General features: G+C 43.4%; 3 protein-coding genes and 1 non-coding gene across 5 annotated transcripts in view; 1 reads left to right on the top strand and 3 right to left on the bottom strand.

Annotated features, from left to right (window-relative positions):
• Positions 1 to 36,703, bottom strand: part of LOC120054791 (transducin-like enhancer protein 1) — a 41,807-nt gene extending 5,104 nt beyond the window's left edge. The window contains exons 1-16 of the mRNA XM_039002414.1: positions 36,264 to 36,703; positions 18,252 to 18,391; positions 10,271 to 10,334; positions 9,178 to 9,222; positions 7,301 to 7,363; positions 6,747 to 6,821; positions 5,869 to 6,115; positions 5,611 to 5,627; positions 5,302 to 5,397; positions 5,154 to 5,198; positions 4,849 to 5,013; positions 4,069 to 4,198; positions 2,029 to 2,219; positions 1,681 to 1,760; positions 1,218 to 1,467; positions 592 to 839 (exon numbers count right to left, since the gene is read on the bottom strand). Of these exons, the coding sequence (XP_038858342.1) occupies positions 592 to 839; positions 1,218 to 1,467; positions 1,681 to 1,760; positions 2,029 to 2,219; positions 4,069 to 4,198; positions 4,849 to 5,013; positions 5,154 to 5,198; positions 5,302 to 5,397; positions 5,611 to 5,627; positions 5,869 to 6,115; positions 6,747 to 6,821; positions 7,301 to 7,363; positions 9,178 to 9,222; positions 10,271 to 10,334; positions 18,252 to 18,391; positions 36,264 to 36,287 (1,880 nt within the window). The 5' untranslated portion in view covers positions 36,288 to 36,703. The remainder of the gene's footprint in view (positions 1 to 591; positions 840 to 1,217; positions 1,468 to 1,680; positions 1,761 to 2,028; positions 2,220 to 4,068; positions 4,199 to 4,848; positions 5,014 to 5,153; positions 5,199 to 5,301; positions 5,398 to 5,610; positions 5,628 to 5,868; positions 6,116 to 6,746; positions 6,822 to 7,300; positions 7,364 to 9,177; positions 9,223 to 10,270; positions 10,335 to 18,251; positions 18,392 to 36,263) is intronic.
• Positions 36,704 to 42,094: 5,391 nt separating this feature from the next.
• On the top strand, positions 42,095 to 42,166 carry trnaq-uug. The gene has a single exon. It is a non-coding gene; the product is annotated as a tRNA-Gln (tRNA).
• A 27,323-nt stretch (positions 42,167 to 69,489) lies between these two features.
• Positions 69,490 to 97,698, bottom strand: LOC120054790 (phospholipid phosphatase 2-like). 2 transcript variants are annotated; one of them, XM_039002412.1, is made up of 6 exons: positions 97,286 to 97,698; positions 73,918 to 74,069; positions 73,477 to 73,739; positions 73,183 to 73,240; positions 71,900 to 72,076; positions 69,490 to 71,542 (listed from the first exon to the last, which is right to left on the bottom strand). In XM_039002412.1, the coding sequence occupies exons 1-6, from the start codon at positions 97,344 to 97,346 to the stop codon at positions 71,393 to 71,395; spliced, it is 861 nt and encodes a 286-aa protein (XP_038858340.1). In that variant the 5' UTR covers positions 97,347 to 97,698; the 3' UTR covers positions 69,490 to 71,392. The 2 variants fall into 2 exon arrangements, with proteins under 2 accessions (XP_038858340.1, XP_038858341.1); XM_039002413.1 differs by having other exon boundaries at positions 97,596 to 97,698.
• Positions 97,699 to 112,687: 14,989 nt separating this feature from the next.
• LOC120054789 (mesoderm induction early response protein 2-like) lies at positions 112,688 to 128,353 on the bottom strand. Its single transcript, XM_039002411.1, has 12 exons — positions 128,146 to 128,353; positions 124,022 to 124,147; positions 123,376 to 123,490; positions 122,043 to 122,146; positions 121,862 to 121,931; positions 121,588 to 121,739; positions 120,568 to 120,649; positions 119,517 to 119,611; positions 119,135 to 119,265; positions 116,870 to 116,979; positions 113,912 to 114,009; positions 112,688 to 112,790 (listed from the first exon to the last, which is right to left on the bottom strand). The coding sequence occupies exons 1-11, from the start codon at positions 128,170 to 128,172 to the stop codon at positions 113,954 to 113,956; spliced, it is 1,068 nt and encodes a 355-aa protein (XP_038858339.1). The 5' UTR covers positions 128,173 to 128,353; the 3' UTR covers positions 112,688 to 112,790; positions 113,912 to 113,953.
• Positions 128,354 to 144,179: the final 15,826 nt, after the last annotated feature.

Here is a 144,179-nt window from a genome sequence, read left to right as displayed (position 1 = left end):
AAAGTTTGCAATTAAAAAATAATGGATACAAATTATATACCGTACTTACTCATGATATACTTACTACTTTGCAGTTAACATTTAATTGAGACGGTTTTAGGGAAAGTATTTCTGTCAACCAACAAGACAATTATCACATCAACTAGCTACACACAGAGTGATAGACAAACGCACACAACACAAACAGACGGGCAATGATTAATTGGCAGATATTGTGTTAGGTTTGGCTTTTTAAGCCAATAGTGGTTAACAAGGGGTGGGATAATAACAATGTTGATTAGATAGTAGCTGGGAGCTTGCGGTGTCTGATTCTTGAGATTTGTTAATGACAGTTTGCAGTGGAACATGTGAAAATGGCCTATGCTTTCAGAATTGTTTGGTGAGCAACTCATAAGCGGGCTGCGAGCTACTGGTAGCTCACAATCAACCTGTTTGAGACCCCTGGTCTATAGCCTCCAATCCTGAGCTCTCCTCCCTCTCTCTCTCCTGCCCTACCCTCCCAAACTTACCTGACCAGTGTCTGGTTGTGCAGGTCCCAAACCATGATGTTTCCCCCCTATACCCTTCCTAACCACCTCCTCATCCTCTTACCTGACCAGGGTCTGGTTGTGCAGGTCCCAGACTACGATGTTGCCGTCACTGCAGCAGGAGAAGCAGACCTTGTTGTCGGGGGAGATGGCCAGAGCGTAGCAGGCCGGGGCAGAAGACGTCAACTCCGCCTTGATGCGGGGAGTAGGTGTGGCCAAGTCCCAGATTGACAACGTGCTGGCCTCGCCTCCAACAATGAGGGTCCGCCCATCAGGGAGGAGCTTGCAGGAACGGATGTAGTTATCCCTATTCTGATTGGGTAACAGAGAAAATAACTCCAGTAATTAAGGTGTGAAACATGTGACTGTGTGTAATGGGCAACATAAAATCCACAGCAGCAAAAATGAGTCCTCTCAGGAGTGTAACATCAGTAATGCAGCCTCAGCAGTACCACCAGGGGAAGAAATTACACCAAGAACATTGCCCTTCAAGAAAACAATTTTTTATGGACACTGGAGAGCATTAAAACAACTGCCCGTCTCTGTATACTTTTAACTTCTGCCTATGTGGTGACCAGGGTTTGAGTGCGTCCATCCTCTCGCTCTTCCCACCCCCTTCGTTGATCTTTGTCAGTGCATCTGTAGCTATCCATCTATGACCACTGTGAGTGTGTGTGTCCTTCCACTCACCAGACAGTCAAGCTGGGCCATGGCACTCTTGCTGCCAGGCTGGCTGATGTCCCACACCTTGACACAGCCCTTGCCGCCAGTGTAGACGTGACGTGTGGAGGTGCTGATGGTGACGGCACACACCACCTCTCCGTGGTTCAGAGTGTGGATCTGACGGGCATGCCGCGGGATGCCCGGGCCCAGCAGGGCATCCGGAGGGAAAGGCACCGGCTGCATCTGTCCATCCGCACTGACATGGAAAGAGTAAGCACTGGAGAGAGGCAGGAGGGAGGAGGAGAAGTATAGTTGTTACTTTACAAGGCTGAAGCTTGAGGTTAACCTCCAACAATAAAACCCTACAATAACAACAGAGGAATATGAAGACTGTTTTATAACAGTGTAATTGTGCTGTGGTCAGAGAATAAGAGGGCGTGGTGACCGTATAGGAGGTTGTGGTAGCAGAGGCAGAGAGAACAGTACTCACGGCTTTCCTGAGGCAGCAGACTGCAGGCTGGCGGGTAACCCTGGGACCCTCATGTGGGGGTGAGGAGACTCATAACCCACCTGGGGGACAGGGACAAAGAACATATGTTAGCTCAGGCATCTGACAGAGCAGTCACAAGTCAAACTCCCAGAAAGCCTTCTCAAAATCACATAATAGATTTAGAACGTTTTCCCACAGTGAATTATAACATTCCATAAGGAGATATAATTGGTGTATGAAGTCATGCAATTGGATGACAATAAATATGTAATCAGTATGTGCATATATATATATATGAAATATATATATGAAAGCGCTTTCTTTCCCTCCACTTCATCACTCTCTCACCACTGCTGATCGTCCGTATCCAGCTGCTGCTGCGGCTGCAGAGCCATTAATCTGGGGGGAGACCAGGTGGAGCCCAGCCCCGTAGGCTGCTGCTGCCCCCGCCAGTTCCCCATTCACCCCTGGAGGGGGCAGGCCAAATGCCCCGGGGGGGTACGCCCCCTGCACCGCCAGAGGGTTCCTCAGACCTAGAGCTAATGGGGAGAAGAGAAAGGGGGAGAGAGGAGGAGAAGACGGAAGATAAGATTGTGAGAGAATCGATAAAGCAGCAAATTATAAAACACTGTTCATAACCTTAGAAGGCTAGAATCCAACCAGTAGCTGATGTTTATCAAAATCAAATCAAATGATTTGTCACATGCTTCGCAAAACAACAGGTGTAGACCAACAGTGAAATGCTTACTACCCAACAACGCAGAGAGAAAAATGTAACAATAGAAAAATAATAACACAAGGAATAAATACACAACGAGTAATGAATTATAACTTAGCTATATACACAAGATACCGAGTCGATGTGCAGGGGTACGAGGTAATTGAGGTAGATATTTTTTTTATTTGACCTTTATTTAACTAGGCAAGTCAGTTAAGAACAAATTCTTATTTTCAATGACGGCCTAGTGGGTTAACTGCCTTGTTCAGGGGCAGAACGACAGATTTGTACCTTGTCAGCTCGGGGATTCGAACTTGCAACCTTTCGGTTACTAGCCCAATGCTCTAACCACTAGGCTACCCTGCTGCCCCATGTACATATAGGTAGGGGTAGAGTGACTAGGCAACAGGAGAGATAATAAGCAATAGCGTATGTGATGAGTTAAGAATTAGTGAGAAAGCGGGTCAATGCAGATAGTTAACTAAATAGCTACTCGGACTATTTAGCAGTCTTATGGCTTGGGGGTAGAAGCTGTTCAGGGTCCTGTTGGTTCCAGACTTGGTGCATCGGTACCGCTTGCAGTGCGGTAGCAGAGAGAACGGTATGGATTGGGTGACTGGAGTATTTTACAATTTTTAGGGCCTTGCTCTGCAATGACCTTAAAATAATACTGAACAAAAATATAAATGCAAAAATTTAGAAGATTTTACTGAGTTACAGTTCATATAAGGATATTGAAATAAATGAATTAGCCACTAATCTATGGATTTCACATGACTGGGCAGGGGTGCAGCCATGTGTGGACCTTGGAGGGCATAGACAGGCGCAGGGGAGACAGGGGAGACAGGCGCAGCCAATAAGAATGAGTTTTCACCACAAAAGGACTTTATTACAGACATGTGTTTGTGTGTGTTTTTTGGGGCCTGCTGTATTTCGGGCTCTGTTGTAGGCACATTGTTTCTGACACCTTTATCAGAATCCCACAGTTCTTACCTTTCTCACAGTACTAAGAAAGTATTCGTAGGGTTAATTTGAAACAAAAATGTACTTTGAGGGTAGTATACAATATTATCTGTTGTTTAGAAAAATGCCACCAGAGGGCATCAGAGTTGAGGTTTAACAGTTAGCACAGAGGAGTTCCTGTGGCAGCTCTGATCCTCTATGCAGGGTTCCACATCAAGTAGGATCAAACACACAGCTCAATGCCACAGAAGAGATCACCAGACCACTACTGCACTCTGCTGGCTAGTTTGCCACACTGCAGTGTGGAGCCACTAGACTTCATAGAGAGATTCTGGGAGAAGAGTGATGCATTCCAATAGACTGAAGCAACGTAATAATGAAACAGTTCAGTCGCAGTCCTTCACCTCTCTTAATCTCGCCGTTTAAAGGTTCCCGCATAGCTCTCAACCCCACAGGCAGTAGGCAGACGCATCAGTTAACCCACATCAAGGGCAGTTTGGATCGCTCAGCTGTTTGGAGCGTGGTTTACCATTTTGATTTATGCCATGGACCACAGATACTGAATATAGATGGAAACTCTTGGCAGCTTCAGATAAAATGGTCTGGTAAATGATCATGGCTGGTATATTGAAGACCCTTTAAAAACATAGTGAAAACTGCAATGTAAATACAATCCATGATTACGATGGTCTTGTGGTTGGTCTTACCCAGAGGGTCAACGCCAGGTTTGCCAGGGAGGGAGCGGAACTGTGGGGGGGCACTGGGGCCAGGGGTGGAGGAGTCCTGGGAACTGTGGGGGGTGCCTGACTTCATACCTGGGGTACTGGACTTCTCCCTCTGTTAGAGAAAAAGAGGGAGGGAGAGGGGTGAAGAGAGAGAAAGAGAGCGAGAGAGAAAGAGAGCGAGAGAGAAAGAGAGCGAGAGAGCGAGAGAGATGGGGGCGAGAGAGAGGGGGAGAGAGATCGAAAGAAGCAGTGAGAGAAAACAACAGTGTGAATGAGAATGTCAATGAGAATGTGAAGGGGAGTGAGAGTGAGAGAAGGAGAGAGTGTGATGTGAATGTAAGATGTCCTTCCATCACAGCTATCAGAAACACTAGGTGCTAATACTGTAGAATTACACAAAGGACATCCAACATGTAGAAATCCTTTTGGAATGCATGTCATATTTAACAGATGACTGCTGCTCTTTGTATCTAGAATAATATATCTATGCTGAAGAAAGATCATGCCCAAGGAGATAAGTGTGTGTGTAGAAACGCAGTAATTCAGTAAGGCTCAGCAAGGCTAGGGTCACATGGGGCCGTGAGCATCCTTGACACTGCGTATGAAGCTGAATTGAAATATCATCACTGAAACTAAGTATGTAGGCTGCGCATGTCTCACCATACATACAATCACTCATCTGACTCTGAGCATAACTGTATGAAGCTGTGTGTGTGTGTGTGTGTGTGACAACGTCATGTAATGGACTGATCCTGAGCATACCGGCGGCTCCCGGTCCTTGCTGCGGGAGGGGGAGGCTTGGCTGCTGGAGGAGGCCAGGGAGGCGGGGCTGGCCTGGGGAAGGGCGTCTTTACGGGAGGGGGGCAGTTTGTCCAGGCCGTTTTCTCTGGACGAGTAGGAGTGCACACTGCGGGGGGATGAGGGGTCCTGCGGGGTCACAGAGACGGGGTGGGGGACGTTAGTCCACTAGACGTGGTCCCGCTGAGTGTTTCTCTCATCAATCTGAATCAGTCAATTATCAGAGTCAATTTGGGTCTGAACTGAGGCGCAGAGATGGACCAACTCACCTCATCCACCACCAAATTATCATCACTCTTATCCGCATCGCTGCCCTGCAATCAAAATGTGGGCTTTTAGTTAAAAATGGAACACACACAAATTAACTAATTACTGAACACAAACACCCACAATTGGCTATCAACTCAGTATACTAACATAATCTGTCATGAACTCCTTCTCGTCAGCTTTCCTCTTCTTCCCATTGCTGAGGTAGTCTGCTGAACGGCCCTTATCCCCGTTGGACATAGAGCTCTGAGGAGGGAAGGATAACGAAGTGAGAGGGACTGTTTAATCATGTCAATTTCATAACCACACTGGCGAAATGTGATGAAAAAAAAATCATCACACAGCCTCGACTGGGGTTCAGTGTCCGTGAGGGGGATAGAGAATGGAGATGTAGTATGGTGTACTGTACTATGTTGTAGCGTACTTGGGTGTAGGGAACTTGAAGTGTAGTGTACTCACCGGTCCAGCCTCGCGGTCTACGTCCATGATGGACAGCATCGCCCCGCGTCCCCGCAGCCAGCCAAAACAGAGCAAACACAATACAGCATGACTATCACCATTCTCACAAACACACAGCTAAGAACATGCCCCAGCCCATCCCAACCTCACATTAACCAACCACAACTACTCTAAACCCAACCAAAACAAACTCTCCCCATCCAGCCTAACCCAAACCTGGCCAACCTAATCTCCCATCATCCCCATCCCAGCCCATACCTCTGTGGTGCTCTGCGGCGGCTGCAGCAGCGGCAGCCTCCATGTGGGCCCTCTCATGGCCCTCTTTGGCAGCCAGCTGGACCCCCAGGGCCCCGGACAGGGCCAATAGGCCAGACCCACCGCCCAGCGCCAGGCCAGGGTGAGGGAGGCCCCCAGGGTGGGGCCCCATTTGCAGGCCCTGCAGACCCTGCAGGCCCTGCAGGCCCTGGGCCACGTGCTGGGAGAGGTGCTGCGCCTGCAGCTGTTGCTGGAGGGAGGAGAGAGAAGGAGAGAGAAAACAAGACAGGGGTTGAGTTGTGGTCTACTGGGTTAGAGGTGGACTGGACAGGGGAGGGGCTGAAGGGAGAGGTATACAGAGAGAGGTGTCACAGAGAAGGGTGTCTCCATTAATGGAGGAGCCCATGCATGGTGCCATCCAAATGGAGTGCGAGTGGAGGAAAGGAGTGCCTCCCTAGGAGAGAGAACACTGCCACAAAAATCAAACCATGGAGTGCATGGTTGGAATGATGTGAAGGCAAGAAAATCATTGTATTATTTTTAGTTTTAATTCTCAGACTAAGAACTGATGTGTGATTTGAAACGTCATTCCTCTGGTTTGGTGAGGCCATGTGTTGTCTCTTGGCACCCAGCGTTGTGCAGACACACAGATAGTGTCATCTCTCCTTCTCTTCTCTCACTACGTTTCCTAACAGTCTCATCTCAACCTGTTCCTGTTAGGTCCACACTAAGGGACCAATTTGTGTGTGTGTGTGTGTGTGTGTGCTGGAAGGAGGGTGAACTGGCTATTCACAGAAAAACAAAACAAAAGAGGCAAAAATAAAGACGTATGAGAGGATGAAGGGACACACTGTATGAGGTAGAGGGGGGAGTCCACGTACCCCTATAGACGCATTTAACTCCCCCATAGTCACCTGCTTGGCGCGCTCCATGGCCTGGACCACCTGTTGTTGGTGCTGTGGGACAAACCAAGGTAACAGTGAACTTGAAAGGAAAGGTCTGAATTTTAACATGCTTTACAAAGTCAATAATAATACATCAAGACCAGTATTAAAGCATGTGGTATAAAGTATGCACATGTTTAGGAGGAATAACAGTCACGCTTCGAAGCTCCATAAGGGCTCATGTCACTGTGTAAATGTGTGTGCCTGCTGCATCGAGGTATGTCAATGTTTTACTGTGAGTTGTTGGGTACTAGCAGCATGCATATGCATGCCTCAGGGTGTAGGTGGCTGTCAGAGAGATACTGAATGTGTTACTGATGTGTTAATATGCATGACCGTGTGTTTTTGTGTGTCTGTGTTTGATTTGCGGTGTGTGTGCGCATGTCTATGATTGATTTGCAGTGTGTGTGTGTGTGTGTGTGTGTGTGTGTGTGTGTGTGTGTGTGTGTGTGTGTGTGTGTGCACGCACGCCTGTCTTCAGGTCATCTCACCTCCTGTGACAGGAAAGGGATGAGCTGGGCACAGATCACGTTCAGCCGCTTGGCGATCTCTGTCTGCAACACACATAAAATAGAGATTGCGTGTGAGGACACCGTGTGTGTGCTCATCAAAGCAACACACACCCCAGAACCTGAGCAGGTCTGGCTGCGAGGGCCAGTGTTGTAAATATTTCAGCTCCTCACATTTGGTCCATGCAAATCCAAACACTGCCAAGAAGCCCGGGTAAAATATTCATGGCCAGTATCGAATGTGACCACCCATCCCAGAGTGTGCGTGGCTACCTGCTGGGGGTCAATGGGCTTAGTCTGCCAGCTCTTCCTCCCTCCATCTCCTTCTCTCACTACCATTAGTGAAGTAATCTGCCATGTGCTGTATCAGAACCATACTGTCTCTCTCCCCCCCCCCCCCCCCCCCCCCCTCCCACCCCACACACACACACAGAGTAATGATATGCATGCAGAGATCATGATGACAACATCATTATGACCGGGGGCCATTTTCCTGCTGACAGCTAGCCTCTGCTGTACCGTCTCCCTCTTCTCTCGACCGGGCCAGGCGACACAGCCCCACACCATTCCCTACCAACTGATTTATTGACGCTGTGGTAAACTCCCACCCCCCCTCCTCTTTCACACTCTTCCTCCTCTCCCTTCTTCCTCTTGCCTCTGCTCATCTCACCCCCCATTCAACCCTCATCCTCTTCCCTTATTCTGCAGACAGGCAGTACAGACCCCCCCCCCTCTCCTCTCCTCTGCCACCCCCACCCTTCAGCACTTGCCTCCATAAATCCATCAGCACCCTCACCAGGGAAACACAATGATTTCTTGTTAGAGAACGCCAACTACTAAATGACATCTTCAAGAGAGCGGGAGCCAGGGAGATCGGAGAGAAGTGCACGTGGTGGGTGAGGGAGAAAGCAAAAAAAACGAGAGACCGTGAGCAAGTGAGCGCAAGGGAAAGAGCATAAATAGGGGAGTACAAAATGGGAGAGGGAAATGAAAAGAAGGGGGAGGGGAGAAGGAGGCGGGGAGGCTCTTGTGCCGTTGAGGAAATGAAAGCCAATGAGGCAGGATGCACAAGGAGGAGGATGGGGGAGTGAGAGAGAGAAAGAGACAGAGAGAAGGAAGGAGGAGGATGGGGGAGTGAGAGAGAGAAAGAGACAGAGAGAAGGAAGGAGGAGGATAGGGGAGTGAGAGAGAGAAAGAGACAGAGAGAAGGAAGGAGGAGGGCAGGGTGATTCGTGTGGCTTGTCAAAAGCAGAGCGATTGAGATGGCAAAACGAAGGGAGAGAGCAGACGCTCTGAAGGCAGTGACCTGATTTAAAGTGAAATTCAGCATGGACTATATGTCTGCAGGAGAGAGAGAGGAAGAGGGGGAGACGGGATGGGGTGTCAAGGAAAGACAGAGGCGCGGGGGGGGGGGGGGGGGGGGGGTTATGATAGAAAGAAGGTGAGAAATGGAGAGAAAAGGAGAGGGGGTTATATAGAAATTAGACTATGGGATATAAGGATAAAGAGACAGAGGAGGTTATAGAGAAAGAGATAAAGGGATAGAGGGAGGGATAGAGGGAGGAGGAGGGTGAAGTCAGTAGTGGTAATAGACAGGATTTATGAGGGGAGAGAAGAGGATGTTCCGGCTGCTTTGGGAAGGAAGGGCACATCTCTCCTCTCGTCTCGCCTTGTCTGTCTAGAAAAAGGAATTCGGTTTGCAAATCCTATTAATGCAACAGCAGCATAGTGCCATGGGTCCATCATGGGCGGGTTAGCATGTTATGCTGGAGGCCAGTTCACTAGATTCTCCCAGAAGCATAGCATACATACATTACTCATCTAGTCGCAGGTCGACTAGAGAGGGAGGTTAGACTCACCTGTTTGTGCATTTCAATATTAAGGCCGTAGGACATCTCGTAATACTGTAAAAGAGAGACGGAAATTGATGGTTGTACATTTGCATATATGCAGATCTACAATAAAAAAAAGTACCTTTCAATGCTGGATGAGTGGGCGAGTCGATTTGCTTGGTTTTATTAATTTATTTAATGACCTCAGCTCTGGGCTATGCCAACCTGGTATGTGAGCACAGAGATGGTGGTGGTGTCAATCACTCGGTTCAGAGCAAGGATGGAAAATCGTTGTCGGGCAGAGCTGAAGTCATTTTAAAAACTGACGTTGTAGTGTGACATTCTGACATGTCATTTTCAGCAAGGTTGGTTAAGGAGTAAAAAGTGAGGGGGTTGACAGCTAGGTAGAAGAAATAAAGAAATGGCAGCGTTGAGAGCTTTTTGATGGAGCAGTGGACTCCATCCCTCCATATTCTGCAGAAGTGTGTGTGTTCAATAAAAGGGCCCTTCCTGACGGCTGGCTGTTGTGTTCTGCCGGTGTGCCAAGATTCAGAGCTGTTGCTAGGCGACTTGCAGACTCCAAAATTCTGAGCTAAAAAGAAGAGAGAAATGGGTGGAGATGTATGCCAAGCGCCGGGGCTGTGCCAGACTGCCACATAGCTTCTTTTGCCACAGTGGGCACTGGGCAACACACAGTCAGCTGTGGTTAGGGCGCTCTCTGATCACAGCCTCGTATGAACACCGCCAGGAATGTGGAGGATTACCCATATCAGAGCTGGAGACAACACACGCACACTTCAAACATACACACAACGTAATATGTGCTGTGCTGTGTGTGTGCTTGCATACGTCTGTGGTCCATGTGGTTTCCAGTGGGTGTGATGTGTAATCCCTTGCCAGATGCTGGCATGAGTGGTACAGTGTAGTCAACAGACAGACAGACAGACAGCTGTCTGTGTGTTACCAGAGAGAGAGTTGTCTTGTCTGTCTGCTCCGTCTGGGAAAGCTACACAATGGATCTCAACTCTTCTCCTGCAGAAATTAACCATCAGCATGGTGTTCGTTAGAAAACCCAAGGTTGTGGATGGGGAGTGTGTGCATGTGTTCTTGCGGGTCTCACCATGACGTAGTGTCTCTGGATCTCAGTCTTCTCTGTGGCCAGTTTCTCACACTCCATCTTCAGGCTGTAGGAAAGATTTAGAAAAGGGTAGAAACTCTATCATAATACTGTTCTATTTCTTCGGATACATACAGTACATCTAAAAAGTTGCCCGATAGACAGAGCCTGAAATATATTAACATTAACACAGGTCCATATTTAGTAGGCAGTGCAGACACCTGCAGCTAGATTTGTCCCAGCAAAGATAGGATTGGGCTGGTGACAGGACATTATCACTTCAGAGCACACCAGGAATAGATGACTCACGCTTGGCGCTCGACACCAAGCCAGAACAGACCAGGCAAGCCAGGACCAAGGTGTCATAGAAGGGCAGGGTACGCGACGCGCCTCTCCCTCCCTCCCGATCCCTCCGCTCTCCCCCTTCCAATCTCCCTCCCTCATTCTTTCTATCAGTCCCCTCCTCCCTCTCTCCGTCCCTTTGTCTGACCCTTCCTCCCTCCGTATGTCCCTGCCAAGTCACCCTGTGACCATGCCGCACCAAGGCAACCCAGGGATCCTGAGCCCAGCACGCACACAGCCCTCCATTAAAAAGAAAAGATTCACCCATTTTGAATGTTATTGTTTTTGTGCATCTCTGCATGATGTTCCATCGATTCCCAGAGTCAATTCATGTTTATCAGAGCTATTGCCATTCAAGCAGGCAGAAATTCAGCCGCTCACTACACTGGAATTTAATAGGAGATTGTGAAAGCCATTGACCATATTTTTGCAATATTCCGACCTTGAGAAATGTGTAATTTAACTGAGGGTCCATCACCTTTCTCTTATTTGTCTGCCTTTTCAGTCCAGGCTGCATTGCATGGTGCCGTTGCGAATGTCAGACTTGATCTGCAGGTTGAACATGCTGAGATTGCAGACTCCTAAATTGATAGTGCAGTTTTTTTTAGGCGATTATACAGCTAACTAGCTACTTCATATGCTGATATTGACTTCGGTATTATTGTGTGTAGCTACATTTGCTAGCTAGCAAGCCAGCCATAGAGCATTGCATTGTGTTTATTTTTAGACAACTTGAACTGTAATACATTTCCACATGTTGCTACCAACCTTATTATAATGACAAAATTAAACATTTGTTCACAAAAGATATCGTTCTCACATGAGTGTTATTTAACATCATAAATTATATGAATTAGTGGTTTTGGGTGGATTTTTCCTTTAAGGAACTAGCCAGTCAGCCAACAGCTCCCTCCCGTGTCCTTTACTCACACAACCCCCCCCCCCATTTCCGTTCTCCTCTCCACCTATCCCCTGGGCTGTATTTCACCCCGGCGGGCACGCTGCTGACTTGTTTGCGTGCGGCAGATTTATGCGGAGGAGAGCTACGAGGGCCTGGGAAATTAGAATATGATTAATACTGCAACATTACCAGGCTGCAACAGGTAATAACAGCACATCCGCTCCCCTTCAGAAGGCCCGCGCTGCCGCCCATAATTGACTCATTTATCACCGCCAGGGAGGGAGGGGGGGGGAGACAGGAGGGGGAGGAGATGGAGGGAGGGAGGATGGCAGAAAGCTCGGGGGATTACATTTATTCCCCTGATAGATTTTGTTACAGTGGAATTGCCGCTCTGCAGAAGTCACCTATAGCAGGATTTCTGAGAAGTGACAATTCTATCTGTATCTGTTCACCTAGACCTGGGCATCTCAGAAGGGTGACTTTCCTCACGTGTGTGGTACACGATACATACAAACACTAGGCTTGGGCGGTATACCGGGGTATTTAGAAAGTCACAGGATGGTTTTTCGATACCGTCAATCATATTTCTTTGAAGTTTTTCTATAAATGTTAATATTTTTGCTACTTTTTAAGTAAATACCTGCAATACATAAGGATATAAAGCATATCACGTTCTTAATTTCACCGGTCACATTATCTTACATTATGAAGCGTATGATAGTTCCCCAGAACAGGTGAGCCAGTCACGTCTGTTTGTAAATAGCACGACAGCAGAAAGCAGAGCAGGTGAGTTCAGCTCCCTCAAAACATGAAACATCTGTGGCATTGTGTTGTGTGACAAAACAGCACATTTTAGAGTGGCCTTTTATTTCATCTCATGAAACATGGGACCAACACTTCACATGTTGCATTTATATTTTTGTTCAGTATAGTGTCCTTTTCATCAGATGACAACAGAAGTGCAACGCTATTTGGCTGGCAGCCACACAAAAAAGCAAGGATTTTTTTGCAAAAACGATGCATGGCCATCATATTGCTTATGTTTATCATAAAGAATGTAGCCAGCTACATTTCCTAATGTTTTGCTTAGTTAATCTTGCATTTAACCAGAGAAAAGTAGGCTACACACCAGTCAGAGCGCTGTCTGCTGATAGAATTCCCATTCATGAATTCTCATCCTAGTGGAGAAGTGCAACTACAGCATAAAAGTAGTCTGATGCTGAGTAGAAATTATAATAAGAAGCATTTTACATAGATGTGTGTATTTATCAACATTTTTTTCTGCGTGAAACACACAGAATGTTGCATTAACACGACCCCTAAATTTAACTTGCTAGTTATCTAAGTAAGTGATTGAATTAAAATCAGGACACTGGGGATCATATAGTGTTAGCTTTCTGCCGTGTTTGATAAGTCAAAAACCTTTGGATAAGTTCTGTACAGCTGTCACAGATGGCAGGGAGAGAAAGAGAGACCGTGGGAGAACGAGCGACAGGGGGAGAACGAGTGAGAGCACGGGCGAGTGAGCAAGAACGAGCGCGATAGGAAGAGAGAGAGCGCGAGAGATGGGAGCCTGCTATGCAGCAGCGTCCCCTCTGCTCTCCTCCTCTCCGTGACAGCAGATAAGATGATCGTCGGAATGCGCTACAAATCTGCAGCCTGCCATCACTCAGACAGCTCTGTCGGCAGAGCACCATTACCCCACGCACACACGATTACACAGAGGCATGTATGTTCACTGCACACACACTCCCTCCCTCACAAGCACACACACTAGTGTATTGCAGAATACATTGTATGGCTGGCTCCACAGGGTGACAGAGCTATAGTAGCAGGTGACTAATGACGATGCTACATCTGCGCTACCTCTCCTTCTCACAACCCTCTACCCACACACCTGCATGGTGTTAATTAGGCCATGCAATGGCACGTGTCAAAACGTCTTGCAATGGAGAATGAAAATGAGCGTTTCTTATTGGACGAGCCCAGGTAGTCTTTCCCCATTGCAGTCCACTCCTGAAAGTGGAAAGTTGTTTACTCTAGTAGAATGCACATGGTGCAGTTTCGAAATTGGGTAGTGCGTCATCAGTTCCTCTCCTCATGTCAGTCATTGCATACATTAGAGAGCTATTTATAGCTCAGAAATGGCCTAATCAACTAGCACGTGTCAGCTAACGTTTTTTTAGCTAGGTTTTTTAGCGCATTGATTTTGTTGTAACGTTTGAGTCACTAAAATATCACATGAACACACAAGACAATAGTAAAATGTGTAGAATTGCAGGATTTAAGAGGGGGTGGGGGGGGGGGGGGGTTCCCAATGCTGGAAGGGGGCCCTGAGTGAAAACGTTTGAGGACCCCTGTTTTAGACAGAAGAGAAGCTGGATGTAGGCCTATCTAATTATAGACACGTTGACTAACAAATAGCCTACCAAATGTCGGAAATTATAAACAGAAAAAATATCTAAAATGATGCTTAAACTTTTTATTTTTCGCACGCCCTGTCAAAATTGTTCCGCCGTCTCTGCGCTCACACACAAATGACACACCAGCGAACCACTAGACTTTCATCATCTCGGTGTGAGCGAACATGCACTAAACAAGAGCTTATTCAGATTGACGAAAGTTGGAAGAGGGGCATCGGGACAAAATGTAATTGACATGATATGTACATAAACTTTTCAATTTACATTTGCAATAGAATGTCCATGCCGAGAGAGGGTTCACAGTTCTGATGTACCGTAAATATCACAGTTAGTTAGCCATAAATATGCAAACTAGCTAGCTTATGTGAGCAATTTTTCATGCATCTACCATATTACTCTTGATTAATGCAACAAAACCATAATACACTCTTGAATAATGCAACAATTCACAAGCAGGTAACAGACATTTGTTTTCTTGTCCATGCACTCATTCATTTAGCTGCAAGACAGTAACACAGCCAAAGTGGCACAGCTGCTAGCTAAATAACGTTGGCCAACGACATTTGCTTCATCAAGTAGCTAACTTTAGCATTGTAAAAAATTAATATTTACCGCTCTAAAACAAATATAAAAGTACAGTAACGTTATCATACAGTGTCATTCATATTATACAGCGCTAGGTAGCAAACAAAAATAAATATCTGCATCCTCCTCACATACTAACTTAGCTCAATTCTGTTTACACTGCCCTGCTTGCAGGGGGGCAATTGTCAGGAGTGTGGTGCATGACCTCTGCAGGTAGCAGTCGAGACAAGTTCTCAAGTTTACATTACAATAAAAGGTCTACACAAGGCTATTTTCCTCAGAATCTCTGGGCAATCTCTTGTAGTGAGAAGAGGCCCAAAGCTGCAATTTAGACACACAATAGCATGGTAACCCCAAACAGACCCCTCCTTGTTCTCTGTACTAACCAGCATGTGTGAGTTTACAGTAAAGGTTGCGTGTGTGTGTACGTACACACACACGGCTAGTTTACTGTAAAGACTCAGTCCTTTTATGACTACATGCCCACAGACCCACACCCGCATTAAAGCTAATTTAAGCACCAACCAGTAACCACCCCACCAACACATGCTCAGTCACTAGGGTTGCAAAATTCCAGGAACTTTCAATAAAAGAACTGGTTTCCCAGAAATCCTGGTTGTAGGAGTCCCGATTTCCTGTTTATTCCCTTCTGATTGTGGGAGTTTTAGGGAAAACCAGGTAATTTCTTAAAACTACAGAATTTTAACTGCTAAACTGCTTGCTGTGATGATACACATGGATCGGATGTTTACTAACACGTTAGTTCTAGTTTGTTGACTACCGGTATAATGTTAATATGGTGACAATGATGTAGGCGGTGTAACGGTCAGCAGTAATGGTATGAAGGTTTGGCTTTTGAGAGGATTTTGCACCTGGTCACAGACAATTGTGTCGTGAACTGAAGTCCACAAGCGAAGGGAAAAGGTGAGAGGGGGAGAGCGCATAGATGCTAGAAGGAATTATACAATGAGCAAAGTGATGATGCTGTATGTGGCTGCTATGAAAGTGTACTGTGTGTGCGGGTGATCAGGGGTGTATTCATTCCGCCGATTGTTGCTAAACGTTTCTTAAACTGAAGGAAACTGAACGAAACGGGGGGACCTACCGGAATATGTCCAATAGAAACTATTTTTAGTTTCAAAACAGAACTGTTTGGACAAAATCACCCCAGGGCCCAGTTTACCAATGTTAAGTTCATCGTTAGGATCCTATGGTTCTAAGATGACCTTAGCCTTAAGATGCTTTGGGAAAATCAGATCAGCTAGATGCAGGCAAGAGTGTGCAAGGTGGTATTGAATGCATCACTGTCTGTCACCTTGATTACTCCAATTTGTCTCTCGACCTGTGCGCCTACATTATAAATGTTAATTTGTGGGCTAGGTTGTAGCAACTTCATGATGGGTAAATGGCAAATTCTCGTATAATTTAGTAGTCTAAACCTATCAATGTTACATTGAACTGGGTGAATGGAATATGAACGACAGTCATCCAATATGTTGTGATAGAAAAAAATGCTCATAAAAAAAAATTGTCCTCCCTAATCTTAATCAGCACCGACCGCCACTGACAAACCCAATGTTCCATCTGCTCAACACAGTCGGTTACACAAACACATTGTTGTTTTGAGCACAGTCCTGGTATCAAACAGTGCAATACTTGCAGAGCAGTAGAGAGGAGTGTGTGCTCTTGAGTGTTCCCTGAGTGGCAGCATGTTAACATTCTGAGAGCCTCTCCTTCACTCCAGACCTCAATACAAAACAACACACTTACTAGGCTACATGTGGGCCAATGCTGCTGTTCATATGGAAACTGTTTCTGTGTCACACACTCCCCAGTCACAACGACCAGTGTGTGTGTGTGTAGAGAGACCTACTGTAATAAGAGCTTCATATTTCAGCAGCTTCTCACTGTCTCCCTCCAGTCTGCTGATTAGAGGTTGTTTAAAGAGCAGCTGCAGAACACACACAGTGCACCCACCCACCCACAACTAACTTGGCAGGCACAAACAAGTATACTTCATGTAGTAATGTGACAGCTGTACAATAGGTGACCCACCCATCTAGCTGTTTAATTAATATATTCCTCTTCTATAAAAGGTCCACATATCTAGTATCACACACACACAGAAAGAGATACACGCGCAGACACACACATAATCACAAAGACAGAGAGAGACATGCAAACACACACACAGCTCATCATTCCTAATCCCTTTACCTCCGTCTCTTTCCTGCCTCCTAATCCATTTTAGCAACAGCAATCAGGCTCCAGCCACGATCAATAGGTCCAAAATACTAACCGAAGCCCTGCTATTTCTAGCCCAGATCTGTGTGTCAGGCTGCGTTTAGCTTGTCTGTCTCTGTGTGTGTCTGTGTGCACACCATGTGTTTTACCCAGAGTAAGTCTGATTAGTCTGTCAGTAATAGGACTGTAATATAGAGGAGAGTGTGTTGATGAGATCCTCTGTGGGGAGAGACCTGCAGCTTGCCTGTGTCTGCTGAGGGAGGCTAAGCAGGTCACCCCTAACCCAATAGACTGGTGTCTTACCTAAACATGCTTTGCATAACCATTTGCATGTGGCTCGCTGCCATAGAACGCTATAGTAGAATCTGCCACAGAATGCAATATATTAGTTGGAAGATAATGGATTCAGTGTTAATCAAGCAAGCGTGGTTGTTGCCAAATAATATTATGCGTTATTAATGCTTCAGATGTTTTATGACAGGTGCAGGGAGAGTGGTGCTACGAGAAACAGGGCTGCTGCCTGACCAGGCCAGTGTTCTGGCTCGGAGACGGTTGTTGGACTGTGGTGTGATACTGTGATTGGGCCGGCTGCTGAGTGCCAGCAGTGACGCTTGTAGTGCGATCCAGAGGTATGTCTGGAATCAGCCAGGCCCGTTTAAACGCTGGCCTGCTGTTTGTATGGCGAGCCTTTGAGCTGGAGGGGAGGAGGAAAGGGGGCCATACAATAGGAGTTAGCTGGGGGAGGGGGTAGAATAGCCAATTCTGGCTGGTCGAATCAAAGTGGGGGACTGTGTGAAGGTATGCCAAGAGAACAGAGGGAGGTAGAGCAGAGCTGGCTGGGAGTCAGGCTGAGACGCAACAGCCAGCTAGAGTCCCACAGTCAAAGCTATTCAGGCCTTCTCTGGCTACATTCCTCAACATCAGAGCACACATCAAACACACAGATACAGAGACATACATCAAACACACACTGATAGACACACATTTTTGTATTGTTGTGAAGTCTCAGTCTTCTGAAACTCCTTCCCCCAACAACAGAGCACCAGCCCCCCCCAACGCCCAGCAAACTACGCCAAGAAAACTTGCAAAGCATTGAAACCCATAAACACGTAGAAAGACTCATGTTCCATTTCATCTACAAACTAAAGGATGAAGAAAGCCTATGAGCCTCCATCCATTGTTGTGGTTCCTTCTGTTTCCTTTCCCTGGCCCCCTTTCTCCAATGTACTTTGCTGTCTCTCTCACATCTCCTTCTTCCTCCCCCTTAGAAAAAGCTGAGGTTGAGGTCTGTGGGCATTCTAGAACAGATCTAGTATATAACCAACCCACTTTCGCTTCTTGTCATGGAAGCCTAATAAGATGTTAAGCGGTTCTCCAACCACTGGTGGCCCCTGTAAGCTACATAAGCTGTAAGCTAGCACACAGACAGACAGACAGAGAGAGAGAGAAAAGGCTGCAGTGTTTTTGGTTACTAGGGGAGGTTAGGTACCTGTGGTACTGCGTCTGGAGGAACTGGAACTCCTCCTTGATGCGGTCCAGGGTCTCTGGGTATGTGAGCTTCAGGGCCTGGGGGGTTCCCGAAGCTGCAGCTGCCGACGCCGAGGACCCAGGGGGTGGCTGGAGAGGTGCCTGTGCAGAAAAAGAATAAGCACTGTGAGCATATAATTGTAAAAAGTGTGAAAATGTTTCAGACAACACCCACTATATACTTAATATATTTTGCAGTGATTTGGCAATGTTCTCAGATTCTCAGAAATGGTATACGCATACCCATTTTATCACTGCATGTTTACATTCCAAGTTAGGTCAACATCCTTCATGTATGAATCAAATACCAGATGAGTGCCAAACAATAATTGTGTGTGTGTGTGTGGGGGGGAGGGGGGGGGGGGTCCTATGAGAGATGTGATTGTATGGGGAACAGTGGGAGTGAGTTGGAGAGCCATGATGAGTGAGCTGAAGCTGAAGGACAGAGCTGAAAGACACAGAGGCGTGTGTGGTATGTGTGTATGGCGGGTGTGTGCACACAGAGAGGGGAGGGAAGATGAGGGCGAGACTGTACGGAAACCAGGGGAGTCAAGAACCATTGTGATGTGACAAAAAAAAAAAGTGTCAGGGCCAGATATGTGAGGGACACCAGGAGGGAGAGGGGAACAAGGGGCTCTTGACCAAATTAAGACACTTGTTTAATGTTTAAGTCTGGGTTGGAAGAAAGGAAGGAAAAGACAGTGGGAGAATAGGGGACACCCCATCAGAGCACATGGGTGGTACCCACAACAGCCTGGCCCTCCTCTCTGGTCCCTCTCTGCGGGACTTTGAGCAATTAGTTAGCAGGGCCTAAGGGGTAATGCTGCAGGACAGCCAGACAAAGGGCCTGACCGCTGGGCTAGCGGCTGTCTGTCTGTCTCTCTGGTTCTCTGTCAATGGAGGCCCACCCCACTGCCCTGATGCTAAAGCTACAGATGAGGACAGAGGAGAGGCAATGTGTGTGTGTTTGTGTGTATAGGAAAGATTTGAGTGGGTTAGCTCCACTCGTGTGCCCTATGCAGAAGCATTAGACATTAGTCAAATGAAGTACAAGGCTTGTTAATTCTGCTGGATTCCCTGGTGGAGAAGGATAACTGGGGAAGGGAGAGGTCGAGAGAGAGGACATGCTGAATGTATTCAGCACTGGGTCCTGCATGTGATTGCAGTGTGGACCTGTACAGCACCACTAAAAGCATACAGGTATGCATGTTAGCATGAGACACTGAGTGTGTCCATGTCTACATAAACTTCACAGAACAGCGCGAACTGGCTCTAACCAGAATAGAAAGGAGGGAGGCCCCGGTGCACAACTGAGCAAGAGGACAAGTACATTAGAGTGTCTAGTTTGAGAAACAGACACCTCACAAGTCCTCAACTGGCAGCTTCATTAAATAGTACCCGCAAAACACCAGTCTCAATGTCAACAGTGAAGAGGCGACTCCGGGATGCTGGCCTTCTAGGCAGAGTTCCTCTGTCCAGTGTCTGTGTTCTTTTGCCCATCTTAATCCTTTCTTTTTATTTGCCAGTCTGAGATATGGATTTTTCTTTGCAACTCTGCCTAGAAGGCCAGCATCCCGGAGTCGCCTCTTCACTGTTGACGTTGAGACTGGTGTTTTGCGGGTACTATTTCATGAAGCTGCCTCCCACTCCTCTTTCTATTCTGGTTAGGGCCAGTTTGCGCTGTTCTGTGAAGGGAGTAGTACACATGGTTGTACGAGATCTTCAGTTTCTCGCATGGAATAGCCTTAATTTCTCAGAACAAGAATAGACTGACAAGTTTCAGAAGAAAGTTATTTGTTTCTGGCCATTTTGAGCTCCAGATACTCAGCTAGTCTAAAGAAGGCCAGTTTGATTGCTTCTTTAAATCAGGACAACAGTTTTCAACTGTGCTAACATAATTGCAAAAGGGTTTTCAAATGATCAATTAGCCTTTTAAAATGATAAACTTGGATTAGCTAACAACGTACCATTGGAACACAGGAGTGATGGTTGCTGATAATGGGCCTTTGTACGCCTATGTAGATATTCCAAAAAACATTTTTTTAATCCAGCTACAATAGTCATTTACAACATTAACAATGTCTACACTGCATTTCTGATCAATTTGATTGTATTTTAAATGGACATTTTTTTTTGCATTTCTTTAAAAAAACAAGGACATTTCTAAGTGACCCAAAACTTTTGAAGGGTAGTGTACATGAACATCTTCCAAATATTGAGTTGCACCCCCTTTTGCCTTCAGAACAGCCTCAAACTCCAATGCTTCCCACAGTTGTGTCAAGTTGGCTGGATGTCCTTTAGGTGGTGGACTATTCTTGATACACATGGGAAACTGTTGAGTGTGAACAACCCAGCAGCGTTGCAGTTCTTGACACTCAAATCGATGCGCCTGGCACCTACTACAATTCCTCACATAAAGGCACACATCTTTTGTCTTGCCCATTTACCCTCGGATTGGCCCACAAACAATCCATGGCTCAATTGTCTCGAGGCTTAAAAATCCTTCTTTAACCTGTCTCCTCCCCTTCATCTACACTGATTGAAGTGGATTTAACAAGTTACATCTAAAAGGGAGCATAGCTTTCACCTGGTCAGTCTGTCATGGAAGAGGTGTTCCTAATGTTTTGTACACTCAGTGTACATGCACACAGTGGGGTCCGAAATTGACACCTTTGATAAAGGTGAATATAAAATTATATTATGTTATGCTATTACAAATTGCTCAGAGAAAGATTGTTTAGTAAGTAAGAATTTTTTTCTCAAAAAAAGGTAGGGGTCAAAATTATTGACACCTCCGTTTTCAATACCTCACCTTGTGAGGATAACACTGAACCTTTTTCTAAAATGTTTTATGAGATTGGATAACATTCCTCCATACAGAATCTTTCCAGATGTTTGACATTCTTCGTCAGCGCTTATGGACTGTCCCCTTCAATTTAAACCACAGGTTTTTAGTGGGGTTCAAGTGTGTACTTGGGGTAATTGTCTTGCTGGAACATCTACTTGTTGCCACTTGGCTAAAACATCCTGGTACTGGGCAAAGTTCATGCCATTGACCTTAACAAGGGCCCCAGAAACAGTGGAAGCAAAATAGCCCCATAACATCAAAGATCCCCAACAATATTTTACAGTAGGTATTGGTTTATGTCCTGCATATGCACCTTCTTTCGACACAAAACTCACCACCGGTGTGCGTGGCCAAAGTGTTCCATTTTAATGTCATCAAGCCAACATCAAAATTCACAAATACATGGTTAATTGACCACAAAAATCAACATGCAGTCTCCGGACTTGAACCCCATTTAAAACCTGTGGTTTGAATTGAAGAGGGCAGTCCATAAGCGCAGACAAAGAATATCAAGGATCTAGAATGTATAGAGGAATGGTCTAAGATCTCTCCCAATGTGTTCTCCAATCTCATAAAACATTTTAGAAAAAGGCTCAGTGCCATTATCAAATCAAACTTTATTTGTCACATGCGCCAAATAAAACAAGTGTAGACCTTACCGTGAAATGCTTACTTACAAGTACTTAAGCAACAGTGCAGTTCAAGAAGAGTTAAGAAAATATTTACCAAATAACATTTAAAAAATAAAGTAACAATAACGAGGCTATATACAGGGGGTACTGGTATGGATTCAGTGTGCGGGGGTACATGTAGGTAGGGTTGAAGTGACTATGCATAGATAATAAACAGCGAGTAGCAGCAGTGTACAAAACAAATGGAGGGGGGTCAATGTAATAGTCCGGTGGCCATTTGATTATCCTCACAAGGTGAGGTATTGAAAACAGGTGTTAAAATGTTGGACCTGTACCGTTGAGAAAAAAAATACATTACTTGTTAAACAAAATCTCTCTGAGCAATTGTATTAGTATAAATAGTTTCCCCATTTTCTGTGCATACAATAAAGCTCAGTATTTGACTTATTTATTTGAGTAATTTTTGCTCATCTTTAACAATTGTGTAAATAATTTCTGACCCCACTGTATAAGTGTACATGTACGTGCGTGCGAGAGTGACAGAGAGGGGCCAGGTCTGTGGGGGAGGGGGGGGAGAGGAGCAGTGCTAAGCCTGGTGGGGAGAACAAAACAGAGCTGGTCCACTGAGGTTCAGGAAAGGGGTTGCTCATTGTTCAGCCTCTAACGAGCTCCTCTCCCTTGCCTGCCTGCAATCCAACTCAATCTGCTGGCCAGATCCTCCCTTTCATAGCACAGGCAGGGACACACACACACACACACACACACGCAGTCTCTCGTTCACTTTCGCAAACGCACACACCCCCCAATTACTCTTCACAGGCCAGAGAAAGGAGCCTCAGGAACAAGAGCACCAAGGCCATTTTGTGGAAGGAGGAGAGGGAGGGAGAATACTGCCCTTCTCTCCCTCTCTATCTCTCCATCTTCCACTCTCCCTTTTTTTTTGCTTTTCACCTCAGTGTGTACGTGCTCCAAAGAACAGGTGCATAGAGCCTCCCTCAGACAGAAATGGGGAGTGTGGGATCGAGGCTGAGTGTAGTTACGTTCAGCGATGGGGGAAATGTATTAAGACAGGAAACTTCTGCCTTGGCTTCTGCTAACATCAGCCATTCGGGCTCCTAAGCACAGGGCCTGTTATGATTCAGGCCAACGTCAGAGTAGATACATGCAGGCACGCAGCAGACCCCTGTGGCCCCTCATGGAAACAACAACATGAAAGAGTGGAGCGCTGCGGAGCAGAGCTGACCCTTCATTAGCGGTCAGTCAGATGACTGACCCCTCTACCTTGCTGGTCAGCTGCTCTGGTTTAGTGTGTGATGTCAGAGGTCACACTGTAGACCTGGCCACCATGGGATTACTCAATCACCAATCCAGCCAGGCAGGCAGGCAAACAGAGATCTCTTCAACTCTACATTTATTCTCCAGTACAATACAATCCCTCTGATTACTCCAACTGATCCCGTTTGTCCTTATAGGAAGGCAGGGAATGTGCCGAGCTCAAAAACAGCCATGTGCTTTCTATCCTGCCAGGAAGAGCAGTACAGTTCAGATCCAGAGACTAAAGGGCACCATCCCTGTAAAGAGGCCATAGGCAGAGTCAGGCTGCCATCTGATCAGCCACCTCCTTCCCCTGAGTCCCCTAGTAATCTGCCCTGGTCGAGCTCAGCAAGGACTAAGTCAATTGTATGGGCAGAATTTGCTAAATGTTAATTTGTTCAGTAGTGTCTTGTAAACCCATGTGGGCTGGGCAATGGTAGGTGTATGATACTTAAATAAATTATATCAATCAATCAATAATGTAGTAATTAAATCAGGCCCAGGCTGGGAAAGGTAGAGTGGTGGGAAAGAGGAGTGAAGAAGTGGAATGGAAGAGAGGGGAGGTGGAGGCATCTCGGGACCGTAATGGCTCTAAATCAGGCCTAAATTGTGTACAATGGGCCTTTAAATAGGCAGGAGGAAGCCCAACAGGGCCATCCGGGTTGACATGATTCCCAGCCAGGAAGGACTGCGCTGGACTGGAGCTAGGCTGGCAGGGCAGCAAACACAGCCTGCTGCAAACTACCGATGCTTCATATAGAGAGTCTGGCTGCTATTAAAAAAGGCCTACGTGCTAACACACATGTACACAGATGCACATAGTGAGGGAGACATGCACAGAGAAATAAAAAATGCCATGCAGGCACACACATGCGCAGAGGTACACACACACACACACACACACACACACTATGGAACTAAGTGTGGCATTCCCTGCATGCAGGGTTGACTACTCAAACTCGACCCACAAGGCATTAAAACTAGCCCCCCCCCCAAAAAAAATTGCAGCAAGAGAGGAGTTGCCACAATTAACCAATAAACCCTTTTTCTGTAACATTATCGACCGAATTAAGAAGGAACCTCGACTTTAACGACCTAAGATGCGAAATTTGGTGTTCCATCAAAATTATTATTATTGCGAGCTAAATGTGACTAATAAACAAATTTGATTGTCACAAAAGAAAATAATTTGCCCTTGTTAAACTTTAAAAAACAAACAAATGTTAGACTATTTTCTGGCAACTGTGCCTTTATTATGTTCCAAAGTTATGACTAGAACCTGTTATAAATGGCCTGTTTGGGAGATTGACATGCTATTTCAATAGGCATAGGCTAGGCCTACTGACTAAACACTGGGTTTATGATTGTAATTCAACTTTGCCATGGTTTGGTAAGCTAGATGCAGGTAGCCTATAGCCCCTTAGGCCTACATATAATTTCAGATAACCTACACACAGTAGCCTAGGCAAGATGTAAGATGAACGATTCAGCAGCTTGCTTAGTTCTAATTGACATTCAACATGAATAGCGATGCGATTTTCACGGTAAGCAGTGCTTCTGTTGCCCAATAGCCTGCTGGAATAGGCTACCGAGGATGAGGTCGTAATTTCAATCACTGAATCAAATATGAATAATATGGATATGAACTGAATTGGCCCATGCTTGTCAACAACAGCCAGTAGTTATTTTTACCTGTAGCCTAATCTGACTGACTGTTACTGTCAACCTAATGCATTCTAACAGCTGATCTGCAATATGATAGAACTGTAACCATGATCACAATCGATAACTTCCAGTTTCATTAACTAAACATACCCATTAATAATTGTGCAATAACAAGGCTACAACAACAACAAACTGAGGTTACAGGCTATTTATTAAATCCATTCGCAAGCTCCAGGTAGGCAACACAAGTGGCACAAATTGATTTGCAATGACTCCAAATTTTAGAACAGAATCTTAGCGGCCTTTTAAATATTCAGGTAAAGTTAAATAGTTAACACACACACGGATGCAGCGGTCTAAGACACTGCATCTCAGTGCAAGAGGCGTCACTACAGTCCCTGGTTCGAATCCAGGCTGTACCACATCCGGCCGTGATTGGGAGTCCCATTGGGCAGCGCACAATTGGCCCAGCGTCGTCCAGGTTTGGCAAGGGTAGGCCGTCATTGTAAATAAGAATTTGTTCTTAACTGACTTGCCTAGTTAAATAAAAGGTTACACACACATCACACTGACCAAAATTTTGCTGGCATTTACGCATGTCCCCATTACCATCATCAAAACCTATTTCTTTCACTTACTTGCTGTGCTTTTTCATTGTTCATTTTTTCAGTCGTTTCATTCTCAACCAGGATTTCTATGGAACGCCATTTGAGTATTTGCGTGTCAAAAAAAAAACTATTTAACACTATTTGACGTGTCAAATAATCTTGTTGACCAATCAGGACCTGATTATGATTGCAAATCACATAATAATTTAACGTGTTCAATAATTTTTTTGCGTAGTTATTACACATTGATTACTCTATCACTCGTATTTCATGTGTCACAACGATTCGTCGATACGTATGTTATGATGCTGGTAAAGTTGTCTCGCGCACCTACAGTGCTGGTCATAAAAAAAAGCTAGCCAACTCATGGATGCAAACAATGTTCTTCCCCAAAAACATAGCAAAACGACTAATCTGTTTCAGTAGCTATAGTTAGCTAGCTAACTATATAGCCAGGTGTCATCACCTAAAATAACCCTAATTTATAAGACAGTTCTTATTTGATTAATGGTCAGACCCATCTATGTGAAGCTAGCCACAATAACGATTAGCCACAATAGTGGACTTTGCAGTTAGCCTTCAAAACAAAAGTATGGCAGAATTCTACTATTTGTTTTCATTTGCATCACTGTCAATTACACTTTTATTTTGAAGGCAAACCGCAAATTTCACTATTGTCCCTAATCCTTATTGTGGCTAGCATCACAACAAATAACCCTGTCCTTATAACGTTAGCTTAGGGCAACAGGGTTAAGTAGCTGGCTAGCTATTTATTTTCATGAACTGAAGTTCAATTTCAATAGGCGAACAACAAGTGGCTACCTAGCTAATACTTACTCACAAGGATTTCCAAATCATTGCTAAGAATAATGAAAATGACGGCAGTTTTTACTGGTCATTGTTTTCAAGCTGGTAGTATTGGTGCTAGCTAGGTACCAAGCTAAAGCTAGCTACCCCAGAAGTTGCAGTCGAACAAATGATGCCTTATTACCAACGCAGTATTGTAAATACATCGTTCGTGGCCGGTGTTTGCAGACTTTTTTGTACAGCTTGGACAGTGCTATTGTATCTTTGACACGCAAAGACCCAAATGGCGTTCCATAGTATGCATGTCATGAAGCTAATAGCAGTGACGCTATTACTGTGTATCTCCGGTAGTGCAACATCTGAAAAATAGAGCACTTCGTAGTGTGTACTGGTGCTCGACCATTCGGCGAAAGCCAACATCCCCCACGACAGAGAACGGTTGATTGTCAAGGGTAATGAATTCCATTATCTTGGCTTTAATGGATTTCGCCTTTGAGTTGTCTCGCTGAAATTTTGTTACTCTTTCAAATGACTGCTTGACTTGTTGACTGCTCGATCCACACAGCAGACATTGTGGGTTAGTTTAGGAATGTTGTGTTGCACGTATAGCGCAAAATTTTACGTGGTGTCATTACGTCATTTAGGTATGCACGTCAGCTTTGACATCGATTTTGCACATCGGCATTAAACTAGACATCGTGCTGATACCGATGTTGCCCTTTTTAGCTAATATCTCCCGATACCGATATGTTCACCGATATATCGTGCATCCCTAATTTAAAGGCCAGATCGCTCATTATTTTCCTAAATATCACATGATTTCTGTCTGACATAAGACAGGTTTCCAACCAACTGGCGACAGATTTATGCGAATATTCTTAATTCCGCACAAATAAAATATGCACATTATCCCACCAGAGATGTATTTTCATCAAATTGACTTGTTGTGCATAGAAGTCTGTGCGTGATGAGGTAGTGCACATAAAACAATTACTTTTACGGTTAAATTAGCATGTTCCGAATAAAGTCAAATTGCATTTAACTCTACAGATGGGTTTGTCACAAAAAATTTTTAAGTTATATTGCGAATATGCCCACTCTGTTATTGGCACGTGCGCTCTAGCCAACAGCTCACAGATACAGTGCAGGTATAGCCTACATGATGAGATTATTTTGGACAAAAGAGCAAGATTATTTTAATTTTTCAAACGCCAGCCAAGCATCGACCATCGTGTCATCAGAATAAAACCCTCAATATTTATTGGAAAGGAGCATCAAGCGCATCACTTTGCACTTTCACCACCTTGTGAAGTTCAGAACTTATTTCATATGTAGCCAAATAAACTGCATGGTTTCCCGAGTCGTAATGGGAGGACCACACACGTCGTCGCATGACTCCAAGTTCTTCTTTGATATAATGGTTATTATGCAGTGTTGTAAAGTACTTAAGTAAAAATACTTTAAAGTACTACTTAAGTCGTTTTTTGGGGGGTATTTATATATTTTTGAAAACTTTTACTTGAGTTGATTTTAGTTTATTTTTACAGGGACAGTGCACATTAATCAACGTTTCAGTAAAAGTGCCGGTTTTAGCCAGCTGGCTAATTTTCAACCTCAGTCCCAATGAGCAGTGAGCACATGCAGAGCAACATAGGACAAGCAATACGTAGCATGCAGACAGAACAACATAGGACAAGCAACACGTAGCATGTAGATAGAGCAATAGCACAAAAAGCAACAAAACAAAATACATAAAAGCAACAAAGTGTTTCCACACCTCACAAGCTACAGACAACAGACGTGGAAAGCGGCAATACACAGCTAAGGATTATGTTCACAAGTCTGATTGGCCTTTAGCCATGTCTTTGTGTTTTTTGTTAAGGTGTGATAGGTGATGCAGTTGTGTGTGTGTGTGATGGCAGTGCGTTCCAGACATGGGAAGCTCTCACAGAGAGAGCAGATTCTATAGTTCCCTTAAGGAAAAGCACCTTTAGTCAGTCACCTCTCATGGCAGACCTTGTGGAACTGCTGCCATGGGTTTTCAGTTTAACAAAAGTACTAAGTGGAGGGGAGCTAGGCCTTTTAGGATCTTGAATACAAGACATGCGTCAGTGTATTCAAGATCTTTCTGAGGATGTAACAGTGATGATGGCTATTGGGCTTCCTATCAAGCACTTTGAGAGCCTGTTTGTACACAGACTGAATGGGTTTTAAGTTGTACAGCAAACTTGGGCCCAACTAGTCAAGCAGTATGTTAAGTGGGGGAGTATTGCTACAGTTTTGCTACCTCTGTAGTCGAACAATTTTGTTAATAATTGGAAATTAGCTAGGTTGAATTTGGTTATTTGAGTTACCTTTTTCATCTGCTTTTTAAAAGGAGGTTGGAATCAAGTATGATGCCAAGGTACTTAAAATCAGATACATTATTCTCTTTAGGAATGTAGTGTATTTTTTACTCCATACAGTTTTCCCTGACACCCAAAAGTACTCGTTACATTTTGAATGCTTAGCAAGATAGGAAAATGGTCCAATTTACACACTTATCAAGAGAACCACACTGGTCATCCCTACAGCCTCTGATCTGGCGGACTCATTAAACACACATGCTTAGTTTGGATTTGCCCCTGGCTATCAGTAAAAAAAAAAATATAATAATGGTGCCGTCTGGATTGCTTAATATAAGGAATTTGACATTTGTACTTTTACTTTTGATACTTAAGTATATTTTAGCAATTACATTTACATTTGATACTTACGTATATTTAAAACAAAATACTTTTAGACTTTTACTCAAGTAGTATTTTACTGAGTGATTTTCACTTGAGTAAAAGTAAAGATACCTTAATTGAAAATGACTCAAGTATGACAATTGGGTACTTTTTCCACCACTGTTATTATGTCAATATTTATTTATAAGGCATTTCCAGCGCATAATTCGTTCGACACAAAAAGATCCCACCATTTCGAACTAACAAATTGTCGGTCGGCATTTGTAAAATTGTACTGAAACTTCCTGTTTCCATCACAGCCGGCGTGATACGGTATGACTTTACGTGCATAAAAACTGTGGATGTAAATGTGGTAATAAACACACAATGTGGCTGAAAGAATGACCATTTTGGGTAATTAATTAGGAGTATTACCTTGGCCTCATAGGTAGCCAGGTAGTAGCTTGACTATATTATAAGTATTCTACCTTATGTTTCCACATACGGTGACTGAAGTAAAGAAGCAAGCCTTCCTGTCTGTCCTATATTAAGCACAGCAGTCTTCCACCCACTCTCCTACAGCAGAGGAACTGTAAACCAGTCTAGCCAATGAACCAGCCTGCTAATTACACTGTGCTTTCCCACAGAGCAGATCATTACGAGTAAACACCCACCATGCTCCCATTCTGCTGGGCCACTGCCTGCCTGTCTGTCTGTCCGTCTCTGGGGACACAGTAGTGGGAAGGAAGGCATGAAAGACCTAACCTAACCCAGTCCCCCAGCTGAGAAGCATAGCAGGGAAGCAGCCCCCCACCGCCCTCCACCTCCCTCCGCCCCCCACCACTCAAGCATCCCCTAGGGACTAAACATAACAACCGTGAAACATGGCAATTTATTGTCCTCGCAGAAAGCGTTTCAAGTTCAAGCATCATATCAAATTATTCAAATATGATTGTCAACAACAAACCAGTTATTTGCATTTTAAAGCACCTCACTGGCAGTGACACATAAGCGCGCACACTCACAATTGACCCCAACCTCCAGCATCTCTGCTCTGCTGTGGACGTGAGTGAGTAAGTGAGAGAAATGCCCCAGTAATCTCTATCACTTCTTCTCTCAGTTAGGAGAGGGCTGCTAGGCACCCGTTTCATTAGCGCCACACATCTTTCTTCTTCTCTCCCCCCCCCCTCTCGCCTCCTGAAATCTCGTTATTCAAATTTCCCTGCTGTCATAGTTCATTAGCGCTGCAGAACAGTTTGGTTGTCAGCTGTGTAAATTGCTGTAGGTGCCTTCCTTCATTAGGTAGCCCACCCACAGCCTGTTTGTTCCTTCCATGGCCCAGACTTAAACTCCACACTTCCAGAACTGGTGTAAACCTAGCCCAGAAACCTTTCCATTGCTCTCTCTCTCTCGGCCGTCTAATCGATAGCTGAGCTCCTCTCAAGGACAACATTGGAAATAAAGAGCTAAAGCAAGCTGGGTTACAGGAAGTGCCGCACTCACGCTGGGTCTGTGGGGGCAAGGCATCCCTCCCTCTGTCCTTCTGCCTGCATCCCTGCTTTCCACAGCCCTTTCCTCTCAGCCCTTCCCTTCCCTCCCCAGCCCTGCTGAAGCGGATCCTTCCAGAATCAGCCCAGTGGGAGTCCTAGATCAATCAGGGCCTGATGGGAGAGCAGGAGGATCTGCTGACTGGGCCAACAGAACTCCAGGAGCCTGCTGGCATATTTACTGGACCTCAGAGGATGAGGGGGGGATACATGTACATAAAGACTGATTATGAAGTGCAATTCCACGATAACAGAATGACTTCAATATTTCACTTGTAAAACCATAGATTGCAAAGTTAAACAAACCATACAACACACAATGACTACTTTTAAATATTTCCCAAAAAAAATTCCAAACAAAAGGCCCAGTGCAGTCAAAATTCTGTTTTCCTGTGTTTTGTTAAATATTTTACAACAGCTGATGAAACCAACACTGTAAAGTGTGATTTTATTTTCTGATAGTTGCTGTTTGGAAATAGAATCTACACAGCAGGTTTGTATGGGCGGGAGTTTCGGCTTGCCTGGTGACATCACCAGGTGGTACATTTAAGCAATAAGACCCAAGGAGATGTGGTATATGGCCAATATACCATGGCTAAGGGCTGTTTTTAAGCACGACGCAACGCGGAGTGCCTGGACACAGCCCTTAGCCGTGGTATATTGGCCATATATCACATCCCCCCAGGTGCCTTATTGCTATTATAAACTGGTTACCAACATAATTAGAGCAGTAAAAATAAATGTTTTTGTCATACTGTGGTATACGGTCTGATATACCACAGCTGTCAGCTAATTAGCATTCAGGGCTCGAACGACCCAGTTTATAAATGGTCAATTGACCAATAACAAAGAGTTCCAAACCTATCTGGCAATAACAGCTAGTTTTCCCCTCCCCACTCAGACCACTCCCAGACAGTCCTAGCAAAATTCTTGGTTAAAAAAAAAAAAAAAACGTGCAAAAAGCTATTGTTTATTTTTGACCATTTGTATCAAAACTATTACCAGATAGGTACTTATTTGTTACCCAGAAATGATTTGATATTGTTATAACAAATGGCTGCAATGAGCCTTTAATAAAAACACATTTACTCAAAGAACAGTGTCGATGTTAAGTTTGGTAAAAGAATGTTGGTAAAATCTCCATTAGTTTTATGTGATCAAGTTTTCTTGAAACTCATTCAAATGTCAGCTACGATGTGACACTGAGTTAAAAAAAAAAAAACTATTTTGGTTATTGAACTACAGTAAGTGAAATTAACTAACACCTGGTAACAGAATGATGGTAACAGAATGACGGTAACAGAATGACATCATTGGTCCCTGATGTGTACTACACAGAAATGCATCATTCTGAATGTCATGGTGATGCATCCTGAATAGGTACACAAAAGGTAGAAATATGTAATATCCTCCTTTGCATGTTTGGGTATTATTTGACACTGGTTATTATTGTAATGAGCTCCAACCCCAAACAAGACCAAATCTTTACAGATCATAGACTTGTTTCACAAGCCTGGACTCACAGTACAGCCCAGTAAAGCACAGTAGAGTAGAGTTCAGTACAATAGAGTAAAGTTCAGTACAGTACAGGGGCAGGTGTGGCAGACAAGCAACCCTAGTTGCTAGGGAGGGTAAGAATGGATGGAGACATGTTGGATGGATGGGGTTGGGGGAATGGATGGAGACATGTTGGATGGATGGGGTTGGGGGAATGGATGGAGACATGTTGGATGGATGGGGTTGGGGGAATGGATGGAGACATGTTGGATGGATGGGGTTGGGGGAATGGATGGAGACATGTTGGATGGATGGGGTTGGGGAATGGATGGAGACATGTTGGATGGATGGGGTTGGGGGAATGGATGGAGACATGTTGGATGGATGGGGTTGGGGGAATGGATGGAGACATGTTGGATGGATGGGGTTGGGGGAATGGATGGAGACATGTTGGATGGATGGGGTTGGGGGAATGGATGGAGACATGTTGGATGGATGGGGTTGGGGGAATGGATGGAGACATGTTGGATGGATGGGGTTGGGGGAATGGATGGAGACATGTTGGATGGATGGGGTTGGGGGAATGGATGGAGACATGTTGGATGGATGGGGTTGGGGGAATGGATGGAGACATGTTGGATGGATGGGGTTGGGGGAATGGATGGAGACATGTTGGATGGATGGGGTTGGGGGAATGGATGGAGACATGTTGGATGGATGGGGTTGGGGGAATGGATGGAGACATGTTGGATGGATGGGGTTGGGGGAATGGATGGAGACATGTTGGATGGATGGGGTTGGGGGAATGGATGGAGACATGTTGGATGGATGGGGTTGGGGGAATGGATGGAGACATGTTGGATGGATGGGGTTGGGGGAATGGATGGAGACATGTTGGATGGATGGGGTTGGGGGAATGGATGGAGACATGTTGGATGGATGGGGTTGGGGGAATGGATGGAGACATGTTGGATGGATGGGGTTGGGGGAATGGATGGAGACATGTTGGATGGATGGGGTTGGGGGAATGGATGGAGACATGTTGGATGGATGGGGTTGGGGGAATGGATGGAGACATGTTGGATGGATGGGGTTGGGGGAATGGATGGAGACATGTTGGATGGATGGGGTTGGGGGAATGGATGGAGACATGTTGGATGGATGGGGTTGGGGGAATGGATGGAGACATGTTGGATGGATGGGGTTGGGGGAATGGATGGAGACATGTTGGATGGATGGGGTTGGGGGAATGGATGGAGACATGTTGGATGGATGGGGTTGGGGGAATGGATGGAGACATGTTGGATGGATGGGGTTGGGGGAATGGATGGAGACATGTTGGATGGATGGGGTTGGGGGAATGGATGGAGACATGTTGGATGGATGGGGTTGGGGGAATGGATGGAGACATGTTGGATGGATGGGGTTGGGGGAATGGATGGAGACATGTTGGATGGTGGGGTTGGGGGAATGGATGGAGACATGTTGGATGGTGGGGTTGGGGGAATGGGGAGGAAGGAGGCTCACTTATTTTCTTTCTTTACATACTACATGTTACCTTTTGGTAAAATAAATACCCACGTTTTTTGGTAACAGAATGACTTTACACCAGGCAATATTTCTTAACTTACAGAAGGCAAATAATTTGTGCAAAACTAAATATAAAATTGTTGATATTAGTTGTTAGTGGTCTTCACTACAACATTGTGTTTTAATGTATTTCTAACACTTTTTCTCGTCGGCCCCATGTGTTTTTTCTAAGACCCCTTTTCCATCTATTTGAGCAGAAATCAAAGCAATGCTCATAACATTTTTTGGGATGGAAAATGGTTGAAAAGGGTATATATATACTTTCCCAACAATATACTCAGCTTTCATTTGACATCAACTGTATGTGCTCCTATGAACTTCACAAGTTGGTGCTCATGGGTCCTTTTACATGGAAATGCCCTGGTGCTCATGGGTCCTTTTACATGGAAATGCCCCGAAGCACTATTAGGGAGCTTCGAAGCTGGTGGAGGTGATGATGGGTTTTTCAGATTTCAAACCCTCAGGAGGCCAGATTTCCTCTCCTGTGACTGAGTGACAGGTCTCTTAATCATTAGGTGTGATGGTAGATCATCTACACTCTACAGCCTGACCTGTGTAGTGGAGCATTGACCTAGCTGTGTTTCATTAAGTGATTTGACCTAAAGGGAACTGGATGCTAAGCATTGAGGACAGCAGTGCTGATAACTCTACTACTAGTCCACATTATGCTGATTTCCAGGAACTGCAAGGTGGAGCTGGTCACCAATGTCAGACTACACTAAGCAGTCTGCCCACCACAGCAAAGGTTATCAAATCAATGGCTCACTGCTATGTAACCAAATGAGGAAGAAGGTTTCAGGCTTCTGCATCTCAGGTGTTTACCTAAAGATCAATTGAACTTCATGCATGGCTTCCCTCAGACAAAACACGGTTTTGAGACTTTAAAAAAACGACTAGACCGAATGCACATTTCAGGCTATATATTCTGTCACGTCATCAAATCACATTGTACTGGTCACATACACATATTTAGCAGATGTTATTGCGGGTGTAGCGAAATACACCCACTACCATGCGTTCCACATAACAAGGAACTCGAGAAACAATCATCCATAAAATGACTATATAGTTTCCCTGGGACTTCCAAAACAGGCCTTAATAGAAGCCAATGACTTTGGAGCGACAAGCTTTCACAGTGTTTCAAGTCTGTTGTGGTTGAACTGAAACCGAACCCGTGCTTTCTCTCCCCCTCCAGGATGCATAACCATACATTTGAGCTGTGGTTGGTAGCTAGCTTCCCGAGGGATGTATTGTGGACTACGGAGTTGGTGCATGAGAGGGATTGGAACCACAGCCCCACGTTCTGTTGAGTTCTCTCCTTCTAGTCAAGTCAGCTGCACAGCTGGCTGGGCTGGGGGAACACAAGGTCTGTGTAGATCTGTTCTGTTAGGGTACTATGGGCATGGTATGGAGAGAAAACAGAATCTGGAGAGGTAGAATTTACTTTCAGGAGGCAGCGGAAAAGAGTTCCAATCAAAATTACTTGTAGAATTAATTTGAACCCACTTCAACTACTATCAAATGTACAAGGTTTCATTGATTCTAAATGGCGTTAAGGGAAAAGGTCAGAACTTCCCCATATAATGTTGGGTCCTAGCCATAGCCTACATGTGTTCTAAGGACAATGGTGCCTCATCAACCTCTGCCCATTGACCATGGCGTCATACTTTGCAGCTTAATCTCCATCCCTAGGAGGACATGAATGTGAAAGCACTCTCCCTCAGGGTGGGGTATATGATGGCATGAGGGAGGGACAAGGGTTACTCGGTTTTAAAATAGGAGCTTTTTTGATAGGCTACTTTATATGAATGACATGTACAGTGTTTTTTCCCTCCTGCCTGTTGAAATGTTGTATTGATTCCACAGAACTGGTACATCCAAAACACTATTTTTTACACATAATGTGACATGGGCTGAGTTTATAGCACAAATATTTAGTTAACAATTCAAAGTCAATTCAGATTGCAGTTCCTAATAATGGGTGTCCAGGCCTCATTTATAGACTGCCAGATACTTGTGTTCAAATCAAACAATCAAAAGCAAATACATCAGCAATGAGATGAATGCAAGAGAAAAAAACTCATTCTTGAAAACAATAAGTGACACTTTACTGGGGTAGGTCATTTAGTAAGTGTCAATAACCCAAGCCCTTGCCTATAGCTGACTCACCCCTCAAATAGACTGCTGAGTGTGGAAAGGACAAACAAACCTAGACCAGTACAGTATAGCTTTTGGGATAACTCGAGGTAGAATGGTCTAATTTGACACTTGAAAGTTAATACCAAGAACAGGAGACCAAAATTTGCACACAAGGAGGTTCACAAAAATGCTTGTTTTGAGAATTGCCAAATTCTGACAGAATAAATCCCCTCTGCTTAGTGTGGATAATAACAGACCCATATTTGACCTATGTCGGATTCAGTTTACACCCCCCATCGTTCAAATGTTAAACGTAGATTGACTAAGGGTTTACAATACTGCAGCATGTGTTACTTTTTGACAAACATGACCACAAAGGAATTCCGGATACAAATAGCATGGATACAATGACAAAGAGACACAATGTAACAATCCCTCATGTAGTAAGTTTATGGCACCTCTGTATGCATTCTTACTCAAGTTGTTTAACTGTTTTAAAATAAACTCTCTTCAATAGACAAATAAGGGTTTAATGAGAATTTCTGGATCGTTGTGGCTTTATAGAATAGCTGGAAGAGAGCAATTACCGAATGTTACATGTTAATATTAGCCTACTTACCGGGGGTCGATTTTGAGGAAACATTTTGGGCGCCGATTGATGTTTTTTTAATCTTCTTCCTCTTATTGGCAAAAATATTCGGACAGAAATTGAGAAAACTGTATATTGTCGCTTTCAGAGACGCATTTGGCCTGGTTTCAGAGGCGGTAATGACTAATGGGGCTCGGCTCGCTCACTCACTCACTCCTTGCTCAAGACTCCCTTTGTTCTGGTCGATCTCCAACCCACAGAAAAAGAACACTCGATGTAGTAAAGATGCACCCAGTCCACGACTAGATGTTTAGAGTCCTCGTGACTACGCACTTCGAAAGAGTAGAATTTCACCTTCTCTTCAAGTAAATGGTCCCCTCCCCGGTGTATTCTCACCGTCTAGAATAAAGAGAAAATGTGGCTATAATATGTGGCTTCCGAGACGGAAACCACCACATTCAATGCAGTCTCTTTTGTCTCGTTGGTTGCTCTATACTAGCCTACTCCTTTCACTTTGCTTTCCTCTCACTCCCTCCTTTTCTGATCCTCGCCTGATCGTCAATGGGACATAGCTATGAATTGTTTTCTTGAGAGAGAAACATTTGTTGAGACAGAATGATAAGGGAGAATATTTATATTCCTGTTGATCAAGCCAGCCTAGGACTGGATCCAAGGTCTATCCTTTCTTTCCTTATTTATGGACAAATAAGTCTACCGAGTCTAATGACAGATTAATCCTTAACATTTTAAGGCCAAAACTGTTTTTTAGAGCTAAACCATTTCTGACCAGTGCTTTTGTATAAATAGTCTAATGATATTAGTAAAATAAACATCCTTTTCTTCATTTTCTCATCATGATTGTACATGTGCTACTCAAATCTGTTAATTCGTGTAGCCATATAATTGAACCCCCCTTTGTATTGTATTTTTTGGTAATTTGAGACACCTATATTAACAATGCTATTATTTTATATACAGTACCTGTAAAATGTTCAATATAAAGAGGGTGTGCAATGGAATTGTTCAACGATTGAATAAAATCTCCACGTGGGGCTCGACACATCCACAATCAACACTGATGCAAGTAACCAATGAGTATTGAGAATACCCACGTGGGTACATTGATCGTTTGTTGATTGGAGGATTCAGCCATCATGGTGCTCCAAACATCAATCAAGTACACAGAAACGGCTGAGAGGACAATTTAACCCTTTAGAGTATTAGAAGTGATAGTGATGAATAAAGCAGAGTTGTTGGGTAGACCTACAGTATTCAAATACCTTATTTCCTCTCCCACAAATCGTCTGTCGTTGCACAAATCTTTAATGTTACATAATATATCTATAATTGTATTCATGCTGAATTGAAAAAAAAGGTTGGCAGCCCCTATGAGAATATTATATTCAAGATCTAGGTCATGTTCATTTTTGGACATCTCAAATAAACAATGAACATAAGTAAAGAGCATTCCACCTCACAAACAAATGTATGTAAAGGCAGCAGCTACTCTTCCTGGGGTACAGCAACATTAAGGCAGTTATATACAATTCAAAATATTACATGACATAACATTTCATAACACTTTTCACAACACATTAAGTGTGTTGCCTCAGGCCACTACTCTGCTATCACATATCTACAATACAAAATTTATGTGCACGTGTGTGTAGAGTGCGTGACTTATCATGTATATGTGTGCCTGTGTGTGTGTCTCTTCACAGTTCCTGTGTATTTTTATCTGTTTTTGAAATATGATTCTACTTGCATCAGTTACCTGATGTGGAATAGAATTCCACATAGCCATGGCTTTATGTAGTACTGTGTGCCTCCCATAGTCTGTTCTTGTCTTGGGGATTGTGAAGAGATCTTTGGTGGCATGTCTTGTGGGTTATGCATAGGTGTCCGAGCTGTGTGCTAGTAGTTTAAAAACAGACACTTCAGTGCATTCAGCATGTCAACACTTCTTACAAAAATAAGTAGTGATGAAGTCAATCTCTCCTCCACTTTGAGCCATAAGAGATTTACATGCATATTATTAATGTTAGTACTCCGTGTACATTTAAGGGCCAGCCGTGCTGCCCTGTTCTGAGCCAATTGTAATTTTCCGAGGTCGCTCTTTGTGGCACCTGACCACACGACTAAACAATAGTCCAGGTGCGACAAAACTAGAGCCTGTAGGACCTACCTTGTTGAAAGTGTTGTTAAAAAGGCAGAGTAGCGCTTTATTATGGACAGACTTCTCCACATTTTAGCTACTGTTGTATCAACATGTTTTGACCATGACAGTTTACAATCCAGGGTTACTCCAAGCAGTTTTAATCACCTCAACTTGCTCAATTTCCACATGATTTATTACAAGATTTAGTTGAGGTTTAGGGTTTAGTAAATGGCTACAGCAGGAGACCTATAGCCTGTATACTGATAAGCTTTCATAGGCCTAAGAAATTACATTATAAGATTTCACTGTGCATTGTTTGTTCCTTCAAAACTATTCTTTAAAAGAGGAAAAATCCTAGAGACATTTATTGGTATTCTGGTGGCAGGACCCCTTTAGCAGGCCTCATAATTAGAGAGACAGATATTGAAAAAGCAATTTTCTGACAGTGGAAATCACAACCTGCCAGAGGTGGAAAATAGAGAAAGAGAGAGAGAGAGAGAAATAGAGAGAGAATTAGGGATGAAGGACAGCAGGGGGGATGCTAAGAAAGACGAGCCAGTGGGAGAGTTAGAGATTGAATGAAAGAGAGTGTGCAAGGCTGGTAGAAAAAAAAGAGAGTGAAAAAGGGAGAGAAAGAGAGGGAGGGTGGGAGATAGATATTTTATTGCAATTTTTTCCCCCATGAATTTTAATGCAGCTTGTTGGTCTCCCTCCCAGGGTCTAGGATCACATTTATTAGAAAAAAAGTCATAAGGAATGCAATGTATTGCAGGCTGCTGCTTGGAGATGCTTCATGTAGGAGGTGAGTGGGTAGGACGGGCAACAGCGTGTATAGGTAGTTGTTTTGTTCTGGGGGAGGCATAATAATAGATGATAGAATGTGATAAGTGAAGGACATACATTATTGCTATTGGCAGGTCAGCCCAGGGAGGGATGATACTGACTGGGGTCTGATTGAGGCCTGCAGGTCCCAGTGCACTCTGGTCACTAAAGCACACTCCTCCTTTCACATGTCCTCAGTCCTCAGTCACCACACCATCGTTATGGAAGAAGCTCTTTTGTTTTTAGGAAAATGTCCTGTTGAAAAGATACGAGGCTATACAATCAACTCAACAGCACTGTTTTTATATTAAACACACACACACACACACACACACACACACACACACACACACACACACACACACACACACACACACACACACACACACACACACACACACACACACACACACACACACCTGTCTTCAAGCAATAGAAACTGCCTGCAGCATCCTTGTAAAACTGCATTTGGCAGGGCTTGTACTCAGCAATAAAAGCAAGGCAAACTACTACTACCTATAGGCAAATATCAGCAGCCAAAAGAACACCAAGAGGGAGTGGTTGTATATGAGGAATTGTGAAGATGCAACAACCAGTTTTTTGTCTGAAAAAACATATATAAAATGACCTACAGATGCTGTGAAATATATTGGCACCCTTGCACTTTACAATGGACTGCAATGGAGCAGAATGTGCTGTTTTTTATTTTCAAATGGATGAATGGCCATTTTACCCTGTAGGCACATGCAACTTGCCACAGTTTAGATAAATTACACAGTAAACGGGATTCATTGCCTCCAACCAAATTATTTCAAATGATTTATAATTTAGTCCAGGCGATTTTTTACTTTGAAGTGTTTTGATTGAATTGTTGTTTGTCCTGTGCAGTCGTAAATAAAACAAATACAGGTGTAAACACCAACAGATTTTTCAATTTTAACTTATTTTAGAAGAAATAGTGAATTATGCAAGGGTGCCAATATATTTGACTGCATCTGTAGCTCACAGTTAAATACAGGTTAAATGTAAAAGCTCATATCACGTTTTCAACATCGAACTAGGCTGTTTTAGAATATCTCTCTCAAATTAATCTCAAAAATACAAATTATAAAATGAGATATCATATTGAACCAATGGGTGCTGGGTACCCAATGCCCGCCACCCCTCCCTCTCCTATATTAGGGCAGCATGGGGATGGCTCCTGCCCAGCATGGGGGTGAGTGACAGAGAGACAAGGCCACAGTGTTGTTGTGAGCCTCCCCCCAGCAGACAAGCCTGGTGTCAGCACAGAGACAGCACAGTGATTTATCGGTCTCTCCTCCCCTGGGAACCTGCCCCCCTCCCGCCATTCCCTCCACCCCCCACTCCATCCCTCCCATCCCCCCTCCTCTCTCTCCTCCTGACCTCTGGGGGGAAAGAAGGGGTAATTACCCACATCAGTAGCTACACACACACACACACACACACACACACACACACACACACACACACACACACACACACACACACACACACACACACACACACACACACACACACACACACACACACACACACACATATATGTTCATGCTGACACACACATACAGAGACACACATTCATGCACTCATTAACACAAATCACAAAACACACACAAAATCACAAAACACACACACACCTGACACAGACTCGGGCACATTAACACCCATGTGTATCTGGGATCTTAGGAATTCCATTGCTCTCCTTTCATGTTGCAATCCCCACTCAACAGTCCCTCACATTCCTGATGCAGTATGATGCTGTACTGTATGTCCATACTACACTACCAATTGAAACAGTAAACCACATCTGCATCAATGACTTAGTTACATAAAGTCTAATGGTATGTAAGAGTGATAGAATGTTGACTTTTTTATATATTTGTTCATTGTTTTTTGTTGATGCGAACACAAACAGAAGACATTGCTCAACCAAAAACAACCTACACATTTTCTCTTTGGAATAAACCACGTGTCACCATAAAAATATGATTCCCTTAGCTTAACAACACAATATTTATGTAATATGACTATGAACATGTTGGCCTATTAAGATCTTTGAAGTGGTCATTGTCAATATCTGGCATACTGTATTGCTCTCTTTGATGGCAATATTCTCAGTTTCTTTTGTTCTCTGTATGAACAAGATAACAGTGTATTTTTTCACATTGTAGCTTAATACAGTCCAGTGCGAAACAGTACCTTGGCATGAGCAATTCATATTGCATTCTAAAACACTCTGCAGGAGGAGGATAACATTGACTTGCAAATGACATCAGCTTCCCCCTGCTCTGTCATTCATTACACACGGTAGTAGGCTTAGAGTGGGACCTGTTCCTTTCATACACCTAGAAAAACCTGTTCATGGCCATTCCCATACATGATGGTTTTAGGCTTATATTTGTCAAACCAATTGAAATGGCCATTGACATACAGTATCTCTTTATTTATGCACATAGGCTACATTTAATATTTATTTTGTCTACTAGCTACAGTAACAAACAGATTAAAACACATTTTAAGATATAACATTTCATTGCATTACCATTTGTCATAGCTCCCAAATCATTCTGTTTTCACCTTGGACACCACATGGGCTTTCTTTGAAAGGAATTCTGTTTTTGATGATGAGCACAGGTTGCCGCCTCCTGTTCATTTGTGGCATTGCAATTGCATTCAAATGGTGATTAAATGATTTGTCAGCTACTAGACACCGGTAAATATTGGTTGGCTGGGTCTGACTATGGGATAAGCAAATATAATCATCCGAAATAGAATTTTACATCTATATCATATTCACATTTAATCAATACTGTCATCGATCATGTTTATATTTCTTCATTTCGATAGACATGCGCAGCAAGGTTCTATGGTGTAATGGTTAGCACTCTGGACTTTGAATCCAGCGATCCGAGTTCAAATCTCGGTAGAACCTTATTTTATTGAAAATGGAAACTTGAATTTCCATCTGACGTGAAATATTATTAGTAGGCTAAACCATTGTTTATAATACTGTCCAATTAGTAGATATCAGTTTGGTGTATGGAACACTATACAAAACACTGAATTATTCGATTGCTTGTTTTATATCTGTAAAGTATTATTTGTGATGTTTAGAACCAAAGTATAAAAGCAAATTAAGTACAGCAGCACAAGTTTTCAAATCCATGCAAAAAGCAGAATACCCATTCATTATAATATGATTAATACTGCAGTTATAAAGGTTTCCCACAAGGAGACAGTATATTACAGCTGATAGAGGATAGTCTTCATTAGGCACAGGGCTTTGTTCATGGTCATCATACACACAGCAGTGAATGTGAGAGATAAATAAATAATGTGCTCACAGCAGTAACCCTTCCCTTAGCCCTAACCCTAGCTTCATTCCCCCATCCCGGGTCAACCCTAACCCTAGCTTCCTTCCCCCATCCTGGGTCAACCCTAACCCTCAATCCTAACCTTAGAATGGCGCTGGAATGTATTGCGTCCGTTTTACGGGATCCTGAGCAATTATGTTATTTTCCGTTTTTTTGCACTGATCGTAACTTTTTTTATACATATTGTTTTCACCATCGTTTCCTATGACTGAAAATAGCCTCTGGACATCGGAACAGTGATCACTAAACTCAATTTGGATGAAGATTTCTATCTCAGCAAGTCGGAGGCCTAATCCCCGACACTCGGAAGAGAAAGAGACGGCGATATAGAGGCCGACGTGCAGGCACCCTGATGAAACTACGGCGGCGAGGAAATAAACCGCTTCCACCCTCTGTTCTATTTGCGAATATACAATCACTGGAGAACGAACTGGACAAGCTCCATTCGAGACTGTCCTATCCACAGGACCTGAAGTACTGTAATATCCTATGTTTCTCGGAAACTTGGCTGAACAAGGACATGGATAATATACAACTAGCTGGTTTTGCTATGCATCGGCAGGACAGAATGGCAGCGTCCGGTAAGCTCAAGGGGGGTGGTGTGTGTCTCTTTGTTAACAACAGCTGGTGCGCAATCTCTAATATTAAGGAAGTCTCGAGGTTCTGCTCGCCTGAGTTAGAATACCTCACAATAAGCTGTGTTGACCATACTATTTGTCAAGAGAGATTTCATCTATATTTTTCGTAGCTGTCTATTTACCACCACAAACCGATGCCTGTACTAAGACCACACTCAACAAGCTGTATAAGGCCATAAGTGAACAAAACAATTCTCAACCAGAGACAGCGCTCCTAGGGGTTTTAATGCAGGAAACCTGAAATCCATTTGACCTCATTTCTACCAGCATGTTACCGGTGCAAAAGAGGTGAAAAACCTCTAGATCACCTTTACTCCACACACAGATATGCGTACAAAGCTCTCCCTCATACCTCCATTTGGCAAATCGGACCATAAATATATCCTCCTGATTTCGGCTTACAAGCAAAAACTAACACAGGAAGTAACAGTGGTACCATGAATCGGATGCTAACCTACAGGACTGTTTTTCTAGCTCAGACTGGAATATGTTTCGGGACTCATCCGATGTCATTGAGGAGTTTACCACATCAGTCACCGGCTTCATTATTAAGTGCATCGATGACCTCGTCCAGACAGTGATCGTATATACATATCCCAACCAGAAGCCATGAATTTACAGGCAACATCCACACTGAGCTAAAGGCTAGAGCTACCGCTTTCAAGGAGCGGGACACTATCCTGGACGCTTATAAAAATCACAATACGCCCTCTGATGAACCATGAAACAGACAAAGCGTCAATACAGGACTAAGATCGAATCCTACTACACCGGCTTTGACGCTCATTGGATGTGGCAGGGCTTGCAAACCATCATAGATCAAATCAAATCAAATTTGATTGGTCACATACATGTGTTAAGCAGATGTTATTGCGGGTGTAGCGAAATGCTTGTATTTCTAGCTTCAGTAGTGCAATAATATCTAACAAGTAATATCTAACAATTTCACAACAATACACACAATACACACACATCTAAAGTAAATGAATGGAATTAAGAATATATAAATATTTGGACGAGATATGTCAAAGCGGCATAGACTAAGAAACAATTGAATAGAATAGAATACAGTATATACATATGAGATGAGTAATGCAAAATATGTAAACATTATTAAAGTGACTTGTGTTCCAATGTTAAAGTGGCCAGTGATTTCAAGTCTATGTATATAGGGCAGTAGGCTCTATTATGCTAGTGATGGCTGTTTAACAGTCTGATGGCATTAAGATAGAAGCTGTTTTCATTCTTTCAGTCCCAGCTTTGATGCACCTATACTGACCTCGCCTTCTGGATGATAGCGGGATGAACAGGCACTGGCTCGGGTGGTTGTTGTCCTTGATGATCTTTTTGGCCTTCCTGTGACATCGGGTGCTGTGAGCACGCACCCTTGTGGGGCCCCAGTGTTGAGGATCAGCGAAGTGGAGGTGTTGTTTCCTACCTTCATCACCTGGGGGCGGCCCGTCAGGAAGTCCAGGACCCAGTTGCACAAGGCGGGGTTGAGACCCAGGGCCTTGAGCTTAATGATGAGCTTGGAGGATACTATGGCGTTGAATGCTGAGCTATAGTCGATGAACAGTATTCTTACATAGGTATTCCTCTTGTCCAGATGGGATAGGGCAGTGTGCAGTGTGCAATGTGATGGCAATTGCATCGTCTGTGGATCAATTGGGGTGGTAAGCAAATTGAAGTGGGTCTAGGGTGTCAACACTGGGGCCCCTCATATGATCCTTGACTAGCCTCTCAAAGCACTTCATGATGACAGAAGTGAGTGCTGCGGGGCGATAGTCATTTAGTTCAGTTACCTTTGCTTTCTTGGGTACAGGAACAATGGTGGACATCTTGAAGCATGTGGGGAGAGCAGACTGAGATAGGGAAAGATTGAACATGTCCGTAAACACTGCGGCCAGCTGGTCTGCGCATGCTGTGAGGATACGGCTAGGGATGCTGTCTGGGCCGTTAGCCTTGCGAGGGTTAACACGCTTAAATGTCTTACTCATGTCGGCCACGGAGATTGAAAGCCCACAGTCCTTGGTAGCGGGCCGCGTCGGTGGCACTGTGTTATCCTCAAAGCAGGCGAAGAAGGTGTTTAGCTTGTCCGGAAGCAAGACGTTGGTGTCTGCAACGTGGCTGGTTTTCCCATTGTAGTCCATGATTGTCTGTAGACCCTGGCACATACGTCTTGTGTCTGAGCCGTTGAATTGCGAATCCACTTTGTCTCTATACTGACGTATTGCCTGTTTGATTGCCTTACGGAGGGAATAACTACACTGTTTGTATTCGGTAGTCACATTTCCATGGTTAATTGCAGTGGTTCGCACTTTCAGTTTTACGGGAATGCCGCCATCTATCTACGTTTTCCGGTTAGGGTACGTTTTAATAGTCACAGTGGGTACAATATCTCCTATACACTTCCTTATAAACTCACTCACCAAATCAGCGTATACATCAATATTATTCTCTGAGGCTACCTGGATCATATCCCAGTCCCTATGATCAAAACAGTCTTGAAATGTGGATTCCGATTGGTCAGACCAGCCTTGAATAGTCCTTAGCACAGGTACTTCCTGTTTGAGTTTCTGCCTATAGGAAGGGAGGAGAAAAATGGAGTCGTGGTCAGATTTGCCAAAGGGAGGGCGGGGGAGGGCCTTGTAGGCATCCCGGAAGTTGGAGTAGCAGTGGTTGAGTGTTTTAGCAGCACGAGTACCACAGTCAATATGTTGATAGAACTTCGGTAGCGTTTTCCTCAAATTGTTATTGTTAAAATCCCCAGCTACAATAAATGCGGCCTCAGGATATGTGGTTTCCAGTTGGCATAAAGTCCAGTGAAGTTCTTTGAGGGCCATCGTGGTATCGGCTTGAGGGGGAATATACACGGCTGTGACTATAACTAAAGAAAATTCTCTTGGAAGGTAATACGGTCGGCATTTGATTGTGAGGTATTCTAGATCGGGTGACAAAAGGACTTGAGTTCCTGTATGTTATCACAATCACACCATGAGTAGCTAATCATGAAACATACACCCCCATCCTTCTTCATCCCAGATAGATATTTATTCCTGTCTGCGCAATGAACTGAGAACCCCACTGGCTGTATGGACTCAGACAGTATATCCCGAGAGAGCAATGTTTCCGTGAAACAGAGTATGTTACAATCCCTGATGTCTCTCTGGAAGGAAATCCTCGCCTTGAGCTCATCAACTTTATTATCCAGAGACTGAACATTAGCGAGTAATATACTCGGAAGTGGTGGGTGGTGTGTGCGCCTCCTGAGTCAGACTAGAAGTCCACTCGAATATGTTTTGGATCAGCCTCTGGAATCAGTTCAATTGCCCTGGGGGGTACGAACAAAGGATCTGATTTGGGAAAGTTGTATTCCTGGTCATAATGCTGGTAATCCTGGTGAGTTACCACTGCTCTGATATCCAAAAGTTCTTCCCGGCTGTATGTAACAACACAAACATTTTTCTGGGCTAATAATGTAAGAAATAACATATAAAAAAACGAAATACTGCAAAGTTACCTAGAGGCTAGAAGCACAGCTGCTCTATCTATCGGCGCCATTTTTTCTAAAGGAAACCCAGCTGCGAGCTTCCCAGTGATGCGAGCCTACCAGATGAGCTAAATGCCTTCTATGCTCGCTTAGAGGCAAACAACACCGAACCATGCGTAAGAGCATCAGCTGTTATAGACGACTGTATGATCACACTCTCTGTAGCCGATGTGAGTAAGACCTCAATTACCTCGTACCCATGAACTCGGTACTGGTCCCCCGTGAATATAGCCTCGTTATCTTTACTTATTGTTATTTATTATTACGTGTTTTACTTTTCTATTATTTCTCTATTTTCTTTCTCTCCGCTTTGTTGGGAAGGGCCGTAAGTAAGCATTTCACTGTTAGTCTACACCTTTTGTTTACAAAGCATGTGACGAATAACATTTTATTTGATATTTTCCATGTACAGTCATCGCCACACAGGGAGGTTTGTTGGAAGAAAACTATGATTATATCCGTTCTTGCATATAAACATTATTAATTAGAGAGTGATCTAATGTATTCACATACATTTGTTTTATTTGTTACATTTTCCTTGCATTCGTGCAATTCAGAAAAATCATTAACTAAACTATTACATCTTGATACTGGCATCCTGAGCCCAATTAGGGGGTTCTGCTGGCTGCTACCTAGTAGTTCTCACCCAGTTGTCTCTTCCACAGCGTATCCATTCAGTGTGAATCCAACTTGGCACAAGAGCTGGACAATAAAGAACAACTATGTAGAAATATGGTAATGTCCTTTCACTCACTGTTTTCTGTTGTCTACTAAAACCAATAAATCCACAAAGACACGCATAAATGAGCTGAGTCTTCCTGTCCCTCATCTTGATATCTAACCCCTCTCTGGACCCATGAAGATCTTGTAGGTCAGGGGTGTCTCTTCTGACTGGACAAACCCAGTTCTGTGGACCCAAAGGGGCCCAAATATTAGTCCTAGTGAATCTCTTTAGTCAGCAATATTTCACATCCTTAATACGCAGAATGAATGATAACAAAAACAGATGAATGAAAATAATCATGGGTAATCATGGCTCGGCTGGGGAATGGATGAGGTCAGATCGGGTGATGATAAAGTCAGTGTTATGATGTTGAACTAAACTCTTAAGTACAGTGTCTTTCTCTGACTGATGAAGATCATTTTCACCTAAATGCCATCGTTTTCTAACTCATCTTTATCTACGAAGTACAGTATTTGTCTCTCTATTGAGAGAGCATCGTGTATCAAGCCTTTTGTCCACACTCAGCGGGCCTAGATGTGTACAATATTTTAGTGTACAATATTTTCTCTATCCTGGGAACTGGTCATGCTTAATTTAAACTGCAAACTACTTTGCTCTCTCAGATATCTCTTCTTGGTGAGTTTGTAGTGTCTCATGTTGAATATATACTACTGTTATTGATATATACTACTGTTATTGTCTTCCCGGTCTCTCCGTAACACTAGCCACAATGTCTGCCTCAGGACAGCCACATGGAAACCTATGATAACTATCCTCTATGGCTCCATTCATCATCACTTTAACGAGGAAAAACAATAACTGTATTAGGTTACTCTACTCTTCCACTAATCCATCCTCTACCTTTTTCTATTCTTCCATTTCTACCACTTTAACTTCCATTTTCCTTTGTGTTTTGTTTCCCAAATGTATTGTCTCTCTCTATATGCCTCTCATCCTCTCTCCAAGTCGTTCTTCTTTTCCCCTGGGGTGCCAGAGCATGGGAACTGAACTGCCCTCCACTCTGCAGCCAACACACTCAGATTTTCCTTTTTTTGTTGTTGCTTGTTTTCCTCTCTCCCCTCCAGATTTCGGTCACAGGAAGGGACCTTGTATTTTCCAGGGGAGCCCAGGTGGCTGTGCAGAGTGCAGTAGACCCAGGCCTCCTGGTGCCTCATGTGGTCCCTCACTCACTCTGACTGAAACTGGAACAGGCCCACTGCACCAGCCCAATAGAAACCCAGTAGATGTGATCCAGGCCTTTGCTACATGGAATTAGCCAAATATGAATGGAAGTAGCTAGTAAAATCAACCATGCTTTTGGCTACTGAGTTGTGGGGTTTGTGATTCTGTGCAGGGGCATTTCCTGTTAAATTCAGGGCAATGTGATATATTGCACCACAACCCACTGGGATTGACTATTATGTGTTAAGCAATATGTTATAGAAACAAGTCATACCGTGGACTTTCGATTTTATGCAAGTTGTTAAAGTTCAGATATTTTTAGACAGATCACTACCTAACTGAATATTGACTAAGTGCTGAGTTTGTGTATTTAAATGATTGCGTTCAATGAATGTGTCACGTCCTGACCATAGTTCTTATGTGTTTTGCTTGTTTTAGTGTTGGTCAGGACGTGAGCTGGGTGGGCATTCTATGTTGTGTGTCTAGTTTGTCTGTTTCTGTGTTCGGCCTAATATGGTTCTCAATCAGAGGCAGCTGTCAATCGTTGTCCCTGATTGAGAATCATATATAGGTGGCTTGTTTTGTGTTGGGATTTTGTGGGTGGTTGTTTCCTGTCTTTGTGTTTTCTATGCACCAGCTAGGACTGTATCGGTTTGCCACATTTTGTTATTTTGTATTTGTAGTGTTCACTGTTTATTCGTTTAATTAAACATGTTGAGCACTGGCTACGCTGCGTGTTGGTCTGATCCCTGCTACACCCCCTCTTCTAGTAAAGAGAGGGAAGGCTGGCCTCCCGGGTGGCGCAGTGGTCTAGGGCACTGCATCGCAGTGCTAGCTGCGCCACCAGAGTCTCTGGGTTCGCGCCCAGGCTCTGTCGCAGCCGGCGACCGGGAGGTCCGTGGGGCGACGCACAATTGGCATAGCGTCGTCCGGGTTAGGGAGGGTTTGGCCGGTAGGGATATCCTTGTCTCATCGCGCTCCAGCGACTCCTGTGGCAGGCCGGGCGCAGTGCGCGCTAACCAAGGGGGCCAGGTACACGGTGTTTCCTCCGACACATTGGTGCGGCTGGCTTCTGGGTTGGAGGCGCGCTATGTTAAGAAGCAGTGCGGCTTGGTTGGGTTGTGCTTCGGAGGACGCGTGGCTTTCGACCTTCGTGTCTCCCAAGCCCGTATGGGAGTTGTAGCGATGAGACAAGATAGTAATTACTAGCGATTGGATACCATGAAAATTGGGGAGAAAATGGGATAAATAAAGAAAAAAGAGAAAAAGAAAAAAAAAGAGGGAAGGCTGCCGTTACAGAATGTACCCGCATGTCATTCATCTCACCTCTCTTGCCCCAAAAGACAATTCTCCATAAAGCCAATCTAAATATAGTGTGACTTAATTAAAGATAAACACATCTACTGTCACGCCCTGGCTATAGAGACGCTTTTTATTCTCTATTTTGGTTAGGCCAGGGTGTGACTAGGGTGGGCAGTCTATGTTATTTTTTCTATGTTGTTGTTTTTCTATGTGTTTGGCCTGGTGTGGTTCCCAATCAGAGGCAGCTGTCTATCGTTGTCTCTGATTGGGAGCCATACTTAGGTAGCCTGTTCCAACCAGTGTTTGTGGGTACTTGTTTTTTGTTTCGTATCTTACCAGACAGAACTGTTTCGGTTATTCTTTTTGTCATTTTCGTATTTAGTGTTCGGTTGCTATTAAATTAAATATGAACATGCACCACGCTGCACTTTGGTCCTCATCTTCTTCTCTTGAATGCCGTTACATATACATGATAAAATCTAGTTGGGTACGTGCTCCTTTTCACCCATTTGGCAGAGACATACATCATGTCCCCACAGGATGAGATATTACACATGTATTATTCCCATAATGTATATCATCAGTATATCATTCATGTGATGTTTGTGTACATTATTCTATATATAAACACATCTGCTCATCACCATGTGGGCTCAACAAATTAGGTGTTATCCCATGCTGTAACCTGTGTATCCTTCCCTGTGAAATTACATAATCCCATATCGAAACAGGGCTCGCTGCTGTATCCCTGGATGTCTGTCACACTTGGCTCTCACGGGCTCTCAGGGCTCAGGTGCTGAACGTCTGCTTACCTCTGTGTGTCTGAGATGGTTGTTCCCAGCACCCTCCTGTACTCCCTGTTCACCCATATCTGCGTGGCCATTAAGCCTCCAACTCAATCATCAAGTTTGCAGATGACACAATAGTGGTAGCTTGATTATCAACAACAACGAGACAGCCTACAGGGAGGAGGTGAGGGCTCTCAGAGTGTGGTGTCAGGAAAATAACCTCTCACTCAACATCAACAAAACAAAGGAGATGATAGTGGACTTCAGGAAACAGCAGAGGGAGCACCCCCCTATCCACATCGATGGGACAGCAGTGGAGAAGGTGGAAAGTTTTAAGTTCCTCAGCGTACACATCCCTGACAAACTGAAATGGTCCACCCACACAGACAGTGTGGTGAAGAAGGCGCAACAGCACCTCTTCAACCTCAGGAGGCTGAAGAAATTTTGCTTGTCACCTAAAACCCTCCCAAACCTTTATCCACAATTGGAGATCCACAATTGAGAGCATCCTGTCGGGCTGTATCACCGCCTGATATGGAAACTGCACTACCCACAACCGCAGGGCTCTCCAGAGAGTGGTGAGGTCCGCACAACGCATCACCGGGGGCAAACTACCTGCCCTCCAGGACACCTACAGCACCCGATGTCACAGGAAGGCCAAAAAGATCATCAAGGACAACAACCACCCGAGCCAGTTCACCCCGTTACCATCCAGAAGGACGAGGTCAGTACAGGTGCATCAATGCTCGGACCGAGAGACTGAAAAACAGCTTCTATCTCAATGCCATCAGACTGTTAAACAGCCATCACTACACAGAGAGGCTGCTGCCTACATACAGACTTGAAATCATTGGCCACTTTAATAAATGGAACACTAGTCACTTTAATAATGTTTACATTATCTTGCATTACTCATCTCAAATGTATATACTGTATTCTATACTATCTATTGCATCTTAGCCTATGCTAAGATGCTTAGATCTGTGTGTATTAGGTATTTGTTGTGGAATTGTTAGATATTACTTGTTAGATATTGTTGCACTGTCGGAAATAGAAGCACAAGCATTTTTCTACACTCGCAATAACATCTGCTAACCATGTGTAAAATTGTATTGTATTTGAACATGGGCTCATCAACTGGACATTTCTGACAGGTTATAAACATCTCTCTAATCTGTCAGTGAATGACATAACAAGAGGAAAACTGCCCATGCACTACCGAATTTCAAAATTGCACCTTGAGCGTTCTACTATTACAACCCTCAACCACATTAAATTGAACGTGTCAAGGCCCAGGAGAAGACCCAGATGCAGACAGTTTCAAAGTAACAAAAGTTTATTACAAAAACAGGGGGGGGGGGGCAGGCAAACGACAAGTCAAGGGCAGGCAGAGGTCAGTAATCCAGGGTGGTGTGACAAGGTACAAAATGGCAGGCAATGCTCAGGGTCAGGGCAGGCAGAATGGTCAAAACCGGGAAAAACAGGAACTAGAGCAAGACAGGCGCATGGGATAAATGCTGGTAGGCTTGACGAAACACAACGAACTGGCAACTGACAAACAGAGAACACACATATAAATACACTGGGGATAATGAGGAAGATGGTCGACAACTGGAGAGGGGTGGAGACAAGCACAAAGACAGGTGAAACAGATCAGGGTGTGACAGAAAGCCTGAATTATTATAATTTTTTTTTTGATTAAGTCTGGACCCGTGGTCCGTATTGACCTCGTTCTGGGTCCGGATCCGGACTGTGTTCTGTCTGTTGAGTATGGCTGTCACGCCCTAACCTTAGAGATCCCTTTTATTCTCTATTTGGTTAGGTCAGGGTGTGACTAGGGTGGGCAATCTATGTTTTCTATTTCTTTGTTGGCCGGGTATGGTTCCCAATCAGTCTATCGTTGTCTCTGATTGGGGATCATACTTAGGTAGCCTTTTTCCACCTGTAGTTTGTGGGATCTTGTTTTGGTACTGTGCTGTTTAGCCCTACTAGACGTTACGTTTCGTATTTGTTTTTTTTACGGGTGTTCATTTAATAAATTAAAATGTACGCCTACAACGCTGCACCTTGGTCCAATCCTTCCATCGACGAGCGTAACAGAAGATCCCACCACAAACGGACCAAGCAGCGTGGCCAGGAGGAGCAGACATCCTGGACATGGGAGGATATCTTGGACGGTAAGGGATCCTGGACGTGCGAGGAGATCCAGGCCGGAAGGGATCGCCTTCCATGGGAGTAGACGGAGGCAGCGAGGGAGGAACAACGACGACACCGGGGTTCGCGACCACAACGGAAGCCCGAGAGGCAGCCCCAATTTCTTTTTTGCCGGAGCCAACTCCCCGTACTCACCGTGGGGAGCGTGTGACCGAGCAGGTACCATGTTTTGCGGTGATACGCACTGTGTCTCCAGTGCGCATCCACAGCCCGGTGAGTGCTGTGCCAGCTCCCCGCACTTGCCATGCAAAAGTGGGCATCTGTCCAGGATGGGTGGTGCCGGCTCAGCGCGCCTGGTCTCCAGGTCGCTTCCTCGGTCCAGGATATCCTGCGCCGGCTCTACGCTCTGTATCTCCGGTGCGCCTTCACAGCCCAGTGCGTCCTGTGCCAGCTCCCCGCACGTGCCATGCGAAGGTGGTCCTTTGTCCAGGATGCGTTGTGCCAGCTCTACGCTCCAGACCTTCAGTGTGCCTCCACGGTCCAGTATATCCTGTGCCAGCTCCATGCACCCGGCCTCCAGTGCGTGTCTCCAGCCTGGTACGTCCTGTGCCTGCTCCACGCACAAAGCCTCCAGTGATGATCCATGGCATGAAGCCTCCAGTCATGATCCATGGCCCGAAGCCTCGAGTGATGATCCATGGCCCGAAGCCTCCAGTGATGATCCATGGCCCGAAGCCTCCAGTGATGATCCAGGGTAATTATTTTCCGTGTGTGTTTGTGTGCACCTTGGTTGCGTCACGTTCTTTACTGTTTACCTGTTTGTTTTTTGGTTGTTTCGGTTTCACTTTCATTAAAAGATGTGGAACTACATGCCTTGGTCGATTTATGACAGGGAGTTTGAGGATAGCGAGCGTGACAGGAGTTCTATGACAAATAGTTTAAAGGTCCAATGAGGCTTTTTTTTTTTATCTAAAATTATTTCAACTAAAATGGTCAAAAAGAAACAAAAATAGCTTCTTTACACCTTGCCCAAACCGGCTGTGCGCGCCCGCCATCGTGCGCAATCGTGCATAAATTTATTTTGCCCCCCCACACCAAACGCGATCACGACACGCAGGTTAAAATATCAAAACAAACTCTGAACCAATGACATTAATTTGGGGACAGGTCGAAAAGCATTAAACATGTATGGTAATCTAGCTAGTTAGCTTGCGCTTGCTAGCTAACGTTAATTTGTCCTATTTAGCTAGCTTGCTGTTGCTAGCTAATTTGTCCTGGGATGTAAACATTGAGTTGTTATTTTACCTGAAATGCACAGGATCTCTACTCTGACAATTAATTCACATATAAAACGGCCAACCGAATCCTTTCTAGTCATCTCTCCTCCTTCCAGGCTTTTTCATCGTTTAAATTATAGGGTGAACGCATCTAAACTTTCATTGTATTACCACGACTACCGGCAAAACAGTTCGTCTTTCTATCACCCACGTGGGTATAACCAACGAGGAGATGGCACGTGGGTACCTGCTTCTATAATCCAATGAGGAGATGGCACGTGGGTTACTGCTTCTATAAACCAATGAGGAGATGGGAGAGGCAGGACTTGCAGCGCGATCTGCATCAGAAATAGGAACGCCATCTATTTTAGCCCTTGGCGTCGCAGACGCTCGTTGGCACGCGCAAGCAGTGTGGGTGCAATAATTGAATAACATGGACTTCTAAATTTATTTTGCGACGCTCGCGCACGCGACGTGTCCGGTCTGGTCAGCATGTTAGCAAAGAGCAATTTCTCAAGCAATAATTTTGCTAGGACTGTCTTGGAGTGGCCTGAGTGGGGAGGGGGAAACTTTAAACGATCTGTTATCGGCAGAGGGGTTCGGAACTCTCTTTCTTATTGGTCTAGTAACTAATTCACTGCCTGGTAAACAGGCTGAAATTTCAGGCAGTCTTTTCAAACAGCTCATACACTAAAAGGGCATTATTATACTTTTCACAATTTAACAGTATTATTCCCAACCTCATAGTGTGGAAATACACTGCTCAAAAAAATAAAGGGAACACTTAAACAACACAATGTAACTCCAAGTCAATCACACTTCTGTGAAATCAAACTGTCCACTTAGGAAGCAACACTGATTGACAATACATTTCACATGCTGTTGTGCAAATGGAATAGACAAAAGGTGGAAATTCTAGGCAATTAACAAGACACCCCCAATAAAGGAATGGTTCTGCAGGTGGTGACCACAGACCACTTCTCTTCCTATGCTTCCTGGCTGATGTTTTGGTCACTTTTGAATGCTGGCGGTGCTTTCACTCTAGTGGTAACATGAGACGGAGTCTACAACCCACACAAGTGGCTCAGGTAGTGCAGTTCATCCAGGATGGCACATCAATGCGAGCTGTGGCAAAAAGGTTTGCTGTGTCTGTCAGCGTAGTGTCCAGAGCATGGAGGCGCTACCAGGAGACAGGCCAGTACATCAGGAGACGTGGAGGAGGCCGTAGGAGGGCAACAACCCAGCAGCAGGACCGCTACCTCCGCCTTTGTGCAAGGAGGTGCACTGCCAGCGCCCTGCAAAATGACCTCCAGCAGGCCACAAATGTGCATGTGTCAGCATATGGTCTCACAAGGGGTCTGAGGATCTCATCTCGGTACCTAATGGCAGTCAGGCTACCTCTGGCGAGCACATGGAGGGCTGTGCGGCCCCACAAAGAAATGCCACCCCACACCATGACTGACCCATCGCCAAACCGGTCATGCTGACCAGGGTTATTTTTGATGCAGTATTTGCAGCATACTGGACTTATACTACACACTAACTACAGTTTTTACTACAGTGTACTGCAGTTATACTGCACTCTAACTGCAATCTTTTTTCGTAAGGGTAATACAATTTTATTGGATTAGAATACCATTTCAAGAGGAGTTTAAGTATTGCCATCCATTACCAATGAACACAGAACATAACATAACAGTGAAAGGCTGCTATGGGGACAAGGCCACATGAGGGTGATGTCTTATTGAGAGCCAGCAGTGAGACAGAGAGTTGCCTATAATAGTAGGTGGAAAACAACAGTGACTCAAGCAGTGGCAGCTCATTTTGTGGAGACATTTTAATTGGTAGAATGTGGAGACAAGCTAAAAATGCCTCTATTGGATCCAGCTTGAGAGAAGAAAGGATTTAACACGTCTACAGTTGGTGGTACATTAATTATTTGTATGTATTTATTTTCCCCAATTTGACCACTTTTTCTCCCAATTCCGTGGTATCCAATCCGTCTCATCACAGCAACTCCCAACGGGCATGGGTGTCACACCCTGATCTGTTTCACCTGTCTTGTGCTTGTATCCACCCCCCTCCAGGTGTCGCCCATTTTCCCCATTATCTCCTGTGCGTTTATACCTGTGTTTTCTGTTTGTCTGTTGCTAGTTCGTCTTATCTCGTCAAGCCTACCAGCGTGTTTTTTCCCATACTCCTGTTCTCTCTAGTCCCTTACTAGTGCTTCCAACCTATTCTGCCTGTCCTGACCCCGAGCCTGCCTGCCATCTTGTACCTATCAGACTCTGACCTCGTTTACTAATTTTTGCCTGTCCTGACCCCGAGCCTGCCTGCCATCATGTACCTATCAGACTCTGACCTTGTTTACAAACTTCTGCCTGTCCTGACCCCGAGCCTGCCTGCCATCCTGTACCTTTCAGACTCTGACCTCGTTTACGAACTTCTGCCTGCCCTAACCCCGAGCCTGCCTGCCATCCTGTACCTATCAGACTCTGACCTCGTTTACGAACTTCTGCCTGTCCTGACCCCGAGCCTGCCTGCCATCCTGTACCTATCAGACTCTGACCTCGTTTACGAACTTCTGCCTGTCCTGACCCCGAGCCTGCCTGCCATCCTGTACCTATCAGACTCTGACCTCGTTTACGAACTTCTGCCTGTCCTGACCCCGAGCCTGCCTGCCATCCTGTACCTATCAGACTCTGACCTCGTTTACGAACTTCTGCCTGTCCTGACCCCGAGCCTGCCTGCCATCCTGTACCTTTCAGACTCTGACCTCGTTTACGAACTTCTGCCTGTCCTGACCCCGAGCCTGCCTGCCATCCTGTACCTTTCAGACTCTGACCTCGTTTACGAACTTCTGCCTGTCCTGACCCCGAGCCTGCCTGCCATCCTGTACCTATCAGACTCTGACCTCGTTTACGAACTTCTGCCTGTCCTGACCCCGAGCCTGCCTGCCATCCTGTACCTTTCAGACTCTGACCTCGTTTACGAACTTCTGCCTGTCCTGACCCTGAGCCTGCCTGCCATCCTGTACCTTTCAGACTCTGACCTCGTTTACGAACTTCTGCCTGTCCTGACCCCGAGCCTGCCTGCCATCCTGTACCTATCAGACTCTGACCTCGTTTACGAACTTCTGCCTGTCCTGACCCTGAGCCTACCTGCCCCCCTGTACCTATCAGACTCGGACCTGGTTACAAACCTCTGCCTGTCCTCGACCTGTCCTTTGCCTGCCTCCTGTGGTTTTAATAAACTACCCTGTATATTGAACCTCCCGTCTTCTGTGTCTGCATCTGGGTCATATCCTGAGTCGTGTTAATGGGAGAGTCGAAGATCGGGACACGCGTCCTCCAAAACATGTCAAGCTGTGCTGCTTCTTATCACACTTTGCTTAACTCTTCTCACACCACTTCAAAACCGAAGTTACTTTTTCATAGCAAGTTAGGAGAACTTATGCAGCAGGTTAGGAGAATTAACATAGCAGGTTAGGAGACTGAGGTTAAGGTTAGAAAAAGGTTTAGGGTAAGGGTTAGCTCAAATGCTCTCCTTACACACATGAAAAAAATACTACAGTTCTTGCTATATAATTCTATAGTAAACTGTAGCATACTGTAGAATACTATACCACACACTGTAGTATCCCTTGATAATGTGTAGTACTTACTATAGAATGTTGTAGTATACTGTAGAGTGCTATCGTAAATACTACAGTATTATCCACACAAAAACCACTAGTAAATACTACAGTAATGTCCGCACAAACACTACAGTCCTGTCACAAACGTCGTATGAGAGAGACCAAGGTGCAGCGTAGTATGCGTACATTCTCTTTAATGAATGAACACCGAACAAACCAAAAAAAGGAACAAACGAAACATGAAGCTATACAAAATAGTGCTGACAGGCAACTAAACATAGTCAAGATCCCACAAACACAAAAGGGAAATGGCTGCCTAAATACGATCACCAATCAGAGACAACGATAAACAGCTGCCTCTGATTGGGAACCATATCAGGCCACCGTAGACATACAAATTCACCTAGATAACCCACCCAAGTCACCATCACGCCCCAACCAACACAGAGAAAAAACAGCTTACTATGTTCAGGGTGTGACAAGTCCGCATTTTTTTTTTTTACCATAGTAAATACTACTGTATTTAATCTGCCCATTCCCCTCCCCATATCGCAATTTGAGCCACCCATATGTGAGAAACCCTACATGCCAAGTATAGACTATATATTGTGTTCCCTACAGGTTATAGGAAAGAGCAGAAGTGCTGAACTATATGTTCAGACCCAGTCTTACCTATAGGTTACAGAAAATGTGCTCTTTAGTTTTTCTCCAGACGGTATCCTGAAGGAGAAGCCTCCACTTCTATGTCAAAGATAATAAAACAAAAACACTATAGTAAATACTACAGTAATGTTTGCAAAAACGCTAAGGTAAATACTATAGTATATTACAGGTATGTAAGTTAGGCTAACCAGCTATCTAAATCTTGTAGCTATCATTGCCGGATTATGTGCCCATGGGGGCCTCGATCCCAAGGGGCCCACATTGATTTCGTTGACTCTGTCAGGTATCATATAAACACACATAAGACGTCAAAATGTGTAGAATTTGAGGAAATTAACTTTAAAACTGCAAAATGTTCTCACCGCCACATGGCAAAATGTGTAAAATTGTAGGAATTTTGCTTAAAAACTGCAAAATGTTCTTTCCACCAACAAGTGGAATGTGAACAGTTTGGGGTCGCATGGGTCGCGAGGTGGTGGGAGGGCCCAATAAAGACAATATCAATCCGAACCTTTGCCACCTAGGAAATGTGTGTGACCGGACCTATAAAATATATATAGATATATTTTCCTTTATTATTTTCCCTTACCCTACCACCCCTTCCCAAAATGGAGTAAACTAATGGACAACAACACTTGTAAATATATAAATTTTTACAGACACAGTATATTTTACAATAGATATCTTTTGTTGTTTTTAGTCCCATCCTTCAGCTACCCTCAACCCCTCCCATCTATCTCTGAAAACCATCCAGTTTTGATTCTTTAACTACATTCTTTATTTTATAGTTAACTGTAAATACTACAGTACATACTACAGTATTCACTGTAGTCTTTCCGCAAAAACACTACAGTGAATACTACAGTAATGTCCACAAAAACACTAAAGTGAATACTATCATATTTATACCATAGTATAAAATAGTATTTTTTCATGTGGGAACCTGCTATGAAAATCACCTTGTATCAAAGTGGCGATGTGAAAAGAGTGTTTCCCGTGCCATTGCGCCGGAGGAAGCGCTCACTCTACTGTCGACCTCAGCCAGCTTGTAAGTGTCCGACCCGCCACAAGGAGTCGCTAGAGCACGATGAGACAAGGAAACCTTGCTGGTTATCTCTCCCCCACCCCGAACGGTGCTGGGCCAATGTGCGTCGCCCTATGGGACTCGCGGCCACAGCTGGACTCGATGATGATTTGTTCTCAGTGAAAATGTGTTTGGAGTTACCTTTCTAGCTAATAGGCCATGTTAGAGTTTACACCTCTTCCAATTATGTGGGAAGGTCAAAATGATGAAAAACTATCTACCAAATCTATTCATTTCAAAATATTGATTATGTCTCCTTGCCATTATCATTCACCTGATAATAAGATCATTTGTTAATGTATGATGGAGTCCCTGGGTCGCAGGTTTGCCTGGGAGAGGGTTCCTGTGCAAAAAAAGGTTGAAGACCCCTGGTTTAGAATAATGTTTACTCATACCAGTGTCATTACAAATGTATTCTGACTCATAGCCTAATAGTAAATAGATTTACTCTGATCGGGGTTAAATTGACTATTATCATGGTAAACACTGAAATGTTTTATTGTTACCCTAATACAGTGGCCTGAAACGCCTGTTTTGCAGTGATGTTTAATTCCTATCGGAATCCAGCCAGAGTGGGGATATCCAACAATTGTCATTTTTATTCACCCGCAACCTGCATTCAGAATGACTGCCAGGGGTAGTAAGATTAATAAAAGAGACTACCTAAACCATCTAAACTGGAACAACCAGTGATGGGCGTAGTGTTTTACTCAAAGTGAAAATGACACAATCACACTTAACTCTGGTAATTAACGACACCACTGAGTGTTAATTACACTCTTTGCAGAGTTAATTTATCTCTTTCAGTAAAATAATAGCAAATCTGCTGTAATGACTTTCTATTATTTCATGTGTATCAGAAGTGAGGGAAGAAAGCAAAATCAGTAAGTAGTCCGATTACTATAACTGCTATCAGTAAGTCAGACTACTATCTGTGAAATGTTTGAAAGGGCACTGGCCTAATGGTCCTACCAAGATACCCTTTGACCTGGGCCATTTGATCAACACAGTCCTGTTTCAGACTGACAGCAGCTAGTAGTTACTGAGTGTCTGTAGACAGTGTGAGAAGCACACAATGACTTTCTCAAAAAGCAGTTTTCCTGGTCTTAAGCACTGGAACCATGAACTGCACGGATGGACATAAACAGAGACACAGCCCAATGAAGCCGCAAAATAACAATGTAGGCCAAGGCGAAAAGAGACAATATGAGGCTGCACTTTAACATGCTCCAGTGTTTGCCCATGCATTCCAGCTTGGGACCACATGGTCGTCACAGTGTGAGTGAGTCTGACCAGAATTAGGTGTTCTGCAGGATGCAGCCACAGTCGCAAACACTGCAGCTAGAGCTGATTCTCTCTCTCAGATTTCTTCACTGCTTCCACAGCTGAGGTTTCTCTAACCCAGTGGTTCCCAAACTAGGGTTCATATGAAAATGGGGTTGTGGGAGAATTGACTAAATCCTGAAAAAAAATTATATACAGTATACACAGTACCAGTCAAATGTTTGGACACACCTACTCATTCAAGGGTTTGTCTTTATTTTTACTATTTTCTACATTGTAGAATAATAGTGAAGACATCAACACTATGAAATAACACATTTGGAATCATGTAGTAACCCAAAAAAGTGTTAAACAAATAAAAACATATTTTAGATTTTAGATTCTTCAAAGTAGCCACCCTTTAACTTGATGACTTTGCACACTCTTGGCATTCTCTCAACCAGCTTGAGGTCTCACCTGGAATGCTTTTCCAACAGTCATGAAGGAGTTCTCACATATGCGGAGCACTTGTTGGCTGCTTTTCCTTTACTCTACGGTCCAACTCATCCCAAACCATCTCAATTGAGTTGAGGTCAGGTGATTGTGGAGGCCAGGTCATCTGATGCAGCACTCCATCACTCTCCTTCTTGGTTATATAGCCCTTACACAGCCTGGAGGTGTATTTTGGGTCATTGTCCTGTTGAAAAACTAATGATAGTCCCACTAAGAGCAAACCAGATGGGATGGCGTATCACTGCAGAATGCTGTGGTAGCCATGCTGGTTAAGTGTGCCTTGAATTCTAAATAAATCACAGACAGTGTCACTAGCCATGCACCCCCACACCATCACACCTCCTCCTCCATGCTTCATGGTAGGAACCACACACGCAGAGGTCATCCGGTCACCTACTCTGCGTCTCATAAAAATACACGGCGGTTGAAACCAAAAACCTAAAATTTGGACTCATCAGACCAAAGAACAGATTTCCACGGGTCTAATGTCCATTGCTAGTGTTTCTTGGCCCAAGCAAGTCTCTTCTTATAATTGGTGTCCTTTAGTAGTGGTTTCTTTGCAGAAATTCGACCATGAAGGCCTGATTCACGCAGTCTCCTCTGAACAGTCGATGTTGAGATGTACTTATCCTCTGCAGCAGAGGTAACTCTGGGTCTTCGTTTCCTGTGGCAATACTCATGAGAGCCAGTTTCATCATAGCGCTTGATGGTTTTAGCAACTGCACTTGAAGAAACGTTGAAACTTCTTGAAATTATCCGGATTGACTGACCTTCCTGTCTTAAAATAATGATGGACTGTTGTTTCTCTTTGCTTATTTGAGCAGTGCTTGCCATAATATTGACTTGGTCTTTTACCAAATAGGGATATCTTCTGTATGCCAACCCTACCATGTCACAACACAATTGATTGGCTCAAACGCATTAAGAAGGAAAGAAATTCCACAAATGAACTTTTAACAAGGTTCACCTGTTAATTGAAATGCATTCCAGGTGATTACCTCATGAAGTTGGTTAAGAGAATGCCAAGAGTGTGTATAGCTGTCATCAAGGCAAAGGGTACTTTGAAGAATCTCAAATATAAAATATATTTTGATTTGTTTAACACTTTTTTGGTTACTACACGATTCCATATGTGCTATTTCATAGTTTTGAATTTGTCACGTTCTGACCATAGTTCTTGTGTGTTTTGCTTGTTTTAGTGTTGGTCAGGACGTGAGCTGGGTGGGCATTCTATGTTGTGTGTCTAGTTTGTCTGTTTCTATGTTTGGCCTAATATGGTTCTCAATCAGAGGCAGGTGTTTTGTGTTGTCTCTGATTGGGAATCATATATAGGTGGCTTGTTTTGTGTTGGGGTTTGTGGGTGGTTGTTTCCTGTCTCTGTGTTTTCTCTGCACCAGCTAGGACTGTATTGGTTTGACACATTTTGTTATTTTTGTATTGTTGTAGTGTTCACAGTTCGTATTATTAAATATGTTGAGCACCAACTACGCTGTGTCTTGGTCCGATCCCTGCTACACCTCCTCTTCAGACGAAGAGGAGGAAGGCTACAGAACCACCCACCAAACTCGGACCAAGCAGCGTAGTAACGGGCAGCAGCGACAGCAGCAGCAGCGGCCCAGTACACAGGACTCCTGGACATGGGAGGAAATTATGAACGGTAAAGGACCCTGGGCTAAGGTTGGAGAATATCGCCGCTCTCGTGAAGAGCTGGGGGCAGCTAAAGCCGAGGAGCGGTTGTATGAGGAGGAAACACGGCTGGCCAGGAAGCCCGAAAAGAAACCCCAAAAATGTATTGGGGGGGGGGGGGGGGGGGGGGGGGGGCTAAAGGGGAGTGTGGCGAAGTCAGGTAGGAGACCTGCGCCAACTTCCCGGGCTTGCCGTGGAGAGCGAGAGTACGGGCAGACACCGTGTTGTGCGGAAAAGCGCACGGTGTCTCCTGTACGTGTGCTTAGCCCGGTGCGGTACGTCCCAGCTCCACGTATCGGCCGGGCTAGAGTGGGCATCGAGCCAGGTGCCATGAAGCCGGCTCAACATATCTGGTCTCCAGTACGTCTCCTCGGGCCGGTGTACATGGCACCAGCTTTACGCATGGTGTCCCCGGTTCGCCAGCACAGCCCAGTGCGGGCTATTCCACCTCGCTGCACTGGCCTGGCTACGGGGAGCATTAAACCAGGTAAGGTTGGGCAGGCTCGGTGCTTAAGAGCTCCTGTACGCCTTCACGGTCCGGTATATCCGGCGCCACCTCCTCGCCCCAGCCCAGTAACACCAGTGCCTACACCACGCACCAGGCTTCCTGTGCGTCTCCAGAACTCTGTTCCTCCTCCACGCACTCTCCCTGTGGTGCGTGTCTCCAGCCCGGTACCACCAGTTCCGGCACCACGCACCAAGCTTACTGTGCGTATCCAGAGCCCTGTACGCACTGTTCCTTCTCCCCGCACTCGCCCTGAGGTGCGTGCCCTCAGCCCGGTACCACCAGTGCCGGTACCACGCACCAGGCTTATAGTGCGCCTCGAGAGTCCAGTGTGCCCTGTTCCTGCTCCCCGCACTAGCCTTGAGGTGCGTGTCTACAAACCGGTACCACCAGTTCCGGCAACACGCACCAGGCCTACTGTGCGCCTCAGCAGGTCTGAGCTGCCTGCCTGCCCAGCGCCGTCTGAGCTGCCTGCCTACCCAGCGCCGTCTGAGCTGCCTGCCTGCCCAGCGCCATCTGAGCTGCCTGCCTGCCCAGCGCCATCTGAGCCATCCGTCTGCCCAGCGCCATCTGAGCCATCCGTCTGCCCAGCGCCATCTGAGCCATCCGTCTGCCCAGCGCCATCTGAGCCGCCCGTCTGTCCCGAGCCGTCAGAGCCGCCCGTCTGTCCCGAGCCGTCAGAGCCGCCCGTCTGTCCCGAGCCGTCAGAGCCGCCCGTCTGTCCCGAGCCGTCAGAGCCGCCCGTCTGTCCCGAGCCGTCAGAGCCGCCAGCCAGTCAGGAGCTGCCAGAGCCGCCAGCCAGTCAGGAGCTGCCAGAGCCACCAGCCAGTCAAGAGCTGCCAGAGCCACCAGCCAGTCAAGAGCTGCCAGAGCCGCCAGCCAGTCAGGAGCTGCCAGAGCCGCCAGTCAGTCAGGAGCTGCCAGAGCCGCCAGTCAGTCAGGAGCTGCCAGAGCCGCCAGTCAGTCAGGAGCTGCCAGAGCCGCCAGTCAGTCAGGAGCTGCCAGAGCCGCCCGCCAGTCATGAGCTGCCTTCCAGTCATGAGCTGCCTTCCAGTCATGAGCTGCCCTCCAGTCATGAGCTGCCTTCCAGTCATGAGCTGCCCTCCAGTCAAGAGCTGCCCTCCAGTCATGAGCTGCCCTCCAGTCATGAGCTGCCCTCCAGTCCGGAGCTGCCACTCAGTCCGGAGCTACCTCTCTGTCCTGAGCTACCTCTCTGTCCTGAGCTACCTCTCTGTCCTAAGCTACCTCTCGGTTCGGAGCTGTCTCCTGAGTCTGATGGGGCCCAAAGTGAGGGTTCCTAGGCCAAGGTCGGCGGCGAGGGTCGCCACTCAAAGGACGCTAAGGAGGGGGACAAAGACAATGGTGGAGTGGTGTCCTCGTCCAGCGCCGGAGCCGCCACCGCGGACAGATGCCCACCCAGACCCTCCCCTAGAGTTTTAGGGGGTGCGTTCGGAGTCCGCACCTCAGGAGGGGGGGTACTGTCACGTTCTGACCATAGTTCTTGTGTGTTTTGCTTGTTTTAGTGTTGGTCAGGACGTGAGCTGGGTGGGCATTCTATGTTGTGTGTCTAGTTTGTCTGTTTCTATGTTTGGCCTAATATGGTTCTCAATCAGAGGCAGGTGTTTTGTGTTGTCTCTGATTGGTAATCATATATAGGTGGCTTGTTTTGTGTTGGGGTTTGTGGGTGGTTGTTTCCTGTCTCTGTGTTTTCTCTGCACCAGCTAGGACTGTATCGGTTTGACACATTTTGTTATTTTTGTATTGTTGTAGTGTTCACAGTTCGTATTATTAAATATGTTGAGCACCAACTACGCTGCGTCTTGGTCCGATCCCTGCTACACCTCCTCTTCAGACGAAGAGGAGGAAGGCTGCCGTTACAGATGTCTTCACTATTATTCTACAATGTAGAAAATAGTACAAATAAAGAAAAACCCTGGAATGAGTAGGTGTGGTACTGTATATACAAAAAAATATATATATTTTAATATCGTCTTGGTATCTCAAAATCATTGTAATGTGGTTAACCTTAAAAATCTAAATCTAAATTATTCAAATCTAAAAGATAAAATTCAACCAGAAAGCACCCTTAGATCATGGGAAAAGGCCGCACTTGACCGTTACACTTGAATCATTCCCACGGTGAATGTCTAGACCCGCTACGATATGAAACTGCACACTATTGCAGAGACTTTGATATTACCGGCCGCAAATGATATGGTGAAAACAATGTGTGGGGAGGCAGAGGCACAGAAACTCACATTAATACCTTTGTCAAATAACACTGTTAAACAAAGATTTTATGCTATTGCTAGCAACCGAGAGGAAACTGGCTAAACGACTCAAATACACCCCAGCTTAAGGCATCTGTATGCCTTAATTTTTTTTTTTTTTAAAGAAAGAAAGCGGAAATATACCCCCGGATAGTCGAGGGCGATGAGCTGCTAATAGCCATCTATGGTCAAACACGGAAGTAGGAAGACTCGGGAGGGAGAATAAAAGTATACACAGAGAGACACTTGGCTGGCGAAAAAATGTAAGTTGTGAGAATTGCCCTGGATCTACTAGATTTGATGTACCTAGCAACACATATAATAGTCGAAATACAGAGAAAGAAGATGCCCGCTACAGGTTCACAATGGGGGATGTAGGGGCATACGGCCGAGAAAGCTATGGTGGAGTGTTTAATGAGAGTCTTTTAGGTCCAAACTGCTGCAGAAGACCCTCGATTTACCCCCACCAGCTGTCCTGCCAGATACCACAAAGCCAAGTCCTTATGTTTTCCATGCATCACGTACCAAACAAACCAGCAGCAATATTTCTGGAGTAGCCTTTCCACCGGCATCTCCACTGTAGCCCTTGTTTCTTTTCCTTGCCTTGACAAACTTGTTGTGAACCCTACCCCACTTTTTCGAAGAAGTGGTTGGGTCGGACCCCAGTGTCTCCGATATCTCCCTCCAAGAATTGGCATTTAGATGCTGGTTGTTATATAATGCATGGCTAGAATTGTAGTGGTGAAGGTACTTATGTACCTCATCGGTCCATCGATGCTCGAAGTTGTCGTTCACCATGTCGAGCAAAAACGACAAGAAGAAAAAACTTGAGTCACCCCTACAGTTGACCAATCACGGAATCGCTGAAGTTCAGCTGGCCTAAAGAAAAAAATGTGTGTGCCCGAACAGTCAACAAAGCCCTAGCCAAACACCAAAACTAACAAAAACGTCACAAAATGTTGTCATAATGTATGCACAAACTGTTCTGAACTGTTTCGGTTAGGAAGCATGCGGCCGCCTTTATGCTCTCCCAATTGGCATAAGCTGTGAGGGCCGAGATGCACATGAATTGACTTTGTTTGCTATACATGTCGTGGGATGCTATTTACGAGCTGTCATGTGACAAAATGCATTCATGGGTCACTACGGAGGAGTTTCGGTTCCTGACTCAAAGGGAATACCCTGCCGTCTCCCTCTGAGCATTAATGCCGCTTTCAAAACAACTGGGAACTCGGAACTGGGAACTCGTAAATTTCCGACTTGCGACTTCAAGACAACTGGGAACTTGGGAAAAAACGAGCTCCGACTGGAAAGAATCGGTCATCCAACTTGGAATTCCAACTCAGAACTCTGGCCTCTTTTTGGAGCTCCGACTTTCCAACCTGAAGATCACTGACGTCATGATTTGACTTCGAATTTTCCAGTTGTCTTGAGATCACCATTAATCTCATGGTACCCTTCGCCAGCTCATATCTGTGTGAAGCCGGATTCAGTGCTCTCGTCTGCATTAAAACCAAGTATCAATCCAGGTTGGATATGTCAGCAGAGATGAGATGTGCACTGTCAACCACACCCCCTGACTTTGAGAACCTCCAACGTGACATGCATCAAGCACACCCATCTCATTAGTGGTGGTGAGATAAGATACATTATGTCAGACTAATTTACAATTGACTGTCAAATCCCCATATTAAAAGTATGTGATGGTGAGTTGAGAAGACAATCAGAAATAGTGTTAGAATGTTTTTCAATTCACTGCCATAGCCCCAAATAAAAAAGTAAACATTGGCTGTTAATTACATAATTTATTTTACATTGTTGGGGTCACGAATATTATAAGATATCAAAATGGGGTCGTGTGCCAAAAAAGTTTGAGAACCCCTGTTCTAATCGCTCATTTGAGGAGCCACTTTTCACCATGCCCTGAGCCATTCACAGAATCTCAACTCCTGGACCATTTATGCCTTTGGAGCTCAGATGGGTTTTAAGGCATTGTGTGAATTGCTGTGTTATTAGTCATGTATGACAATTATGATGCCTGTATTTTGGATTCATATTGATATTTTTATAATACAAGCACACCTGCAAGGTTAGCACAGTCATATTTGTCAAGCGGTTACCTCCAGTCAGATCTGTGAATGTTCTTATTACAATGCTGAAATAAGGGGTTAAAATGTCGTAGCACTTCAGCTACAGGTCGGTAGCCTCTCACTCAGTGCTTGGAAACACAAAACAAGTTACTGTATATACATGAGTAGGACTTTCAAAATAAGTGACCAATATTGTTTTAAATGAGGGGTGACAGTGGTGTTCACTTGACCTGTCAATAAGACTTGCAAAAATGTCCCTGGGGTCTGATGCTCATGTCAATATAAATGTGTGTGTTCATTTTGGTTGAGACGTCCCATTCTACGGACCTTCTCTATGAGGGGGAAGGGGAGTCTTGCTCAACCTCTCCCAATCTCTGGCACTTGTTTTCAATTAGTCTTGCTGAAAAGCCAGGGATAAGTCAAGGGGGTTTTGTACTGAACTTGTAAAGCAGGACAGAGCTGGGGCTAGGCATCAGCCACACGACAGGATGTCTCCAAGTTAGAAACACGTAAATCATGGATATGCCCAGTTGAGCTATATTCACGCCATGCATAGATAGCATCCTATGCAAAGCTGTGGGCTCTCAGGCACAAATCAAATGGATAACCTCATATTGCTACTGCTATGTCAAAATTCTCCGGAAATGTCAGTTGAAGCGTCCTAAGGTGTCCTGTGAATAGTTAGCATCTCCAAAGCTGTACTCCATCACAAACAAAGCTAACGACAGAAACCCAACAGCCATTCATGATTGTTACGTCCCTATTCATCTCATTAATGTACACAGGATACAATGGCTAGTGAAAATACTCATGGCCAAGTGCACACAAACAGCGAAGAGGACACGGAAGAATCCCTAAACAGACCCCCCTCACACAAGAATAGGAAATCAGACAGGAGAACCATGGTAGTAGCAGAACTACTGGAAATCCCTTACTCATGGGAAATCCACTGTCAACAAGGAGGGATGTCAGGCTCATAGGGATTTCATTTCTATGGTCAGGCTTTTCTCTCTCCAAACAATACTCATTAAAGCAGATACCAATCCTTTATCAATGGATGAAAACGAGTTACTATGTGCATTTGTGAATTAAACCAAAACTTAATTTCTGAGTGAGACCTGCCACCTCGTATGTCAGTGCAGAGGGATTGAAATAATCAAGAGAACGGCAGGGAATCATGATTACTCAACAAGCTAGCTGGAGCATGCCCAGACAAGATGGCACGCTGATTTTATACCATCCTCATCACGATCTAAATCACTCAGAAACAATGTGACAACTCACAAGCCCCACCACCAATCCCATACTTGTGAAATATGTGTCGCAAGAGTGAAACCAGCATGGCATCTAATTATTTGATTACCTAATGACTGAATGAGTTCATTGGAATGCAAACTTATTTAATGTGGAATGGAATGCATGACAAATAATGTGTCAAGATTATGCATAAATCTAAGATTAAACCTTGATGAAAGCTACCCAGAGACCTTCCTGACAGGTCAAAATTTGACACAGCTGTTTAGTTAATATGAAAATATGACATTGAAACATCATGTATATTTGGTATTTATTTAGAATCCTTTTGTGTATACATAAACAGCTATGGCTAGATGAATGTACAGAACAGCATCATGTTTGACATACAGAGAATGGCCAACCAGGACCTATTCGAAGGCACCAATCCTAATGGAAATAGTTTGATTACATATGAAACACACACCACACAGAACAAGGCTACCCGAGGGCCTTTTATGTTGGAAACCTGGAGGTGACTCAAACACCATTACATTTTCATACTATTGTTTCATGGGTAAATTTGGTCTGGGGATTCAGTAATATACAGCTGAGACATTACACAACAACAACACTTCACTGAAGCTGCTCCAGGTGGTTCTCATTTCTGGAATTCAAAGCAGTCTTTAAAAGTCTGGAAGTCAGTAGGGACCAGGTCTCCGCAGGAGGCCCTTGCCATTCCACAGTCACAGGTCACTTCTCAGAGTCAGCTATCTGAGCCTCACAATCACTACCAGCTGACTGATATGTCGTCAGTCCTCCAGTGCCAAGCAGGGCCAGGCCGGACAGTCAGTGTACAGGAGCAGTTCTTCACAAATTAGCTCAATCAGTCCAGTCCAATCTTTGAACTTTGCACAGAACAGTATTAACAGCTTGCAACAAACGACTCGAATGGTAAGATGAATCATTACAACCCTTAAAGGCTCATGTTAAGGCATCTGGTTTGTGTTGTGAACTTGGAATCTGATCCATTTGTGGCAATCTTAAAGGGCACTAGTCCAGGGAGGCACTGGTTTGATATGGGCCACAGAACATGTACAGGTGAGAAAAAAACAACATACTTACATGCATATTTACACACATTCTCCATGCAGTATGAAAAATGTCACAATATTAGAAGATACAGTATTTGTGGCTCATAGGGGCTAACAGGGGTGATCGTGATTGCAAAATAGCTGAACAGTGCTGGTATAATAGACATTTCCAACCTTGAGAATAAAGTAATCTATAATTAATCAATAAGGCACGAGGGGATGTGGTAAAGGGCCAATATTCCACGGCTAAGGGCTGTTCTGATGCACTATGCAACGCAGCGTGCCTGGATACAGCCTTAGCCGTGATATATTGGCCATATACCACAAACCCCCGAGTTGCCTTATTGCTATTATAATCTGGTTACCAACATAATTAGAGCAGTACAAATAAATGTTTTGTCATACCAGTGGTATATGGTCTGATACATGACATCTTTCAGCCAAACAGCATTCATGGCTCAAACCACCCAGTTTATAATAGAAACTAAATTAGAAGGCCCTTCCAAATACCTTCAATTCATACCAAAGGAGCAATGTTACTGTTAAAACATTTATATATAAAAAAATAGAGAAGCCAGAATGGCATAGCTAAAAGCTGAATTTCTCATTTCCAAATTCTAAAATCTCTATGCCAAATTTTTGCAGTGATTGTTTGTGATCTAGTGGTATATGACTCTGGAACATCCAAGGAAAGCTTACACAATCAACAACATTTCTAACTCTCTGCACTCCATGTCACATAGGTGAAACATTCAACATATCAATCCCAAACTTCCACTGAAGTTCATATTACTCCTCCGACTAAGGTGCACTAATCTCCTCAGAGAACGGTCTCTTTCTTTCTAATGTGAATGTTTGCTACTCTCTCCTAATCTATTGTGTAAAATAACGTTTTTTAAAAAACATACAAAAAAATGTTTGTGAACATCAACCATGAGAAATATTAATGATTTAAAAACAGTCCTCTCCCATTCGTGGGGAGAGGGAGTCATGTCTTCGGAAGGGGGCTGGTGCACTCAGGCCATAGAGGGTTCTGGTATTGTGTGCAGCCCCTTCACTCAGCCCAGTGGTTTGTGGGAGTTTGTGGTGAGAGTGGTTGACATAGTCTGGGGGCCCCTGGGTTGGCCCCTCTCACACAGGCCCTGGGTAGCTGTAATGGTTGTTGTGCTCTGCATCTGCCATCTGCAGGCTGGGTTTGCGCTCCAGTTCCTCGCTCTCAGCCGTCTCTTGGCTGGAGCAGCGGGGAGGACGCTGCTTGAAGAAGTCTGATACGTGGCGTACCTGTAAGGAGAAGAGGGGCATAGTGTGCGTCAGACAAAGTGAGAGGACCAAGGGCAGGGCTAGAAAGTATGATTGTATATGTCTGGTTGTGGAGGGCACCATGCAGCTGCTCCACATCTGACAGGAACACACAGTTCGCTGCATAATCCCTCCAGCTCTCTAACCAGGCCAGAGACATCATAAAACATTGGGTCTGAGAGGGTCCCTAATTGCATACAGAAGTCTGAAATACGAATCGAGGCTTCGCTTTTCAATATGTATCCCCCACGTCTCCAAGACTTTCAAAAGGCGTTGCTGAAAGAGGTTCAATCAAAACAGGGAAGTCGGAACAATAAAAAGCCAGCAGGCAACACTCACGTTGAGGATGGCAATGAGAGCGCCTTGGAGGAAGCCCACCAGAACGTCGCTCCAGTGGTGCCTGTAATCAGACACGCGGGTGTAGCCCACGTACACCGCAAAGGCCACCAGGAAGAACTGGATTGTGGGTCTGAGAAGTCTTGCCCACTTAGCCCTCAGCCTCGCCTGGACATACAACTAGAGAGAAAGAGGTTTTAGTTCTCTCATAAGTAGAGCTGTTTTTGTAGACAATTTGCCTTTACTGCTGATTGAGGTCATTTGTGGTTTTTGTGTAGTAGTGAACCATCTTACCAAATAAGGCAATGTTATTTGACTGTAAACTGGCCCCAGTTACACTAAGCCTACCATCATGCCTCAATGAATGTCTCAAACACAGCATTTGTTAGTAAATGTTTCTTTCATGTAAACAGTGTGCAAGTCCATTCTTCAATTGGCTATGTAATATGAAAGCATGTTGTTTAGCTATTTCACAATGCTAACCATCACATCATCAGTACATGTAGACAAAAAAAAGGCAAGAATACATCAGTACATGTAGACAAAAAAAGGGCAAGAATGCATCTTTAAAGAGTTTGCCTTTTCATACTAAATCAACGCCCGAGCAAAAACAGATATGGTATGCTTAAAACCGCATAAAGCGTGAAAAGGTGTTGAATGTTGATCTAATTTATGCCTACGGACTGAAAACCCTTTTCACAGAAGAGGAGAGTTGCTGCCAGAATGTCTATCTGGCGCGCTCATTTCTCTGGGCTGCTACCAGGCTACTGCCGCAGTAGGTGTGTTAGTTGGCATCCATGCATGCCCCCCTACCACACATACACTCCATCTCAGCATTCAACACTGTAGGACACTTGTAGGGACATGGAGATATGAATCACATATACTAGGGAACATCAAAGGGCCTGTGACATGACCAAACAAAGCAGAGGGAATGAATTACTAATTGCTTTGATTGGCATTGAGGGCAGGCCGTCTGCTCGAGGCGCCTGCCTGCTCTGTCTGTCCATAGACAAGGCCCAGCACACTTGAACTGGATTACTAGAACACGGGCCTTCATCTCCAGTCAATAACAGTCCAATCCAGCAGGGCATTAGCCTTTGTGTCCAAATTCCTCAGCTGAACTTCTGACTTGCCCTTATATGTGCACAATCCCTCTCTGTCTATCCTGTCCTATTCTGCATTTCATATTTTCCACATTAATCCTGTTTCAAATGGAGAGACATTGCATCAATTGACTCCCTTTGAGACTGCTGAATATGAGAGTGTGTGTGTAGTTTACTCACTGCTAGAAACAGCATACAGTACATCCCAAAGGAGGAGTGGCCGGAGTAGAAGGACAGCCTGGAAAATAGAGCGAAAACAAATATGCTGTTAAAACCTTTTTCTGTCATGGCTGTGTGAAGGCTACAGTGGATGTATTCTGTGTGTTTCTACCATAGCATAAAGCAGTGGTCACCAACCCTGGTTCTAGTCCTGCAGCTCATGCAGGCATTGGTTCCAGTACAGCACTAACCACTGGCATTGAGCAATGTACACATCAACAATATTTCCCTGACACCCTCTACTTCAGTAACTACCTGGACTCAGTGACGTCCCGAGGAATGCCGGTGCAGTTGATCTCCAGCATGTAGCCTTTGCAGACCTTGGGGTTGCAGACGGCCATGAAGTTGGGCCGAGGGCGTCCGATGGAGAACTTGGCCAGGTCCGTCAGTGATTGGCTGACAGCTGCCCCGAACAGGAAGGTACCCAGCACCTTGTAGAGTGCCGCCACGTACCCGTTGAACTCAGAGTTAGAGTGGATCCTCTTACTGTAGACGAGGTAGGCCTCTCCTGATGATATCTATTGGAAGAGAGAAAGAGGCTTAAATGACATCCAACACTCCAATATGACAGCTAATATCTGGTCCACTGGCTGCTTATAGAAACGGCTGTTTGTGAGACTGGTCTGGGAATCAGTGTAGTCAGATGTTATTTAGCTCACCTAGGTGTCAGCAAGGAAAGTATAGGGAGGGACTCACAATGATGACAGTGCAGGAGATGGTGACTGCAGCCAGCAAGCCGTGGGTGATGGTGTCAGGTTTGAGGGGGTACTTGATGTCCTCATCGTCACAGTACACACCCCTCAGGTAGGGCCGGAACACAACAGTCATGATGAGGAAGGGCAGAGCGGCTATGAGAAGAGAAAAACGACAGACAACTCGTTAATTCACTTCAACAGAGAATTTTATAACTGTTCGCAACACTGATATGCTCCCATTGATGACATCATTTCATACACTTTTTTCCTTCTAGCACCTGAACCAGCAGGATGTGAATATTATTTTCTTATTTTCTTCTTTCATTAATTCACTTCAACTACCAACATTGATTATTCCTATAATAAAGGGTGATAAAGTACACCGGGAATGATTGATGATAATGCTGTTGATCCAAGCTAACATACAAAGATTTTATGGGAGCATTCCATCTGTGAAATAACAGATATTTTAAATTTCCAGAAACCCAGACATTACATCACTATTCAATCTGGGAGGTTAAATGTTTCTTCAAGGTTTTCTGAGTAGATTTTTTCCTCCTTTCCTGAAGACCTTTTTCAGTGGAACAATGCTGTCCTGAAAATATACTACATTCATAGCCCAGAAAGGCACCGCATACCAAAGCAGAGCTCAGCACACATTGACGTAGGTTGTGAAATGTCATAGTACATCCGCACAGTAAGGGATTAAAAAACAAACAGTAGACTCAGATGTACACACACCTCCCTCCCCAGTGCACCTCCTTAGAAAACTGACTGATGTGGTGGTGTGGACAAACAAATATATCCGCTCAAGGTTACTGAGTGGATGGAAAATAGCCTTGAGACGTTCGGAAACGTCTCCAAAACCGCACACACTCTGGACATGTCTGATGTGTGATGCAAAGCCACAAACACACCATGAGGAAGGCATTACACGTTCGTTACTGCAGTTCCTGTTGATAAACTTAATGAATAATGCTCTTCCTAGTCTGCAAATTAAAACAGATATGTGAAAAAGACCTCATTGGCACAACTGTTAGGAATGTATTTTTTCTCTTCTCCTACAAGCCTGGAGCTCTTTTGTGTAAAACCAGGAGTGGAACAAAGAGTGGAACTCTCCCCACCCTGAAACCCTCCAGTCAGCTCCCCTACCAAGCATGGCAGACAGCCTTGAGCGTATAGAAATGCCATGAGTCTGCATACTAAATGAAAGAAAAATACTACATACACTGAAAAATGTAGTTTCAAAAGTATACATTTCTCATTCACTCCCACCCCTCCTCCCTTCTGAAGCACATCTGTTAATGACATAGTTCCAGGACAGTTTCCAGGACAGTTTCCAGGCAGAGTAACAGATAGAGCCAGGAGAACAATGCCACACTGAGAAGCTAACTGATGAAAATAATAATGTTGGATCTTAGACAGTGCTAGTAAAGCTGAGGCTCTAAACCGGCAGGGTTTCTCTGCTCTCTGAAGACATCTGTCTAGCTTATGGGTGTACAACTCCAGTCTAAGCATTGCAGTCCTTTTCATTTGTCCCTGGCAGGCTGGCAATCATAGATTGGTTTGCCGCCAAGAAGTCAACACATTTGCACCGCAGGGAATGTTCTGGACAAACTACATTTAAGGTGGTGAGGACACATTCACTAGGACAAGGAATAAGCTTAGAGAAGAACAAGGTATATCTATCTACCTATATCTATGTAATTTGTGGTCTGGTTGACATGATTTCTACCTCACATGAGATGAGGAACGGCAATGTTTGGTTACATTTGCATGGCTATGCGGAAAATGTGCCTACTAACTAACTGACACCCTCCTCCTCTAAACAAAGAGAGCCATTGGATGTGTGGAGAATGCCAAGGACAAACAGTGAATACTAGAGCCTTTGTGTTCCTCAGAGAATGAACAAATGGCTACAGGATAAAGACCTATCAGTGTACACTGTGTCATACCGTCTAACCTTGCTAATAGGTTTCAGACACGACAAAACGCACAATGAGACAGACATTGGAGAAAGAAATCTCAACTAGCGATAGAAGATGAGATTCATAAAAGCTACAGTCCCTTCAGAGATTTTTTCCACATTTTGTTGTGTTACAGCCTGAGAATTGATTAAATTGAGATTGTGTTACTGATCTACACACAATACACCATAATGTCAAGGTAGAATTGTTTTTAGAAATGTTTACAAATGAATAAAATTGAAAAGCTGAAATGTCTCGAGTCAATAAGCATTCAAATCAAACTTTATTTGCCACATGCGACGAATACAACAAGTGTAGACTTTACCATGAAATGCTTACTTACAAGCCCTTAACCAACAGGTCAGTTCAAGAAGAAGAAAATATTTACCAAGTAGGCTAAAATAAAAAGTAATAATAAAAAGTAACACAATAAGAATAACAATAACGAGGCTATATACAGGGGCACCAGTACCGAGTCAGTGTGCAGGTATTCAAGTACTCAACCCTTTTGTTATGGTAAGCCTAAAGTTCAGGAGTAATAATATACTTATCAAGTCACATAAGTTGCATGGACTCCCTCTGTGTGCAATAATAGTGTTTAACATCATTTTTAAATGACTAACCAATCTCTGTACCCCACACACACACAATTATCTGTAAGGTCCCTCAGTCGAGCAGTACATTTCAAGCACAGATTCGACCACAAAGACCAGGGAGGTTTTCCAATGCCTCGCAAAGGGCACCTATTGGTAGATGGGTAAAAAAAGCAGATAGTGAATCTCCCTTTGAGCATGGTACAGTTAATAATTACACTTTGGATGGTATATCAATATAACCAGTCACTACAAAGATACAGGCGTCCTTCCTAACTCAGTTGCAGTAGAGGAAGGAAACCGCTCAGGGATTTCACCATGAAGTCAATGGGGACTTTAAAACAGTTACAGAGTTTAATGGCTGTGATAGGAGAAAACTGAGGAGAAAACTGAGGATGGATCAACAACAACATTGTAGTTACTCCACAATACTAACATAATTAATTCCACTTTGTAACAACAAAATGTGGAAAAAGTCAAAGGGTGAGAATAGTTTATCTACAAAAAGGGTCCGTTGCGTTGCTAGCCTTCTAATATTAGTTCAAGAGGAATTTATGTTTATTACATGTAAATGCTAGCACCCACCATTATGAGCACCACAGACGGTGTCACCACCAAACAGGTGCCACTTAACTGGCTGATATTCCATATAGGAACCAAGTGGCAATGCTTTGTTCCCAACTAGCACCAACCATTAGCGTGTGTGTCAACACCAGCAGCTGTAGCCCACCTGCCAGCTACTCCATGTTTCCCACCAGTACAGGGCTGTTGTGGCAGTGTTTACACAGTGGAAGAAGGCCTTATGAGGGAATAGAACCACAGAATAAGTCTCAATGCCCCCAGGCCCTCAGCACCTTCATCCTGTCTGGTGGTGCCATAAGACAATGTGGCCATCCATAACATCCTGAGGGGATGCAGGGACATTGTGGGACAAGTGTGATGAGGCTTTTGAATGGCAATTCATTGGCCCCAAATCCTGCCTCCAGCGGGCATGGGCAAAGTCAGACAGAATCACACCAGAATGTCAAGGAACAAATGTCTCCAGCTTCCTTTTCCTCCTCCAAGTCCACACAGTGCTGGAAGCGAATCACAGAAAGAGTGAAGGACAAGAGGCTTTAGTGTTTCTTAGCTATTGTGACTATTCCTCCATCTCCCCAGATCCAGTGTCCACGATAACATGTGTTTGGTTTCTGGAGGAATATTTTGCCATTGTTTTGTTCCAAACATCTGAGCTGCGTGTAACTTAATCAGGATAGGCTGATGAGCTCTCTGGAGGACACTAACTATCGTCACCATTTCACTTCTGAGTTCATCATAAAAGTCACTTTGAACTACAACATACTCTTGATCTTTCATAATGTAACTTGCTTTGGATTGACACCAGCTGTCAAATTCTCTAATATATTCAGTAAAACAATATTTACCGGGAATATACATGGCCATAAATGTCTAATAAAAACAAACTTGAGGGCTACTGTGTGCAAGGCTGTCATTACTGTACAGTGGGAAATGTTTTAGACAGAATGACATGAAATCTGTCTCCACACACACACACAGCCATTAAATACAAAATCCTATTTAGTAGGAATGTTCACATTTTGCAGGCAATCGAAAACAGAATAGAAATGCTGGAAAACTCAAGGCTTATTGATGCATGTATCTGGTTTGCATAGCCCATATGAGGAAACTTAGAATACATACAGCAAGTACTGTGAGCCTGAACACTGGTCTGGACCTCCAGCATGGTGGAAGTCATGTTAGAATGGTTTGTTTGTGCTTGATGCTGTGTAACAAAATCCGTGCTGCAATTGCAATCCTTTTAAGACAATCTTACAGAGTAGTCGGTCAGGACCATTAGTAGTGGCTAAGTAAGATAAAAATGTGATGCAAATTATGAAAGAAAATGTAAGTTGAAATACTGGTTCCTATAAGCTGATAAATGGAGGGAATGTCAAAGATGGAGGGAATGTAATTTTAAAATAGAAAAAGTAACAAGTTTCAGGGCAGAGCACAATAACACATAGGAGGGGAGAGAGGCAGGGTTGAATCTGAAACAAGTAAACATAACTCAAATATTTGTACAAAACTCTTCCATTAATATCAATGCATGAAAGTTGCATATAGTCTATCTCAAGTTTGGATCTAGCACTTCATTCGATATAGAGGCAACCATAATTTCCTTCACGCTGCCATTAGAGTAGGCTGGGTATAAATCCCTGAATGCTTTGCCATGGTGTACGGGGTAGGCAGTGCAGCTGGCTTAAAACGACCCCGTCTAGGCTTCTTAGGTTGTGTACATCTTTATATTCTGTACTCATAACCCTGCATTTATAGTGCAGATATCACTTTTAACAGATGAGACAAATCTAAAATTCAATATGAATATCTAGTCTGGTGTTGTGAAGTAGGGATGTCTAACAAACCTCTACAGAGGATATGAGACTTCCAAGCCTCTGAGCCCCAAAACATGCACACAGACAGACAAAAAGAAACACAGCCACACTGACAGGCAAAAACAGACAAAAATAGGTCTCCAGGATACCACAAGAACATTTCACCGCCCAAACTGACAGTGCTCAAGAACGGCATCTTTACAGGAAGAAAGAAGGAAACGATGTCTTTTAACCGACCAAATGAAAGTCCTCACGGGAAAAGGTAGAATAATAGAGGAAAGCAGGTTTGAAGGAGAGTGTATTCGCTCCATGAGGACCATGAAAACACCTGACTCTACAGTTGGAGGAAATGAGGCCCTGCTGGGAATGCTGCCTGTGAAAGATCTCCTATTTGAGCCCATACTTAGGCCTTTTGAAGTCACAGGAAGCAGGAGTTCACATTTCCTGCTTCCGATGAAGGAATCCCATTTGAATAGCTTTTAGTCACACTTTGAGAAGCTAATGCTCCTTTTTCTCCTCTACCTTCACAATCATCTTCAATGCTTCTTAAAATGGGGTCTTGGGGAACAGAAATACAAGAGAGAGGGAAGGCAAATTACTCTTGAAGACAAGTGAGGGTTTAGACACAAACACATGGAACAAAAGCTTAAGTTAAAGCTATCCAGCACCTGCTCAATGCCATTGGATATGCATAAGCGATAGAGAGGGCTTAAGCTACCTGGCCTCTCTGAGCTGAGCAACAGAAATGAATTCTATTCCATCACACCACTCATTTCTCTCCTCCTTTGTGCCCCTCATTCTCTTATTTAGTCTCTCCATCTCATTCACACTCGGTCATTCCTTCAATCCAAGTGTCCTCCCACACTCTCACACTCTGTAAATATAGAGGTCTGAATGGAGCCAGGCTTTTTTTAGACAGCTGATTACATGGGATGATTTTGGCCACAATCTTACTGGAAGCTAAGAGCCACTGAAATTCGTCACATCTTCTCTCTCTCTGCACAGTGGAGGGCAGGATTGGGGTCAATGCCCTTTCAATTCAGGAAGGGAATACAATTTCCAGCAAAAGAACCGAAGAGTCTTCATTGAAAATACATGGCTCTTTTTCAAATCTTGCATTGGAATTTAAATGTAAATTCATGCCACTGAGTGAACTAATGGAGGGGTCAGAGCCTGGACTCAAACACCTGGATCATTGTACTGCCCAACTCATCTGGACCACTGATTTAATTAGAAAAGCATTCTCCACCTGATACTTCACTGACACTGCACTATAGACCAGGCCTGTCCCTGCCTTTTACTCTGTGGAACCTGCACTTCTTTATGGACAGCCGGCCAAAATGATTAAAACATCCAGTCTGGGATTTCACTGTCCTTTGTGCCGATTATTTTTGACCTGACTGGTTCAGACTGGAGAGAATGCTTTCCAACAGGGTCACAGCTGGGCCATGTGCTAGAACGCTCTCTGCTTTATTGGGATTGGATGGTCTGTCTTTCCACACTGCGAGGGTCATCTTGTGACTCTTTCTCCAGCGACTCTTCTCTGTCTCTCATTCAGTGCCTCTACTCTCTTTCTCCTTCCTCCAGTGCATCTCTATTCCCTTTCCTCTTCATGCCAATACTCTATTTCTCTGTCTATTTTCTCTCTCTTTCACCCACTGTTTAGTGTGTGGACCAGGGTCCTTCTCCCAGCACCACAGTCGACCTTGGCTAGACTGACTAATGTGGAAGGTATGTGCTGGGCGTAAAACCTAATTCACACGAGGAATGCCCAACTTCCCCTGTCAGTCACACTAAATCCTGCTACCCTTTGCATTCTGATCCCACTGTTTCTCTCTCGCTCTCATCATTTACGCATTCTGAGCACCAAGTAGTGCGGATGGAGGGTAGTTAAATCTGGTCTGGGGAATAGTCTGAGTTTTGTTAGATCAAACAAATAGACCAGGCCACACATATTTTGATTATACATCTGGGAGCTAGATATATTAGTACAGTAGGCTCATGGTATAAAAAAACATGAAATACCTTAAATGTAGATGCTGTTTATATGGTCATATGTTGTGAAATCTATGTTCCAATACTTCACCACACAAACCCATCTAAGGGTGTTTGTCCACCTCTTCTACTCTTTATTGAAATGTCTTCAGTTCCCATAACATTACTGCCTTGGGATAACCATTTCCTGTGCTGTCATCTGTGCATTTCTCATTGAGTGGAAACAGTTTGAGAACTCATGACAATACCTTTTCACAACCCAACTGGATGAGAATCTTGAAACTTCAGGGCAGTCAGGTCAAAGAACATGGGAACATTTTATTGAGTCAAATCTTATTTAACATGAAGAGAAAAGCTTCCTTGCAGATGGCACTATGATGAAATGCCATAAAGTTCCCCTTGTGGCATTCATCAAAGGAGAAGGCACACTGAGTCATTCACTGATAGCACAGCATTTCCTTTGCTGTCCTGCACTCACTTCCTTGGTACTGCCAAGGATACTATGCTTAACAATGCTGTGCCTTTGAGTATGAGAGAAAAAAAAAACATGGCAAATCTCCCCAAGTCCCATGGTAAACCAGATGATTCCTCCTCGTTTCTCCTCAGTAACCGTGCCAAGCCCCTGGGGGTCCAGTAGTATGGATGTGGAGACCTAACACAACTCTGAGTCATACACTCACTCATATCCTCTGTCCTCTCAGCTGTCTCTGTGTTTGATTAGTGTACAACAGGGGAATAAAAATCACAGCAGAAGAAAAGCATCACCCTCTGGAGAGTGTGTGTGGTGAGTGTAACCTCTGCCTTGCTGGGGAGGCCATTTAGTCATCATACGTTGCTCGGAATACACTTTATTCATTAGAAACAGCACACAGCGATTCATATGGCCTGGAACGGAGTGCATAGAGTACAGCTATAAATGTAGACCATGCTATTCTGCTCTGCTGGCCTCTTTGTAGTGCTACCTATGAAAACTTCAGACAGGGAGAAGTTAAACCCAGCCCTTCCTCTGTGCAATAACCCAACACCCACTGTCTATTTGTGCTGAGTGTAGGTTTACACAGACAGAAGAGAGGGAGAGAAAGAGGGAGAGGGTGAGAGTGGTGGGAGTGAGGAGCCTATATTAAATGTCAAACTCAAGCTTAAACTAGGGCAGATATTTGAGTATCGCCCAAAACAGGTAACTATAGATGACTTACTAGCCGCTGAGGCCATCTAAGACATAAGACAGAGAAAGAAATCTCTCTGAAGCATAGCGTCTTGTTTTAGGAACATCTAATCCCACAGTGAAATCCTGGCATGGGTGTTCCCTGGTTGTAAAGCAGGGGGCTTGTGAGGCCTCCAACTAGTGACTTTGAACCTGCCTCTTTGTCATTACTAATCACACACCTCACCTACCTTAAAGGTCCAATGCAGCTGTTTTTATCTCAATATCAAATCCTTTTTTTGTAACAATGAATTACCTTTCTGTGATTTTTTGTTGAGAATTTTAATTGAAAACAAAGAAAAATGCTTCTCAGCAAAGAGCAATTTCTCAAACACTAATTTTGACAGGACTGCCTGGGAGTGGTCTGAGTATGGAGGGGAAAACTGAAATCTATCTGTTATTGGCAGAGAGGTTTGGAACTCTTTCTTTCTGGTCTAAACAGGCTGAAATTTCAAGCGGCCTTTTCAAACAGCGCTTACACTTTATCATTTTTTAACAGTATTATTCCAACCTCAGTGTGGATACATATAAAACACAGGAAATCACATTTTTGACTGCACTGGGCCTTTAAGAACACACCAGCTGTTGATAGTTTGACCTGGGCTAGGCACTGGGCCTTTAAGAACACACCAGCTGTTGATAGTTTGACCTGGGCTAGGCACTGGGCCTTTAAGAACACATCAGCTGTTGATAGTTTGACCTGGGCTAGGCACTGGGCCTTTAAGAACACATCAGCTGTTGATAGTTTGACCTGGGCTAGGCACTGGGCATGATAAGCAATTACCCGCTTTATTGCTCTGTGATTACATCTAGCTTAGTGTAATGTCATTTAAATGTAATAATAGCCTACATTTATTAACAAATGATTAATTGAAAACCTTCGTTTTTTGGGGTGAATTTTTATTTCATAATCTTAAAACACTCGTCATTGGCCGAAATTGAACACTGAAGGTTCCAGAGTATTCCAAAAATGTAAGTACCCCTACCCCACTACATTGACCAATTAGCAAGTGCTGACATGGAGAACTGGAAAGATAATGATGTGACTTGAATTGAGTTCCAATTTTTCCACTCTACTTTTAATTGAACTGTGTTGTCATGGTAACTCAACCTAACCCCTAGGCATTAGCAGCAGGGTCTTTTTAACCCCAGGGCCAGCTGTAGCCTGAGTCCTGGTCTGAGAGCACACCTGCAGAGAGACCATGCAGAGAGCTAACCCTGGGGAATGGATAGCACCTCTTTGCGGTTCTGGCTTGTTACCATTCATTCACACTTCACAGTAACCTTCTAATAATTAAACTACAGACCACACCACTGCACACTCCCTTTATATCAACTTCCCCACGCCATTGTAGTGATTCAGTTTATTCTTAACTCTAACAATTTATGTCCTACGGGAAAGCCAGCAAAAACATTGTCATCATAGTATTGCTATGGAATTGGGCAGTGGAAAGACATTTTTGTGGTGGAACTACGGCCACACCATAACTGGTGTGTTCCATGCTTAAAATCTATTTTGTTAGGATCAGGAGCATGGATTTTACTTACTTCTCCTTTCTTTGGAGGGTGCATGGGGTGAGGTGGGTCATCTAAATTTGACCTAGAGATTTTAAGCCAAGGCTTGTGACATGGTGGGCTTTAGGAGGATTGGTGAGCCAGCGAGACTCTCTCTATGTAGCAGTCGGTCTGATGTTCTCACTCCTGGAAAAATCCCATGGTGGGATGGATCATATCCTGAAAGCCTGGGGATGCTGCTCTGGAGCAGGTCCCAAACAGCATTAGCCATTCTTCGCGAGAACGTGGAAGTAATCACACAATCCAGACATTAAAATGGAATTCAACAATATAAAAAACATGTATTGAAAATGAATACATCATGATTATTTGCTTCAATCTAGTGGGTATTTGTTTAGCAAACTCTACCATCACATGTGCACTACAAAACACTACTAAACAACATCCTCTTGCTAGATGCACACTGGAATTAAAAGGGAAACTACGCCCAAAAATATAAATGTATAATGTTCCCAGACCTTAAAAGTAGTCTCCTGATGTGGTTTAAGCAAATATTGAACTGATTTTATAGGCATCTACCTTTGACCACACTGCACAAAAAACAAGGCAGGAATATGCCGCCAAAGGCCAGACCATCACAAAATCATAGTCTGCCAATGGTAAGTGCAGTTATCAGTTTACAGTTATCATAGCCCCCCAACCACACTCACGCAAAGGGACTGAGCGGGCCTGGATGACATGGGCAATGTGCTAAATAATAATGAGAAAGTCAGAGTGGATGATTGTTGTCATTGTCAAAATCCAACAATCTATGTATTTATTTAGCTTCACCTCAAATAACTGGAACATTTTCACTATAATTGATTCACTGTCACAACCTGCACTTTAAATGCCCAGCCAGAGTTCGTATTGAAGTAATTCAGTATTGAAGCAGCTGACCTGTCAAGCTGCTTCAATATCCTTGAAAAGGCTTTGAATGTGGAAAAGAGGCACATTGTTTGAGAGATTTTGGGCAAACCAAATATTGAGGAAAATAGGGATGCATACCATATTTCCATAAACAAACATTGCATGATTTTACAGAGTTTCAGGAAGTTCAAACCCAGTCAGTGCAGAAGGAAAAGTCCCATCATGGGAATGATAATTATCTACGAACGATGCAAAACCAATAACAACGATAACAGCCATGGTGTGTGGGTGTATGACACTTGATGTTTGACTTCTGTCAAACATCAAGCGCGTCACATGTTAAGGGATCACGACAATATAATCCCAGCTACCTGGGGTGTGAAATCTTTAACATTCTAGCAATGGAGTTTATTTGCGTTGGGTCTGAATATGCAAAAAGATACAGACCTAAATGCTGCGGTCACAAAATTCCAAGATTAGAATTTTGTAGTTTTACCGCTGTAAAATTCAATAACAGTGGAAAAAGTAAAATGATTACATCCTACAAGGACTTTCAAGCCTGATGTGAAGAATTCAACAACAGAGCTGGCTTGTATACACGGGGGCAAATAATTATCTTCGAAATCCAAAAGAGTGCTTCCGAATACTGGTTTTGGTTATTGGTTTTGCATTCAATATCTGATGACTTGCTTGTTTTTTGCTAGCTGTGTTATCACTAGCAGGGATGTAGATGGGATAGGCCTGATCTCAGAACATGCTCATTATAATCTGCTCCAAAAACCTATTTCCTGGAATGGTTTACGATTTATTTGGTGTGCCTTTGAATATTTCTTGCATGTATTTTAGATGTGTGTCATGTATAGATTTATGTGTGTTTTATTGCCTGATAATGGTTCAATACTTATTTTAGTGTTTTTTTATGTATTATATATTTTCTGCATGTATTTTAGAGGTGTGGCCTGTAGGGTTTTATGCTGTTTACACTCCCCTGCCTGAAAAGTAGCCAGATGGCTCTATTATTCCTTAAGTCGTTTCAAACTATTGCTTTAGACTGCCTACTATTTCTGATAATCTTCGTAGTTATGCTGCCATATAGAAGCGAGAGTTGCTGAAACAAGAACTAGCCAATGTTTGCAGTGGCGGAGCACTCACTGCACAGCAGCCTATCAAGGAGAGGGAGTGGCAGCGTAGGAAAATATTGTCCGTACTCGACAAATAAAAAATACTAGGCTCCCGTAAATTGTATGGTATGTGTGAGATACGTTCATAATAAGCAAGCTATAGCCTAGGGGCAATTCCAGGATAACGGAATTACGCTTTGACTCAGTTTTTTCACTTTCAAATATATGCCAAATAAAAACCATTGATTTCAAAAGTTTAACAAACCATTGATGTGGTTTGGGTTACTTTGAACAATTTCCACTGAAAATCTTTAAAAAATGTATTTTGTAGAAGAACTGTGCAGATGCAAACTTTGGTAATGTAATTACAGTCAAATCTCCCTGAGGTTTATATGCGACCACATTTTCCAAAAATGTTCATATCTGCTACGAATTAAGATCCAAAGATGTCTGCAGAAAGAATGTGGTGTCAGCTACGAAATGGCACCTTGAGTTTGAAACAATCTCTTTTGGTTATTGGACTACAGTAAGTGAAGTGGATTCAGAAGTTTGGACAGCACAGTAGAGTACAGTAGAGCACAGTGCAGTACAATACAGCTGTACTGTAATGTGCTATCCAAACTTGTATGTTTCACATCTATGATAGGTTCAGATTTGGTCCAAATTTGGTCCAGTCGGTGGACATTAACATCAAGGCCAGGGTGGACTAACCAAATGTTGAAAAAAAGTTGACATCCATGGACGTCCAGTGTCGGTGGGTGCTCAGTGGGTGAGGATGCTGGTTACAGTAAATGGAAAGACAGGAGGTAGGTGTCAGTAAGAGCTGGGAGAGGTGACATTAAGAGTGAGGGGTTGTCCAGGCAGACTGTTTTAACTCTTGGTTTCACCACCAGACAACAGAAAGAAAACAGTTATGAGCTGAATATAACAGTATGCCAGTGGAAGGGAGGACAGTATAAGGTGACCCAACTGTGAACTATTATGATTTGCAATTGTAGCCATTCTTTTGCAGTAATTCCGTTACAATTGTTTTTGTAATTCTGTTACCAAATATTTTTTGGGAGGGGGATTTTATTTAATATTTTATAAACAATATAAAACATATACATGCAAACATCATCATACAAACATCAACCACATTACACCTGCCCAGACCCACACCCCGATCTCCAGCGCCCACATCACTTTACGCCACATTGCCTCAAACTGCACCATTTTGTTTCTCTCCGTCGCCCACACACTTTACATTTTTTGGATAATATCACCCACAATAATAAAGCATTTGACCTTCTCATTGCGTTAACAATGGAGGATTGGTTGACTTCCAGTTAAGTATATGCTTTTTTAAAGTTGACGAGAAAAATATCATCCAAACCATCAGGTAAACTCACTCATATGCCATGTCTTGAAATATGCAGACAGACGGATTAACAGCACATTTACATTGTAATACTTCTGACAGCCAATGTTCGGACTTTATAACATTCCCAGAAGGCATGGATTATTTAGTCATTGTTAGTTTTACACTTTAGACATGACTCTGCTGTTGTGCTGTATAATGTGAATTTTGTCTCTTGTATAATAAATTCTATACATTAATTTATAATGGATTAAGCGTACATTTTCATTAACTAATTTCGTTAGTTACGTTCCAACATTCCCTCCCTCTTGTGCCAATATCAGTTAGTATATATATTTTTTAAGAGTTTGATAAGCTATAAAATAAAAACTTGGAGAGAGCCTACCTATCATATGAATATCATTTTCTGACTCAAATAAGATTCCCTCAAGATTGCTCTGATGTCCAAAAGATTTCAATTAAATTTTGTGATAAAACTTTCAAGTTGCATGTATTTGAAAATATATACATTGGTTAATCCAAAATGTAAAAAGTTTTTTCTATTATCAAATCATATTTGTCACATGCGCTGAAAACAACAGCCCTTAACCAACAATGCAGTTCAAGAAATAGAGTTAAGAAAATATTTACTAAATAAACTAAAGTTTTTTTTTTAAAGTTACAAGAAAATTCCAGCACAATAACGAGGTTATATACAGGGGGTGTGCGGGGATACAGGATAGTCGAGGTCAGTTGGTAAAGTGACTATGTATAGATAATAAACAGCGTGTAGCAGCAGTGTAAAAACAAAGGGGGGGGGGGGGGGGGGGGGTCAATGTAAATAGTCCGGGTGGCCATTTGATTAATTGTTCAGCAGTCTTATGGCTTGGGGGTAGAAGCTGTTAAGGAGCCTTTTGGTCCTAGACTTGGTGCTCCGGTACCGCTTGCCATGCGGTAGCAGAGAGAACTGTCTATGACTTGGGTGACTGGAGTCTTGTCTTTGACAATTTTTACGCTTTCTATGCCTTTAGTTTTTCTTGTGGACCAATTTATCGGTGAATTCTGAAAAGCGATCCAAGGATTGTTCCATAAGTTTGCAGTTTTTAGGGAGTGATATTGGTTCTTCTAGAATACATTTCATTTAATGTTCTTAGATTCATTGTTTGAAAATAGACACGTAAAAAGATTTTGGGGATGAGCATGTGCATCTTCAACATGTACCCAATTGTTACTCTTTAGTGCTTTTAACTAACTACATGTCACAAGTAAAAGCCCTGGGTAGCAAGTTGATACAAATCTGGAAGATTAAAACCACCCTCAGATTTACGAAAATGTCCTTTTTATTCTATGAATGCATTGCCCATATAAAAACGTATTACTGAGTATACTTATTTAAAGAATATCTTTGGTGGGGTAATTGATATTACCGAGAGTAAGTATAAAAGCCATGCCATTCTGAAGAGGTTTATTCTACCTGTAAGATTTATAGAAAGATTGTACCATTTACAGTGGGGCAAAAAAGTATTTAGTCAGCCACCAATTGTGCAAGTTCTCCCACTTAAAAAGATGAGAGAGGCCTGTAATTTTCATCATAGGTACACTTCAACTATGACAGACAAAATGAGAAAAAAAATCCAGAAAATCACATTGTAGGATTTTTAATGAATTTATTTGCAAATGATGGTGGAAAATAAGTATTTTCAGAAGCTCGTCAAAAGTAAGGCATGAATTATATTTTTATTTCTGTGTTTTGTGTCACACCTGCAGGGTTGAAATATGCTTCTCTCTCTTTGTTTACTCTGTTGCTATTCTCAGATAATAGCATCGTTTGCTTTCGCCGAAAAGCCTATTTGAATTCTGATATGTTGGCTGGATTCACAACAAGTGTAGCTTTAATTTGGTATCTTTATGTGTGATTTAATGAAAGTTTGATTTTTATAGTAATTTATTTGAATTTGGCGCTCTGCATTTTTACTGGCTTTTGGCCAAGTGGGACGTTAGCGTCCCACATATCCCAGAGAAGTTAAATAAAGGTGAAATAAAATTTACATCTTCACATTGGTTTAGGTAGGGCTTCTAGTAGTTTTTTTTAAATATAGATTGGATACAAAACCTCCACTTGTGTTCTAGCTACCTAAAAAGTGGATGGAATGGGAGTGGTTGACTCCATAAGTGCACATAGCGGTTCTTAACAGCAAATACATGTAAAAACTAATGAACCAGGTAAATTATACATGTTTTTTTTAGGTCATGAAAGGATAACAAACCATCATTCCTTTTGTCTGAAAGTTTATGAATTCGTTGTTCAGAACATTGTTTAAAAATGATAGGTTTCCTTTCCAAAAGGTAGGGAGTCATTTATAAATATTATTGTTTGGGTATGCCATTGCACTTCCCAATTACCCAGTTTTTCGATTTGTTGCTAGGTCTGTATTGAGTGGGCAATGATTGATCCAAACTGAGTACGGAAAAACTTAAAGGAAATTAAGGCAGAGAATAGTACATCTTCCATCTAGAAAGAAAAACCTTTGGGTTGCTGGTTCTTAGTAATTTCAATTCTGGGACGTTCCCCTCTCCATATAAAATTCAAGACTGAACTGTGAATCTTTTCCCAGTACCCTAATGGCGTGGACAAAGGAACCATGCTAACAAAGAAATTTAGTCTAGGCGAGACATTCATTTTGACTATCGAGTTAGTAAGGATAAAGTGGACTCCAGTTCTTTTAATTTTTTTACTTGTTCAAACCAGAAGCAAATGTTATTTTAACTGAAAGCACGAACCACTGCATTTAACCAATGAACCCATTTTGTCAACCCACAGGAATCTATCATCATTCACAGGCTCTTTGTTAAGGATAAAGTAATGTAAATCATACCTGAATTTATTACAGAAATCCAAATTTTTTAAGAGTGTGAGATTAAATCTCCACCTTGTGGCACGATTTGGAGTATTGGTTGTAGACAATTTGCACAAGTTTGCATGTATGTACAATTTCCACCTTCTGAACAAAAATATAAACTGTTGCTGTGACGGTCACAATTTTGCCAGCAGATGATTCTCAAGCAAATAACTGGTCGGTCTAATGGTAATTGACCGAATGATGAACATAAACACATTTAGCATCTCCTGGCTTCCTACAAGCCACTGATGCAGACCTTTGGAACATCTGAATGTTTTAAAGGTCTATTAAATCCATGTAATATAGCCAACACCATTACAATAAATATTCTGGTCAGACTTCGGAGGTGTGCACACCACCCACCGCTTCTGAGCATATTACTCGCTAATGTTCAGTCTCTAGATAACAAGGTAGACGAAATTAGGGCAAGGGTTGCTTTCCAGAGAGACATCAGGGATTGTAACATACTGTTTCACAGAAAAATGGCTCTCTCGGGATATGCTGTCGGAGTCGGTACAGCCACCTGAATTATTTGTACTTTGTGTGGACAGGAATAAACATCTCTCTGGGAAGAAGGGCGTGTATGTATGTATCATGATTAACTTTTTAGTGACGGGGCAGTATTCGGAAATTTGCTTGAATGATGTGCCCAAAGTAAACTGCCTGTTACGTACAATCTGAAATGGTCCACCCACACAGTGTGATGAAGGCGCAATAGCGTCTCTTCAACCTCAGGAGGCTGAAGAAATGTGGCTTGTCACTTAAAATCCTCACCAACTTTTACAGATGCACAATTGAGAGCATCCTGTCGGGCTGTATCGCCGCCTTGTACGGTAACTGCACCACCCATAACTACAAGGCTCTCCAGAGGGAGGTGCGGTCCACACAGCGCATCACCAGGGCAAATGACCTGCCCTCCAGGACACCTACAGCACCCGATGTCACAGGAATGCCAAAAAAATCAAAGACAACAACCACCCGATCCACTGCCTGTTCACCCCGCTACCATCCAGAAGGCGAGGTCAGTACAGGTGCATCAAAGCTGGTACAGAGAGACTGAACAACAGCTTCTATCTCAAGGCCATCAGACTGTTAAACAGCCATCACTAACACAGAGAGGCTGCTGCCAACATACAGACTTGAAATCATTGGCCACTTTAATAAATGGATCACTAGTCACTTTAATAATGTTTACATATCTTGCATTACTCATCTCATATGTATATACTATATTTTATACCATCTATTTCATCTTGCCTATGCCACTCATCCATATATTTATGTATATATTCTTATTCCATTCCTTACATAGATGTGTGTATTAGGTAGTTGTGGAATTGTTAAATATTGCTGCATTGTCGGAACTAGAAGCACAAGCATTTCACTACACTCGCAATAACATCTGCTAACCATGTGTATGTGACCTATAAAATGGTATTATTTATTTTAGACAGGACTAAATAAGCATGGTATGAAGAAAATGTAGTATTCTTCAGAAGACCAGAATAGCATACTCCTAATTGTCCTTATGTTAGGTCCTGATCTGGCTATGCCAAATGGCTGTGGGCTACACTAGTTCATTTAGCAAATTTGCTTAGATTTGCTTAGAATTCCGTAGCATTATTTTATAGTATAAAGAACACAATTGAATAAAGCTGAATAAAATAAAAAGGATATTTTCTCCAATCAATTTGAGGGAGTGCGCACATGCGGCTATTCTGTGTTGAGCAGTTAAAGAAATAGGTATTCCTATATGCTTAATTTAGTGTTATTAAATGTATGTTTAGTTGTGATAAACGTTGGGCTATATGTTTTGATTCTTAATACATTGTTAGGCTGCACGATGTCGAGTGAACTATCCCTTCACCTTGTTTTTTTTATAAAAAAATGTTGTGACACGCTTACGTGACAACCAGAATGCATTGTATGACGTCAACAAACATGGCGCCACACATAGCTGCCAAATAGCTAAGCATTAGCTCACCATAATCAGCATAACCTTGAAAAAAGTATTTTAGATATCATGTGTCCATTACAATCTATGCAAGAATTGGAATGCATGAGTTGTCACTAGTACTTGAAAACATGTGAATAAAACAGTAAATGCACGATGCTCCATACATGCATACGGTATGTTACAGTATAAACACAATATACAGAAAAAAATGCGCTTACTTTGACAGGAAAGCACACATGTCCAAAGTTATTATTTGTAAGGAAAACAACAAAAGGTAATGTGGGCGCCAGCCAGAAAATGTGCCTGGGGGAAAAAGTTAGTGCAAGGCCTGTTCTGACTAGAGATGCGCAAATGTCTTCCTATTTGATCTGGGGAAACACTTGGGAAGTGATGGGGCTCTCGTTGAAGTGATAAGTTTGTCCGGCTCAGTAAAGCCTCAAACATAAATTGTCCGCAAGAGTGAAATGTGAATTAATGAAGAGGAACACACCTCAATTCAAACTTTTGTTAGAAAATAAAAAACTTATTTGAAACTGACAAGTTGAAACATAGCCTATAGATAATTAGCAGGCAGCGTGCCTTGGTTTGAGGGCAACGCAGGTTAACTGTCCTGTTTCATAACAATCACATTTTGGAACAGTGATTGCATTCTGATATCACGTGTATAAAAAAAAAACTCACGCTGGGGTAAATGTTAGAGATATGTAAAACTCACTCGTGGGGAAAAAAATAAATACATTTGTGGTGAAAAACTCATTCAGATTGGCTGGGCCTTGCTCCCCAATGGGTGGGCATGGCTCCCAACTGGGTGGGCCTATGCTGTGCCCCTGCCCAGTCATATGAAAGTAATAGATTAGGGCCTAATTTATTTATTTCAATTGACTGATTTCCTTATATGAACTGTAACTCAGTAAAATCGCTGAAATTGTTGAGTTTATATTTTTGTTCAGCACAGATGCACTAACTGTGATAAAGTAATATGTAATCGATCCTTAAATGATCGGTGCCTAGCAGAGTAAAAATATATTCTTCTACTGTATATGAAATATTCTTTCATCTGTGGATTATGCACTCTACATATATCTGCTAGTGCAAAATCAAAGACCATATTTCAGAACGCTATGGTGGATGGTGGTGCGGTACCCGATTTGTTAGATTTATCCATTGTCAGATTGAGTGTAGTATTCAAGTTACCATCCAAGACCACATGGAAATCAGATATTCCTGTAAATATTTTGGATAAAGAAACAAAACAAATAATCGTGAGTATTGCGGGCATATGCAGAAATAAAAGCTTTTCTTTGCCAGAAAAATTGCATTTCACATAGAAGGATTGCCTATCTTGATCATTGCCTTGGTCTAATATATGAAACTTGAGATTACGCTGAAACACAATAATTACCCCTTTTGTTTTATTATTAGCAGAAGAAAAGGCAGCCACCTTGGAAGTTGTTGTTTTTGATTTTGCTTATATGATCCTTCCTTATACGAGTTTCCTGGAGCATGGCAATATCTACTCCTTTCCTATTTAAAATATCAAAACAACTAGTATGCTTTTAATTTATTTTATTTATTCCAGGAAAGCATAGATAGCTTAACCATTACATTTGGAAAATACTTTGTTGCAAAGTTAGTGAGTACAATCCTCTTTAAAAGTAAATAAACTCAGCAAAAAAAGAAACATCCTCTCACTGTCAACTGCGTTTATTTTCAGCAAACTTAACATGTGTAAATATTTGTATGAACATTACAAGATTCAACAACTGAGACGTAAACTGAACAAGTTCCACAGACATGTGACTAACAGAAATGGAATAACGTGTCCCTGAACAAAGGGGGATATAAATCAAAAGTAACAGTCAGTATATGGTGCGGCCACCAGCTGCATTAAGTACTGCAGTGCATCTCCTCCTCATGGACTGCAACGGATTTGCCAGTTCTTGCTGTGATGTTACCCCACTCTTTCACCAAGGCACCTGCAAGTTCCTGGACATTTCTGGCTGGGGGGAATGGCCCTAGCCCTCACCCTCCGATCCAAAAGGTCTCAGACGTACTCAATGGGATTGAGATCCGGGCTCTTCACTGGCCATTGCAGAACACTGACATTCTTGTCTTGCAGGAAATCACGCACAGAACGAGCAGTATGGCTGGTGGCATTGTCATGCTGGAGGGTCATGTCAGGATGAGCCTGCAGGAAGGGTACCACATGAGGGAGGAGGATGTCTTCCCTGTAACGCACAGCGTTGAGATTGCCTGCAATGACAACAAGCGCAGTTCGATGATGCTGTGACACACCGCCCCAGACCATGATGGACCCTCCACCTCCAAATCGATCAGGCATCCAGAGTACAGGCCTCGGTGTAACGCTCATTCCTTCGACAAAAACGCGAATCCAACCATCACCCCTGGTGAGACAAAACCGTGACTCGTCAGAGAAGAGCACTTTTTGCCAGTCCTGTCTGGTCCAGCGACGGTGGGTTTGTGCCCATAGGCAACGTTGTTGCCGGTGATGTCTGGTGAGGACCTGCCTTACAACAGGCCTACAAGCCCTCAGTCCAGCCTCTCTCAGCCTATTGTGGACCGTCTGAGCACTGATGGAGGGATTGTGTGTTCCTGGTGTAACTTGGGCAGTTGTTGTTGCCATCCTGTACCTGTCCCGCAGGTGTGATGTTCGGATGTACCGATCCTGTGCAGGTGTTGTTACACGTGGTCTGCCACTGCGAGGACGATCAGCTGTCCGTCTTGTCTCCCTGTCTCACAGTACGGACATTGCAATTTATTGCCCTGGCCATATTTGCAGTCCTCATGCCTCCTTGCAGCATGCCTAAGGCACGGTCATCCTTCTTTTGGTGTTTTTCAGAGTCAGTAGAAAGGCCTTTTTAGTGTCCTAAGTTTTCATAACTATGACCTTAATTGCCTTCCATCTGTAAACTGATAGTGTCTTAATGACTGTTCCACAGGTGCATGTTCATTAATTATTTATGGTTCATTGAACAAGCATGGGAAACAGTGTTTAAACCCTTTTCAATGAAGATCTGAAGTTATTTGGATTTTTCTGAATTATCGTTGAAAGACAGGGTCCTGAAAAAGGGACGTTTCTTTTTTTGCTGAGTTTAGATGAGTAATCAATAATCCGCATAGAATATGTAAAAAGAAAAAAAACATTTCCCAAGAGCCCTCCCAGATTGCAACTCATATAAACCTCCTCCTTTCCCTTCCCTCCCACCAAAAAGGGAATACTTGTCAGTATATTGCAGCTGCATTAGCATCTTTGGAGGATCTCTAAATTTGCCATTTGTATTACTACGTCTGTCAATCTTATCAAATCTATGATTTTGGTCACCTGCTAAAATAAATAACTATCTGGATTTGATTTAATATAGCTTAAATCTAAACACCCCAGATTTGCCAATGTTGGGATATTGAGTTTTTGTATTTTATCCACTTTTTCTCTCCAATTTCGATCTTGTCTCATCGCTGCAACTCCCCAACGGGCTCGGGAGGCAAAAGTTGAGTCATGCACCCTCCCGAAACATGACCCACCAAACTGCGCATCTTAACACGCGCCCGCTTAAAACGGAAGCCAGCCACACCAATGTGTCTGAGGAAACATTGTTCAACTGACGATCGAGGTCAGCCTGCAGGTGCCCGAGCCAAGTAAAGCCCCCCCCAGCCAAACCCTCCCCATAACCCGGATGATGCTGGGCCAATTGTGCGCCTCCCTATTGGACTCTCGATCACGGCCAGTTCTGATACAGCCCGGGATTGTCCCCGGGTCTGTAGTGACGCCTAAAGCACTGCGATGCAGTGCCTTAGACCGTTGTGCCACTCGGGAGGTCCCGTGTATTGAGTTTTAATAACTCAACAAAATTGACACTAATTGATAGGTGTACCTTCTTTACCTGTTACTTCTGTGAACTTTCACTATCCTCCCTCATGAGGGAGAAATTTTTTAAAATATCTTAAAGATATGTGGGTTTTTGGTAACGGAATTACAAGGCACAAGTCAGTATTTCTTACATACTGACCAGACGCACGTGCGCATGTTGATTTTGTCCACCCACACCAGACGCAACCAGGACACGCAAGTTTAAATATCAAAACAAACTCTGAACCAATTACATTAATTTGGGGACAGGTCAAAAAGCATTAAACATTTATAGCAATTTAGCTAGCTAGCTAATTTGTCCTGGGATATAAACATTGGGTTATTTTACCTGAAATGCACAAGGTCCTCTACTCCGACAATTAATCCAGTTAAAACAGTCAACCAAGTTTGTTTCTAGTAATCTCTCCTCCTTCAGGCTGTATTTGGGACAAATCATTCACTAAACCTCAACAAAATCTTGTAAGAAATAATGTGGAAATTGAGCAAGTTGAGGTGACTAAAACTACTTGGGAGTAACCCTGGATTCTAAACTGTCATGGTCAAAACATGTGTATACAACAGTAGCTAAGATAGGGAGAAGTCTGTCCATAATAAAGCGCTCCTCTGCCTTTTTAACAACACTATCAACAAGGCAGGTCCTACAGGCTTCTAGTTGTCACACCTGAACTACTATTCAGTTGTGTAGTCAGGTGCCACAGAGACCTCGGGAAACTACAATTGGCTCAGAACAGGCAGCACAGCTTACCCTTAAAATGTACACGGAGTGCTAACATAAATAATATGCATATAAATCTCTCATGACTCAAAGTGGAGGACAGATTGACTTCATCACTACTTGTTTTTGTAAGAAGTGTTGACATGCTGAATGCACCAAGGTGTCTGTTTAAACTACTAGCACGCACTCGACACACGTACACATGGATTTTGTATTGTAGATATGTGATAGTAGAGTGACCTGAGGGAACACACTTAATGTGTTGTGAAAAGTGTTATGAAATGTAATGTCATGTAATATTTTAAATTGTATATACCTGCCTTAATGTTGCTGGACCCAAGGAAAAGTAGCTACAGCCTTGGCTAATGTGGATCCTTAATAAATACAAATATGCACTGCAGGTAGGCCTAAGTCACGCAAAAGCCTCACGAGTAGATATTTTTTATAAACCTTTTATGGATAGGCTACTTGGCTAAAGAATGGCCAGGATAAGAAAGACACCGGACACATTGCTGTTGAACCAGCTTTCGTTACAGTAGGGTAAGAGTAGCCTATAAGGATTAGACCCACCCGTTGTATAATTGACATTAATGGAATGGTCTTTTTGAAACATTTCTTGCACATAACTGGTATGTTCCTATGAAAACGTTAGGTAATAACTTGAGACTCTTAAAGGAAAGTGCGCTAAAGTTGTGTTTACGTTTGTTGTTAGCTGGGTGGATAACCTTTCTATTTTACTTCATAAGTCCAAAACTCAAATCAATATGCTATCGAGGCACATACATAGGTCTGGCTTGTGTAGACTATAGAATCGTTTCTATGTTCAAGTGCAGTGTGAAATTGATGCACCGTCGCTACTGTAGGCTACTTACCTACTGCCACGCACATCACGTCCACCAAGACATACATCTTCTTTTTTCTCAAATCCATCATTTTATTCTATTGATAGAGGCTGCCAGTTGATAGGACACGTGCTTGGAAATTTAGTTTACGAGTGTTGCCATTGAGTCCGCTGGGTAAAACGTATGCAGCCAACCTGTATTGCGAGTTCTTCCGGTTTTTAAGCTACTTTCCTACCTGCCCACAGATGTTGACACCTATGTGTGCAATTTTGAAGTGCGAAAAATGCCTTCCAAACTTAGACTCTAGTCATCTCAATCGGCGACAGTGTTAAATTCTTACCCTCATATTTTTGTTGTAATGACAGGCTTGAAAAATAAACCTTCGTTTTACAGTAGTTGAGCCGTCCTACAAACCAATAACGTTACAACCCTCCACGCCACAGATCCCTCCTTCCCACTTCCTTGAAATTTTTTACTCCCACAATCTGACGTCGAATAGTAGGCCTACATCATCTGCTCCAAATTTGAATGTAAGAATTGACACTGACAGCAATAATAAAAGAAAGCTGAGCAGAAGTCTGTCTTGCTGGTGGTAAAGTAGTTAGTTTGAGTAGCCTACAGTGGACAGCAGCTGATTTGTGTGGAGGCGGATGTACTTCACTGTACTGTGTATTGATTGATAAATGAGCCATACAACTTTGGGGATATTTAAGAGCATTTCCATAGATCAGTGTAAACTTACTGGGAATTTGGGGGAAACCCATGGTACTACATTCATGTTGACACGTGTGATAAATAATGTTTTATATCTTAATTAGAGTTGTTATATGATATTGCCTTGAGGGTATTCAAGGCAAGTAATAATTTATCACTCCAAACATGGCAATAACAATATCTTATATTCAATCATGACATAACCAAAATCTATCGACTGTAGCCAGTAGGCTACAGACCTCAGCAGGCACGCCATTAGAGCTGGGCGATATGGATATTACGATAAATTGCCTGAATTGATGCAATAACAATAAATAGGACGATAAGTTTATAACAATGTGCACCACAGTTTTATTTATTTATTATCCTTTAAACTACTCCTACTAGGTTGATGGTTGTATCCATCAATTGTGCCATCATCCATATTAACAAACTTATTTCATTTCAAACTTAACATTTCTCTAGTATAGGCTACTTAACGTAAATAACGATATCAGCAAAATGCCTGCGATAAGTGATCGGTATGGTCAGGGGTGGATCATTTTCATTTAATCGTCCCAGCTCTACACCCCATGCATAGTTTCACTGTCCTGGGTCAATATTGCTTACTTGAATAACATGTGCATAGATTTCCATACAGTGCCTGATCCTTAATTCAGTAGGCTGTACAGTATTTAACATGCTATCCTCCAACAACAAAAAATCCACAGGGATGCTGATTCACACATGACTGAAGTTGGCCGGTTGACGCTGGGTAGTAAAAACGAAATTGGGTCTAAATGTGACATTAGTTGTGGGCATTAATCAAAGCGGGGTGGACCCACGCTGAGTAATGGGCTCAGTATGTGGAAACATTAATACTCTGCGAAACAAGACAAACTTACAGTCTTACAAAAGCAAAATTACATTTACAAATCTTGCTGGGACTGTATAATTAACATTACCAAGCAACAGCAGGACTCCAAGGAGCTGGGATAACGTAAGGATTTCTGTTTCTTCATTAGGACTAGACTGGGGGTAGACTTATGTTCTAGCCTGGCATGACACCCTTCTAGCCTCGCTTATAACACAGGAGTAGTTAAATACCAGGAGTTAGACATGCATCAGTAGATAAGATGATATTTCAGCATATATTTGTAAAAGTTTATATATAGAACATATGATTAATATATTTTGAAGTACTTTTCATGTGGCCTTGCACTTTGACTTTGCCAGAAAGCACAGTAAGACACAATGGAAACCTCCGTGTGTTATAACAGAAACAAATGGAGGAAATCTGATAGAATAGCAAGGAACAGTAAATACAAATTCAAAACATTGCAGCCAGGGATCAGACATCCTAAGAAATGGTACTATCACTTATACTGACATGCAACAATTTCAAAGATTTTACTGAGTTTCAGTTCATATAAGGAAATGTAAATTGAAATAAATTCATTAGGACCTAATCTATGGATTTCACATGACTGGGCAGGGGTGCAGCCATGGGTGGGCATAGGCCCACCCACTGGGGAGCCAGGCCCAGCCAATGAGAATGAGTTTTTCCCCACAATAGGGCCTTATTTTACTGCTGCTCTTTAATTATTTGTTACTTTTATGACATTTTTGGTGGGGTATTTTTCTTAACTGCATTGTTGATTAAGGGCTTGTAAGTAAGCATTTCACTGTAAGGTCTACCTACACCTGTTGTATTCGGCGCATGTGACAAATACAATTTGATTTGATTTATTACACAGACAGAAATACTCTTCATCAGGTGAATTAATTATCTTGGCAAAGGAGACACACACTAACACCGATGTGCAAAATAATTGAAAGGAATAAGCTTTTGCATATGGAATTTTAAATAAAAAAATGTCAGATCATGAAACATGGGACCAACACTTTTTACATGTTGCGTTTATATTTTTGTTCATTGTGCATTCAAAATCAATAGGTTTCTGCCCCCTACTGGGTGAGTGGGGACAATGGGGCTGTATTTGAAATTATAATAATAACTTTAAACATGTAATATTGGCTAGACTAACAATAGCATTAAAGTGCAATACAGAGTAATCAATGAAAAGAATACTTTCACAAAATGAGTCCTACTCTGTGTAGTTTCTTTTGACTTCCAGAGATCTTCAATGAGAGCATTTGTCTACAGATATGTAGTGGATCTGTGTTTTTCCATTTTGTAGTGCACAGTCCCATTTTGCTATCTGGCATTCAAAAGTACCCACCCCCTCAGTGAAAAAGACTGTGGTGTATTTAGTCTCGGAGTTCCAGGTTGACAGGCTACTATGTGCGGGGTCAGGGACTTAAGGTCAGAGATTCTGCTTTATCCTGCAGAGAACAGACACTGTTATCAGACTCTCAGACTAAGTGGAGGCCAGTCTGCAGTCTGCTGCTAATCAGCCAAGGAAACATGTGGGTCTGGTAGAATGCAGGAGGCTGATAAGACATGGGGAGAGTTGCACTGCAGGCCATCTAGGCTGCTCTCTCTATGGCTCTCTCACCTCTGTCTCCAATGTAGGCAGGTCAGCAGTATCAGGACAGTGAGCACATCAGGAATGGAACACAGCAGGATGGTGTCCACTGAATCGATGCCCTCTGGATTGGAACAAACACACACAACATACAGACACACATATGGATTAACATCCACAAACACATAAACAAGTGCACATAAACACACACATATGGATGAACAGCTGTCTACTCCAATGGAGGTAAGTCAATAGAATAGTTCCAACATCTCTGCCTGTCTTAGTCCTCACCTACAGCTGTTGGACCAACAGGACTCCTTCCATGTTGATCCTGTACAGTCCAGACAAACCACTCAACTGGTACCACAGCCGTTCTCCTGGTGTAACTACAACCTCAGGATTTCCTCTTCAATCTGGACGTAGAGGCTGTAGTTGCAGCTGAAGCCATGCCTCTGCTCCAGAGGAACAGACTCCCACTGCAGGACAACTTCTGCTCAGGTTCTGCACCACTGCCTTTGGGCCAGCAGAGCGGGCTGAAGAGTCAGTGTAAGAGGGTGAGTATAAAGGAATACAATACATCCACATAAAAATGTATTCATTATGGTGACAGCTACTGACAAATCAATGAATGAGCTGAGCTAAAGCCTAGGACATACATTAGGTCTGTGTTGTGTGTGTGTATTTTACCTCCTTGCCTGGTGTAGGCTTGTACTGACAGCTCCTACCCAGTCACTGCACCATACTCAGGCCTCACAGTCTAGCTGTAGCACAGCTCCGGCCACACGCCCTCTGACAACAACAATACTCCCACCCATGTTTAGAATGCCATTCCATGCAACAGCACATACTTGTCTGTCAAGTCTTTGTACATACAACACATACTGTAAAAGGTAGGGCCCAGAGTTTTTCCTGATCACATCACCAAATAGGGCCTTGGGTGCTGGGAGATCATACCATCAGTAAGACATATGTACCATTTTACATTGCATACACATTGGACACAATACAACTAAAACTATGCAAGTTTCTGGGCATTTGTTCAACATCATATCAAGATCTGCACAATGCTATCATCTTAATATGTTGCAAAGGTATTGACATCAATGGTCAAATATAGTCAGAGTCTGTACCTGTGGGGGTAGGGTCAGGTGACAGGAAGTGTTGGACACACTCAGGGCATTGCAGTCACCTGCGTGCAGTGCATTCTGGAAACCCTCAGTACAGCAGGACATGTTAAACCACAGGACTGAGCATTTCACCTGACTCTTGGGCGGGGACTGCAAGACACACAAAGACAACTCAAACTGAATGTTTATAGAATACGCATGTAGACACTTTAAAATGAAATGGACCTGATTGAGCAGAGTGACTAGCTCTAGCATAGTGCCACCTCACCTTCCACAGCAAAGTCACTCATCTCATGTCTGCCCCACCTACAGGCTGAACGGTACTCCCGGCCAAACTGAACAATCTGGGGAGAAGGGCCTTGGTCAGGGAGGTGACCAAGAACCCGATGGTCACTCTGACAGAGCTCCGGAGTTCCTCTGTGGAGATGGGAGAAGCTTCCAGATAGACAACCATCTCTGCAGCACTCTACCAATCAGGCCTTTAGGGTAGAGTGGCCAGACAGAAGCCACTCCTCAGTAAAAGGCACATGACAGCCTACTTGGAGTTTGCCAAAAGGCACCTAAAGGACTCTCAGACCATGAGAAACAAGATTCTCTGGTTTGATGAAACCAAGATTGAACACTTTGGCCTGAATGCCAAGCATCAAATCTGGAGGAAACCTGCCACCATCCCTATGGTGAAGCATGGTTGTGGCAGCATCAAGTTGTGGGGATGTTTTTCAGCGTCAGAGACTGGGAGACTAATCAGAGTTGAGGGAAAGATGAACGGAGCAAAGTACAGAGAGATCCTTGATGAAAACCTGCTCCAGAGTGCTCAGGACCTCAGACTGGGGCGAAGGTTCACCTTCCAACAGGACAACGACCCTAAGCACACAACCAAAACAACATAGGAGTGCCTTCGGGACAAGTCTCAATGTCCTTGAGTGTCCCAGCCAGAGCCCGGACTTGAACCCGATTGAACATCTCTGGAGAGACCTGAAAATAGCTGTGCATCGAGGCTCCCCATCCAACCTGGCAGAGCTTGAAAGGATATGCAGAGAATAATGGGAGAACCCCCTCCCCCCCAAATACAGTTGTGCCAAGCTTGTAGTTCCGAACCCAAGAAGACTCGAGGCTGTAATCGCTGCATAAGGTGCTTTAACAAAGTACTGAGTAAAGTGTCTGAAAACTTACGTAAAAAGAAAATATATATATATTCTAAAAAACAGTTTTTGCTTTTTCATTATGGGGTATGGTGTGTAGATTGAGGGGAAAAACTATTGAATTAATTTTAGAATAAGGCTGTAACGTAACAAAATGTGGAAAAAGTCAAGGGGTCTGAATACTTTCCGAATGCACTGTATGGAGGAAAAAACGGACAAAAACTTAATGCCAACACCTGCTGTAGACATACGGTGCCTTTAGAAAGTATTCACACCCCTTGACTTTTTCCACATTTTGTTGTTTTACAGCCTGAATTTAAAATGGATTACATTTAGATTTTGTGTCACTGGCCTACACACAATACCCCGTGTCAAAGTGGAATTATGTTTTTAGAAATCTTTACAAATGAGCAAAAAATTAAAAGCTGAAACTTCTTCAGTCAATAAGTATTCAACCCCTTTGTTATGGCAAGCCTAAATAAGTACAGGAGTAAAGATTGGTTAACAAGTTACATGGATTCACTCTGTGTGCAATAATAGTGTTTATCATGATTTTTGAACGACTACCTCGCCTCTGTACCCCACACATACATTTATCTGTCAGGTCCCGCAGTCGAGCAGTGAATTTAGAACAGATTCAACCACAAAGACCAGGGAGGTTTTCCAATGCCACACCTATTGGTAGATGCGTAAAAAGGAAATCTCAGACATTGAATATCCCTTTGAGCATGGTGAAGGTATTAATTACACTTTGGATGGTGTATCAATACACCCAGTCACTAGAAAGATACAGGCGTCCTTTGTAACACAGTTGCTGGAGAGGAAGAAAAACACTAAGGGATTTCACCATGAGTCCAATGGTTGACTTTAAAATAGTTAGAGTTTAATGGCTGTGATAACAGAAAACTGAGGATGGATCAACAACATTTTAGTTATCCACAATACTAACCTAAATGACAGAGTGAAAAGAGAACCTGTACAGAATAAAAATACTCCAAAACAATCATCTTGTTTGCAACAAGGCACTAAAGTAAAACAGCAAAAAATGTGGCAAAGAAATTAACTTTATGTCCTGAATACAAAGCGTTATGTTTGGGGCAAATCAAACAACACATCATTGAGTACCACTCTTAATATTTTCAAGCATGGTAGTGGATTCATCATGTTATGGGTATGCTTGTCATTGGCATGACTATGGAGTATTTTAGGATAAAAAGAAACAGAATAGAGCTAAGCACAGACAAAATCCTAGAGGAAAACCTGGTTCAGTCTGCTTTCCAACAGACACTGGGAGATGCTTACCAAGACAACAGTTAATGTTCCTGAGTGGCCTAGTTACAGTTTTGACCTAAATTGCCTTGAAAATCAATGGCAAGACTTGAAAATGGCTGTCTAGCAATGATCAACAACCAACTTGACAGAGCTTCAAGAATTTTAAAAAGAATAATGTGCAAATATTGTACAATCCAGGTGTGCAAAGCTCTTAGAGACTTACCTAGAAAGACTCACAGATGTAATCGAGGCCAAAGGTGATTCTAACATGTATTGAATCAGGGGTGTGAATACTTACGTAAATGAGATATTTCTGTATTTAATTTTCAATACATTTGCAAACATTTCCAAAAACAGGTTTTCACTTTTGATCACTTTTGAAATGAGTCTAACACAACAAAATGTGGAATATGTCAAGGGGTATTAATATTTTCTTAAGGCACTGTACATATTATACACATCACACTGTATACATTATATAGTCCTACAGTAACTGACAGATTGGAGATCACAGTGGGCCACACACCTGCTCCTTTGTGCTGTACAGCAGCTAGTAGACCAGAGCACCAGAGGAGATACGGTTCTTGGACACCGGGAAGCTGGAATTTGTAGTCCACTGCAGCTTCAGGCATCTGGGTCTGCCTTTCACCGCTGACAGAATGGAGCTTGGGAGGACTGGGGTGGGCAGCTTCAATGAAGGGAGAGAGAGATCTAAAGATGTAAAGTAAGATTTGTGTTAAACGTGTGTATAGTCTATTGTATTTGACACTGTGTATTACCTGCGTCTATTGTAACGGCTGGAATGGAATAAATGGAGTGGTATCAAACATATGGAAACCACATTTGACTCCGTTCCATTTATTCCATTCCAGCAATTAATGAGCCTGTCCTCATAGCTCCTTCCACCAGCCTCCTCTGGCTCCCATAGTAATAAGCAAAAAAATAAACATCCTCTCACTGTCAACTGCGTTTATTTTCAGCAAACTTAACATGTGTAAATTTTTGTATGAACATAACAAGATTCAACAACTGGAGACATAAACTGAACAAGTTCCACAGACATGTGACTAACAGAAATTGAATAATGTGCCCCTGAACAAAGAGGGGGTCAAAATCAGAAGTAACAGTCAGTATCTGGTGTGGCCACCAGCTGCATTAAGTACTGCAGTGCATCTCCTCCTCATGGACTGCACCAGATTTGTCAGTTCTTGCTGTGAGATGTTACCCCACTCTTCCACCAAGGCACCTGCAAGTTCCCAGACATTTCTGGGGGGAATGGCCCTAGCCCTCACCCTCCGATCCAAAAGGTCCCAGACGTGCTCAATGGGATTGAGATCCGGGCTCTTCGCTGGCCATGGCAGAACACTGACATTCCTGTCTTGCAGGAAATCACGCACAGAACGAGCAGTATGGCTGGTGGCATTGTCATGCTGGAGGGTCATGTCAGGATGAGCCTGCAGGAAGGGTACCACATGAGGGAGGAGGATGTCTTCCCTGTAACGCACAGCGTTGAGATTGCCTGCAATGACAACAAGCTCAGTCCGATGATGCTAGGACACACCGCCCCAGACCATGACGGACCCTCCATCTCGATCAGGCATCCAGAGTACAGGCCTCAGTGTCATGCTCATTCCTTCGACGATAAACGCGAATCTGACCATCACCCCTGGTGAGACAAAACCGCGACTCGTCAGTGAAGAGCACTTTTTGCCAGTCCTGTCTGGTCCAGCAACGGTGGGTTTGTGCCCATAGGCGATGTTGTTGCCGGTGATGTCTGGTGAGGACCTGCCTTACAACAGGCCTACAAGCCCTCAGTCCAGCCTCTCTCAGCCTATTGTGGACCGTCTGAGCACTGATGGAGGGATTATGTGTTCCTGGTGTAACTTGGGCAGTTGTTGTTGCCATCCTGTACCTGTCCCGCAGGTGTGATGTTCGGATGTACCGATCCTGTGCAGGTGTTGTTACACGTGGTCTGCCACTGCGAGGATGATCAGCTGTCCGTCCTGTCTCCCTGTAGCACTGTCTTAGGCGTCTCACAATACGGACATTGCAATTTATTGCCCTGGCCACATCTGCAGTCCTCATGCCTCCTTGCAGCATGCCTAAGGCACGTTCACACAGATGAGCAAGGACCCTGGGCATCTTTCTTTTGGTGTTTTTCAGAGTCAGTAGAAAGGCCTCTTTAGTGTCCTAAGTTTTCATAACTGTGACCTTAATTGCCTACCGTCTGTAAACTGTTAGTGTTTTAACGGCCGTTCCACAGGTGCATGTTCATTAATTGTTTATGGTTCATTGAACAAGCATGGGAAACAGTGTTTAAACCCTTTTCAATGAAGATCTGTGAAGTCATTTGGATTTTTACGAATTATCGTTGAAAGACAGGGTCCTGAAAAAGGGACGTTTCTTTTTTTGCTGAGTTTAGAATGAATCATTCTGTGGTGGCACCAGTGCTGGAACATGTCAGTCTGCCTTTGTTTCCCTCATGGTTGGGGAAATACATGTTGCAGGATTTACTGGCCTTTATTTCTAACTAATGCTGTCTATTTTTTATTTAACCTTTATTTAACTAGGCAAGTCAGTTAAGAACAAATTATTATATACAATGACGGCCTTCCCCAGCCAAACCCTAAACCCGGACAATGCTGGGCCAATTATGCGCCGCCCTATGGGACTCCCAATCACGGCCGGTTGTGATACAGCCTGGAATCAAACCAAGATCTGTAGTGACACCTCTAGCACTGAGATGCAGCGCTTTAGCCCGCTGTGCCACTTGGGAGGGGCCTAATATAATCACAAGCAGTTACTTGTGCAGTAGATGTTGTAGTATGTGATGGCATCTTACATATTGACCTGCAGTGTGTAGTGTGTGTCTGGGGGAGAGCCCTGTCCAGGTGTCCAGTAGCAGGTCACATTGGCCCAGGCCATGAAGACACACTGAGGCTTGCTAGGGCTGAGGGATAACTCTGCATGGACCAGACGGAAAAGAGAGGATATAGATGATTAAAGGTGTGTAGAAATAATGTTTCACTATTAAATCACAAATGGGAAGAGCACATTCTATATATGTTATTGCTTGTCATTGGCTGAACAAACCACAGCTCTCCTTTTAGAGAGCTCTCAAGAAATACCAACAAATTACAGCCCTTTCTGATATACTCCCGGATGTTACTGTGCATTCCTTATTAATGTAATTATCTATTTAGTCTATATCATTTATATATCCAGGAAGTCATGTTGAGATTAACTAATCTCTTTTCCAAATAAAATTTTATTGGTTGGCATACACATATTTAACAATGTTATTGTGGGTGTAGCGTAATGCTTGTAACAAAGTTGCTTAGGAGCCAGAAACAGAGCGGCCATGTCTATCAGCGCCATCAAATGAGACCTACAGTGAGGGAAAAAAGTATTTGATCCCCTGCTGATTTTGTACGTTTGCCCACTGACAAAGAAATGATCAGTCTATAATGTTAATGGTAGGTTTATTTGAACAGTGAGAGACAGAATAACAACAACAAAAATCCAGAAAAACGCATGTCAAAAATGTTAGAAATTGATTTGCATTTTAATGAGGGGAAATAAGTATTTGAACCCCTCTCCATCAGAAAGATTTCTGGCTCCCAGGTGTCTTTTATACAGGTAATGAGCTGAGATTAGGAGCACACTCTTAAAGGGAGTGCTCATAATCTCAGTTTGTTACCTGTATAAAAGACACCTGTCCACAGAAGCAATCAATCAATCAGATTACAAACTCTCCACCATGGCCAAGACCAAAGAGCTCTCCAAGGATGTCAGGGACAAGACTGTAGACCTACACAAGGCTGGAATGGGCTACAAGACCATTGCCAAGCAGCTTGGTGAGAAGGTGACAACAGTTGGTGCGATTATTCGCAAATGGAAGAAAAACAAAAGAACTGTCAATCTCCCTCAGCCTGGGACTCCATGCAAGATCTCACCTCGTGGAGTTGCAATGATCATGAGAACGGTGAGGAATCAGCCCAGAACTACACGGAAGGATCTTGTCAATGATCTCAAGGCAGCTGGGACCATAGTCACCAAGAAAACAATTGGTAACACACTACGCCGTGAAGGACTGAAATCCTGCAGCGCCCACAAGGTCCCATTGCTCAAGAATGCACATATACATGCCCATCTGAAGTTTGCCAATGAACATCTGAATGATTCAGAGGACAACTGGGTGAAAGTGTTGTGGTCAGATGAGACCAAAATGGAGCTCTTTGGCATCAACTCAACTCGCCGTGTTTGGAGGAGGAGGAATGCTGCCTATGACCCCAAGAACACCATCCCCACCGTCAAACATGGAGGTGGAAACATGCTTTGGGGGTGTTTTTCTGCTAAGGGTTCAGGACAACTTCACCGCATCAAAGGGACGATGGACGGGGCCATGTACCGTCAAATCTTGGGTGAGAACCTCCTTCCCTCAGCCAGGGTATTGAAAATGGGTCGTGGATGGGTATTCCAGCATGACAATGACCCAAAACACACGGCCAAGGCAACAAAGGAGTGGCTCAAGAAGAAGCACATTAAGGTCCTGGAGTGGCCAAGCCAGTCTCCAGACCTTAATCCCATAGAAAATCTGTGGAGAGAGCTGAAGGTTCGAAACTTTAATGACTCGAAACCTTAATGACTTGGAGAAGATCTGCAAAGAGGAGTGGGACAAAATCCCTCCTGAGATGTGTGCAAACCCGGTGGCCAACTACAAGAAACGTCTGACCTCTGTGATTGCCAACAAGGGTTTTGCCACCAAGTACTAAGTCATGTTTTGCAGAGGGGTCAAATAGTTATTTCCTTCATTAAAATGCAAATCAATTTATAACACTTTAGATTTTTTTTTTTGTTATTCTGTGTCTCACTGTTCAAATAAACCTACCATTAAAATTATAGACTGATCATTTCTTTGTCAGTGGGCAAAGGTACAAAATCAGCAGGGGATCAAATACTTTTCCCCCTCACTGTATATCCTGAAAGACAACACAAAATCAAGAAACAACATGTGGAAACATAAAACACAAAAAAGCAATACATTACAAAATTATTTTTAAAAACACAATGAAAATAAAACAATCCAAAACAATTGCATTCCTCCACAACCAAGCTCTGAATTAAGGTCCTGAATTCATTTAAAGGGGAAATCTGCAGTTGCTACAGTACATTAATATATACCCATTGATTCTTGAATATATATACCAGATGCTTCATCAGAGCCCAAAATATAAACGTGTTTGTTTGTATTGCCTCAAAACATGGTTAAAACTATCATTTGTATTTAATGGTCAATCCTTGTATCCATAGCTCTGTCCGTGAGTCCATGAAACAGACTGCTGTAACCTAGCCTACTTCAGGTTATTGAGGGTCTAGCCTACACTCTGATAAGAAAGAAACCCTGTCGAGGTAGCAGCATGCCAATTTCACAACACCTAGTCCATCAAGGGCTCTTAAATAGCTAGTCTTTTTAAAGAGAAGCAATACTTGTTCCAACTTCCAATGCCTGTAGACCCACCACTCTGAAAAGTAAGACAAATTCTCACCTGAAGCAGTGCAAATATGAAGCCCTACAAGAAGAGCCACTAGTGCCAGACTCCTGTCGTCCAGCCTGAGTTAAGGTGAATCCCTATACCTCCAGCACCCCGAGTCTGCCTATCTGAACCATCTCATTGGCCTGATATATGGGTTATAAGAAGCTTGTCTTCCCTGTGTAAACAAATCTCAACACGCCTCATTAGAAAGGGGTCCGCTACCACGCATGGTGTACTCGGGAGTCACACGAGACAGAGCTCTGTGTAGACAGTGTGTAGAGATGTGTGACAGTCCCAAGAACCTTACTAACTCATCCTGTTCGCTGCCCCCCCCCCCCCCCCACCACCCCCAGTTATGACAGTGTCCTGTAGTAGCCTCTCATACAGTGGGCCAATAGGCTACACATACCAAGCTCACTATCTTGTTTATCAAATTGTGGATCACAGATCACAGCTCACATTAGAAAAACAATGTATGGGAATTAGTGGATGCCATATCCCTCCCACATTTCCTAATGAATGGTTATCGCTTCTTGCTAGTGTTCACCTGTCAGTCACTTAGTCACTTTCCAAGGAATTAAGAATAATGAATGAGTTTACCTTTGAGGAAGTAAGCCTGTAATTTCTTGCTCTCTGTTGCACCAGTTCAAATAAACTAGACCCTGATTCAAAATAATGTAATGCAGAAATGTACAGAATATCCAGTTGAATTTGAAGCCTGGTTATACCGTAGGCTTAATGTAAGGCCAGTACATGAGTACTGTGGAGATTTGTTTGGGTATGTGTTATTCAGCTACTGGGTTATTCAGTGTGAGTTTCGGGTTAACCAAGTTTCTGAATCACTACAGATCTCCACAGTGTGGGTTATTCAGCTACTATACTGGCACCACCCAATCACAGGATATGTAAAAACATTTTGGTACAATCTTGGTTAGCCCAGAATTAAAATCTTGCATAATTTGGTCAGATACATAGTCTGTCCACAAGAGATTCATGTGGATACAATGTTGTTGGAAATTGAATTGAAGTACTAAAGTATTTTTCAACAGATTTGCACACAAGACTAAGATTCAAGTACTGGTGTGTGTATGCGTGCAAGGACTTTCATTAATTGTCAAAATGTTTAATATATTTTGTTTGTACTTTTTTTTAAACAAAATATAATAATTATAATTACAAACCAATATAAACAGAAGCAGTATGATATAAATGCTAAAAAAGAATAAACAAAAGGCAGTGTTTCTACTCCCCTTCCTGTCCCGATAGTCAACGTCCAGAACCTCCTGTAAACGGTTGAACAAAAACAAACAGATCTAGAACAGCTCAGGTCCGAGCAGGGAGTAGAGGGAAAACCCCACCTATAAAAATAGAAAATGGGGAATAAATAAATAAATTGAGTTTTCCTGCCGTCGGGACAGAGAGCACAGGGGACAGATTCTCTCCCCCTGAGCAGGGGGAACAAAGCAGGCAGGCAGGCTCTCTTCGGACTAGGCGACAGCCAAGGTCCTCTAGTGGCAGAATACAGTACAGCATTCAGTGAAAAATGGCGTCTGTTCAGGAGGGTGCAACGGTACGGAATAAGCAAGCGTGTTAGCTCTGTATATCACATTCTCCATCTGCAACGTTCATAACGTTTCACCCTTCTGAACACACCCCTTTTGGGTCGATGTCCTTCAATGCCGTTGGGCTTTTTCAATGACTGTTATCCACAAGGTCGGATGGGTGGTTCAGGGCAATATTCAAACCTTAAATCACACAAAAACTGGAGTTGAGATACAGGGAAGAAGCCAGAGGCTACAGTACCTGTGTATTCAGTGACTTACCTACAGTAGCATGTACAATAATGCGCAAAACACAGGCTAATGTGCCTACCGTGGTTGTCAGGCAATTGTGGGAGTTTGGTACTGTACAAGACCTTTAAACGTCAACATAAACTGAAAAGAGAGAACACAAGGACTCCCATCACAAACTCAGGTTCCTTATTGCAAACCTGCCAATGAATACCTGAACAACTGGGAACAAATAACAACAAAATAAAAACATTGTGACAATCTCAAAAGCATAGTTTCATGGTATTCCTATACAGATCTTTCCTCTTAAACGTACTGTATACAAAACCTTCAGTTTCAGTTGTAGATGTTCAAGAGAGGTGGAATCTCTCACAGTGAACCAGGGAGGCAGATCCTACCTCAGAGATCCACAGTCAGAGTGGTGATAAGTCATACAAATGCAGACTGAACCCTGCTTCTAAAAACAGCCTTATCAGAACTGATAGAGAGGGAGAACATCTCTTGTGGACATCAGCTATAATACAGCATCAAGGATTCCAGGTCATCCCTGTCTGCTGCTCACTGTTCCCAGTAAACGATGGGAAATCAGTGAGGGAGGTTAAATCACAGTCTCTAGTTCTGCTCTGAACGAGGCCACTGCAACAAACATCAGGCTAACTGTTTTGGCCTTGGAGCCATCAACGAGCCCACCAGCTTTTCCAGTCCCAACATTATATCTAAGAACTGGGAACGTCTCTGTAGAACTCCTGCTCTTCCAGAATAGACAGGTAGGTAAGCCATTGTGCTTGTGAGCAATGGGAGTCCCCTAGTAAACACTCTGATACAGGTAGGCCTATCTCCCGCGCAAAAATACAGTTTCTCTCCTGGGGAGCTTCACACCATCACATGGGTGAGCTCTGGTCCAAGTTAGCTTCAACTGGCAGTACTTAGAAGTACAAACTACCCAGGCATTATTGGAATGTTCTCCAGGGTAAAGACACCCTTCTTTCTCCCCTCACTGGGTGAGAGAGCGGGAGTGCTGGACGGGAGGGGGGCACAGGGCCGAGGGACACAGGTAACTGCTGATGGCCCCAAAGTCAGAAGTGACGGAGGAGGATGGGGCAATGGCAGACAAGGGTGGGGACTGGGGGACGGAGGGCAGGGAGAAGTCCACCTGCAGCCTCTGAGAGGCCCCACCCTCTGGCCCCATGGACAGGCCGTCTGGAAGGAAGGGCCCCAGCTGCAGCTGGTAGAAGCCAGAACCCAGGAGATGAGGCTCTGCTGGGGAGGATGTGGGGCTGCCGCTGGGCCGGGGGGAGGGATGGAGCTGGGCAGGGGGAGAGGTGGGACAGCAGACCGGGCTAGGACAGTTCAGAGAGGGCTCCTGCTGCAGGTCCTTCAGAGAGGGGAGTGGAGATAAGTGGCTGAACAGCTGCTCCCTCTGTGGGCTTGGGCTGGGACAAGGAGCACCACACAGCTCCAAAACCTCCATCCGCAATTCAGCATCTAGACAAGGAGAGAAGAATTACAAAGAAGGACTTGAACAAGCACTACCTCAATGGTAACTGACCGAGTCATCACTGGCATTGACATTGGACAGTGGTTTCCTTTTTTTCTCCTTAATGTTACAATCAGCTCCACACAAAATCTTAGTTTCAGACAAAGTACAATTTAACAAAGCTGGTAAACATGGTAAGATAATTAGAACATAATTATAAAAAGAATGTTAATAAAATACTCATCAATCATTTTAGGTTACAATTCAGAAAGTATTGAGAGGAAGCCAATACAACATTTCTAAAATGCTAAGCCTCCAATAAAATAATTTTCATGAGCCCTGAGATTTGATTATGGTTTAGTAGTTTATATTTCATACTTTCAACTTCCTGGCCTGAGAATCATAATGCCCTCAAAAGTCTTTTGGAAAAGACCCCCTAGTTCTGACCACATGAAACTTGACCTCATGAAAACCTGACCTCATATCAAGCACTCCAGTGGGGTTAGTATTAGCTAGGTAGGGTTAGTGAAGCTTGTCTCCAGACCTACCTCACCCCATCCCCTCTATCCCTCTCTCTGTCTGTCTTTACCTGGTGGCCCTACCTGTTTAGAGTCTTTACCTGGTGGCCCTGCCTGGTTAGAGTCTTTACCTGTTGGCCCTGCCTGGTTAGAGTCTTTACCTGGTGGCCCTGTCTGGTTACAGTCTTTACCTGGTGGCCCTGCCTGGTTAGAATCTTTACCTGGTGGCCCTGCCTGGTTAGACTCTTTACCTGGTGGCCCTGTCTAGTTAGAAACTTTACCTGGTGGCCCTGCCTGGTTAGAATCTTTACCTGGTGGCCCTGCCTGGTTAGAATCTTTACCTGGTGGCCCTGTCTGGTTAGAATCTTTACCTGGTGGCCCTGCCTGGTTAGAATCTTTACCTGGTGGCCCTGCCTGATTAGAATCTTTACCTGGTGGCCCTGTCTGGTTAGAATCTTTACCTGGTGGCCCTGCCTGGTTAGAATCTTTACCTGGTGGCCCTGTCTGGTTAGAATCTTTACCTGGTGGCCCTGTCTGGTTAGAATCTTTACCTGGTGGCCCTGCCTGGTTAGAATATTTACCTGGTGGCCCTGTCTGGTTAGAATCTTTACCTGGTGGCCCTGCCTGATTAGAGTGGCCTGTGTGTAGTGAGCTCAGGGCTTTAAGAGAAAGCGGGGCGTTCGTCTGCGACGAGGTCGGCCCTCCTCCTCTGCACCGCCATGTCAACACACAGGTAGAAACACCACAGACAAACACACACAAAGCAATGGGAAAACAGACACATAAAACAATACATAAAAATGCTTTAAATCATATGTTAATAAACACAACCCATCAAACAGACAAATAATGTAATCAAGAAAATAAATAATAAGACTCAAGTAATAAGACAGAGACAGGTGCGTATGGGGTGATTTGGCATGACATATCTTTGAAATGGTACAGCAAGTGGGTGGATTCTAGAGGTCGACCGATTAATCGGAATGGCCGATTAATTAGGGCCGATTTCAAGTTTTCATAACAATCGGATATCGGTATTTTTGGACACCGATTTGGCCGTTTTTTATATTTTTTTTTATACACCTTTATTTAACTAGGCAAGTCAGTTAAGAACACATTCTTATTTTCAATGACGACCTAGGAACGGTGGGTTAACTGCCTTGTTCAGGGGCAGAACGACAGATTTTTACCTTGTCAGCTCGGGGATTCGTTTTTGCAACCTTACAGTTACTAGTCCAAAGCTCTAACCACCTGTCTTACATTGCACTCCACGAGGAGCCTGCGTGGCAGGCTGACTACCTGTTACTCGAGGGCAGCAAGAAGCCAAGGTAAGTTGCTAGCTAGCATTAAACTTATCTTATAAAAAACAATCAATCTTAACATAATCACTAGTTAACTACACATGGTTGATGATATTACTAGTTTATCTAGCGTGTCCTGCGTTGCATATAATCGATGCGGTGCCTGTTAATTTCTCATTGAATCACAGCCTACTTCGACAAACGGGTGATGATTTAACAAGCACATTTGCGAAAAAAGCACTGTCGTTGCACCAATGTACCTAACCATAAACATCAATGCCTTTCTTTAAAATCAATACACAAGTATATATTTTTAAACCTGCATATTTAGTTAATATTGCCTGCTAATATGAATTTCTTATATTTAGGGAAATTGTGTCACTTCTCTTGCGTCCCGTGCAAGCAGTCAGGGTATATGCAGCAGTTTGGGCCGCCTGGCTCGTTGCGAACTGTGTGAAGTCCATTTATTCCTAACAAAGACCGTAATTAATTTGCCAGAATTGTACATAATTATGACATAACATTGAAGGTTGTACAATGTAACAGCAATATTTAGACTTAGGGATACCACCCGTTAGATAAAATACGGAATGGTTCCGCATTTCACTGAAAGAATAAACGTTTTGTTTTCGAAATGATAGTTTCCGGATCCAACATATTAATGACCAAAGGCTCGTATTTCTGTGTGTTATTATGTTATAATTAAGTCTATGATTTGATATTTGATAGAGCAGTCTGACTGAGCGATGGTAGGCAGCAGCAGGCTCGTACGCATTAATTCAAACAGCACTTTCGTGCGTTTTGCCAGCAGCTCTTCGCAATGCTTCAAGCATTGAGCTGTTTATGACTTCAAGCCTATCAACTCCCGAGATTAGGCTGGTGTAACCGATGTGAAATGGCTAGCTAGTTAGCGGGGTGCGCGCTAATAGTGTTTCAATCGGTGACGTCACTCGCTCTGAGACTTGGAGTAGTTGTTCCCCTTGCTCTGCAAGGGCCGTGTCACGTTCCTGACCTGTTTTCCTTGTTTTTGTATGTGTTTAGTTGGTCAGGGCGTGAGTTGGGGTGGGCATTCTATGTTATGTGTTTCTATGTTGGGTTAAATGTGTTGCCTGATATGGTTCTCAATTAGAGGCAGGTGTTTGACGTTTCCTCTGATTGAGAACCATATTAAGGTAGGCTGTTCTCACTGTTTGTTTGTGGGTGATTGTTCCTGTGTCTGTGTCCGTTGCACCACACGGGACTGTTTCGTTTGTTCATTCGTTTGGCTAGTCTTTCCTGTTCGTGCGTTCTTCGTGTCTATATGTAAGTTCTTATGTTCAGGTCAGTCTACGTCGTTGGTTTGTTATTTTGTTAATTATCAAGTGTAGTTCGTGTCAGTGTTCGTCTTGTCAAATAAATTCATTATGTCTACATTCAACGCTGCATTTTGGTCCGACCCTTACTCCTCCTCCTCATCCGAGGAGGAGGCATTAGACAGCCGTTACAGGCCGCGGCTTTTGTGGAGCGATGGGTAACGATGCTTCGAGGGTGGCTGTTGTCGATGTGTTCCTGGTTCGATCCCAGGTAGGGGCGAGGAGAGGGACGGAAGCTATACTGTTACACTGGCAATACTAAAGTGCCTATAAGAACATCCAATAGGCAAAGGTATATGAAATACAAATGGTATAGAGAGAAATAGTCCTACAATAACTACAACCTAAAACTTCTTACCTGGGAATATTGAAGCCTCATGTTAAAAGGAACCACCAGCTTTCATATGTTCTCATGTTCTGAGCAAGGAACTTAAACGTTAGCTTTTTTACATGGCACATATTGCACTTACTTTCTTCTCCAACACTTTGTTTTTGCATTATTTAAACCAAATTGAACATGTTTCATTATTTATTTGAGACTAAATTGATTTTATTGATGTATTATATTAAGTTAAAATAAGTGTTCATTCAGTATTGTTGTCATTATTACAAATTATTTGATTTACAAATCGGACGATTAATCGGTATTGGCTTTTTTTGGTCCTCCAATAACCGATATCGGTATCGGCGTTGAAAAATCATAATCGGTCAACCTCTAGTGGATTCCTGCGACTTCAGAGGAGAGGGCATACAACTATCACTTATGGTTCTAGCTAACTCTTCTGACCGCAGTCCTTCAAACAAGCTGTAGTGTTTGTGGTCTGTCGGTCTCAGTAAAATTATCTGGGGCAGGAATCAGGGCCAGAGCTGAGGTATAGGACTGGGGCTGGGACTACGGCTAGGGACCAGGAGTTACCTTGCTTGTCCAGGTCCATGACTGGTGGGGGTGAGTGGGGCTCAATCTGGGAGCACCCCTCCATCTCCCCAACCTCTCCATCCTGCTCTCCATCCTGCTCACCATCCTCCCTGGAAGACAACACAGTAGGAAACTTGTGTAAACAGTCCCAACTGCACATGAACTTGTCCAATAAGAACATTCATTTCCGTTTTGAGTTTCAAACTCCCAGCATGATATCAGCTAAACATAATACAAATCTCTGGTCTGAAAACAATGACAATTGGGAGGTTATATTGTTTACTTGTCTCTACACCTGTTGTTTGCATGCAGCTTTCCTGTTCTGATAAAGATGATCCTGTCACATTCCCATCATGGTAAAGATATGTCTACTGTGTCCACACTGTGTCCACATTTCCTTTTCCTACACCATATTTAAATCATATATTCTGAGAACAATGTCATGCCAAGGAGAAGATCATAACAACAACAACATGATGGGGGCATGTGCTAATTTAGCCGACATTTAAATGCAGCTTGAGTGTCAAGTCTAGAAAGCAGGGATACAAACTGGTGAGGGCCCAAAAAGGTGACACTTTTTCTTTTTTGCACTGAAACATGCAAAAAATCCCTGCCAGGGGGAAATGCAGGTTTTAACTAATTAAACAAAGAATATGATCTACATGATCAGTCTCTGTGTGTAAAATAAAAAGTGGTTCATGTGAACCTAACACACAGCTAATGTAAAATGTAAAGGAAGCATTCCAATGATATGTGTTGCCTAGACTTTACTGCAAATGACACTCAAGTCTTGAGAAGAAAACAATACACTAATATTGCAGTTAGCCATGACAGCCTTTATAATAGAACACTTGTGACCACACACATCTAAATATTGCACTTGGGGAAAAAACATCTTAAGGAGAAATAGAATGAAACAAATAGGCATTCTATTTTTGCTCTATTCTAGTGGTCACTATAGTAGACATCGATCAAGTGCACAAGGCTACATGTGTGCAAAAATAATGTTCACTGAGTAAAAAATGTAATAATCCCCCCTCACTCACACAAGTGTTACTGTCAAGTTCAACACAACAAAAGCAATCATCTTTAGGCTACACTGCATATTATTACATTGTACAATTACCGCCAATTACAATGTGCCAGCAGAGCATGATACCCTTTGTTGGCATAATTGATCTTATTTCAGGCAGAGAGTACACCTGGCATACCCCTTTTTATCCACTCTATTGAAAAAGTGAGAAAGAGGGAAAGTGTGTGGCATCCAGTTTACCTCTATAGTGGCACCCAGTTTAAGCCAGGCCCAGCTCCACTTAACTGTTCAACAAGCAACGCCTCATTTTCACCTAATTCTCTCATTCTGAAAATGAACCACATAACTTACTGTAGTGGGAAAACATTAGTTCACAGATAGTAGTTAGTTCGTTAGCCAAGTTAGTTAACGTTAACATTTCACACAGATTGCCAGGGTCCAGTAAGTAACTAACGAGTTATAACTTGAGGAACGGCAAGGAGTCGTATAACGTTAACGTTACCAGTTAATACTATAGCGAGCGAATTGGTTAGGTTACTAACGTTAGCTCATCTGATGTTAGCTGTCTGACTTTTTTTAGCCTGCTAATTTTCACACCATAAACTCAATTATTTGATCAGTTCAGTTGATGTTGGCTGATGTTGCTCAACATTTCTCTGGAAAGCTATAACGGATAATTCGATCCAGCTAGCAAGATACTTAACAATGCTAACAATACTTGTTCCACCACACTTTCTCCCTCACCTCAAACTTTCCAAATGACAGTTTTCGGTTACAGCTCATGAAGTACGCTTCATCACCTTCTCACCCCCGTCTCCGTGGTCAGGCTTCTCACCTACCTCTTCGTTATAGTTCAGGGGACCCGCTGCTGTAAATTAACAGTCAAACTGCCTTCCACGCCTCTTTCCAGAGCGCACGCTGACGCTGTAACTAGCACATTGGTCGTATGTTCTCTCTTCAGTCGTATCCTGCATTCTGTTGTTATGTGAACGATTGGCTGAGCCTTGGATACAGCCAGTACTGCTCCAAACGCGCATCACTCGTTCGCATACAGCCAGTAGTCATCCAAAGCCCCCCACACCCATCGCCCAAACTTTCCTCATCAGATCTACACGAATCACGTAGGTCACCTATTTTGGATTCAAAACGGTGAATTCTGCTGAAAGGTGACTAGTTTGCATCCCTGAGAAAGGGTCATTGAGAGACCGTCTCATATCTGCAGTGCTACTTACATGTTCCCTGACTGCAGACTGTACTTCTTGCGACCCAGCTTGGTGGTCTGCTGGGTAAAGTACTCATGGCGGTCCGACTTCTTCCACATGTAGTAATACTCCACACACTCCCCCACCGACCGTGTGCGTACCTGACATGTAAACACAGTGTAGTTTACTGTTTGCTGCAGTATGGAAATCAGTGAGTTTCCTGTCTGATCAATGCAGACAAGCAGGTTTGTACAGGTACGCCTCAGGTTATGACAAAGCAGCTGTCAACATTTGCATTTAAGGGGTAATGTATGATACCAGTCAATGTCATGACTGAAAAACAGAGAATTTCAGCTTTGTAGCAAATCAGGTTCTCCCCAAACCTGACGATGGAAGTTTCTGTTCTGCTCACCTTATTGGCCTGAATGAGGTGGAAGTTCTTCCCATGAACTCGATAGCCATGTTCAAAGTTTCGACACTCCTCCTCGCTCCAGGCACACAGCTCCTCTACACAGAAGACAACAGCAGTTAGGTGGGAATATACCCTAAAAGGAGACTTGAATTATTTGTAACTCATATTACAGCCATATTACAGTAACTCACCATGTCAAGATGATAACTGTAAATCCATTCACCCCATAAGCGCCACAAAGTTTGAATGCAATGATTTCCATTATCTATATTATAATACCGCAAAACAATCTCCCTATAGAGGTGGTCAGACAGAGACGAGGTCTTATTTAGAGAGTTGTTGAGAGTTGTTGTTACTGAAATAATTTGTCAGCCTACACTGGAGCGCGCACAATTAGCTACATTTTCACCTACACTCCCAGCTTGGATGTGCACAACGGAAATGCAGGATCAAAAACATTTTATAGCCTTAGTCAAGATGACAGACCATGGCCCATATTCAAAAAGGGTTTCAGGGTAGGACTGCTGATACGAATAAGACTCTTTGTGAAAATGAGCCCCGAGATTTAGCCTAAATATTTGACCTAGGCCATTATATAGAATGAGTGTGTTTTCAAGTTGTTGGTAACATGGGTTCATGTTAGGTCTATCAAATAATTGCATTTCCAAGGGAAAGCAGAGGAAGTTCCAAAGATACCAAAGAAGTTCCATGATCCCACAAGAAATTTGGGACATATTTTTTAAATGCTCTGAAATTGAAAATACTAGTAGCATCCAGAGACTAAACAGCTGGAGAGCATTAACAACACATTTTTGATTTACAGGGGTGGTTATTGAGTTGAAGGATCTTAATTCAACTCAATACAATTTTGTTTTTGAGGACCAACCACCACCACCACCCCAACATTGTATTGAGCTGAATTAATCAATCGCTTCCACTAGTGAGTTATTATTGATATTAGTTCATAGAGTTGTTGTTACTAGTAAGGTATCGCAAGAAGATGCCAATACATACTAGACAGCAGTAGTAAATGTGTAGTGAAAGGTCTTACCGCTGAATACTTTCACATTAAAGCGCAGTCTTCTCAGTGCCTCCTCTGCATTGAAGCTGCATTTCACCAGCTCATACAGAACCTGAGGGAAAGAGAAAAAAAGGGGAAACAGTTGTGACTGAAATCTGTGACCTCGACCACAATGTGAACTGTGTAGAAGTCACTCAACATTCAAACAAAGCTAATTGGCCAACAAACGTATACTGGACAAAAATATAAACGCAACATGTAAAGTGTTGGTCCCATGTTTCATGAGCTAAAATAAAAGATCACAGAAATGTTTCATACAGCAAAAAGCTTATTTCTCCAAAATGTTGCGCACAAATTTGTTTACATCCCTGTTAAGTGAGCATTTCTCCTTTGCCAAGATATGCCACACCTGTCAGGTGGATGGATTATCAAGAAGCTGATTAAACAGCATGATCATTACACAGGTGCACCTTGTCCTGGGGACAATAAAAAAACACTCTAAAATGAGCAGTTTTGTCACACAACACAAAGCCACAGATGTTTAAATTTTTGAGGGAGCGTGCAATTGGCATGCTGACTGCAGGTATGTCCACCAGAGCTGTTGCCAGATAATTTTATGTTAATTTCTCTACCATAAGCCACCTTCAATGTTGTTTTAGAGAATTTGTCAGTGTGTCCAACCTGCCTCACAACCGCAAACCACATGTAACCACACCAGCCCAGAACCTCCACATCCGGCTTTTTCACCTGCGGGATCATTCGAGACCAGCCAACCGGACAGCTGATGAAACTTAGGAGTATTCTGTCTGTAATAAAGGCTTTTTGCAGGGAAAATATTATTCTGATTGTGTCAGCGCCCCTGCCCAGTCATGTGAAATCCATAGATTAGGGCCTAATGAATTTATTTAAATTGACTGACTTCCTTATGAACTGTAACTCAGTAAAATCATAGAAATTCTTGCATGTTGCGTTCATATTTTTGTTCAGTATAGCTCTAGCCCCACTAAGTCCCACTCTGTTCCTGCTTTAGTCCCCAACCCACTACAGTACCTGATCATTGTCTTTGATTATGTCCCCAGTGATAAGGGTGTCTTTAGTGCCCTCCTGGCCTCCCCATCTCTGGGCACTCAGTAAGAACTCCTCTACAGCCTGGCCTGACAGCATGTCTGGGGTCCACAGGAGCTGGTCCTCATTCTCATAGACTGGGAGCAGGAGATGGAGAGACACAGGTATAAGGATGTTTGTGAGACGGAGGCGAATCAAAAAGTGTCAACACACTAATCCAAAATATGCACTGATTCTGAAAGGGGAAATTTGGGGTTACCTCTCTCCTGGTCTGAGTATAGGCTGAGAGTAGGGATTTTGGCTTGGTACATTGAGCCCACCATGATGTCCTGGTAAAAGAACAACCACAGTTTCAGTCACACAGACAACAGGTTTTTATATTTATCTAAAGAGTAATTGTAGGGGATTTGAGCTCTGTTCAGTAGTCCCCAGTGTCTCACCTTGCGTCCATCGTTGGAGGGAATGGAGGTGTCGTCATCATTGTCTGAATCTTCTTCTGAGGTGCTGACTAAGGTGCCTTTGTCTCCACTTGCCAGGGAATGGGCTGGAGAACAAAAATGGGATCATTTGTTACACCACTATACAGTGGTGGAAAAAGTACACAAATGTCTTACTTGAGTAAAAGTAAATACACCTTATTAGAAAATTATTCAAGTAAAAGTGAGTCACTCAGTGAAATACTACTTGAGTAAATGTCACGTTCCTGACCTGTTTTTCCTTTCTCTTGTATTATTTTAGTTGGTCAGGGCGTGAGTTGGGGTGGGTTGTCGATGTGTTTGTTCTATGTTGGGATGTTTGTGTTCGGCCGGGTATGATTCTCAATCAGAGACAGCTGTCAATCGTTGTCCCTGATTGAGAATCATACTTAGGCAGCCGGTGATTCACGTGGTTTTTGTGGGTGGTTGTATCGCGTGTCTGTGTTAGTACCACACGGGACTGTTTGCGGTTTGTCACGTTTGTTGTTTTGTATTTTGAAGTGTTCAGTCTATTTTCATTAAATATGAACACTAACCACTCTGCATATTGGTCTGATCCTTCTCGCCTCTCCTCCTCGTCCGAGGAGGAGGATTACGACGATCGTTACAGTAAAAGTCTAAAAGTATTTGGTTTTAAACATACTTAAGTATCAAAAGTAAAAGTATAAATCACTTCAAATTCCTTATATTAAGCAAACCAGGCAGCACCATTTTCTGGTGTTTTTAATTTGCTGATAGCTAGGGGCACACCAACATAATTTACAAACAAAGCATGTGTGTTTAGTGAGTCAGCCAGATCAGAGGCAGTAGGGATGACGAGGGATGTTCTCTTGATAAATGTGTGAATTGAACCATTTTCCTCGCCTGCTAATCATTCAAAATGTAACAAGTACTTTTGGGTGTCAGGGAAAAAAGTACATTATTTTCTTTAGGAATGTAGTGAAGTAAAAGTAGTCAAAAATATAAATAGTAAATAACGTACAGATACCCCAAAAACCTTAAGTAGTACTTTAAAGTATTTTTACTTGAATACTTTACACCACTGCCAATATGTAGCATTCTCATAATACTACCCAATAACACCTTCCCGGTACAACAAATCAGTCTTGCCATAAATGAGCACTCGGACCATTAAAAAAAATATATTGATGTGATATGACAGGAAGGGGATTCTCCTGAGTGGTGGGCTGGGTGGGTGGAGGTCTGTTAATGGAAAGTGGTAGCTGTGCTGGGAAGGGAGGAAGTGTGTCATACCCATTATATAGTATGATACTGTATAAGACATCATTGGTTGTACCTCTTAGGTGGCGGCGGAGGAGGTCGGAGGCATGGGAGGTGACAGAGGGAGTGAGGTCATCAGCTGATGACTCCTCTTCATCTTCTCCTGAGAACAGATCCTTAGCTATCTGGTCCTGGAAGAATGGAACAGTCAATTACTGTCTCAATGGAACAGTCCACTACCTTCTCTCAGCATCACACACAGTAAAGTAAATGGCATTTATGATATATGAAAGTGATTCTGTAATTGTCATGTTTTCTGAGTGTTTATAGACAAGACAGGCCATCAAGAGGCAGTCTTAACTAATTTCTTTACGGACCAAGTAACAATTATCCATGAAAGAATCAATAGACATCATGTCAATGCCAAAACATGTATCATGCAATGCTTTTGAATGCAGGAGTACACAGCTCCACGACAATTACAGCTTACTCTATGCCTGTTTTCCACCTTGCCTTTTAACTATTGATTGATTTCTGCCTGGAAAACCAGGTAGGTGCACCAATAACCAATTACTAACAAATTAATCAATGAAGTACTAAGAAGAAACAAAAACTGTCTGGACTGTGGAATTCGAGGGACTCAGCACCCTTGATCTGATGCTTTTTCTGGCTGTGTTTTCAGTTATCTGTCTCAGCTATGTCTAGGTATACCCAGGTCTCACCTTGTCCAGTGTCATGTCAGGCAGACTGGCTGACAGCTCATTGGGCTCCCTGTCCTGCTGTAGGAGGGGGTCAGACACCTCGTAGCCATACAGCGCCAGCAGCTCCTCCAGGGGCATCTCACTGCCCTACACAGAGAGAAAGGGGGACAGAGAGAGAGAGAGTGATCGCTCTGGGTCAATGTGGGATTGGGCGATATAATTTTGAATTATGGAATAATTGATCATCTATTACATAGAATAATGTTATTCCCTACTGGTCTGGAGGGGTGCAGTGTGGTCAGGCTTTTGAACCTAGTTGGTTTAGCCACGGAAAAATACAGGAACCTTCCCGCTAGCCATGATTGACTGAGGTAATGGCTGGGCTGGACATGCCGAGAGATGAGTTCGGATTGGTCTGTCATGTAGCATGCGTCTGTCTATAACATGAGCTGCTCAGCATGTGTAGGTAATCCTTTATAATTCTGCTTTTTAAAAAAAAATCACGAAGAACTGCAAAAGTGTTGCTAATTTTCAGGAGGACCGAGTTTTGAAATCAGTGGAATGCCCGGTGGAAGCAGAGTATGATAGCTAAGGAGATGGAGAAAATTCTGTCGTTTCATTGCAAATATGCAGAGGGAGTTGAAACGAGAACACACTGTTGTATAAAACACCTGTCTCCGGATTACATCTTCAAACTAAGGGCAACCATGGCATCCGTGACAGAGAGGGAAAATCGTTGAACCATGTATACAGGTAAGAGAGTCTAGCTAGCTACATTTTAAGATATTCTGCATTTCTAATTTGTCAGAAAGTTGTTTTCATTGTTAGGTAAAGCGCACTGTTAGCTAGCTAGCTAACGTTACGTGTATGATCTGTGTAGTAATATTATTTGGATGTCAGTGTCACGACTTCTACCGAAGGAAACTCCTCTCCCTGTTCGGGCGGCGCTCGGCGTCGCCGGTTTACTAGCCGCCACCGATCCCTTTTTCCTTTTCTGTTTGTTTTGTCTGTGATTCTTTTCACACCTGGTTTCAATTGCATTTATTTCTGTGTGTATATAGGGTACCTGTTGCCTGCCTTAGTTCGTGCGGGATTAGACTTGTGTGTATTGCGCTCGATTGTATTTGATGTTTGTTGTGTTCACGATTTACGCACGTTTATGTAAAGTGTCGGAACTGTGTTTGTTCCTCCGTGCGTTTGCACGAGTTGCTGAGTATCGTGAGTGTAGTTTTGGGATTTTCATCTTCATTCATTTTTGTATTGGTGGACTATATGATTAAACACGCTTCTCAGACATCCCTGCTCTCCTGCGCCTGACTCCTACACCTCTCACCGAGACGCACGTTATCACAGTCAGAGCCATTTGCATTGCTAGTTATAGCCTAATCTTAGCTAGCTAGCTAACATTGAACCTAGTTGGTTAGTTTTAGCTACCTGCAGATTCATGCAGGGTAGTAACGTTATGAATTGGGATTATGGATAATTGTTTAGCTAGCTAGCTACATGTCTTAACAAAAGACTCCACTATGCAAGTAACCATTTCACTGTACCGTTTACACCTTCTGTATCCTGTGCATGTGACAAATAAACTTTGATTTTATTTGACACTGTGTGTTTACCAGAGACAGTAATGTGAAGAACAACATGACCTGCACCAAAGTCAAATTAGGCTATAACGTTAGGCCAACGAGACAGTGTCCAAGTTCTAAAATTCTCCGGTAGAATGCCCTGCTTTAATTTTGTCAAACTAACAACCATAAGCTATTTTCTGTAATTAGCTCGCCATTAACTTGTAAATATTGATATTGTTGTGAGTTTATTTTTCTGTAATAATGAATACAAATTGTCTAAATTTAAGATGTTGTCAGCCATATGGTATGGTCATTATTTGAACTGGCTCTAGCCAGCTAACTTTACTTTAACTAGCTAGCTAACAAACTAGAAACAAACCAAAACATTGTTTAGAAAGTTGCTTTTAGTTGCCTGGTTTGCTAGATTGACATTTACTCAATTCATTTTTAAACGGATGGGTTTATTGGTGTTAACGTACACCAGTTATGCTATTTTGGACAACCAGGCTGCTGTTGTCATGCAGCCTGTAATTTTTGTGTTTATACTTTTTCATGTTATACTTTTTCATAACGACAAGTTTGATGTCGGACGACAATAGAATGTTCATGATGTCCCTGCGACAACTGTTTACAGACATGTCGATAGAAGTAGTATAAACCAGCCTTTAGTCTTGAAATCTTTGGTTGTTTAGTACACTACCGTCGTACTCACTCTGTTTAGCATATGGCCTTGCATGGGAATCCTTAAAGAGATGGGTGGGGCTAAGGCTTAAGAGGGTGTGAACAATGCTGAATGGGTGTAGACAAAGCAGGGCTCTCCAGTAGGTGTACCAAAATATTCAAGGGCCATTTTCTCAAAAGTGGGGTTACAAGTTTATCAACTTTCAAAGCAGAATTACTTTCCCATTGTTCCTCAACTGTAGTGTATGATATACCATTTTCTAGCTCTGAGTCTTTACTTTTAACCAATGTAAAAAAAACACAATTTCAAATGTTGCTACTTAAGACCGAATCAAGCCGGTTGGTCACATAGGTTATTTTATTTTTATTATATAGGCCTAAATCATAATCATATTGCAGGACATGTCTCTCCTTTTCTGACATGACTGGTTTATTCCCGCTAAACAACAAATATTAGGCTACCATTTATCAGTCGTTCATTCAATACTATAGCCAAGCATGCTCGAAAGTAAATAGACTGGTAGCCTATTTAAAATATTTTAAAGTATGTGTAGGCTACATCATTGTTGTGAGATAGAAGCACAACATAGCCCATTTAATCTCTGAGCCTACACCAAGGAAACAAAATCATCTACTGACAAACAAAATATTGAACAATTCGTATTTTGCATAGAAGTGTGGGCTATAGCATTTACTTTTTAATTGTTTGAGAGGACAATCAATCTTGCAGAATGCGTGGCCAGTGTTTGAAAGGACAATCAGTCTTGCAGAATGCGTGGCCAGTGTTTGAAAGGACAATCAGTCTTGCAGAATGCGTGGCCAGTGTTTGACAGGACAATCAGTCTTGCAGAATGCGTGGCCAGTGTTTGAAAGGACAATCAGTCTTGCAGAATGCGTGGCCAGTGTTTGAAAGGACAATCAGTCTTGCAGAATGCGTGGCCAGTGTTTGAAAGGACAATCAGTCTTGCAGAATGCGTGGCCAGTGTTTGAAAGGACAATCAGTCTTGCAGAATGCGTGGCCAGTGTTTGAAAGGACAATCAGTCTTGCAGAATGCGTGGCCAGTGTTTGAAAGGACAATCAATCTTGCAGAATGCGTGGCCAGTGTTTGAAAGGACAATCAGTCTTGCAGAATGCGTGGCCAGTGTTTGAAAGGACAATCAGTCTTGCAGAATGCGTGGCCAGTGTTTGACAGGACAATCAGTCTTGCAGAATGCGTGGCCAGTGTTTGAAAGGACAATCAGTCTTGCAGAATGCGTGGCCAGTGTTTGAAAGGACAATCAGTCTTGCAGAATGCGTGGCCAGTGTTTGAAAGGACAATCAGTCTTGCAGAATGCGTGGCCAGTGTTTGAAAGGACAATCAGTCTTGCAGAATGCGTGGCCAGTGTTTGAAAGGACAATCAGTCTTGCAGAATGCGTGGCCAGTGTTTGAAAGGACAATCAGTCTTGCAGAATGCGTGGCCAGTGTTTGAAAGGACAATCAGTCTTGCAGAATGCGTGGCCAGTGTTTGGCACTCACTATAGGCGGCATGCGTTTTTAGTTTGAAAAAAATCACTGCAAAAGATTAAAACATTTTGCCCACATCTCTACAGAAATGTAATAACATCTGCCATTGCGCTTTCTTTTATCATGGCCCAATTCCAACATCTCCAAATCATACAGCAAATGAGGGTGCTTTTGTTACCATAAAAGGTCAATGGAGATTGTTTTCCAGGCGGGTTTGTAAATATAGTATGTCTCTGATTTACCAATGAAAACATGCATATATGTTGCGTGCGACAGTTTGTTGTGCATGCAAATCCTAGAATCTACACGTACGCCAGAATTTACAGTAGTAAGAATTTTATACACGGTTGATAAATGAAGCCCCTTAAGCCAGAGGAGCCGTACTCACAGTGTGGGGGCGTGCAGCCATCCTCATTGGGCGGCCGCTAGGCTCTTCTCCAGTTCCACTAGGGCCCTGGACTCCTCCTCCGGCCCCTCATAGCCCTGCCTCAGGATCTCCACTAGGCTGCGTCTGTGATCTCCAGAGCCCATCGAACCAGCTAACACACACACACACACACACACACACACACACAGTTACCATGGTGGAGGATCAAGAGGTGCCTGTTCATCCCATTATAGATCAGCTGAGCCTTGGCTTCTTCTGAACCGCACTTTTTCAACTGAAATTGAGAGCTGATAACTGGTTCTACAGTGGACAGCTGGACACACCCACAGACTGAGGAGCAGCAGTCTGTGAGCAGCATTATGCTTTCTTACTTGTTGAAGCATGTATAAGTCTTTTTCATGTCTGATTATAATGGTATGTCTTAATGTAGCAAATTGTCAATTCAAAATTACTTTTATTTAGTCAGGATCATTATGAGATGATAATAAGACATAAGACCTGTCATACTTGCTTACGACAAGTCCTCAAATGCATTATAGAGCTATAATAAAGCAATAAGGCCCGGTATATTGTCTATATACCACGGCTAAGGGCTGTTCTTATGCACAACACAACGCAGAGTTTGACCATATACCACAAACCCTTGACGTGACTTGTGTAACAGTATAACTTTAGTACGTCCCCTCGCCCCGACCTCGGGCGCGAACCAGGGACCCTCTGCACACATCAACAACTGACACCCACGAAGCGTCGTTACCCATCGCTCCACAAAAGCCGCGGCCCTTGCAGAGCAAGGGGCAACACTACATCTAGGTTTCAGAGCAAGTGACGTAACTGATTGAAACGCTACTAGCGCGTACCCGCTAACTAGCTAGCCATTTCACATCCGTTACACTCACCCCCCTTTCAACCTCCTCCTTTTCCGCAGCAACCAGTGATCCGGGTCAACAGCATCAATGTAACAGTATAACTTTAAACCGTCCCCTCGCCCCGACACGGGCGCGAACCAGGGACCCTCTGCACACATCAACAACAGTCACCCACGAAGCGTCGTTACCCATCGCTCCACAAAAGCCGCGGCCCTTGCAGAGCAAGGGGCAACACTACATCTAGGTTTCAGAGCAAGTGACGTAACTGATTGAAACGCTACTAGCGCGTACCCGCTAACTAGCTAGCCATTTCACATCCGTTACACTTGCTATTATAAACTGGTTAACAATGTAATTAGAGCAGTAAAAATAAATGTTGTCATACCCGTGGTATAGCCAAATCAGCATTCAGGGCTCTAACAACCCAGTTTATCATTAAGCAATAAGGCACGGGGGGGGGGTATATGGCCAATATACCACGGCTAAGGGCTGTTCTTATGCACAAAGCATCGCGGAGTGCCTGGACACAGCCCTTAGCTGTGGTATATTGGCCATATACCAAATACCCCAGAGGTGCCTTAATGCTATTATAAACTGGTTACCAACGTAATTAGAGCAGTAAAAATACATGTTTGGTCATACCTGTGGTATATGGTCTGATATACCATGGTTGTCAGCCAATCAGCATTCAGGGCTCGAACCAATAATGCATAGGCCCAACTGTCATATTAAGTAAAGTGTTACCAGTCTTTCTACTTGCCTTACAGCCACTCATGAATTAAAGAACGGTCAAAGTTTATCCAACAGTGGAAACTAATGGTATTACAAAAATGTGACTGTTTGGCCAAAAAGACAATCCATGAAGATAGGACGAGTTGACCTATGACAGTGGTTCTCAAACATCTCCTGGGGGACCCCCAGCCATTCCACCACGTATTTGATCTATTCCAAAGCTAGCACACCTGATTCAACTTGTCAACTAATCATCAAGGCTTTGACTTGGTCAATCAGGTGAGCTAGTTCAGGGCTACAACAACTTTCAAGAGTTACTTTTGACCTTAAGCAAATAGAGCAGTGGTCTACTTAAAACTCTTGGTCGGATACTTTCACAAACAATACATTAGTGACAGCCTGGTAGCCCGACGTTTATGGCCACTTTGTAAAGCTAGGTCCACTCCACTTTAGGACGCGTTGACCAGGGCCAGGGCGCTTTCCTGTAACTTGGTGCTGAACGTTCCTTCCTCTGACACACGAATGACCCGAGAGAGGAAATAGTTCTAGAGGTTGCGTTTTCACCCGAAAAGACACCAAGAGAGTATCTGAAATAAGTCGGACTTCTCTCAAAGTTTGTAGTCAAAATGCCTTTCTATAACGGAGCACACCTGGACCACTTCTTCAGCACCACCATCTAGCCGGTCTCCCATTGTTTTCTATAGCGCACGATCTGGCAAATTGGGAATGGCTTTTTAACGCGAAGAACGCGGAGAGGCGAGACGGACAAAATACCCCCATTTTACTTCGTTAGTTATCAACCCATGGCTAGCTAACTCACAACACTGCGTAACCCGTTGATACGATTGCCAACATCGATATATGCCGTCTAGGATGACAGAGGCTCTCAAATGCGGAGCTGTTTCAAAATCATTAGTCCTCATGTTCCTCCCCAAGCCTTTTTGCTCACTTACCTCCGCCATTCCGTTTCTGCGCAGGCTGAGGAATGCCCGGATGTTGTAGCGCTATGGCTCTAGTCTAGCCTATGTACAGCCAGCCGCTGAGCCTCAGCAACAGCAGCCCTATTTTATTGCTGCAACGTTTCAGCAACCGCGATGACAGTAAACTACATGAAAAAAATAAAGAAATGAGACAATACCCCGTGTACTATTCACACAGACGTCTGGTATTGTTACAAGCGTTCATAAACTTGACATCCCTCTTGCTGAAAATAAGGAACAAAGCACAATGATTGCAGTTCAGAATTTTGTAAAGTAGTCCTTTGAAATTGATATCACATGTTTGTTCACCTATGACCCTGAATAGCCAATGTAGCCAATCTGATTATCATGGGCTATATTTTCCCAATAATGAATTGACAGTCATCTAGTTTAGTAAAGAATTATGGTCTACCCATGTGAGTAGGCTCCAGTAGGCTGTACCCTACTTTGGCAGACAAGCTATAAGGAACATCATGGCCACTCTAGATAGCAGAAAAAGACAACAGACAAAATAAAACTTTGATTGACTCCCACATTAATGTTTCCTAGAGTGTGTGTGACCCAATGTTACATAGTCACTGCCTTGATCTCATTGGATGGGAGATGGATACTGTATGAAGGGAGGGGGCAGAAATGGTCAGAACTGATAAAGGTATAAGAGGGAATATGAGGGCTTGCCCAGTGCTTCCATGAGATAGAGAAAGACAAATACATGTATGTGAATGTATGACATAGCAATATGACCCTTTTATAAGTCCTAAATGGTGACACTACACAAACTGAGAAAGTGAGAACTGCATTGTGGTGTATATAGAATGACATAGTCAACTAAATAAGATGAGCCAACAGTAACTGGATAACAAGGCTGAAAGTAGACTACTTCAAACAATAATACATGGAAGGAGGAAGAGCCTATCACAAAGTGTCAACTTACTATGGCCAGTCGGGAATCAGCAAGTCAAAAATTACCAGGCAAAACCTTTGCTACATGCCAAAATAGAGAGGCAACGTGAAGATAAATATGCTGAGGTAGACAGTGTGTTGTACATGCTCTGTAAAGGGGCAAAACGAAACAAAGAGCAATGGGGGAGAAAGGAAGGGATTTCAAAGAGATATAAAGGTGACCATGAGCATGTATTCTCGATTTGTCTGCTCTTTGTTTTCCTTCAATTTCCTTGTGTGGTCAAAATTCCAGCAGGTATGATAGGAATTCAGTTGATAAGGAGGAGACAAGGTTTTTCTTCATGTACTGTAATAACTCTATCATTTCAATCATAACTTAGTAAATTGTCTTGCACTCTGTGACAGCCACAGATTGTCATTGTTTGAATGCCTCTGGTATAAGGTACCCTGATGTCCTCTATGTAAGTGTGCTGTGTGGGGCTGTGATGAATCTGTATTTGTGTGTGTGTGTGTGTGTGTGTGTGTGTGTGTGTGTGTGTGTGTGTGTGTGTGTGTGTGTGTGTGTGTGTGTGTGTGTGTGTGTGTGTGTGTGTGTGTGTGTGTGTGTGTGTGTGTGTGTGCGAATATGGTGGAGTGCCACATGCTGTCCTTTGTCACTGTGACAAGTGCTGACATGACAGGTTAAAATGGTTAACAAAGGCAAAACGCAGTGACTACTGTTTTTTTTATTATTGCAAAATCGGACTTCAAAGTATTTTTCCATCTAGACAGACAGAAATTTTTCATCAAATCAGAACAAATCAAGCTTTATTTATACAACACATTTCAGATTTGGAATGCAACACAATGCGCTTCACAGGAAAAAACAATAAAATGAAACATTTACTACTCATCAAACATAAGAGGATAAAAAAAACAAAAGAATAACAATAAAAACTGAATAACTAAAAAGCACCCTAAGGAAAAGCAAAGCTAAACATGAGTGTTTTAAGATCTCTTTTAAAAATGTCCACAGTTTCGGCCCCCTTCAGGTTCTCTGGCAGGCTATTACAGAGGCTGGTGGCATAGTAACTAAAGGCTGCCTCTCCATGCCTCTTGGCTTTGGGATAGTTAAAAGGCCAGTGCCAGAGGACCTGAGGGACCTACTGGGTACATAACTTAAAAACATGTCTGGCATGTATTGGGGTGCACAATCGTGGATTGATTTAAAAACCAATCTTAAAATGTATTCTAAAACTCACAGGCAGCCAGTACAGAGACCTTAAAACCGGTGTAATGTGTTTCTCTGTTCGGTCTTGGTCAGTACCTGTGCTGCAGCATTCTGCATGCTTTGCAGTTGACCAATGCCTTTCTTGGGTAGACCAGACAGGAGAGTATTACAGTAGTCAAGCCTGCTTGTAATAAAAGCATGGATGAGTCTCTCTGTATCAGCCTGAGAGAGAAACGCCTGCACCTTCGCAATGTTCCTCAGGTAGTAAAAATATATTTTGGTTACATTCCTAATGTGTGATTTGAAATTGAGTTCAAAATCTAAAATAACACCTAGGTTTTTTACCTGGTGTTTTATCTTTATTGCCCGTGAATCAAAATGTGTGGCTAGATTCTTTCTCTGTGCTTTGACTCCAACAATAAGTACCTCTGTCTTGTCTTGATTTAGCTGGAGGAAGTTGTGAGCCATCCAAGTATTTAAATCCCTAATGCAATCTTATAATTTATCCGTGGAGCTAAAATCCTCTGGTGACACAGAAATGTAAATGTGTGTATGATCTACGTAAACAGTTAAAATAATGCTGTGCTTTCTGATGATGGTGCCAAGGGGTAACATATATAAACCGAACGGTACCGGACCCATGATACTCTATGATATATTCTGATCAACTGGCTTGTTCTTGTGTCAGGAAACGAAATACCAAATTCATCAGATAATATACCTGGCCATTACAACAGATCAAAGATTTTTGACCACATTCGTAGTTACTGTGTTTTGCCTTTTTAGGGCAATATAGGGCTGCTGATACTATACTGCCCATAGGACGGACGGACACACACACGCACGCACGCACGCACGCACGCACGCACGCACGCACGCACGCACGCACGCACGTGTAACGGATGTGAAATGGCTAGCTAGTTAGCGGGTACGCGCTAATAGCGTTTCAATTGGTTACGTCACTTGCTCTGAGACTTGAAGTAGGGTTTCCCCTTGCTCTGCAAGGGCCGCGGCTTTTGTGGAGTGATGGGTAACGATGCTTCGTGGGTGACTGTTGTTGATGTGTGCAGAGGGTCCCTGGTTCGCGCCCGTGTCGGGGCGAGGGGACGCCGTAAAGTTATACTGTTACATTGATGCTGTTGACCCGGATCACTGGTTGCTGCGGAAAAGGAGGAGGTCGAAAGGGGGGTGAGTGTAACGGATGTGAAATGGCTAGCTAGTTAGCGGGTACGCGCTAATAGCGTTTCAATTGGTTACGTCACTTGCTCTGAGACTTGAAGTAGGGTTTCCCCTTGCTCTGCAAGGGCCGCGGCTTTTGTGGAGTGATGGGTAACGATGCTTCGTGGGTGACTGTTGTTGATGTGTGCAGAGGGTCCCTGGTTCGCGCCCGTGTCGGGGCGAGGGGACGCCGTAAAGTTATACTGTTACACACGCACGCACGCACGCACGCACGCACGCACACACACACACACACACGCGGTCCAATTAATCCAGCCAACAACAGAAAGGGTTAATTAATCAGAAGGAGTGAGAGATTTGCATGTTTCTCATTCATTTCTTTGTTCTGTACAGGACACCTACAGATTACACAGCTCTGCCAAATTGCCATGTATACAAACGTGAGTAAATCACAACAAGTATATGTGGTCCCTCTTCCCTCCCTTCCACTCAGTCTCATTGCCCCTGTAGATGACTTTCATTAGTAATGAGCAGGACACAGGAGGAGATGAAGGAGGAGGAACAGAGACACGGCCAAATGTCTTCTGACTTGATTAATATACATACCTAATTCTGTTATTTTATACGGCCGGCAAATTAAAAGAGCTGGCCACTTCATTCCGCTGCTCCGTGTTTCCATTAGCCAGAGTGTGGGGAAGGGGAGGACCAGGTTAGGGATGACGCTGGTGGCAGCCTGGCTGTGTAAATTAGTGGGCGTGTCCCAGGGCTTGATCAGTACAGTATGTAGAGTATTCATCAAGAGGCAGCTCCTCCCTTACACACGCCCTGGATGGTTTTAATTGTTCCTGGTAAAATAACTTTAAGAGGCGTTACAGAGTGGGACATGGAGAGGCTTCCTTTGCTTTGTGTGTGTGTGTGTGTGTGTGTGTGTGTGTGTGTGTGTGTGTGTGTGTGTGTGTGTGTGTGTGTGTGTGTGTGTGTGTGTGTGTGTGTGTGTGTGTGTGTGTGTGTGTGTGTGTGTGTGTGTGTCTGTGTGTGTGTGTGTGTGTGTGTGTGAGAGAGAGAGAGCGAGACAAGCTGTCGGGATCAATTTCGTTTTTTGGTGCAGATGCACAACTGTTGGGGGTGTGTTACGTGTGTATGTGTTGACTCAAATTGGGAGGGAAATTGCCCACAGACACCAGCAACAAGTTTAGTGGTCCTGACCTATGGGGACAGATTCATTACGAGAGGGAGGATCCAAGGACAAAGCACTGCCCTAACAATAGAGACCATGCCTGCAGTAGCACAGCAGAGGTGCAACAGCAAAGGGGGCCTATTGTATTAACTCTGAGAGCGGAGTCCCATCTGAAGGACTGTGTGACAGTGTAACTACTGCAGCACTGAATGGTGCAAGTTTTGGTAGGACACAGAAGTTTACAGGATATATACGTTCCTGTAGGGATTTACCCAGACAGGTCAAATGGCCAGAAAACACCCCTGGAAAACTCCTGCCCCTGATGAGAGTAAAAAAATGAGAGCAAAAAAAATCAACACTTATATTGAAAAAGAAAAGTATATATTTTAGTTAAGGTGCAAATCCAGGTGGCAAAATCATAACGATCAAACAAAAGTTAATTAATAGGGGAAAAAATAAAGACCTTGAATTTTCATCAGCGCACAGGCTGGCACTGGTGTCAATGTTATCTCTGGTATGGATGCCCCCATCCTTCCCTCCCCCATCTCAGCCCATCTGTGCCCACCAGCCTCCTCTACTCAGAGCCCAGCGCAAATTAGGTCTGATTTTAATAACCCAAGGGAAGGGAACTGTTGCATTATTTTACTAATAGGGAGGAGGAGTGTTTGTTGAGAGTTAATTTAATAGATTGCTTTGAAGAGTAGGTATGTGTGTGTGTGTGTGTGTGTGTGTGTGTGTGTGTGTGTGTGTGTGTGTGTGTGTGTGTGTGTGTGTGTGTGTGTGTGTGTGTGTGTGTGTGTGTGTGTGTGTGTGTGTGTGTGTGTGTGTGTGTGTGTTTGCCAACATGTGGTGGTTGTGGGGGCGTTGCACATCTCTATAAAATTGAGAAGGTTGAGTGTTGCTCCAAGACACTTGTGCAGAGCCATGCTTTGTGACGGACCAATGTCAGGAGAGAGCCTACTGAGTCCAGCTCAGACAGAATTCCACTCACTGGGGACAGTTGATGTCTTGTCAGAATACACCCTGATGTTACCGGGGGAAACCTTGGAGCACCACAGCAATACCAGCAAATGTGAGTTTGATAAACGTGTTGTAATTTACATAATAATAAAAAGTGACAGGTTTATATTGTATCATGTACACATAATTATGTTTTATTATAATCATTGTCTTATGGTTGAGGTTAAAGTTTTGATTGCTATAGTTGGTTTTGAATACATCAGATTCAGTATTTTCCTCATTCGTTATGATACAAATAATGTTACTAGATAAAACCTGTAACCTAAACACACCAGTGAGATGAGAACGTGTTTGCTGAGAAATGTAAAGATTGAAAGTTTAATGATCCCTCGTTGACTTCTTCTTGATTACTGTTGATTATGAAAAAATATATAAGTCTCTTATCATGAACATGATGTAAGAAAGACTAAAACTTCACAATGTTTATGTTGATGTCATGGAAAGGTCATTTTCAGTACAGTATTCCCTGTAATTCCAGTGGGGCCAGGGTGCAATGAGGAGTCATGTCCACAGGGGGCGGTATGGCCCTGCGCTGGCTGTGGAGAGTCCATCAGAGACCCTGTGGTGCTACGGGTTGGGTCAAACCAGCAGTGGCACACAGGGTGTCTGTACTGTGACGAGTGCCACTGTCCCCTGGGAGAGAGTGTCAGCTGCTTCCTGAGGGACGGGAGGACCTTGTGTAGGACAGACTATGCACGGTGAGTCAGCAGCTTTGGTGGGACAGTAGAGAAGTTGTAACGATAAAGATGAACATTGTAAGGTCAACTTAGTGTGTATATTATGTTTGTATTTTTTAACTCTTTGAATGTGTTTGTTGATGGTGTGTGTGTATGTTTGTGAACAGCTTCCAATCTTTAGTTTTGTAATTTTTAACCATCTGAATGTCTTTGTTATTGATTTGTGTGTGTGTGTTAGACTATTTGCAGAGAAGTGTGGAGGCTGCGGGGAGGCAGTACTGTCCTCTGACCTGGTTGTGAGGGCAGGAAGACAGAACTATCACCCTGACTGTCTGCACTGCTCGCTCTGTGGTGCATTACTCATGCCTGGGGATAGCTTCACCCTGGGACCAGGAGGACCATGCTGCCAGGCAGAGCACACGATGCCAGAGCAACAGATCCAAAAAGCAGACACACTAAAGAAAAGAAAAGGTCTGTGAAGTTTATATGCATAATAAAATATTGAGAATTTTTTTCCTTTAGAGTTAATGATAATTATGAAACTGTCTCAAAGGTCTGTCTCATCTTTCCCTGTAATCGGTAAGTTTAATGTTCCTTAAGTTAAGTTGAATCATTCTCACCTATGTCAGGGGTAGGGAGAAGAGGAGGAGTTTGGGAGAGAAGGTGGTTGGACAGGGGTAGGAGTAGAGGGGTGCGGGTGCGAGTGCGTACCGTCCTCAGTGACACCCAGCTGAAAGACTTGTGCACCTGCTACTCCCAGACCCCCCGGCCCGACGCAGCGGTCAAGCTCCAGCTGAGTCAGCTGACTGGCCTAAACAAGCGGGTCATCAGGGTGTGGTTCCAGAACAAACGCTGTAAGGACAAGAAGAGCCACTCCAAAAAAGGAGGCACACCAGTGTCAGACTCGGACTTTACAGTGAGTAGTGTGTGTGTGTGTGTGTGGTGTGTGTGTGTGTGTGTGTGTCTGTCTGTCTGTGAACACAGTTGATCATCACTCACTATGTTCCAGGCCCTGCTGTGTACTGTAGCCAGACCGATGGTGGTCCTCTCTCCTGAGCCCCCTGACTTTGCCCTCCAGATTTACGTCTATGAGTCATCATGGCAACCACTTGACGGCCAAATCAAGCTCTCAGCTGACCACGACGAGCTGACCCTCACTCATATTCCCCAGGTAAATCAGAGTGTGTATCCGGTAGTGTAATGACCCTTTGTGTGACATATCAGACCCTGATTATGACTGCAACAACCTAACCTTAGACCTACACCTTATACTGTAGATTGAGACTATAACTGATTGGTATTAGCTACTCCTTTATCCAGTTCCATTAGTCAGTCCTGACTGTGTTGGCCAACACTCATCATTTCTCTTTCACTTCCCCTCAGACAACGTGTTTTTCAGAAGACCTGGGTTGTCCACCGCAGCAGGGTGATGAGCGCACCGGCACCATTCTGACTATCTAGACAGCCACCATCCCAACATCCTCACTGAACTGTTACTGTAACTATGCAGAGTTCTCAAGACCCTGTGTCTAATCTGAAGGGGCTTCAAGCAGCTGTAAATCATGTAATTAGTTATTTAATGTATGCTATAATTATTAAACTAGTTCCCAAACAGGAGAATGTTGTGTTGGGAAAAAAAGATGACATCATTTGGGTCCCAGTTCTGCACGTTCTGTTTTCTGTATGGGTAAATTGATTAAAGGTTATGGATCAATGAGACAAAACAAAATGTGCTCCACTATACTATGGCCCATGCAGCACACAGTGGTTTTCGACCATGAGGTTTCATCCAGACCTCCAGTCATCACATGAAGCTTTATCTTCTGGCAGACTATGGTGTGATCTGTCAACATGTGATTTAAACACAGTCTGTTTGTATAGTCACAGTCTGGGAGTTTGCGTTTGGGAATTAATTAAATCTCCACAAAACCAAGCCGTCAGATGTCATCTCTATTGGAACATATTTCACTCCTAACTGTGAAACTCGGATTCTGAACTGATTGATATTTTCTGATTGGTTGTCATGGAAATGATTATTCACTCTGTCTACTTCCTCATCCACTTAACAACAACTCTAGTGTGAAACCTATTATTGTAGAAAGCAAATCTGAACAACTTCTTCCTTCTTCCTGTTTGACTTAAAGAAAAAGGCATTTGTGTTTCAGCAATCCTGCTGCAGGCAGATAATGTTAATGGCCATATCACCCCACAAGGGGGCAACTTTTTCCAGTTCTTCAATGGCAAAGGTGCAAGATCGAACAACAAGTTGACACAATAACCCTAAAATCCATCTAGGCTGTGTGAAAATTGCAGACCGACATCTTTGAGGGACTCTGTTAGTACAATCTGTATGTCTGCTTTGCATGCCCATTTGTACGAGCCCTCTCAACGTCACAGCTCCCACTACCACTACATGCATTCTCCCATAATGTCTTTCAGACATTTTATTACTTCCCACTCAAAACAAACAAATACATGTTCACTCATTTTCATCTATAACTTTTTAACTCTTTCATACACTTCTTGTATGAAGAATAGAGTGCTACCTCATCTCTCTTTGTCTCTTTATCCCAAAAGTCATTCTACAGCTGCACCATTGAGAGCATATTGACTAGCAGCACCATTGAGAGCATCTTGACTAGCTGCATCACTGCATGGCAGTGCTTGACTTGGGATGGAAGAAGTACAGGAGCTGTCTTTTTCGAAGTCGGTCCATTAGACTATGTTCACCGAAATTCACATAAAACTATAGAGACCTCTGATTATTCACTGTTACTCTCCATGACATTTAACCACATTTTCATGACTATTAATATACCCTACATGAAAAAGTAAGCAATATTGGCACTGGAAAGCTGCTGTGTCTGATCCCATGTAGACCTAACACCTCCTGCCGTTTTGCCCTTGATCAAGGCACTTAGCCCCCCACATAGAACTGCACTGTTAGCTCCTGGGTGTGCAGGCTTTTTCAACATTACAACCAAATAGTCAAAAAAATACACTGCTCAAAAAAATAAAGGGAACACTTAAACAACACAATGTAACTCCAAGTCAATCACACTTCTGTGAAATCAAACTGTCCACTTAGGAAGCAACACTGATTGACAATAAATTTCACATGCTGTTGTGCAAATGGAATAGACAAAAGGTGGAAATTATAGGCAATTAGCAAGACACCCCCAAAAAAGGAGTGATTCTGCAGGTGGTGACCACAGACCACTTCTCAGTTCCTATGCTTCCTGGCTGATGTTTTGGTCACTTTTGAATGCTGGCGGTGCTCTCACTCTAGTGGTAGCATGAGACGGAGTCTACAACCCACACAAGTGGCTCAGGTAGTGCAGTTCATCCAGGATGGCACATCAATGCGAGCTGTGGCAAAAAGGTTTGCTGTGTCTGTCAGCGTAGTGTCCAGAGCATGGAGGCGCTACCAGGAGACAGGCCAGTACATCAGGAGACGTGGAGGAGGCCGTAGGAGGGCAACAACCCAGCAGCAGGACCGCTACCTCCGCCTTTGTGCAAGGAGGTGCACTGCCAGCGCCCTGCAAAATGACCTCCAGCAGGCCACAAATGTGCATGTGTCTGCTCAAACGGTCAGAAACAGACTCCATGAGGGTGGTATGAGGGCCCGACGTCCACAGGTGGGGGTTGTGCTTACAGCCCAACACCGTGCAGGACGTTTGGCATTTGCCAGAGAACACCAAGATTGGCAAATTCGCCACTGGCGCCCTGTGCTCTTCACAGATGAAAGCAGGTTCACACTGAGCACATGAGCACATGTGACAGACGTGACAGAGTCTGGAGACGCCGTGGAGAACGTTCTGCTGCCTGCAACATCCTCCAGCATGACCGGTTTGGCGATGGGTCAGTCATGGTGTGGGGTGGCATTTCTTTGTGGGGCCGCACAGCCCTCCATGTGCTCGCCAGAGGTAGCCTGACTGCCATTAGGTACCGAGATGAGATCCTCAGACCCCTTGTGAGACCATATGCTGACACATGCACATTTGTGGCCTGCTGGAGGTCATTTTGCAGGGCGCTGGCAGTGCACCTCCTTGCACAAAGGCGGAGGTAGCGGTCCTGCTGCTGGGTTGTTGCCCTCCTACGGCCTCCTCCACGTCTCCTGATGTACTGGCCTGTCTCCTGGTAGCGCCTCCATGCTCTGGACACTACGCTGACAGACACAGCAAACCTTTTTGCCACAGCTCGCATTGATGTGCCATCCTGGATGAACTGCACTACCTGAGCCACTTGTGTGGGTTGTAGACTCCGTCTCATGCTACCACTAGAGTGAGAGCACCGCCAGCATTCAAAAGTGACCAAAACATCAGCCAGGAAGCATAGGAACTGAGAAGTGGTCTGTGGTCACCACCTGCAGAATCACTCCTTTTTTGGGGGTGTCTTGCTAATTGCCTATAATTTCCACCTTTTGTCTATTCCATTTGCACAACAGCATGTGAAATTTATTGTCAATCAGTGTTGCTTCCTAAGTGGACAGTTTGATTTCACAGAAGTGTGATTGACTTGGAGTTACATTGTGTTGTTTAAGTGTTCCCTTTATTTTTTTGAGCAGTGTCTATATATTCCCTCATTCAATAAATCAGGGATGAAATGGATAAGGTAGGTTACTTCAAAGCAAGGTATCTAACTAGACATGTATACAGTTGAAGTCGGAAGTTTACATACACCTTAGCCAAATACATTTAAACTCAGTTTTTCACAATTCCTGACATTTAATCCTGGTAAAAAATTCCCTGTCTTAGGTCAGTTAGGATCACCACTTTATTTTAAGAATGTGAAATGTCAGAATAATAGTAGAGAGAATGACTTATTTCAGCTTTTATTTCCTTCATCACATTCCCAGTGGGTCATAAGTTTACATACACTCAATTAGTATTTGGTAGCACTGCCTTTAAATTGTTTAACTTGGGTCAAACGTTTTGGGTAGCCTTCCACAAGCTTCCCACAATAAGTTGGGTGAATTTTGGCCCATTCCTCCTGACAGAGCTGGTGTAACTGAGTCAGGTTTGTAGGCTTCCTTGCTCGCACACGCTTTTTCAGTTCTGCCCACAAATTTTCTTTCGGATTGAGGTCAGGGCTTTGTGATGGCCACTCCAATACCTTGACTTTGTTGTCCTTAAGCCATTTTCCCACAACTTTGGAAGTATGCTTGGGGTCATTGTCCATTTGGAAGACCCATTTGCGACCAAGCTTTAACTTCCTGACTGATGTCTTGAGATGTTGCTTCAATATATCCACATAATTTTGCTCCTCAGGATGCCATCTATTTTGTGAAGTGCACCAGTACCTCCTGCAGCAAAGAACCCCCACAACATGATGCTGCCACCCCCGTGCTTCATGGTTGGGATGGTGTTCTTCGGCTTGCAAGCATCCCCCTTTTTCCGCCAAACTCCAAATAACGATGGTCATTATGGCCAAACAGTTCTATTTGTGTTTCATCAGACCAGAGGACATTTCTCCAAAAAGTACAATCTTTGTCCCCATGTGCAGTTGCAAACCGTAGTCTGGCTTTTCTATGCCGGTTTTGGAGCAGTAGCTTTTTCCATGCTGAGCGGCCATTCAGGTTATGTCGATATAGGACTCGTTTTACTGTGGATATAGATACTTTTGTTTCCTCCCGCATCTTCACAAGGTCCTTTGCTGTTGTTCTGGTATTGATTTGCACTTTTCGCACCAAAGTACGTTCATCTCTAGGAGACAGAACGCGCCTCTTTCCTGAGCGGTATGATGGCTGCGTGGTCCCATGGTGTTTATACATGCGTACTATTGTTTGTACAGATGAACGTGGTACCTTCAGGCGTTTGGAAATTGCTCCCAAGGATGAACCTGACACGTGGGGGTCTACAATTTTTTTTCTGAGGTCTTGGCTGATTTCTTTTGATTTTCCGATGATGTCAAGCAAAGAGGCACTGCGTTTGAAGGTAGGCCTTGAAATACATCCACAGGTACACCTCGAATTATGTCAATTAGCCTATCAGAAGCTTCTAAAGCCATGACATAATTTTCTGGAATTTTCCACGCTGTTTAAAGGCACAGTCAACTTAGTGTATGTAAACTTTTGACCCACTGGAATTGTGATACAATGAATTATAAGGGAAATTATCTGTCTGTAAACAATTGTTGGAAAAATTACTTGTGTCATGCACAAAGTAGATGTCCTAACCGACTTGCCAAAACTATAGTTTGTTAACAAGAAATTTGTGGAGTGGTTGAAAAACAAGTTTTAATGACTCCAACCTAAGTGTATGGAAACTTCCGACTTTAACTCTATATATGGCTAAAATATTCATGTTTCAGTGGAGATCTATGGACAGCAAGTTATTTGTCAATTAGGCTATTCTTAGTTGTTTTAGTTTGTTTTACATTGTCACAAATACATGGCTACTGTTTAATAGAGGGAAATCCCAGATTTCCAATTTTCCAATTTTATTGTCAGTCATTTCCAAACAGGCTATAAATTCTTTAATTTGTAGTAGAATTATAAAAAATATATATATTTTATGTGTTTAGTGTAAACTATATGCTAGCTGTAATACTAGCCAAAGCATGCTAAGCAGTCTGTCATTTTTCTCCAAAAACAGTAGAAGCATCATTTCCATCACAGTCATTTCCATCACAAACTTAATTGTGGAGGAAATGACAGAACTTGTTGGAAATCACAAAAATCCATTATATTATTACTTTTAATTACTTTAGTCTTATTTAATCATGCTTTAAATTCCTTTAATCTAGAAAATGCTCCAAGCTGTGCACAATTTGAAAACTTAAGTGGTATTTTTCTTTGTTCTTAGAAGATGCCACATAAAACAGCACAGAGCTCACAGACATAGAAACAAAATAAAAAATGACCCTATATAATACCAGGAACATCTGCAAACAGACAGCTTTTACCTCAAAAGGCTAAAAGAGAACATTCCATATGGCCAATTCCAAAGAGTCCGCAGAATTTGCGATCAGGAAACAGACTACAGTGTCAAATCTGCTGAATTGGAGAATCGCTTCTTGAATCGGGGCTACAGCGCTCAGGTCCTGAAAGATGCAGGTATAAGGGCCAGACGACTTGACAGAGAGAACTTGTTGCGAAGGGGAGTGCCTCGTGATACATCAGAGAGAGTGTACTTTGTTACAAAATACGGCACTGAAGCAAAGAACATTAAAATAATCATTACAAATAATTGGGGAATCATCCAAAGTGATACTCTACCACGCCAAGTCTTCCTAGAGCCACCAGTCATAAGCTTTAAGAGATGTCCTACAATAAATGACAAATTA

This window comes from Salvelinus namaycush, chromosome 10, assembly GCF_016432855.1.
Source record: "Salvelinus namaycush isolate Seneca chromosome 10, SaNama_1.0, whole genome shotgun sequence".
Taxonomy (NCBI): domain Eukaryota; kingdom Metazoa; phylum Chordata; class Actinopteri; order Salmoniformes; family Salmonidae; genus Salvelinus; species Salvelinus namaycush.
This window is presented reverse-complemented; position numbering and strand designations above follow the sequence as displayed.

Bases quoted from the DNA above. Each gene is read 5' to 3' on its own strand.
- LOC120054790 (XM_039002412.1), bottom strand. From the start codon at position 97,346: ATGATGGATTTGAGAAAAAAGAAGATGTATGTCTTGGTGGACGTGATG. The intron at 74,070-97,285 runs GTAAGTAGCCTA...CTCTTCTCATAG, and splicing joins CGTGATGTGCGTGGCAGTAG to CCGCTCTGCCCTTCCTCATC. The intron at 73,241-73,476 runs GTAGTTACTGAA...TCTATTTTCCAG, and splicing joins CGGGACGTCACTGAGTCCAG to GCTGTCCTTCTACTCCGGCC.
- LOC120054789 (XM_039002411.1), bottom strand. From the start codon at position 128,172: ATGAGGATGGCTGCACGCCCCCACACT. The intron at 120,650-121,587 runs GTACTGTAGTGG...TCTTTCCCTCAG, and splicing joins TAATCAAAGACAATGATCAG to GTTCTGTATGAGCTGGTGAA. The intron at 119,612-120,567 runs GTAAGACCTTTC...TCTTCTGTGTAG, and splicing joins TAATGTGAAAGTATTCAGCG to AGGAGCTGTGTGCCTGGAGC.